The following is a 144,179-nucleotide window of genomic DNA, read 5'->3' as shown; positions in this document are numbered from 1 at the left end:
AAAATGGGAAGAATTCCTTTCAACAAGTGTAGTATCTGTTACAGCTTATGACTTTGAGAATTTTCAGCCTTCTTAAAATCAATAGTGAACTACAATAGGCCACGTGTAGGTGAGGACAGATACATAAATTCTCCTTTCTAAGAATTATTTTACCCATTTGTTTTTTATTTTAAAGCATGTACACATTTCCTCTGTCATTATATATAATTTAACTATTCTACTTGTTAAATATTTAAGTGTTAAGTAGGTAAAACTGAATTTTAGCAGAGAAAATTTACCAGCATAGGACACTGTATGAGGTCTCTATACAAAATGGAAATGGAAAGTAAAATTTGATTTGTTATGTTAATGAATGCAAGTATAATGGGATAGTTTCCATTTTACTTATGTTACCAGAAGTAAAACAAAGAAAAAAGTACACCAACTGATAGTCTTAGGTAATATTTTTGTTTAGTTAATATGTTCACTTTACAGTGCAGGAAAATTCCTTTTTGCACAATGGAAACAATTTTCATAGTCATAGTTTCTGATTTATGGTTAATATTTGTTAACTAGATATTTGATATAATATCATTGTCAGTGTTAGGCCTTCCAGCACTCTTATTCTAAAAATGCACAACTTCATTATGTATTTTAAAACTTTTTCTATTAAAGAATTATGTGCCTAAATATACATGAGATTTCAAAGAAAAAAATGGCTTAAAAGTTACTCAACCCCACCTGTAGTGAAAATGTCCCAATACATGCTTAGCTTTCAACATGGGCTTACCCAACACCATGATTTTTTGCCAATAACTTCACTACAGCTTATTCCCCATAACAGAATTCCCCTGTTTCCAGGTAAAATCCTTTACACAGGGCTCTAAAATAATATAAATTGTAGGTTAAAACTTGTTAGTTCTGTTAGATATTATGCTACATCAAGCTTTCAAAATAAAAAGTCAAAATCTTTCCATTTTTTCCAGTCTCACTTCTGGAGGTAATTTTTTCTCTTTTTTTGAAGGGAAATTGCAAGTAGAACTAATTCAGTCAACAACACAAAGCATAGGATGAATGCCTTCTAAAGTTCGTGTACAATTCATATAGATAATCACATATATTCAGATAAATAAAAAGTTGTTATAACAAAATATTTTCGTTATGGTGAAAATTTCTATCTAGAGGATTTTCTATTAGAAGTGTTGTAGAAGTAGAAAATACAAATGTCAAAGGGGTACATACAGAAAGCAAAAGCTGTTTTAAGGAAATGGAAGTACAAAACCAATTACATCAAATTTTGAATGAGCACACACGCACGCATGTATACAATTCCTAACCTGTAATTTTCAAGTTTCAATATATAATGCCCCATTATTCTTATTTCTTTCTTATCTAGTTGCTCATTATTTAATGTTGGGACATCAGGATAGATCCACGCAATAATTAAAAAACAGGAAAAAAGAAATAGAAGGCTGGTCTTTCCCTACCTGTCATAAAAGGGAAATATCAGCAGAATTATTTTTCATTATTATATATAATTAATTTATTCCTAATTTTATATCATTACTATAGTTAAACAAACCAGAACACTACTTGCAATTTTCTGGAGATAAAGAATTAGCTTTTATTTCAAACAATATTACACTTTTCAAAAGTGTCATTTCACAGTTTCATATCACAAATTGATGTTAACTTCAAATTTAAGCTGAATTCACAGAGATTGTTCTCTGTGTATTTTTTTTTTTTTTTAATGGACTTTATTTCTAGAATTTAAAATGCAGGGAAAGATACTGTTATGAACTATTCATTGAATGCTAACAAAAATAGAGCAGAGTCGGAAGATTACTTTAGATATGATATAGATTCTCTGAGTCTATATGTTGTATGGAATTAGATTTATAATGATTGGTAAACAAATTTCCTGATTGAAGTCATCAGCTGAAGCTGTCTTGCACAGATTTACTGTTGAAGGCTCCAGTGACCTCCTTAATGACCCTAAACCTTAGTGTCAAAAGTTCTTTCTAATCCTTAAATATCCATGTCTAATAAATCGAGGAGGCTAATAAAATGACTTTATTTTTTGTATTGATACAAGTACGGATTTATTTATTCTAGATTACTCACCAGAGAGAGATATTTCATTGAAAAATATCCCTCAAAAGTGATTAATTAAAACACAGGTGTCATGTCTAAAAAAATTGCTTGAAATTGTATCATCAGAGGTAATTGACAATATATCTTTTTAATTTCATTTGTGATGTCTTTGCCATCTTTCTTTTGAGGTAATTTTTCAAGTATGAATATTTTTCTAATTTTTTCTATGCTGAGTGCAAAAAATACATCTCTCTTTTGCTAAAACAGTGACCAAATATGTCATATGCTCCAGCAGCATAAAAGAAGTTAACTCAATTTATGAATAAATTAGCAAGGAGTTTAGATTGAAGATATGATATTAGAAATATGTATATGGATTAAAACTGAGAGCTTCACTGAGGCTTTTTTTGTTCTTTTTCTTAAATGAGTGTGTGAAATTGTAGACAGTTCTCGGTGACAATAGCACTTAAAAAAACCAAACATATTAAGATATGGAAATGAATTCTTAAAATGTATTAAGAACCTTAATTGTGTGCAGCTGCAAAATCATGTAGTAAGAAAAATTATTTTGAGTTCACGGTAACATTCAATACTTCTGCTTTTCTTGTTCTGGTTGTATATTATATTTCTTTGAATTCCAAGGCATATTTTCACAGAAACCTTCCTTAGTGCAGGTGCTCAGTTTTGTGACTTGAAGTTTAAAAAAAGAAGTTAAAAATTTGTAATCTATGGGATTATGTATCCGCTGATAAAAATAATTTCCTTACCAAAGCTACAGCTAATAAAAACAGAAAACAAGCCCCACAGTCAGGCAAAAGTTGGGGAAAATATGTGTCTGAACTGATGGGCTCACATGGGGCTTGGCTCAATTTGCAAATGCGATGCCACAGAGACACAGCTGCCAGACCCACACTTAGCAAACAGCTTTGTTTTTCCTGTTGAAACATTGCTAGCCAACACAGCAACAATGCAGTGGGAACAACTGATCAGCCTCTTGGTGCCATATCAATTCATAATTCCTGTCTCAAATGCATCTCAGACCCCATCTCTTTGAGCATCATCGCAGAAATCAATTAGCTAATTAAGTCATCTTGTAGCATTATGATGACAATAGCTTGATGATTACTGCTCTTTTTCAGTAGCTAGGAGATTTTGCAAGAAATTTTATCAGCCTCGTGTTCCTGCTTTGTCTAATTCACCAAGTATTTGTGTACAAAAAAACAAACAATAATGCAAAACAACAAAAACATCCCACAACAAATACTGTTTTACACTTTCATGAAAATCTAGGAGAAAGCAATGAAAATATCTCTCAAAACTGAAATACTTGGGTTTCTAAGTTTCTCTTCTGCTTTTAAATACCCCAAGCATACGCTGTGGATATACTGTGACTTGTATTCTGTGTAAAGTCCCACTCTGTCATCTCACACTGGGCACAGAGCTACAGCTTTGAAAGTCTCTGGCGGAAGAGCTAGCACTAGCAGTACCCTTCACAAAGTTGGTCAGAAGAAAGCAAATTGTTTACTCTCTTTTGGGTTATTTTGTTTGGTTTAAGCTTTTTGTTTGTTTATTTTAGTTAAAAGAAAACATTTTACTAGCAGCATAGAGCTACCTGCTTGGACTAAGCCCATAATTTTCAGTTCTGTGATGATGATTACAGAAGGACCAGCCAGCTGGGGAAACTCTGTGGTACCATAATTTGCATCACTGTAAATAGTTTTGAGGTCCAATTTTCAGTAATTAATTTTATTTTTACCATCAGAATACTGTGTGATTCTTCACTTGAGATTATAATAACAAAACACATGGCTGGATAATCTCTACATGGAAAGAGCATATCATGTATAAACTTGAGCGGGAAATAACCTTCTGAGCTAGCAACTGAAAATAAAACACCATTACCTAAATAAAAGAAGGCATATCTCATTTAATTTCTAAGACCTTAAAAAAACTCTCTTGAAATATCCAGTAATTAAGAGCAGAGACAAGGAAGGCAACTTGTAAAGCACATCTAGAAATGAGTTCTTTGATACAAAATTAAAGACAATTTCCTCCTGCATTGACGATAAGAGCAGTTTAACTATTGATTTCTATGGAGGAAGTGCCCAATGCAGCCTCCCTTTTCTGGCTCTGTCACCAGCTTGCTGCGTGAGCACAGGAACTGAATGCAGCTGGGTTCCTTCCCTTCCATCATCTGCTATGTCTGCCCACGCTGCAGGCACCCTCCTACTCTGCAGGAACTTTCTCTGATGATACATTTGAGAAGGTGAAAACAAAATGCAATCCAGTCCAGCAGAAGCATCAGAAACCACCACGATTTAGATCTGAACTGTTATTCATTGCCAAGCATTGATTAATTAAAACAGGACTGCAAACGAAAGCTGAATGTTCTAAGCCTTCCTCTGCTTATGTGCTCCCGTGGTTAATAACCTATTCCCTTATTCCAGAATCCTTAGTATATAAATGTTAATTTTTATCTTTCTTAAGCTGATTAAATAAGCAATCAGCTGCAGTCATTTATTGTATTTCATCAGTTTTGATTTTATTCACTCTGAATGACACTAAATAGAGGTGTGAGGTTTCTCATTGAAGTTGGTCTTCTCACAGACAAGTTACTAAAGAACAGAAGATGGAAGAAAGTTAGTGTTATTTTCCTGATTGATGGCTAACAAGACCCATTTCTGAAGACACTTGTAGTGTTATTGCAGCCTGAGGTCCAATTAGTGGATAGATCCCTTTTAGCACTCTTCTCCTTGTTCATCTACCTCCGTGCTATATTATCCTACAGCAAAAAAACAGGCAAGCTTTTACATAATTCTTTAAAAATACCCATGTGAGGAAATATAGTAGAATATTTATCGGGTATAAATATGAATATCTATGCATTCACATACATACTCATTATGTGCATACGAGAAATGAGCGAGACAGGCACACACACATCCGCACAAAAATTCTTTAAGACCATACTATAATCTGCCTGTGAAATGGTTAACAGGAAAATAAATCGACATTCCTTTCTATGTGTGTTACAAACATTATTATCTCCAAGTCACATTTTAATTTCATACTTGATGCTTCAGCTCATGCCATGTTTTTAGTTAGCAATGGCCTGTTAAGCTGCTAATTTATATACTGTTGTGAAGGCCTCTGTAAATGCTGCTCTATAAATAATAGAGCAGTGATCCATAACAACCTTCCATGTAACAGCACAGAGTCCACTGCAGCTAATATGAAAGAACTGCTGGTTGCTAGGTGCCAAAATGCTGCCTGCCTATTTAGGAACTGCTATAGTTTTGTCTCCCTGCTAAGATGACAAAAGTGTAATTAGAGATTAATCAAGAACTACATTAGTGCCACAGTTTCCTGCAGGCTGACTTTTGTTGCTCACCAGCAGTTAAGTGCATCTGCCTGTATTTGCCAGTTCTCTGGAGATTTAAAAATTTATTGTCATATTTACAGGGACAGCTACAGTAAGAGTTATCTAACCCTGAAGGAAACTTGGTAAAATGCATATAATTTGTAGTTGCAAAGATGGCTCTTTGTGTTTATTTTCTAAATATTTCCCATCTGAGATAGGTTTTAATTTCCTGCCGCCACAAACTTAATTCGCTGGGATGAGGAGAAGAGAACTTAGGCCCAAACTCTTTTATTCTCTATTGAGGCTTCATATACATAAAATTGTACACCATTTTTAGCATTCTTATTTCAAGCTAAGTCTTTTGTAAGGTTCATTTAATATCCTTACAGATCTTCCCTTTGTCTATTTTGATAGTAAGCAACTCCTAGAACTGTTGAAACATTTGAATACAATAATCTGTTCATTATTTCATGTTTCTAAATTGTATTTTTTGAATCAAATTATTTAAATTCATGAGATAGCACCTTGATTGTACAACCATGTACATGTTTCTAGATAGAAAATTAGCACTTATTTGTGCAGGGTCCTCTACATTGCATAAAGTAGAAAAAGCCACAGAAGAATTTTGTCAAGAAATTTTTAGTAATTAAAGAAATTCTGAATTTAATTTATTCTTCCCAAATGGAGAATTTCAAAAATGATTCAAAATCTTCTTAGGAACCATGTTACATTTCCTATCTAGTTCTAAAATAATTTAAAGAGGGCAGATACTAAAACAGATGGTGGATATTGGGACTTGCCCAAGGTTGCAAAATAAATCATTGTACGTCCACACAGATCTCAGTCATTCTGTATATTGTGGAAAAACTTGTACTAGTTTAAATGAGAGACTGTTATACTACTGGAATGTCTGCTCCAAAGGCTTCCCAAAAATCATGGGAACAATCTGTGCAGAACACTGTGCTGCTTAGTATCCAAGCCCAAGGATACGTTTGTTTGGGTAAGATCATGCCAAACATGGCACCATCACTGGTATTGAGGAGAGTAAGTCTAAAACAAAGTTAAAAAGTCTATTTTCAACACATGAGTAGTAATCTTTACAGGGCGACCAAGAATAACCTGTTTCCATTAATGAGATCAATGTCTACTGTCTAAAGAGTCAATAAAAAGCACGAAAAAAACCCAGTAAAAATGGAGAGATTGTGCAGCTGACTCCGAATAACTTCATTTAAAACCAGAAAAGCAAACCCAAGTACAGGAAAATACTGTATAAGCAACTCTACTGTAAATGGATTAATAGTGTAAAACTGCAGTCCAGCTCTCCTTCAATACCAAAACACTTTTAGAAAAGAGATAAAATTATATATATGTAACGTGGTAGATGGGCTGTAGAAGAGTAGTAACCTCTAAAAACTACTGATACCTATTCATATATATATATATATATATATATATATATATATATATATATATATACACACACATATAGACATATGTATAAACTTATATGTGTATATTTGTGTAGAGAGATGCGTGTATATATATATATATACACATACACATACATACCTACTGCTTTTTGTAGAGTTGTAGGCAAGAAATTCCAGTACTGGGACAACAGAACAGGAATTCTGGAATGGAGGGTTCCTAGATATGGTTATAAATACTTATGAAGCAGACCTAGTGTAGAAAACTCTGAAATATGGCATATGGCTCTGTGAATTTATTCATAGGTCATTTCCTCAAGACAAAAACAGAAACTATAGTATTTTCAAAAGAAAAGCAGAGCTAAGAAAATCCCCTCTAAACTGGTTAGAGATTACTCCAGACTTTACAGCCCCTTTGATTTACACAGGGACAGAAGCTTGTAGAAAATAGGCTTAACAATCAGCTTCTCATTTAGTGCTTCCAAATCTTTTTGTTTCCTCTTTCTTTTGCATAGATCTTTATGCAATATAAACAAGATAATGTTTGGGTAAGTTGGGTTCTTTCTTACACAGAATCTGGAGTTCGAATCCAAATATTTTGAAAGTAATATTTTCTTTCATCATAGTAACTGCTGTAAACAACAACATGAAATTTTTTCAGCTTTTTAAAAATACAGGTGATCTTCAAAAACAAATTATGAACCTCAAAAGTTTGGGAAAAAAAAATCTATTTATGGATCCTGTTTCATCTCTTTTACCTAGAAACATGATACCTGAGTTCGACGTCTATGTGTTCTGTACACCAAATGCTAATTTTATTTCTCATCCTTTGTTTTACTTCTCATAAAGGAAAATAGCTCACAAATACAAGGCCCTATTATTTAGAAACATTTTTTTTCTCATGAGGGAGCAGTTAAAGTGGAGTAGTTGAAGTTCATCTTTTAAATTCAACAGAAAAAGTTCTCTTTCTACCTAAAAATTGCAACTTTTTATCTTACAAAAATAGAAAACTCATTTTACAGACTATGAAAGAGTAAATATTTGTGAAGTTGAGCTAGAGGAATAATAGTAATAGCAATAGTACTAGTACTAGTACCAATAATAGTAATAGTAATAGTAATAGTAATTCTACAAGAAGCCATTAAGAGTTTAAATCCTAGGCAAAATTAACACTTCTCTTTCTTATCTTCCAGACTGTTGCTCTTCTGGATTGATAGCAATCTTATTTTAATATGATAAACAGTAGGAGCTGCCAGAACTCAGATGTCAGCATAATCAAAATTTATGATTATGAACTGTGGTACAACCGCAACCATAAGCCTGAACACTAAATAGTTGCAAAACTGGGTGACAGCTTTACCAATGATTCTGAACCGAAGTTCTCTGGAGCTACTGGTTTTCTAGGGGAAGGGCTGTTGCGTGTTTATAACTTTTTTTGCTTTAAACACAGTTATTGGATCTTATGAGAATTCATACTGCCTTCTTATGTTTAGATTGCAAGAGAGTAGAAGAAAAACACAGGAAGGGAACCTGCTTGGCTACTGGGTAGTGTTTAGCACTCTGAGTAGGTTCATGAGTAATAATTTAACTGCTGGAGGAACAAGAAAATTGACTAAGTAGCATCTGATAACTGGCAGAGGTGGAAGAGACCAGACTGTCTAGATGACAGCCTCAGTTTTTGGGAAGCTCAATTCCAGGTACTATCCATTAAAGAACTTTGGATTATACCAAGGAAAATCATTAAAATAAAATAAGAGTTAATTTTTCAAAACTAAATATTTTGTAATCTCAGTCTTGAGTTTTAAAGAGGTGATTACGTATTAAAACAAAACCTAAGTTATCCAGGATTAAGGAGGAACATATGTACAACTCAGTCACTTGGAATCAAACAGTGGATCCAAATGGCAGCTGCAAAGCACAGATGAACAATTTTGTTCAACGTAATTACCTTGATTGCAGCTAATCTGATCTGGGCTGGAGTATGTGTATGTATGTGTATCTAATCTTACATAAGGGTCGATGTGTTTGCTGGCTGAATTAGGTCAAAATACAAAAGACAAAATAGCTAATAAGTACAGAACATTATCAAAATTTGGATTCTACAATTGTACTCTTATTTCCACAAACCCAGTGCTTTGATGAAAATTGTTTATTAGATGGATAAATTCTTGGCTAGAAGGCATCTTCTAGGGCTTTGAAGATTTTGCCATAGTCTTGGAAATTAAAAAAAAAAAAAAAAAAGCGAAAAGGAAAAAAAGAATAAATTGCTGTGCTTTTCTGTAATTTTGTAAAACAGGGTATTTCAAGATAAATTATACTAACAGACGGTATCTGTCTTGTGCCACAAAATACATGTAAAATACCTGTAATTTAGTAATTTCAAGGCATGCATGAGAAAAGGTAATAAACACAAACACATCCATACTAGTTTGTAGACATGCAGACTTCACAAGTTAGAAAGATCTCAGGCTTGCTAAATATCAAAAATGGGATCCTGCAGCACACCAAACCACCTAAAATTGCCTTCAAATTTAGGTGCAATTTATTTCAAATGGCATAGATTTGTAGATATCAGTGCTAGCATACACAGACTCGCTGGATGCATGTGTGTGGCAGTGGTTGGGTTGAAATAGAACTAATTTTTGGGTTATAGATACTGTTGTATTTAGGTAGATTGTTAAAAAACATAGGTAAATGTAAACATGTGACATAATGTAGTTTTGTGATGTCCTGATTTATTCCAGTTTTGCTTTTTCTTAAAAATTTAAAGATCCCATTTCTGCAGACTATTTTATTTTCCAAACAATTTTCTTTCCAAATTCACATATTATATTTCACAATTTTATTATGTTTTCAGTGTGGTTTTCTCTACTTTGCTCTCTTACTAATTCAGGAAGCACTTACTAGACCTGAACATACTTTCCTTTCTTGTATTTGAAAATGTGAAAAATAAGTGATTTGCTTTGCATCAAAAACTGTGAGAAGAAGGAAGAGGTGACTTGAGCAAGAAGTAGAATGGTGAGCTTTAAATTACATATTAATACATTGAATTTTATTAGACAGTATTTATTCCCTTGAACTCACACCAACCTGAAACATGGGAATGTTTCTAGGAAAAACCTTTTAATAATGGATGAAGATACTTAACATTTTACTACCATTTTTCTGTTTTACTGATATGTCCTAGCAGTAGCTGTAGGCCACCTCATAGTGGATTTTCTTAGGACACAAGATATAATTAAATTACTCTTGGGGGCTGTTTACATCTCTTAGACACCATCACAATTTTTGTCGTAAAACACTCCCAAAAAGAGTGTCATAGGCATCACTACTTTTGAAAATCCCCATAAGCTCCTTCTGTGTAGCCAGGCTCTCACATATCAGCAGTCAGTCACCTACAGAGATGACCCAGACTTGTAGGAGAGTCTAGGGGTTAGCACATGGTTGAATAATACTTTCAAAATTTTAATTCATGATAGAAAACTAAAAAATATATTAAAATAATCCAGGTATTTCCTTGGAATCTAAAGCTGCAATTGATACTTCTCTGTGTCGAGAGGTTTAAATAACTTTTGTTAGCCCAAAAGATTTTGTTAAATTAGATTGGGTGAATCACGTGATCCATTTAATCTTGTAAATCATGGATGTCCACAGTCCATCACATGGGCAAAGAGAAAAGTAGGAAGTTTTTAGTCATAAACTTTATGAGTTTGATCACCATCAGCTATGTTAAACAAATAGTTCCATGAACCAGAGCCAGGAGTGCTTCATTTCCTAAGATCTGTCTCTTGTGTTTGATTGAAGGTTCTGATTAAGGGTTTTCCCCTAATTAGGGCATTTAAAAGGCCCCTCTTGCATTAGTTTTTCTTATGTTCACAGACAGGAATTGATAAGATGGCCACGGATACTTTATGTTGGTTCCCCTCTGCCTACTCTCTGGTATAGGGAAACTTATATGAACTTTTTTATTTTTAAAATCCTTGTTTGACTGTCAATGTTGCTCAGGCTTGAAAAAATGAGGACAGTAAGATAGGCACACACCATGATCACAGAAGCTTCACTTTTTCCAGTACATTACTATGAATTATATCAATGAAAATTTGGTGGCCAGGAACCACAAAACACAAAACTGAAAACCTATGAAGGAGCTAAATGCCAGAAAAATGCCTGATAAGGACTATCCACCTTCCAGCAGAGGCCATGCTCAAGGAATACGCACAAACTTCAGGCAGATACAAAGCTACATTGGACAAATTGCCGTGTCATGGCAGAAGGTAATAATTGTGGTTGTAAATAGATGAATCCTTTGTGATCTGGGAATTTTCCTGTATCTCTGTAACCTAGAGGCAGAGAAACTTCTCCATCCCTGCCATCAGCTGCCTCCTCAAACTAGGGCTGTGCTTCAGCCCTGTGGATTGCTGCTCCTAGGTGTGTCTTCTCCAGGAGCCCAGATCCAGAAATGATATTTCAGAACTGGCTAGGCAGCTTCACTGGCTCTGATCTGTCATTTCCAGAAGCATTACCTCTGAGACATCCCAGCATGGCAGATCAGTGAGTTAGGGGAGTAAAAGGAGGTCACCCAATGGTTGGAAGCTGGCAATGGGCGTTTTATTACAAACTATCTTCTTTCTTTAAAGCTTTATTCTAGTACTCTCTTTAAAGGATTATTAGGATGACCTTAGTAATGATTTTGATTTCATAAAATGGCATTGAAACACTGTTCATTTACATGACTCATCCTGGTTTTGGGCAATATTAGCAGTTTCAAGAGATAAACCTTTTAACTGCTGGACTTCTCTAAAAAAGAAAGGATAATCTCATTTTAAGCTGAAAATCTTGGTTACCAAAAGCAACCAAGTCAAATGAAATGTAGCTCATATTTCTGACACATTCGACCTAATTTAAAGACAATGAATAAATTAAACAATAAATTCTTGTTTTAGTCTTACTCTGAAGAGCTGTAGAGATGAAAAAGCATAACCAAGACTTGTTAACATGGGATTTTTCCTACCATACATTTACTCTGTCTAGGAAAATTATAAGATTTTTATGACAGAAAAAAAAATTAAGAGAAAATAATGTTTCTTAAAGCGTATTCTTCAGCAGAATCTTCCTTCCATGGTTCAGTAAAATAATTCAGCATGTGCCTCCCTGCTTTTGATGGCATTGCTGCTACCCGATGTTCAGACACATTTCAGAGCTGCTGGCAAATGTTTCACATTTACCTCTGGCCTTCTTTACTGCTCACTGTTATTTGTTTCACTTTCTAAAACACCAGTGTGGATGCAGATCTCCTTTGCCCTCCCTTTTCATTCCCTACAGTTCTTGGAAATGGTTGAACATGTCCCTATTTCTAGGAGACCTTTCCATTCCTGATTTGTGGTTAAAGTGGGACAAACCAGAAGGTCCCCAAGTGGCTGGGTTTCATTGTAGTATGATGTTCTTTTGGTTCAATTGCTCAGTCAAACCCTGGGCATTTAAAACCCTTGAAAGATTATATTTAGTCTTTCCTTATACCACAAGTTCTGTACAATTATGCCATTTTGAATTCTGCTTCCATATCCAGGCATAATCATCCAATCAAAAGATTTATTTTTTTCTATACAAATGTAAGCATAAATAGATATTTATCTTGGAAAAATAAAAATGTTGTTTCATGTATTGAGCTTAAAAATGGATGCCTGTGTCTGATACTTTTGAAATAAATCCATAATGGTGCCCAGAGTATGCCAATTAGCACACTTTCTCAGTGACACTTACATTGTGTCCTTTTTTGTTCATTACATATTTTAATTAAATAAAAGTTACAATAGCTAAAAAGGTTAGACTCCATGATGCAAATACTCTTGCCATGATGTATTTTATCCTCTCTCATATTTACAACAGATATGTTACATGGGTTGGCAGAAAATAATTTATTGGACCTTTCCTCATGACAGTGATCTAAATGGGAAGCCAGCTTAACACAACTGCTGATAGTGGTCTTAACTGCCTAACAAAACATCATTGTTTTGAATACCCTAATTATTCATTAGCTGAATAAATGTCTTTTTCACGTGGGAATGTTTATCATTTTTTGAAGATGAAATATTACCTTCTTCCTCCTTCTATGATTTCCTTTCATTTGTGTTGATAGTTTCTGAGTTACTATCTGAACTGTCTGCAGTCTGTCAATGGATACTTCCCAGATCAGAACAAACATTGCTTCACTTGCATTGCTGTATAATGTTCGGTCAAAGCCTGTCTGTATGGTCATTATGTCTCTAAAAGTCCTGCACACCATGGAAGGTAACAGCTTTGATGTAATGCTGCATGGCTCTGTTTTTCCTGAGATCCAGTCTGTAACACAGGCTGAGTTTGGAGAGAAAAAGCACGGCTGCTACTTACAGCACCATTTATGACTTTGTCAAGGGCACTCTTCTTATAAGCACATTCATGGAAAATGAGCTTTATCATATTCCCAGTTATATTGAACAGTCAGGCTGGGGTGCGAGGAGAATAGACCTCAACTCCTGTTCACTAAGAAGAGTATCAGCTTTCAAAACAGGCAGTGGAAAAAAAAATCAGTATTAATATTGCTTCTTGCTGCTATTGGTTAAATGAAAAATTATTTGTATGAGTCCACAGGTACATTTTACTTGTGAAACTCATGTATAGGTTATACCAAATTTCTTGCCATATTTTCATACTCATTACAGGTGTGATATTTGATACCTGCACTTCTACTATTCTGGAAGTGTTAGGATCTGTGGTACTTGTTGCTTTTTATATCTCCTGGCTAAGATTAAAATAATAGGATTAAATTTCTCAGGTAACAGAATCATGCAATGCCCAGATGCATACACACATGACAATTATAAATTAATAATTCTAGATCTATACAGAACTTTTAGTAATAGTATTTACTTTGAAAGGTAAACATATTTCAGAAGACATTCTTGGATCAAAAATAGTCTTATAGTGAAGTCAAATAGAGAAGAAAATGTGGTGAAAAGACATCATTATCTTGGGAAATTGATCCCAAGTATAGGGTAAAATTGCTGTTTTGGGTTTTTCAGAGCATGAAGATAGATTTGAAAGAAATACCTGTTTCCTGTAATGTCTGCAGTTTTGATGGATGCTGTGTCTACTTCATGGGAGTGGAAGGATTAAATCCCTTACTATATGGAGGGAAAATATTCTTACCTTGGAAGTTTAAGAATTTAAATGTTCTCATTAAGAGTTGGGTGAATCTCTAAGTACAAGTCCTGCACAGTTACTCACTTCTCTGGTGGGAAATGAGAGGAAGCTGGATACTGCCTTTGCATTAAGAGGAACAGGAAGACTAGCTCTACCTCTGCATTAGATCAGATGGAAGAAATGTGACATGGCATTGTGTGTTATTCCCCTTCAGGCTTATAACAAAACAGGGCATGCCCAGAAAAGACAACAGTGTGACACGTGTGTATGTTTGGAATTTATGAAATAATAATATGAGTCATGGACTAATTTTTTGCCAAGTGCTGATCTCCTGGACTGTAAGAATTTCCAGAGGATTAGAATAAAATCAAAATCTGGTGAAAATCCTGGAATATAAGCAAAATGTGGTCAAAAGAAAGACTTTTAAAATCTAATCTACTCATATTCATTGAGATCTCTTACATGCTTTTGGAAGATTCTGTATCTTCAGAAAACACTCAACACATAAGTGTGAGAGGAATCAATGTGAATTCTGAGAATTTTCACTCTTTTGCTCTATGGGAAAAGGAGAAATATGTTTTCATTAGCTTTGGGTTTTTCTGGTGAACAGAGTGCAATCACTACATACAAAATTCTGTTGCATAGTCCTTTGCCATTTTCCTCCTTTGCTCAAACGCTAAAGAAAAATAGAAAAAACTTTAAAAGAACAAACAGATAGTATTAATCTGTTCCTGCTACTCTCATTATATCTCATTTCACTAATCCCCTCTTTCCTTTTCAATTATTTGTGACTTAAATTTTTTTCTTTCTTTAGGACTTATGGAACGGGACCCTTCAGATGCTGGAACAATTGTGTTAAGTGACAGTTGTAGCACGTGAGTGCAGTGAAACTACATACACAAAATTATCAATATTGGAATATATTTTTCGACTCCAATTAATTATGACAAAAGCAGTGACACTGCTTACATAAAAATGGATAGCTAGTTAGAAGAAAAAGACACAAATTAGTCCCTACTGAGACAGAGCCTGAAGCTTGAGGTCAAAACTTAGATTAGACACCAGGCCATCAATCACAGAAGAGAGCCATGGGGAGCAGGCCTTCCAAAATTTCAGCTGTCCACACAGTATTTGTTTAAAGAGAGAATGAAACTGAACTAGTAGAATAATTTCCAAATCTGCAGACTGCATGACAGCACCACTGTTTTTGGCTCTGAGGGGCCCATGCGCCAAGTTGGGAAGACTGAGAGGAAACAAGAGCCCATATTGGCTTTTTCTGAAAAATCACTCTTGTATTGCTTTCATCAAGGCCAATCCCAACAATGCCCTACCATCCATCTGGACTCTAAATGCTGGAAAACTGAAATCACGCACAGATGTAAACGTAGTTTCAAAACAGAAGCCATGAGCTCCCATTTAATACCTGTAGCCATTTATGTTGAGAGAAAAAGGAAGGCTAAGTGATTATCACAGACTTCTATGTCACCAATTGAGAATACAGCACTTAAACTAATCCACATCTCAGGAATCAGTTCAACACCTAATAGAAACTGCTACATCCCTGATACCTTTACATAACATTGTAACCCTTCTTTTTCTTTCCTGTCTTTCTTGAAATTCTAATTAGTAAATGTTTCTATTGATAGACAAATTGTTCAGAAGTTTCAGGAATGTCAGATTTTAATTTCTTTTTCTTTTACTGACATTCAATTTTTGGAAATAATCTCACAACTTCCACTTTATCTCCTACTGTGAGGTACCCCCTACAGTGATTCTGTGTTTTGTGAACTGGATCCTCACAACACTCCTGATGCACTTAGTCATTTGTGGGAATTAGATGAATTTACAGTAGAGGGTGCTGAATCAATCTGCCATTGTTTTCTCAAGATATATTTTCACATGATAAAAATGGCCACCAGAAAACTCTTCCTTTGGTGGTAACTGTCTCTGTAGAAGGTCATGAATTCACGGTCTGTTGACATTCACTGTTTGGTTACTATATGGACATGAATGCAAACACGGGTTGAAAGACTTCTCAGTTAAACCAACCGTTGTGATCATTTAGTCTATCTATAACTCGAAATTGATATTCATCAGAAGGCTCTGAAACATAAACCACTCACAGTCAGGGACTTAAAGCATTTGTTTAACCCGGTAATCTTTATTTAAGAAAAGCTTCACAAGCTTTGCAATTTACACTGCAAAATTACCTAGAGCAAAGGCTTGTGCTCTTACCACTCCAGGCTTCCTAATAATTTTTTCTGTGTTCTGCCACAATGAGCACTGCAGTGCCCTACACAATGGCCCTCTGCACAAATATTTTGACGCAGGTGATCTTTTTACCCATTGTCACCAAACCTCAGGTAAGAAATTCTGCTCATCTCCTTATCTAGAAAATGTCCCTTCTCCAAAGGACGCATCAGAGGGTAAGCAAACAACTAAGAATTGCCAAGAGGTATTTGTTGAAGCCTTTCTTGTTAACCCCTTTCTCTTTTGCTGTACACTTGCATGGATGACAATATTCCCAGTGTTAAAATTTAAGATGGTCAGAGAAATGGCCAAATTTCAAAATTGATTCAAATTAGTTATCATAAGTTTCAGATTTCTGTCATTGGAACCTTCCTGCCCAGTATAGTTGTTCCTCTGTTGCTCTTCACATATTTAATTACCACATATGAATTTTCAGGTTATCCTGTTTCCACTTAATTATGTGGAGAGCTATGGAAAGATACATAGAGTGCACAAGAACTGTAAATTATTTCACAATTTAAATACACATCAAATTTAACTTATTGAATATCAGCTGATACACAAAGCTTGGGGCGTTTATTTTTTTATGCAAGGCAAAGTTTAGAATAACTAAATCTGAGCATTTTAGTTGGGAGAAAATTCTGCACCTAATTTATAGGTTTCTGAAACTGGATGCTTGCCACAGAAATGCTAGCAGCCAGTTAATTTTTATGCCATGAGAAACACTACAATTAATTCAGGCAAAATCACAAATGTAAGCCACAGCAGAGAAACAGGTGTTTACTATAGACTCACTGTGCTAGTCTGCTTAATAACCTCATGTTTCATTCTCTGCTACTCCTCTTAGAAGGGCTAGTAAACATAAAAGCTGCAGAAAGTATGTTCAATTACATCCCAGCATCCCATCATATAACAGCAACCCCAGGAAGATCAAAAAATAAAATGGGCAGCTAGCATCCCAGAGCAAATTAGATTTCTAATTAACCCCATAGATGGAAAAAAGTATCTCTGTGGTAGTTTATTGTATTAATTATCTCTCTCTTACCAACAGGATATAGACAACTGTGGAGGGTAATGCTAAAAATGATTAATCAAACCAGTCCTCAGTTCTTAACTAGGCATGCAATGTGCGACCTAGAAATTTGTAGTCGAAAGCTGGCAAAGAATTGCTTTGAGTTTCAACTCCTGTAAGCCTATTTGGTAAACTTTAGGACAGACAAAATTCATAGATTCGACAAAAAAAAGAGATCAAAAGGAAACTTGGTTTTCCATTTGTTGTGTATGTGGCTTCTGTCTTCCTATTGAACTTATTTTCTTGTAGCCAAAATTTTACTTTTCTTGTTTTTGTTTTGAATTGTGGCAATGTCCTTGCTGTTTTATGCTTTTTCCCTCTTCCTTGTCCTATTGGAAGTAATTTTTGCACCCATAAAATGAATCCAATAATTGGCACGTGTTTCTGTGTAAAAAGTCACAATACTGGAATTTTTTATTTTCTTTTATTATGTATAGACCAGGATTTCTGTAACAAAATTAAGCAATGAAAAGAAAAACTAAAACAAAGCAAAACAAAACAAAAAACAAATAAACCCCCCAACTATATATTAGTTGAAAATATTTCCCCTGTATTTTTTTTCTACAGTCTTTAAATGTTAATAGATTACTATTTCCACAGAAAGAAATCTCTCAATCAGAGTCTGAAATAATTATTGTGGATTTCTATGTAATATTCACGTTTTGAGAATTATGCTCACGTTCAACAAAAAGCACATTACCTGATTTGTACTGCCAAATCACAACTACTCACCTGCAGATTAGGTAGGATGTACCAAGATTATGTATGCCTTTTGCAATCCACAGGGAAAAACCACAAACTGAGCAGCTGGACAGTTTTGAATAGCAAATCTAAGAAAATTGTTTTAATTCTTCTTTAGACATTATGCAAGGAGGAAGAAAACACCCAACCCTGAGGTCTAAAACCTCAGCCAGCATTCAACTCATGTTGCTTGAATCATTGCTGTGGAGCTGTGAGGATTAACTTTGAAATGGATTGCCAGCCTGAGGATAGACTTGCTGGGGGGTGGGAAATGTCAGTAGCACAAACTGATGCAAAAGAACTATTGTGAAGGTGTTACTGCACAAATTATAGCATCATCATATTATAGAAAGTTGAAATTCCCTTTTTTGTATTTATTTTTTAAACTGTGAAATAACGAAGTTGTAAAAAGTACAGTTCTTTCCCCATAAACAGACTGTTTGTGATTAAGTAACTTGGACTAACTCCTGTTTCCTTTATTAATGAGATTAGTCATATTTCTTTACTGGCCCCGGTTCAGAAAAGCACTTAAATATGTGCCTAAATCCTCCTGATTTCAGTAAGATTTACACATGTGCTTAAAATTAAGCACATGCTTAATTTCATTGTTTAATTGGGGATAAGAAAAATTGAAACAATTATCTGATCCAATACTGTGATTTCAGTAACATTTTGCCATCTTAACCTGCAACATCATGCAAACCTAACATTTTATGATGAGCAACATGAGACTAGATGGGCTTGCAAACCAAGTACTTTAAGAACACTTTTTTCTGATACTGTGGACTTTACTCCAGGCAGCATGTAGCATTTCTCAGACTGTACTGGAAAATAAAAATTCAATGTATATATTGGTCTTACTGAAAGCCATGTTTTCATTGTTACTGATTGTGTCTTTTCCTTTTTTCACCAGGCTTTCATACTGCTTCTCTGAATTCTTCAGTTTGCAATATTTTACTGTGCATAAATATTCCCCCAAGAAGACTCTTCTGAAGATAAGTAGACAGTTCATTAGATTTTATGTCATACTTACAACATCTGAAATCTTACATCTTCAAAACATTTTAGTAAAATTTAATTAATTAATATCTCTGCAATTATGAGTGCTCATGAGAAAAGGTCATTGACGATACGCTGCCAAGGCTCCAAGTGGTTATCACAGCTTCAAAGAGTCATAAATGCATGTTTTCAAAACTCTCTCTTCTCCTCAGACTACTTTGCATGATGTTAGGAACACTTAGCTTCACCTTGGGAAAGGAATACAACCTTTTAAAAGCTTGACATTTTTGTGAATCAAAATTATAAGCAGTGCAGGAGAAAAATATAAGTAAAGCTGTTTGAAAAATTATGGCTATGAAAAGTTTGTTTTCTTCCTCAGAAAAATTTTTTAGAAGAAAATCTGTTCATACACTATTTCAAGATACTTAGGTGAAAAACATATGTTTAAATAAGCTCACAAAAGCAATCTTTAGATTAAGAATTCTAACTAGATTCTAAAAAGCTGTCAGAATAGCAATGGAGTTTTTTGCCATATCATTCTTGAATGTATTCTCCCCAACTGACAAAAATACTTCAGTCATTTTTTTATGCGAGATTTTATTCATCCAATACACTTGTCCCTTTTATTAAAACCTAGCTGTGAGTATTATTATGTAATAAATTTACCTTACCTGTTATCTTTCACTGTTATGTCAATGAGTTAAAGTGTGTCATTTTGACTGTATACCCAGTCCCAAAGACCAGATGTTAATTTGCCAAAGAATCAGAAGGAGGCTTTTCCCTCTCTTATGCACAAATACAAACACACACAAGCAAGCAAAGGACAAAAATCTTTCTAGTTTTGACCTCCTGTACAGAAGCTCCCAGTAGCTTTCCTGGTCTCAGTGGCACAGCTCATCACAGTTTTCCCACTGTGAGGTTTTCCTTGGAGCAGAGGTGTACCACGGCATACCCACCTGTGATACTCGTTCCACAGCTGAGAGATATTGCTTCATCTTCTCTCATTTCCCACCAGATTCCAACAAGCTGTGCATACAGAGAGAGCCTTCTAAATCTCAAATTAGGTATCTCTTATGACCACATTATCTGGCTATATGTGTATATATATATATATATATATATACGGTTTTTCAAGAATAAGATAGCATGGAAACTAAGCATTGTGAGGTAATGCTGCAGAACTGTAATCCAAATATCTGTATGAACTTCAGCTGTCTTTTGTAAGTCAGCTAGCCCAACGAAGCTGAATAGAAGGGGTGGAAAGCCATATCAAATGGCAATAAAAACTTTTAGAAGTCTTATTTAATGTAAACAACGTCAGTTTCTTTTCCTAGGTGTCTTATCCTTTCAGTGGCTCGAATGATGTTAGGGGTAATTTTTTTGTTCATTCTTAGGAAGTACAGTCTTGCACAAGCTAAGGTAACACCACCCCCTTCTGTTCACACTGATGTTAAACTGAGTCAGCCACACATCCAGCACCGCAAAACACAAGTACTCCAGTACTATTTGCAGAGCAAATAGGGAGAATGGATCTTACTGACACAGCTTAATCATGAACCTTCAATTATATTTTTTTGATTAAATTATTTTGATCATTCTTGGAACTAGCTCATTAGAAGAATTTTTAAATAGCAACTTATAAAAGAATGTAAAACACATTGCAGTTTTGCTTTAAAATTTTAGCATGAATAAATACAAAGTAATTAAGAAAACATTCATTTGTATGTTTGGGAGCGATTTTTCTTGTCTGCGGTCATTTTCATTTCAGTATGAAATGAAAATTCATTTGATCTTCCCTCAGAGCAGCATCTCTCCTGATTTGATACTGTGAAGGTTTCTCTGCTTGCAAGGTGGAATCTTACTTTTATGCCTTCTGTTTTACAGGCTCATTGTGATACAGAGAAAATGCCTATTACCAATACATTATACTCAGGTAGGTTCCTCCACATTAATTGATTAGTGCTTTAGGTTGATTAGCAGTCTAGTACACCAATGTCACTTCAAATTACTCTTTGACACAATTAAATCTGATGCCAAGGTTGGGGTTTTATGATGGCTGCTCCCATTGAAAACAGAGGATTGAGCAGTATGGCTCCCTCCATCCATGGATGTTCATTTCTATGTAATGAGCTAAAGCAATGAGCTGAACTGGGGCTGAGCCAGCTTAAATATAATTTAGCTAAAACCAACTCTACGGCTGTCAGCTTAGGGAAGTGAACAAGGTCACAGTGCAGCTGTGTGAGCAGAAATGTGAGGAGCAGCCTTGGGGTAGAGTTGAAGAAGAAGATGGGCGAGGGGTACTTGCAGTTTTTGCTGCAGAAACTTCAACAAAGTACTTCTTTCAGTAAAGGTTTTCTTGGTTTTGCTCATTTCCTTTTTTTTTTTTCCCACATAGAATTGTAAGCATCTTAAATGCTAAAGGAAAATTAAGAACATATTGGAAGCTTTAAGGAAATCACAGATAACAAATAACCTGGGTGGATGTTTCTAATGTTATTATTATTTAAGTAATGAGATTTCACAGCTTTTGGTCTGTTTTTTAGATACATACTATGGAAGCTGCTGGTTTCCACAGCCCTGTGTGACAAGTGACTGAGCACAGCAGAGGGCAAGAGCAAATTAAAGGTGTGCTCTGCCATGGCTTCTAGCACCATAACAAAAGAAGAGCCCAGATTAACAAAACAAAACAGAATGTTACAAAGCAAAACAAAGAGGTGGGATGGTGCTAGGAAACGGTGAAGCTAAAGTTTCAGTAGAAGAGTTCAGAAGAACTGCACTTGGTGTGGTGATTTTTGGGGGATTCCTCAAGCACCAACACTCACCCAAAGGAATTTCTCAGCTCTGTGCCTGTACATTACATGTAAAGCCAGAGCCATCCACTTCTTGCTTCAATAAGGTGAATCATTTGTGCCACCATGGGATTTCCATACCTACTGGAAATAAATTGTGCCATGTTCCTCTGTGAAATTTAAAGCATTTTAAGCAAAACCCAGCCTGAACTTCTTTTTCCATAGCAGAGGGTAAAACATCTCAGACATCACACTGATGCTAACCTGAATGGTAACTCAATCTGCAGAATGGATTTAGGGGTAGGTTTTGCATTCCTGCAGTGTATCAAAATAAAGGGCTTTGTTCATATGTCTGTTTTAAAGGATACACTTTTCCTTCCCTAAATTTGCATTTTAAAAGCTAAAGGCACTGTATTTTTCAAGTGTTCAAACCTCCAGCTAATACAGATTTCTAGATTATTCATGCACCTGATAGAAAAGAAGACTTTCTCTTATGATTCAATATCCAGAAACTCTTCAACTGACAGATTTTCAGAACTACTGTCAGAGACACATTCAGACTTCTTCAAAATTACAATTTTTGCAATGAATGGGATACACGCTTGGATTTTTAAAATGTTTTTAATGTGTTTTTTTCAATTATAGCTGCTGAGCTCAGTAAAAATGTTCTTAAATGTCATTTGTCTGTGTTTTAGTCACACACTGTGCTGAACAATTACTCCCAAAGGTCCAAAGGTGACTTCAGGTTTTAATTTCCTGTCTTTCTGCTCTGTCCAGCTACTGCAGTGTTTTTGAATGAATGGTAAAGCACCCCAGAGGGTGTGCCAGGGATTGTTATCTGGGTTCTGCATACTTACCAGGTCTTCTTGCCATCCATGTAGCCAATATATTCCTCAAAACCATGTGTCCCATGCTAACAGACCAGTTATACACCTGGACTGTGTAAGTGGCATAAAGGTATTGTAAACAACTCATAATGAATAAGTGCACTCCTGTATGGTATCTGCTCTCCTACTGAAAGCAGATAGTAAGGAAAAATTTCCAAGGAGCATTTTTATCAGGTTCTGGAAGCATTTTTATGAGGTTCTGGAAGCAGAAACTGTGCACAGAGGTTGTTGGCAACCTGCCCTCTACACTCACAATCAGAGAATGCACTAAAGATCAATGAAGCTATGGCTTCACAGGTTAGGGAGGTGAACTTCTCCTCAAGCAAGGCTGGCAACTAAACCTCTGGCTTGAACACAGAATGACCCAAGTTGTCATCAGGGCAACCCCTCATCATGTATCAACAAGTATAATTGATGTATTTATACAGAAGTTGAAGTATGTATAGGCTACTCAGAAAGCCAAGCACTACACAGAGAAAATTATTTCACTTAATTTCTATCACTTCTATAAGCAACTAGAAAATTCATCCAAAATTAATGGAAAAAAACCTCATGAGAAGGTCTGAAATGCATCCAGATTACATTTTAAAAAATTTAAATACACCATGTTGGATATGCAAAGTAATTTTCAAGGAAGATTCTGTTATCCACCAGAAAGTATTTAAATTAATATGAGAGATAATTTGCTTAAAGCATAGCAGAGGAAGTGTTTCAAGTTAAAAAATATACAAATCTTTAAAAAATAGAAATGTGTCAAAACAGGAAAAGAGAAGGAGCATTAATTCTGACTAGTTAAAAATAGAATTTTAATGTCATATGTCAGAAGTAACAGTCCAGAAGTAAGAATCCTGACAGAGAGTTATGAGGCCAATACATGATTAAGGTGTGAAATGAACATGGGATGTTTTCATAGGTGAAAATCTATTCCCTTTTAATACCCCAAGCATCTTTTGACATGGTTCCTTATTGAAGATTCTTAGAAGTAATTACATTGTCATGGGATTGTATAGATTAAGAGTTAACTGAAAGATAGAAAACAGAACAAAAATAATTGGTTAGAGGAAAATGTAATCTGCACAGACCCATAGGCTTGCTCTGGTATGGCCTGTGCTGCAAGTCAATAATATATGTAGAGGAAAAGTGCATGGTTACAAAGTTCTCCTAAAGTCACTCGTGAAGTCACATCTGTTCTGAACTGGCAGACATCAAACTGCTCTGTCTCATCATGAACCAGAGTGCCATGGGCAATGTGCCCAGTATTGCAGATGGTGTGTGCCACTGGCTTCTCTTCTGAGAACTAGTGGCCAATTTTTCAAAATATATTGGCATACAGTTTCCTAGCATAGGCAAAGAAAAATTATCTTTAAACTAAAATTTTCCATCTGACTAAATAAATCCGTACAAGAACCTGTACTCTCTACAGTCTTTCTTGTTTGTAATGCTTACAGTATCTTGTATGAACAAATATACATCTGTGGAGTTAATCTTTTAATTAATAGGGATAATTTTCTGTAACTTTACAGTTCCTCGCATTGAAGGTTCTTCAGAACCTGGATGCATGCTTTGTGTCCTGTGTCCAAACTTAAACGTGATGCAGCTCAGGTGCACATGTGAGGTAATTGGCCAATATAAGCAACTGTGGAAGCAGTCAATGTTGGCTGGCATGCAGCCATTGCAAACAGTCAAAAAAATAATATCTGAAATTTGCTCTCAGACACAAGCCAGTTTCTTCTTGACAATATTTATTGGAATCAGATGTGACTTTAGCATGAAAAACATACTTTGCAGGTCAATTATGAATAATTCCTGTGGATTAGAAAACAGTGTTTTAATTTCTTCGCATTGAATTTTTCTTACATGCTGCTACTACATAAAAGTACAACACTTTCAGCCTGCAGCAAAACAACTATTGAACCTGTAGATTTTCTGATAAGGATTTCAGAAAAAGCAAGGAGAAGAAGTTCCTATGACTTCATCTCAAAACCCTTTTACCTAAAGGGTTAACTAACCATCTTTCAACACCCACTTCCTTCTATTTCACTATGGACAGTTTATTTTCAGACGGAGTGAAGATGGTGAAATGAATGTATACAAAAGAAAATTCTGAAGCTTTAGTGTGCCATTTTGTTACTTAAATTAAGTAAAGCTCTAATAAATAATTGTCAAGTTCAAAAAGAATTGCATTTATTCCTTTGTGACCTTTTGTCAAACTGTGTATAATTCTGCTTCCTGTACAAGAGCCACCTGCACAGATAAGCCTTTTTGCATGTCTATATTCATTTGGAACAAAATATTTCAAACTGGTTTTTGAAGCATAGTTCTAGCTTTTCTGATTTTTGGTGCTTACAATGCTAAATTTTAAAAAAATTATCTAAGAAGATGGATTTCTTGACTCTATTGTTGCTCTGAGTCATTAGTTGCACTTTTAAAAGCATGCATATTTATAAATTTTTTTACAGGTACAATTATCAAAAAAGATTATGCTCCCAATAAAAAGGAAAAAAAGCAAACCAAGGAATGCAGACAGTCAAGAAAATGATGAATGATCATATATCATGGTTACTGTTAGTACTGTGATGTTTGTAACCATCATCATAGTAGAAAGCACGTAAAAGTTTGCAGAGACGTCTATTGAGTGGGCTGACACAAATTTATCTGATGCTCTCAGAGCCCTACATGTTTTTTCATGACCCTCAATATTAAGGGTGATTTAAACACTGAGGAGACAAATCCAATGATATTATCTATATGAGTTGGACCTCCTCAAAAAACACTCAGGATTTTGACCTAAAGAATCAAGTGTGTTTTGATACATTTTCCCCTCTTTACTGCATCCAATTCCATAGACAGCATAATAGTGTTGTAGTATGAATATTGTCTGAAGAGATATCAGGTTCTAATGGGAAATTCAATATCTAAAATTTTACACTCTAATGCACTTCAGCATTAAAATGTGTTATGATATCATATAGGCTCATAACTGAAAAGCAAGAATTCCTCTAGGACTTTTTCATGAGAATCTGTAGGTTTACTCTTTTTTATTGACCTTTTTAGATGCTTATGAATAAGCATATTTTGGCCAGAAAAAATACTGCTCTAAGATTTTATAATTTAATAATTAAAAAAACCTCTTAAAAATAGATATGAAGATACATAATTTTGAAGGCCAATCTTTAAGGCCACTTAAGGCAAGAGCTCTTCACCACAGCATGTAGGAAATCAAGCAAGGAAGGGCCAAAAACATAATGGCTGAACAAAACTTACTCCTTAAAGTAAGAAGCAAGAAGGAAATGCACAGGCAGTGGAAGCAATGACATGTGGCCTGGGAAGACTGTGCAGATACAGTCAGACTATGTAGGGATTGGATCAGGAAAGCTGAGGCACAGATGTAATGGGAAATTGCAAGGGGTGTGAACAACAACAAGAAGAGATTCTATAAATACACAGATTACAAAATAAAGTTATGTAAACACTCTCGCACACCTCAATCCTGATAAATGAGAAGGAAGTACAGTGACAGTGGATACTGAGGAGGCTGATGTACTGAGAAAGTCCTTCCCCTCAGTCTTCACTGGCAGTCTCGACACCTGTTTAAGAGGGTCCAGGTGAAGCCACAAAAATGACCAGAGGGATGGAACATGCCTCCTATGTAGACAGACTGAGAAAATGGTTCCATCTGGAGATGAAATAGCTTTGGAGAGACATCACTGCAGCCTTACAGTACTTAAAAGGGGCTCTTTGCAAAAGCAAGCGGTTATATGACAAGGAGATTTGGTTTTAAACTAAAAGAGGATGTAAATGAGATGTTACAAAGAAATTTTTTACTTAGAGGCCCTGGAACAGTTGCCCCAAGATAATGTGAATGCCCCGCCCCAGAAGTGTTCAGGGCCAGTCTGAATCAGACCCTAATCAACTTAATCTAGTGGGTGGCATCATTACCTATGGCAGGACATTGGAATTAGTTGATCTCTAAGGTCCTTTCCAACCCAAACCATCCTTTGATTCCATGATTCTACAGAATTATGGAAAGCTCCCATAATAAATGTAAATGAGATTGGTTAAAAATGAGAGGCCAGTCATAAATATAATTCTTACTTTTGGGGGAAAAAATAATATGTTAGAAGTAGGTAATTAGGTTTTGCAGTAAAAAGAAACTGAAAGAAAACAAAACATTGATTTGAAGCCCAGCATATAAATCACAATGAGAAATTCTCAGGAAAATCTTTGATTTTCGTTTTGATAGAAATATTAGACCAATGCATTTTACGTGCTAAATGTGTTGCATTTACTGTTGGAAATATTATTTTATAGTTACTAAAAATTATGCTGCCAGTTCACATTATATTGGTTGTGTAATTATCATGCAGTCCATAGAGCCCCATAACCTGAAGAATGTTCGGTGTAAAGCTCTACCCTGAAGTATAAATATATTTTTACCCATAAATAGATTACATTTTCCCCAAGACTTTGACACAAGGATACAAATAATGTGAATTGTTGCAATGAATGAGGCATAAATAAATAAATTTATATCTAATAATTATGGTTTTTTTCACTTTGGCCTGTTTGGTCTAAATAGTCAACATGCATAAGAAGGTATAAAATTAATTTCAAAAAATTGATCTCATAATAGAAGTTTTGCACTCTTGTCCCATTTTCCAGTTGGAAGAAAAAAACAAATGGCAATTTTATTTCATAATTCTCAGTGTAAGAAAAGGAGGGAATTTTTAAAATGGAATTAATTACATATAGTGGAAAAGGCTGATAAATGATACTCAAAGATTCCTACAACACCTTTCAAGATTTCTGGTGGATATTTCAGTGCAGTTGTAAAAGGACAAAGAACGAGAATCTGGATGAAGCCTCCTGTTATCTTTATGTGTCAAGCAGTTCATTTTTTAGTTCTCAAGTACAGCTTCAAAAAGGTCTTCCCTGTCAAAGGCCTGTATTTATGCTTTATTTGTTGCAATATCATTTAATAGCCTACTATTCATCATTTCCTTTTTCATAACTTTCTGAAGCTTCTTCCAACTCTCTATCTAACTCCACAAGGGTTTGAAAGGCAAGATGAGATAAAACCCATTCAGGGGTTGTTGGGTAGGTGGGACCACCATCCACCCAGTCAATCAGCACCCAGCTGTTTACAGTGATTATCATTAGCCAGGAGTTAATCTTTCATGGTGGAGTATTGCTCATGGTACTTGCCATAACACATAACGGCACCGCACTGCTCTAAAGGGGCACCAGCTTTTGGCACAGTAGGGAAGGCAGCACTTTTTCAAAAGGAAGAAAGGTTGTGGGATAAGATTGCAGCTGTCCTTTTGGAAAATTAAGGGCCTCATAAAAGCACTTGTGAAACAATTAATAATTGCTTTGTTGGTCTTTGACCGGACTGCATTTTGGCCAGAGTGTCATCCTGCATGTTTGCCATAAATATGGTTTTTCTTCAAAATTGGATTAGGCATTCCTTTGATAATTTTGCTGGTGGCACAGATTCTGCCTGTGTTTTAGTCAAGGAATATATAGAAGATGCCATAAGAAAATCAGGAAAAATATTTTAAAAAATCAAACAATCCATAAAAATAATCTTCTGAATTTAGAACATAATGAACATGACTGCCGCAGAAGGTTTCAGCTTGTTTAGTTGATTTTGTTTAACAGTGATGCCACTAAACCATAACTAAACTCTCATCTATCTCATTTAAAATTTCTTTTTTCCTAAATTTGTTTGATTCAATATATCTATTTCTCTCTCTAAGTATTATTACTGCAATAATTATTTCATAAACTGCCTGCCATGATACTGTTTTAGGCACTCTAAAGATTTTCAGTAAGAAATGGAAAAAAATTTGCTACAGAACTTTTAAATATATTGATAACATTATTGCCAAATTTATAGGATTATTGCAGTGTCGGTCCAAGTAAGAAAATTCCATAAAAGTACTAATTAAATTTAGGTACTAAGAAATTTTATGATCAACACTGGGCTCATCTCTATAGGATTGTACTGGACACTGAAAAGTTGACTATTTTCCTGAGATACCTCTGTAATATTTCAGTTTTCTGGATGTTCTCCAAGAAATTACCATCTTTTTGGACATACAACTTTTCCCTCCTGGCTGCAGAATACACCTTGTTTATTTTTCTTTTTTTTTCTTGTGAAGGGTCTGTTTATACCTATGGGTTAAACATTTCATAATTAATTAATGGGTTTTTTTATGTGTTTGTGCATACACTGGATATTTTACTCATACCTTGGAAGATTTGGGTGGAAAGACTTAATTCCAGCCTAGTAATCAATTCTTTATTTCTTCAACAGCATTGCCCAGAATAGGTATCTATGTCAAGAACCTGTGATAAAATTCAAAAGATAATGAGTCTTGATTTAGAACTAGATCTAATGAAGATTTTAAATACCTGTAAGTTCATACTGCAATACCTAATATTAGGTGCCGTTAAATATCTTATTGAGACTAGGCAGGTGAATGCTTGTTACTTTTGCTACATATCACTTCCAAGCATGCTACCTAAATCAAATGTTTATTTTAGCAAAAATAAGTGTATTTCCATATTAAGAGAAGGTTCAGATTCCAATAAAGTGTAGGACACAGAAGACATAGCATAGTATATAAGAATCTGCTTGGAGTAACCTGTGCCTGATCCACTTGTTTTCAGAGGTGATAAAAGGTCATCTCTTCCTGCCTTTATCCATATCCCAGAGACCTGCCTGATGGATGAAAACAGCATTTCCTTCAGACAAATTAGTAGGGTTCTTGGTCTTCTAAGGCTAAGGGTATTGCGGTCAGACATGATCAGTATTTGTCACAGAACCAACATGCTGCCTGCCCATGCCTCTCTGTCATCTATATGTTACCACAGTTATTGTACAAGTTGAGCTGATTAACTGAAGTTGGTGTGGTTCTCATGGGCCCACTACTTGAGTTTCTCCAGGTCCCTATGGATGGCATCCCACCCTCCACATGTAAAGTATTGTCATTTGTACTGAAAAAATGCAAGTGAGTGTAAATCTGGCCTGTGTTACTTCTAAGACTAAAAATAGGAGTCAGAAAAGGTAAAAGTAAGGTACGAAGGAAAGGAATGTATTAGCTTTATATTTTCCATTTATTTTCCTTCCACTTATGGCCAAAATCCTAATTTTTTGATGGAGAGTTACTTATAGAAAATATATTTCATTAATAAAACGGTTGGTGCTCTTCTGTAATAAACCTTTTCTTTCCTTGTGAAAGATCAGTACTGTAAAAAGTCATCACTGAATGTGTATGTGTAGTTTGTCTCCACGAGATTCTCACACCTGGTCCTTTAAGTTCAATGAAAAAAAACAAATGCAAACCAACTACATCAGACAAAAATGTCTCAGTTGTACTTATTTTGCATATACCAGAGTTTCTACCTCCTGCTGAAAATGTGCTCCTTAGTTGTTAGAATCATAGAATTATTTGAGTTAAAAGGAACCCATGAATATCATCATAGTCCAACTCTTGGCCCTGCACAAGACTTCCCAAGAAGACCATGCCTGAGAGAATGCATCTTGGCCTGGTGAGCCAGCACCAGCCCATCCATCCTTGAGGGGAAGAGACATTTCATGATATCCAGCCTAAATCTCTCTGAACTCAGCTTGAAGCCATTTCCTTGAGTCCTTTCACTAGTCACAAGAGTGAAGTCATTACCTGCCTCTCCTCTTCCTATCACAAGAAAGTTGAAAACTTCATTGAAGCCTGCCCTCAGTCTCTTCTTCTCCAGACTGAACAGACCCAAGTGCTCTCAGCTGCTCCTCATACAGCTTTCCTTTCACCATCCTTGTTGCCACCCTTTGGACACTAACTACCCCTGTGGCACCCAAAAGTGCCCCCTGCACTCGAGGTGAGGCTGACCCAGCGCAGATCAGAGCCAGACAGTCCCCTCCCTTGCCCAGCTGGCAATGGCCCCCAGGACACGCTTGGCCCTCCTGGCTGCCAGGGCACTGCTGGCTCATGTTCAGCTTGCCATGGACCAGAGCCCCAGGGCCCTTTCCATGGCACTGCTGTCCAGCCTCTCATTCCCCAGTCTGTTCACTCAACCACCATTGTCCCATGCCAGGTGCAGAATCTGGCACTTGCAAAACCTCATGCAGTTGGTGACTGTCCATCTCTTTGATTTGTCAATGTCTCTCTGCAGGGCCTCTCTGTCCTTGAGGGAGATGACAGCTCAAAGTGCCCATATGCTATGTACAGGATATAACTCCATGAAAGCCCTTTCAACCGTAACCACCAGTCAATACTTTCAGGGCACATTAACTTGCACTCCAGCAGTTGTGTCCAGGCTATGATTTCCTTGACATTTGATGGTACTCTGTGAACAGAAAATTCTCACTTAAGGATATATCATAACTGTGCCTTTATTATTCTCCAGTTTTTAACAGGCAGTTCATTTTTCCCAGGATTTTTCAGGAAATACAATCTAAGTTGATAGTTCCATTTTTCTCTTCTATTAATCTATAAAGTATGTTTCTTTTTGAAGTTCTTCCAATGTTGGCTATATTTTATGAGCTATCAAAGGTATCCACAAAGAAAAAGATTTTTCAGATAGTCTTTTAATTCTCCTAGGATAATTCTAAAAAGTGTTTTCTTCTGCGCTTTTTTCTTTCATATTCAGAAAAATTTCTCCCAGAATTTGTCTAAATTAAGGGTTTAAAAAAAGTATGCTGATTGAAACACAAGCAGCTTCTGATACCACCTGTAAAATTTTGAATATTACCAACAGCATCCATTGACTGTTGTGATTGTTAATTTAAACTTTTTTTTTAATTGTTAAACAACTTCACTGCTGTGATTCAGTAATGGAGTAAGAGCATTGAACCAACAAATTGTCTTTTGCTTTGCCAACCCCTTCCAAAGGACCTATAGGAAGTCAGTCATGTAGCAGCTTGTACACAGCTAATTCGCTGCATGCAAAATCCATATTTGGATTTTTAAAAGACTCTGGGACTTGGTGGACATCTTTTCACAGATCCATTGAAATTTCAGGGAAAAAACAGTAAAACTACATCTGACTTATGGACTTTAAATGAAAATATTTGCACAATTTCCATTAAATTTTACAGCTTTTGAAATCCTTTCCCTGAGAAAAGGTGGCACATTAATCTGTCCATTTTCAGGGCCCTGCAAGGTCCTCATTGCTATTCCCAGGCTTCTGACTTAGACAGTGGCAAAAAAAACTATGTTGAATTTATCCCAGAGTAAAGAATTTTGCTTGAGGCAGATTTTGGTCACTTATATGTAGGCTGCCTGCAACAATGTTGAATTTACATAAAGGTCCCCAGGAGAGTTATCTGTATAATACCTCCTTTCCTTTGAAATGTGAGATAAACATGTCATGATATGACTTCCATTGCATTCATGTAAATCAAATGCAATTAAAACATGTTTTACCTGGACATACCAAAAAAATATTTCATGGTCAACAGACTATCTATCAAAAATGTCAAAAGAAAATGTTATCCAAAAAGTAGGAGCACATCATGAGACCACTTCATAGTGACACAGGGGCTGACCTGTAAGCCAGCTGCCTGCAAAAAGTGTATTTTTCCCAATGAATTGTACAAGTTTTCCCCTTGGACAGTTTGTGCATTAGTACGCACTTGTATCTCTGCTCAGGAACCTTTTTTGACAATATTTTTTAATAAATGTTTTCTTAAAAATTGAAATATATTTCTCAGTGCTTTTGGGATAGTATAAATATGACAGACTGAATAAATAGTTTGTTGCTGTTACTTATGCTCTACACTACCATGAGATGTAATAATTTTTTCAGTTGAATCTCAGAAAGATTTTTGAGTGTATAAGAAATATTGTAGCAAAATAATAAATTTACAGAAAGTCTAGGATTTTTAGGAACTCTCAAGGAAATTAACAGAAAAAGGCCTAAAACACTGACATATTATTCCACAGGAAGTGGATCTTCAGAAATGAATGAAAGTGGAAAAAAGATGGGAGGAAAATCACAAAAATAGTCTTTCGAGAGCAACGAAAATAGAATCCAAAATTTGACAGTAACAATCTATACTTTGGTGCACAAAAGCACAATCTTTTAAAAATCTCTTCTCTTATGAATGGAAATCCAGAAAATTCAGAATTACACAGTATGAAAGTTAAGATTTATGTGTGGCATTGTGTACATTGCAAATGCAGGTCCCTTGTATATTATCCTCCCTTGCTTTTTGGGAGACTTATGCTCAACTTTATGGCCAAAACATCAAAGAAGAAAAATTATTCATGAAAGTTCTAATACACTTTAAAAACCACAGAGGAAAGTTTAAAAGTTTTGTAAATTTTATGATAATTAGATAATAGCAGGAAACACAGCTTCACTTCTTATTCAAAATCAGACTTGAAAGACTGTGCAGGACTTTGTGAATCGGTCAAATGATTTGGGAGATTACCAGTTACTTAATTATTTTGACCCAATTTTTCCTGTGATGTACGCATTCCTTTTCTCAAAATATAGTAAAAAAAATTTGTGAAAAAGATTTCTTGAACATGGAAACCAAGAAAAATAATTCCTTAGTTGAAAGAAAACAGGAAAAAAAAAAGGCAAAAAAAGAGAGCACCTTTTAATCTCTTCCCTCTGTCTTTTGTCTTTGTAGCTCTTTTATGGTGACTTTAACTTTTTGCTCATTTCTTTGTGCACATTTCTCCATTCACTGCACTCCTTTTGATGGTATGAACCTATGGCTTTCTTCTATTCCTGTTTTATTTTAAACCCCATGGTTAAAAATAAATGATTAGTGATCTAGTCATAGTATTCTCAAAAATCAAAGCAGCCCACATTTACTAGGTCTTAAAAACAGGCTTTGAAAATCCAGTCTAAATACTAAAATACTATTTCAGAGCCAAAACTGACATATAGCTTTTCCCAATGGAGCCTTGTAAATATTAAAAGATTTAGCTTCCACTGAAAAACGTGATGTGTGTAAAAATTAGACGAGTTACTTGAGTTGCTAGGAATATAAGTAGTACGAAAAATTATGTTTAGTGTGGAGACAGTCTTACAAATTAAGACAGAGAATATTTGAAAGGCGTTTTGTACATATATGTGAATATATACTATATACTTTGGCCATCTTTGCACATGTATCCACACTGTCATAAACATGAAAAAATCATACACAAAAATATTACTTTCTACTTTGTATTGAGGATATAAAGAAGGGTCACAGAATCATAGAATCATTATTTGGAAAAGAGCTCCAAGATCAAGTCTAACAGATAACCCAGCACTGCCAAGTCCACCACTAGGCTATTTCTTGCAGTGTCACATCTATATGTCTTTTAAATACCTCCAGGCTTATCACTAGTGAGTCTGGTTTGATCCCTTTTCTCCTTCCAAACAATGAGCCTTGCTCAAAAATCCCTTTCCCCCTTTGAAACAGGTGTATCATGTCTGTTGCCAGCAGACTTGATTTCAAGTAAACTGATTCACGATCAAAGAACCCAAAATTCTGCCAGTGACACCAAGCTCAGAGGCAAGTACTGATTTTCTGGGTCTCTGTTTCCTCCCTAATAATTCCTTGTGACTGGAAGTAGAACACTACTATCATTTAACCAGTTGTATCAAGCCCCTGAAGTCTCTCTCAGATTGACCTTGGATTTCTTGTTACAACTTCATCACTGCCTACCTGATAAAAAGATAATGAACAGCAATCTAAGGGCTGAACCAGAGTAGGAATATTTCTCCTAAGATCTTCAACCCTGGCCCCAGGGAGTTAGCACACTTCCTAAAGAAACGGATCCCCTCAGTACATTGGGCCTTCTGTTCCTTTGAGAAGGGAGCCTCCTGGCATTCTGAAAGTAATTTTTCCATTCTTTTTTTATGAACTCTTTTTATTCTATGCAATCACTCATCCTAATTTACCTGAAATTCCAGAGAAGGAAACCACTCTTTGAATTCATCATTTTCTTTTCTTGTGTCTTCTTCTTTGCATCCAGGTGTGTAATCTTTTGGAGGCAGGATGTTAAACAGATTTTGTAATTTCCCATTGATACCAGACTAGGACTCCTCAAAGGTCATTCAGACTCAGGTGGGGCATTACAAACATGAAGGTGAGGGATTTTAATAAAAACATTTTTTTTGGCCTCTAGAAACACCTTCTGGGCTGTTAATCCTTTTCTTTCTAACTCCAAAGATATGTGTAAGCAAGTACAAATCGAGATTAGAAATGTCTCAGTTTAATCACTCATATTATTTTTCTTATATTGTTCTGGGTTGTTTGTGGGTTTTTTTGTCCACTTGATTACACGTTTGATTCTGCCCTGCATGCCTTGAGGAAAGGCCTTTTATGTGTGAAATTTTCACCAGTGTACTGTCAAGAGTGACAGGGGGAAGACTGGGATGTCTTTTGCACCACTCTGTAACAGCGAGCCTTCCATGGGTGCCAAGTGCCCTTTGACTTCATCAGCAGGATAGGACTAAAGAACATTTCTAACTTTTTCATCCCATAACCTTCTACCTCCTAGCTGAGCACACCCTAATTCACAACACAGAAGGACTTTCCCTGAAGCAGCTCACGTAATATGTGATAGCAGCGCACAGCAAAGGTTGTTGGGCAATCTTGTTTTTGACAGCCAGGGAGATCCAGGCACTGCACAGACAACTGAGCAAAGAAACAGAGCCCTCAGCTTTTTGCATATGGTACCATTTCAATGGACACATTCAAGAGCTAGGTAATGGATCAATATACATGTAGGAGAGTGAAAAATTTTATGTTGGAACTGTAATCATCTGATTTTTTTGATATGAACCAAAGGCTTTGTAGGATTAATAATAAAAGAATTATAGACTCCTGAAAAGGCTTTTTCTGTCCTGCATTCTCTGTCATTGATTAAGCTTTTCAAAGAGTATTATATTTATTTCAGGTCAGAATAGCTTTTCTATCCACCACAATTTTGGTGCTTTCAGTAAGCATGGGAGGGAAAAAAATGCATCTCCTGGTAGGCCACAGGAAGCAGCATGAGTTATGTGGGCCAGGAATTTCAACGTGAAAAAACTGTTTTAAAGACCTGTCCATGGAGGACTCCCTGACTCCCATCAAATCTCATCCTCTGGAACTTGATTCAAACAGATCACCAGGCTTTTATGTCTTCTATTCCTTCTGACACCCTCCCACCCTCCTAAAGTGAAAGACACCCAGAACCTTGTGTGAAGGGCAAGATAATCTGAGGAATTTAATTTCCCCATTCACTTCAATTGAGATTCTTCAGTTCACTGTTCCCCAAGAACTCCAGCCCCTGAGTTGCTATAAAGACCATACCGGACCACATCCCTGTCACATAAGTGTCGAAAAAGTGCACTTAATTATTAGATTATGTATCTATTAAACTGATTGGTAATCAACAAAATATTTCTTGAACTGTGACCACTGTAACCAGTACTTTTTTAAGTTACTTTTTCTACTCGAGACTCACCCTCGTCACTCAGTCATGAAACCCTACATTAACTTTTACAGTTTGAAAAAACAAGGTAAATTTTTCTAATCAGTACCATTGCAACCCTATTACTCTCCAAGCATATTTCTTCCCAAGTGTTAGAAGCATATAGAATTGTTCCTTCTTCCAGTTCCAGTGCCACGATCTGATATTAAAATATCCTTCCTCCCCAGTTAAGACAGTGTTTCAAGACAGATTTCATGGAATTTAATAACCACACTCTGAATTAATGACTCTGATAAATTCCTGTTTCTGCTGCCCCCAGCCCCTCTATAGGAAATAATATTTCTTTAAACATCTTTGTATAGCAAAAACATCTAATGCTAAAATGTGCCTGTTAGGCAAGAAGAAAGAAAAGGTAAACTCTATGTCTTCTTGCAAGAAAATAACTGGGATTTTTTAAAATTTCAATAGTATGTACCTAAATGTAATGTTCCTAAATATTTCAATACAAATGCTTGTTGATGGGAGGAGATTTTCAGATATTTCAGGTTCTTCATACATAAAACTGGTAATGGAGAAGGGGAATATGGGTGGACCCCCATATCCATGTGGATGTATTCCCTGGGCAGCAGTAAAGGTATTTCATCAGGCTAATGGGTGTGGGAGAGAAGTTCAACATCTCTCTGAATTCCTCATAAATTCACATCTGAAGCTTTTTTAATGCCTCTTTATTTCTTTTAATTATGTTGTCTACAAATAAAGCAAGATATACATTAATCTAATCCTTTATTGAGTATCAATTTAGCTATTAATAGATTGTTCTAGATAAAGGGGTGGGGAAGGAAAGTACTTTTTTCTACTGAAGTATAAGCAGAATAGTGAGTTGTAATTTTTTTCCCATATTAGAGTTATATGGGAGAAAATATCTTAAAAGATGATATTTACATCAAGTTCAACACTTCACAATTATATAAGGTTATTTGAACCTTCAAAAAAGATCTAAAGGCACATGCCATGAGGAGAAAAATTCTGGCTGAAAAATGGAGCTTATCATCATTCTGTACTATGTGCAAAAAACTTGAAAGTGTTTGTTAAAAGTGAGAAAAATATCTTTTTGTCATGGGAATTATTTCCATTTAGGAACTAGCATATCTCTTGGGTGTTAAGTATCTTGCCCTAAAATACCAGTAAATTTGTTATATTTATATTCAGCTGATATTCATGAATTACAAGAGAGACTAAGCAAGACTTTCAATGTTTTTGATAACGTATTCTCAGTGGAGGAGTGTAATCATTGTGCAATGAAAACTAATACAAGAGAAAAAACCTACATCTGACAGTCTGAATAATATGCTTATTCACAGAAAGCATCTTTAAGATATCCTTCACAGATCATTAGCTTCATGGGATTAGGAATGAGCCTGCATAGATTTAGCGATGATCCCTCTCCTCAGGATATTGTAACAGGTATGAAACCCTTTCCAGGCCATATGGTGACAGAGGGCAGCACACTTTCCCAGGGGCCTTGTCAGACTTAGCCACAATCTATTGTCAGGCACAGTTGGTGAAATCTGATTCTCACTTAGTTTAGTGAAACAGAAGTCCCCTTAAAGATAGTATCAAGAGGGCAACGATCACACCAACTGACTTGCATTCTGTCAGTCTGCCACTTTTCTCACATGTGATTACCACACCACATATATGCTTCCCTTTTTCCTATTATATTTATTCATATTTATATATAAATATATGTGCATACTGGTATCTATTATAAAATTATTCATCCTTTTTCATGATTCACTGCATTCATACATACAATTGCAGTACAACTAAGTGACTGGAAAACAAAATGCTAATATGATCCAGAATTATTTTTTTGTTTTGGCTGAAAGTCTACTAAATATCCCAGTAATTTTTCATCAGAAATTTGGAATATTCCATACTTTAAAATGAATTTTAAATTTATTATGAGAATATACACATTCCATATATTCCATAGGACAAGCAGTCATATAGAATATACTTTTATGATGATTCTTAAAGCAAATAGAATTGTTGAATCTATACCTCATAACATTTGAAATAATTAATATAAATTGTTTCTTTGTAAGTTGTGGGGGATTGGTGGGGCACAAGAGTTTTATTCAATAGAATACTCATTTTACTCCAGGAAAGCTGCTGATGGCCTTATGTAGTACACAGACCTCAGTCAAGTGAAGTGTTTAAGGCCATGTTTTGTCTACTGCTTACAAGTCCAACACAAATTGACTTTCATAACCCCCATGTGCTGCCCTGAGCTATTATCCACATTCAGCATATAGAGCACAAGACAAAGCAGAAGAAACTTTCTCTCACCAGTGGTTAACTCCACCATACTGACAGCAATATAACAAAATACAGAAAGGCATGACAAATACTTAAATCCAGCTAAAATTAATCAGGCGCTCAATTAGGCAGAAAGTAATTACTGAACCTGTAATTTGACTAGCACACAGTAGCAGATGTTCCTACTCTTTCATATAGTGCCATGGGACCTTTAATTAGCTGAAAATAGCCTCGTATTTAGAATTCACTTCCCATCCTATTGGTCAATAATACTTTTAGTTTATTGAACTGTGGGGCCCATGTGTTTTCCTCCACTGCAAGATATTGGGAAAACTCTAGTGCATGATGTTAAACATATTTTAGCTTCAGTTACCACATCTTTGCAGAATTAGTCTTACAGGAAGGATTTACTGCGGCACAGCTTGTATGAGTTATCAAAAGGCAAGACACAATAAGGAACCTTTTGAAAAGCACATCATTCCTATTTTTATAAAATGACAGTTTTAGACGTCACCCTGGAGAGTGCACATCTTCCACCATATCCTCCATACCTTCTTGCAGAGGCAGAAATTCAGTGAAGGCTCACAAAGAAACATCAACTGCCAAATTACTGACCCTTTTTTTTCAGTATGATATTTTCCAAGGGAAAATTTCTCTTTGTGCACTGAAGAAACAAGCCGGTATTTTGTTGTGTTCAAAGAGCTCTCATACTGCAATGATGTAACTTAAAGCCCCTTATCAAACTAAACACCTTAAAATATAATAAAACTAAATACTATTTGAATGAGGATGGGTTGGGGTTTTTCACTTATTTACATAATTTTCTCTAGAAAATAAAGTCCTGTGTTCACTAAATCATATCTCTGTTGCCATGGAAATTGTGGAGATTTTACACCTTGGCATTTTGACTTCATTTCTGGATCGTATAGGAAAAGGAGTTAGTACAGGACAAGTTAGGCTAAGAGGGTAACACAATGATTTAAACAAAAACATCTCTCATAATTAAACCAAGATGTCAAGGATATTCATAGCAAACACAGAAAAAAAAGTGAGCTGATTTCAATGGAAATATGAAGCACTATAATATAAGAAGATTTCTATTTCTATCTTAGGCCTTGAAATTTTTATAAATTGCACAAAAGAAACCCCCACTTTTTTCCTGATTAAAAGCTTAGTAATATTACCTAATCATATTTTATCATACTGAGAGGCCATGGAAGAGTTACCAAAGCAGGTTAAACCCATCTTTCAATGGATTACTACTCAGGCCAGTTTTAGCTCAACACAGTATTAACACTTAAATTGTTTTGCAAAGAGAAATTCTACTCTTGAGATCTACATTAGAAAACTAAGCAAAAGATAAATTTGTGTTAAGTTTTGATTTGTATTCAGCCATAATAAAATCAAATAACATTGATTATCACACAGCAATACGCTGTTCTTATAATAAAACAACATAAAAATAGAAATGCCTTCAAAATCATAAGCAGTTAATTAAATTAGCAAATATGGAAACAATAGCCATGAAATCTCTTTTATTCCTTCATTTAAAATGGATTTTGGCAAATGTAGATAGCAAATTTCTCTTTAAAAAGAAGAATGCGTGTGTGCCATTGGCAGAGATCAAATAAAATTGTGACTGAAAGTAGAGAGAAGATAATTTCATCTGGGTTAATCACTCATGCTCTGAAAGGGCTTCTATACAATGGGTGGCTGAGTGGAAAGGACATTGAACAAACCCCAAAGAATTATTCTACTGAGGTTTATTTCTCACATTGACTATCTGCTCATTAGTGGACATGCATTTCAGTAGTGCTGTCCTGCTTTTCTCAGTAGCTGCCTCAATTTACAAAGTATGGAAAATAAGAATCTTGTATTATGTTCTTGAACCAAGTCCTGCACAGGGCAGAGGGAGGGAAGCTAGGCATGCATGGTCAAAATGTGATGCCTAATGAAGACATGGGGAATTGTAGATGACATTGGAACTGAGGCTGTATTGTGAACCATGGTGTGTGTGATGTGGGGGTTGTGTTACTCAAGAATCAGTGGGAGTATTTATGCTGGGGCAGAATTAGACTTTCTTTGTTAGACTTCAATATTTCAATCATTACTGTGAAAATGATACACATGGTATTGCTCACCATACTGCATTGAAAGAGATTTCAGTTATGTTGAAGTCTGTTGTAGGTCCACAGGAGTTATTTTCATCTTTATAAAGGGAAAAAAATTAGGACCATAAGAAACTGTTTTAAATATAAAGGACAGCACAAGCTACAGCATCAAGGAAAGGAGTAAGCCATCACCTACATCTTCCAGTTGTCCACTGGAAGGAAAAAGGCATAACATCTGCTTATTTAGTGAAGGTCTACACCATATCCAAAAGAAGAAAGACCCTCTAGACCCAGTGCCCAACAATAACATTACAAAAAAGAAGTGTGTATTCTGGCTTACAATATGAAATACATAAATCCACTTATCATAAGATTATGCAATGTCACTGACTGAATGTGCATGGCAATACTGCTAGTTTGGCCCTGCTAGCCACCTCTGTGCAATTAGATTGGATATGATCTGTGGAGGCCATCCAGTTTAATAAGAGTAATAATATCCAATTAGAAACAGCAGTAGATTAATTTCTTAAAACAGTCTTTTGGAACAAATCCTAGAAGCAGAAGTTCCCCTATAATCCTGGAAATTCTTTCCTGGAACACTAAGCACAAGAAAATTTTCAGGAGTAGTCAGCATGGCTTTACCAACGGGAAGTCATACTTGACCACTGACAAACTTCTATGATAAAGTGACTGAGCTTGTGGGTGCAGAAAAGCACTGGATTACTGAAGTGGCTTTTGACACTGTCTCACATAAGATCCTCATAGACAACCTATTGATGTATAGGCTAGTTAAGCCAAGAGGAAGGTGTGTTGAAAACTGATTGAATGTCTGGGCCCAGAGACTGGTGATCAGTATCTCTATGTCTAGATGAAGGTCAAAAACCTATCCTGTACCAGAATTCAGTACTGGTTCAGTCCTGTTTAATCTCTTCAGTAATGATCTGGATGATGAAACAAAGCATATTCTGAGTAAATGCGTGGATGACACGAACTGGAAAGGAGTGGCTGACGCCCCAGAGGTTTGTGCTTCCAACTAGAGGGACATTGACAGGGGGAGAAATCAGCTGCTAGAAACCTAATGTGGTTTAATGAGGAGAAGAGAGGAAAAACCCAGTCACCACGGTATGCTGGGGGCCACCCAGCTGGAAAGCAGAAAATGACATGGAATTCCTGGTAGACACCAAGGTGAACCTGAGGCAGCAATGTGCCTTTGCTGCATAGAAGGCCAATGGCAGGGCTCCATTAAGCAGAGTATTGTCAGCAGATTGAGGAAGGTGATCTTTTCTTCCAACTCAAAGTTGGAGAGGCCACATCTGGAGTACTGTGCCCTGTCCTGATCTCCTCAGTACAAGAAAGAGATGGAGCTGCTAGAAAGAGTCCCAAAAAGGATGCAAAGACGATTAAAGGGCTAGAGAATCCCCTACAGGAGGAAAAGGTGAGAGATCAAGGACTGTTCAACTTCAGGGAGATCTAACGATTGTGTATAAGTACTCAAAGAAAAAGTGCAAAGAAGGAGCCAGGCTCTTTTGAGTGGTGTGCCATAATCACTCAAGAGGCACCAGGCATAAGCTGAAACAGAGAGGTTCCTTCTGAATATCAGGACACACTTTCTAACTTCTAGGCTGGACAAGTACTGGAACAGGTATCTCAGAGAAGTTGTGGAGTCTCCAGCCTTAAAGATATTAAAAAATCATTTGAACTCAATCCTGAGTAATATTCTATAGGGAAGGGACTCTGCTAAGGCATGGAGGTTGAATCAGATAACCTCTGGTGGTCCCTTCCAACTCACCCATTCTGCAATTCTGTGAAACCTGGATATTTTAAGCTCTCTTTGTATGCCATATAGTCCAGCTCCTCAATTATCTCAGTGTCTCTTCTCTGGACTCATTCCACTGTGACAGTGCCCTTGTGTTGGGGTGCCCAAATATGGACAGATGACAGCACTTAGAAGAAGTAATAAATCAAGGTGGAGAATCACTTCTCTCAACATACACAGTTGTTCTTGCCAACAATGATTGAGCATGCTTGCCAAAGGTATCTTCCTTGGAAATTTGATTGCTTATTCCTTCATTCTCTGTGAACACAAAGAAATTTTATATTAGCGTATAAAAATTAAAGTTCCCAAATATCAAGGCCCAAATTATCCTTATGTAATATATAAAAGACAATTGGAATGGTAAATTTTCAAATATAGCATGAAAATTGTATTGCATGAGGAAAAAGGACACCTCAACATCTGGTTTTGTCAAGATATTTTTAAGCCACCTGTGTGGAATTATTTTATTTATGTCTCCATAAATGTAAATAAAAGTGAGGCCAAATGACAGGAACTAAATAAGCCAGTCTTTCAAGGCATGATTTCCAGTTTTCAGAAGCCTGGCATTCCTGATACCATTTCACTAAAAAGTGAAAGAGAGGAGGTCATCACTGGCATTACTGAAGAAACAAGCTCATCAGTGGGAATGGAGAGAACCTATCTACCCCCCTCTTGATAATGTTTACCACTCCACTACAGAGCCTGTAAAAGTGTTACCCCCTCAGCACTGTCCTTTTCCTCCACATTACCCTGAAAGCAGAAAATGAACACACATGCAGCCTAAGCTGCTAAGGATTTGTCCCCTTCAGCATTCATGAAAGGATTTTGTTTTGTAGGGTGCTCCACCCCCCTTTATCCTTATTTGGGTGCACAAGAAAAACCACAGGAGGAGAACACTTCACAGACCTGACCACCCTACACTCACACTGTCTGGTTAAACCAGATACATGTAGCAATCCAACACAGAGAAAGCCAGGACAAGGAGAAAAAATGCTGTAGACCAAGTGTACCTGCATTGTACCAAAAACCTCATAGTTAAGCTTGTTCTAGCAACCACAAATAAGCACTTAAGTAGTCCCTTAATGCTGACAGGCAGCAGATGTTATCCTTTAATAAGTACTTTCTCTTAACAGCAAGATTTCTTCTGAAAGAAGATTTGAGATAACATCAGAGACCATTCAAATTATTTTCAGTATGTTGCTGCAGCATATCCCCAGAAATACTTTAAAAACATTTGTGCAGCCACAAAGAAGTAGCAGTTTAGCATATGTTACTATCCAAACTGAAGCAATTAAACTGCCAAGCAGTCATGCCCATCCAAATTTACAATTCATCTATCATTAAAAAGACAATCATCCAAAAGCCATTTAATGGTGTTTTTCCTTCTTTGATTTGTGAACTTGCATTATGCCTTATGAGATGCTCATAGCCAATAAACAATGAGGATTTCATTCACAGACATCAGGTCACAGTGTCATTTTTCATAAAATTATTTTCTGACATGTCTTCCTCAAGCACATGGATAGCCTGATTCTGGCATTGAAATCTCTTCCTTCTGCTGTTTTTCTAATAAATGGAATCAAATAGGCAAGGATAGAGTTGTGTGATTTTGTGAAAAATCTTACAACATTAATCTTTTTACGTCTTAAAAAGTATATAAAAGAAGCAACAGTTTACAGGTCCAACCTTGATCAAGACAGGTCAAGACATTTGTGAACCTTATTTAATAGTGACAAATCAAGTTGCACTTTTCAAAGCATCTGTATATAAGCAATAACATAGATGAAAAAAATTCATCACAATGGTGCCCAATTCAATGTAAGTACATGTACTAAGAAAGGCACTAAATATCTGGTACATATTGAATAACTCAACTGTCTCCACTTCTTAGGTCTGACAAATTTATTTATTTTGTGGATCCATGGTAGATATGCCCTCATCTGATTCTTATAATCCTGCTTAAGTCTCTTGAGTTTGTGAAATACCATTTAGGTCAATTAGATGAAGTGGAATCAAAAGAATGTTCAGTGGCTAAGACAAGATACATGGAATAAATGTAGCCATAGATTGCAAAAAAAACCAAACAAAAAGACAAAATAGACAAATAGACTATTTCATTCTAGACATTAAATCCTTGCTGCTCACCTGGATCCTCAATTTTGGTCCTTAACTCAGAAACTGATTAGGGGAATATGATAATTCAGGAAATTAAGCAACACATGCAGACTAGATTCACAGCAGGCATTTTTTCCAATACAGCAACTGGCACAGCTGGTTTCCAAGTGCAAGTAGTGGCACAGCACTAGGTCCTCCACTTCAAAATCACTCCCCAGTATATCAGGCATTTCATGCACTCCAGTCATGAAAAGAAACAACAACCGACAAAAAACAGAATTCTTGCCCACAATGTACTTTTTTCAGCTGTCTGTTCAGGCGAATGAGAAATTGCTGAAAAAGACATGTCTTAAGAATAATGCTTTTTTGCAAGTTGTTCAAAAGATGAAGGCACAGTGTATTTTGACCAAGGTGACCTATAGTTTGGACCTTGAATACTTCAATGTTGTTCAAAGAGTATAACACGAGTTATAAAACTTGTGAGGATAAACAAACAGGTTAATATAGAAAAGTGGATGTATGGGTTTTTATACCAAATTTAGCTTCTCTCTAATGTCATGAATGATGTCAGTATAGTTCAAAAGGCTAGGCTCTTTGTATAAGTAAAAGAAGCATGTCTTCTCCCAATGACATGGCACTTTTCAAATGTTGTTTTATATTCCACCACTTATACAGCATCCCAGCCAGTGCCAGAAGATTGAGATGTTATGAATAATTCTACACATAAATGTTTACATAAACTTTGCAGCAGTGTACAGATGGGGACTATGACAAGATTTACTCCCGTAGGTATATGACATAGCAGAAAACCTCCACAGAATCAATTGCACCAATTTTTTTCATCACTTTTCCAAGGGTATCAGAATAGCCAATAACCTTAAGAGATGCTGCAGTTAGATGGAAACTCCAACATTTTCTAAAAGAAAATATTAACTTTTACATATTGCATTCATTTTCTCCAAAATGATGATCTTGGTTCTTCAGAGAGATAATTCGAACAGTGAACAATTCTTTGTTAGATTTCTTCTCTCTCTACACGTTTAGATTTCATCATGTTTGAAGAATAGCATAGTTATACTGCATCTGGAATAGCAGCATATCCCTATAAAATTTAGAAATGCACAAAATCTATTGTTACGTTCATTTGTCTTGATTTTGGCAATGAAGTAGAAAAACTCATGAATGATTTATCATTATGAATGATTCTTTGGACCTCCTTCACTTCAGAATTTCCTTTTCTTATTTAATTGTGATATTTTGTTTAGAAATCCTTCCTGTTCTAAGGCTATAATTCAGACCACAGCATTTCATTTCCTACAAAATATTTGTTTGGTGCTTAGGACAAACCAAAGTGTTACTTTGCCATTAAGTGTAATAATTACTATGCATAGTACTAGATAAGCACTCAGAGCTTAACTTTTTCTGTGGCTGTTGTATATTAATGAAAACTAGTAAAACAGCATTCAAAAATACAGCATTTGCTTTTCTATAAACGCGGTGTATGCTTTGGAGAATGTCTGTAGAAGGTATGGGCATTCAGTGCTTTCAGTGTGTGCTGAGCTGAGCCGTATGAATTGAGCTGAAAGTTGTTAAATGTTCCCATGAAAAATCAAAGTCAGTTTAGGTACAGGTCTCTAGTTCTGTAGATGAAGGTCCTTGCTCTCTAAGGACATGGGGAAGGTAGTGGCCACAGAGCCAGAGCAATGCCATGTCTCTGAAAAAGGGTGGAAGGCTGGAGTTTGCCTCCCAAAACCAGAGGTGAGAGACAGGTCTCACTACAAGCGCTGTACCATCATCTTTATTCTTCATACACCATAGGAACAGAAAGAGATGGAGATATATCCAGATCTGGGGAGCCACGTGATGTCATGTGCCTAACTGCTTAGTTCACTGCAACTATGGGAAGACTTAGAAAACCGTAGACTACATGGGAAAATTTAAAATTAAAACACAGAAGCAACTTATGAAATTAGATATACACAGGGTTTTCCAAGAGGAATAAGAGAGGTTTTTTAGTCAGTTTGGTGAGGCAAACCAATAGACAAAATAACTCTTCTGTTCTGTCTCTCCTTATGTCCTGGAGAGGTGAGTGGAGTATTACAATCTCTGGAAAAAAGGCAACAGACATCACTCAAATCTTCCTTCATCATAGTGCACAGGCTTCTTCCCCTGACCATAGCTTCAACTAAATACAATAGGAAGTTTATCATTAAAAGTGGTATTTGTACTTCCTAGCTACTCTCCATGTTTCAGCATCTGGACCTAATGCCAAACAGTTTATTATATGTTGATTAAGATAAGACTTAGTCTTTTTTTTTAATATTACTGCATAAAAATATATAGACATTGGGCAAAACTGAAGATTTTCAGCATTGGGATCTTAGATAAGTTAGTTGCTTGTGGAAGATTGAGGTTGCAAACTTGATGTCACCTAATGAATGACAGCTTTTGGAAGTTTTCAGTGAGAAGAGGATAAGATTCTTCCATTTGTTTTAGTAGTTGTTTAACAAGATTAGAGACTTAAAAACATTTTCTAGTTTTACATTTCATATTTATCAGCGTTCTTCATAAACATCCTTTAGAAAGTCTAGTTATCAAGCTGAAGCAAGAATCATTCCTTCAAATTGTGTGAATCAGTTGAATTTATGTACTTTTCCTTCTTTTCCTTACACAGGTATATTCACATTCTGTCTATCTGGAATTATTTTATTTTATCTGGAATTTATTTTTTTAGGAGATTTACTAATGAAAATAGGGTTTTATTCTTTCCCTAAAATGTCTTCATAAGCATGTGTGTAGGTGGTAAAAAATGTGATTTTCATTCACTTCTTCCTTCCTTGCCTTTAGAAAGAATGACTGGGAAAAAATCATAGGAAGCATGCCCTGATATTATAGGGCTATAATAGATCCAGGTTATTTGCAACATTACGTTTTGCCATATAATATCACCCAGAAAAAGCTTATCACAGAACCATGACTTCAGTCTTAGAACTCATTTTCAGGTTTTTTCTAGTTTTCTCTGTGTAAAGGGAGAAGCTCACCAGAAAGAGGTATGACCTCTAAAAAATACAGTGTGTGGATAACTAGCTCAAAAATCACAATACATTTCTGACTGAGAAATCAATAATGGCTTGTGAACAGACTTTTGATCTGGATGTGGAGGTTTTTTTGGTTTGTTTTATTAGGAAAAAAACAGAAAAAGTGATTTATGGAAGAAAGACCTGTCATCTGAGAAATGGAAAAATCCTCCTAACGAAAAGAGTGATTTTCACACCTTTGATAAAGAATGTCTTTGTACAACACAATAGTTTCAGCAAAGAATTTTTTAAAAGGCAAGAAATTTCATAAACTGTCTTTTGAATTATAAATGGCAAACCTTTTAATAACCAATTACAGACCTCTGTTTTGTTGGGTTTTTTCTTTTTTTTATCAATGCTAGTTCACAAGAATATCCAAAAGTATTGTGATGATCTGCTGTGACTTCCCTGAATAATATATAGCAAAAGGAAACTGCTTTGACAAAGAAAGGGAAGAAAATAAAAAGATTTAGGGAAAAGCTCACTGTGCAACATACAGGAGAGAAAACAAAGAATTGAAAGGGCTGGTAAAGGAAGAAAGAGATAATGCCCTACAAATATTGTTTGAGAGCAACATGATTATGTGAGCTGAGGAACAATATGGAGCCAAGTGGAAGATGTCATCAAAGATCAGCAGTGGTAACTACTGAAAGCACTTGACAAAGAGGCAATAGTTTTCCCAACCCTCAGTTCCTAGACCAAATGACCCAGAGATTCTGCTCCTGTGCTGGTCTGGGAAAGACTGACTAGAACCAGTTGACAGACTGACTGTGCACACGGCATCACATGTAGAGCGAGCTGGGAAGCAGCTAGCCCCCATTGTAGCCCATCTAACATAACTCTAACCAGGTTTATCCTTTACAGTTAAGCAAGCATTTACTGACCCAGTCTTCTACAGATGCAGTCTTCTAACTTGTTTTATGACATCATGAACTGTACCATTCAGATTAGTAAAAGCACCCTTGGTCATGTTTGTGTCTGAGCTTTGCAGGTGCAGGGGAGAAAACAGAGACACAGAAAAAAGTGAGAAATAAAGAATAGGAGCTGTTAAGTGAGAGGATATCAGCAGAAAAGTTTTCCAACTATGCTGAAAGATTCTCTTTATAAGGACTAGAACTATTATGACTAGGTAAAAGCACTAAATTTACATAGAAAATCTAATTTACATAGTAAATCTTTCTTTAAATAGATTTTCTGGTGAAGTCTTTTAGAGACTCCTGGGTTTCAGCATCATACTTGTGTTTTATCACACTTTAATATAATACTACATTTGAAAAGGCACAAGGAGCTACATACTTAAGTGTGCTCTGCCTTTTTGTTAGATCTACTACAGGGTAGAAATTAGTGTGATTTTCCTATATGTGTTATTGTTTAGGCAGCTGGCAAGGAAAATTTGTAGAGGAAAATTGTTTTATCTGGTTCAGCTGTTAATATAAAGCATAAAGATAGCTCAAATCATAACTTTAATTTTAAGATGAGGAGGAAAAGGAATTTAAGGTTTCTATCAGGCAACACCAGGGCAAGTGAAGCATAGTTTTACTCCATCTCACTTGACAGCCTTTGAAATCAGAAGCTGTGTATTTAGATAATGAGACATATCACCAATTGCAACCAAGCCTTTCTTGCTGCAACTTCGTACAGATATAATTGTGCCACAAAGGTATGCTCTAATTATGCTAATCATGATTCCTTGGCGTTCACTCAGAGGAGTCACTCTCTATTCATCGGCTGCAAGAAAAGTGTCAGAACAGCATGCTGCTACTTGGCTACTTCCTTAATAGCCCACCAGCTTCTGTCAAGGGCTGAGTGTCCTGTTCCCGATGTAGTTTGTCTAATAGGACTTCTACAATTATTTTGTCAGTGTGATGGCTGAACCGTGGTCTGCAAAGACCCTGGCGTTTTTCTTATTGTGGGTGGTATTTGGCAGGCTCTAGAACACTAGAGGAAGATGCTGTAATTTTTATCTGATTTTAAAGGAAAAAAAAAGAAAAAAGAAAGGATAAAAATTTTAATTGGAAAAGGACTAAAAAACCAGAAAACCTTATCATCCACTGCATATGAAAATCACTGAAATTTATTGTCTGCTGTACAGTTGTGAAAACTGTGCTTATAAATATTCATAAGGGTACTAAACTCTTTGTAGTGAAATATCATTTCACCTGTCATGAAACAATGAAGTTCCTTAAAAAATTTTAAACAGGAAATTACATTTTTTTCAGAATTCTATAGTACAATATTCATAGGAGACAGGAGTACATTTTAAATCTTCCAGATAAATTTAAAAGGAAAAAAGGTAGTAGTTTTCCAATATCTAAGTATTGTTTTCCATCATGACACATTTTAAAAGTCTGATTTAAGTGCTGCAGCATACCTATGATGAGAATTAAAAGCTCTTTATAATATGCTTCAACATGTAATAACTTTTTATAAAATCATATTACATTAAATCAATAATATTTATAGAATTCATAAATCTACCAGTATTTCAGCTTGTTGTCACATGAGAAACCATTAATCTTCAATTTTTGTGGAACAGCTTAATAAGCCTATCTTAACACAAGGCTGATTGTAAATTAAAATCTTATAGTGGATTGGGTATTCTTCCAGGAGTTTGAAATAAAACTGAAGTAATGTTGTAGGGAAAGGAAAGCCTATGAAACAAATTATATTTTCCTCCAATTTAGTGATTGTGTGAGATGAGAAAACACCTGGAGAATGGTGAGACAGGAAACAAAGTAGAATCTAAGCTACTCTGAGATTTGGCCGTTTCAGGAAGAAATATTTTCATCTTTTCATCCTCCCCCATTTTCACAAATGAAAAAAAAAATTTAGTCTGTCTCTTGAGGCTCCCTTGAGGAAATGCAACTTGTGCCTGAAATTTGGAGATTTTGCCTATCTCTCTGCTGCAAAAATGGAAGTTTTTTGTGTATGGTGGCCCAAATATATTTCTGACAATTTCCATCTAGACTGCAGAATTCACAAATATTTTTGTAAAGTAGTAAAGGCCATATGAAAGTTCAGCTGGATACAGAGGATTTGATGCATTTTTGGTTTTATTCAAGTTTTTTTTAGAAGAGAAAAAAGACTTCTAAACCACCTTCAATACAACTTGCATGAGGCAAAAAGTGTATCAATCCTCTTCATTCAGCTGAATTTTCATTTAACCTCTTAAAGATTACAAAAAACACTTATAAAAATGTGGCTATATTTAGCTTTAAAATGGAAGTCTTCATTATTTAAAAAAAAAATTAGATTTTTTTTTTCCTTTTGTTTCTGCAGAAAAGTCAACTGTCAAGATAAATACTAAGAACACAGCAGAAAAATATGTTAATCCTCTACTTATTAATCTCTGCAAGAGATTTAAATAGAAATTTAATATGGATATTGCTAGATTCTGAACAGGAGCCAAACTAATTCTATAAAAGTGTTCTCTCTACATATTAACTACCGTAAACATGCAGAGATTCAATCCTATTTACTTTACTCTCAAAATCTGAGAGGATCCTGACAGTTTTTAGTAGGTTTTTGGGTGTTTTTTTCAAAAACATAAAGCAGAATAAAACTGATCATGAATCACTTTGAGTAGTTGCTCTATTTAGTCAAATATAAAGGGTATTTCTGTGAGAGTATTTTATAGATTTCAGTTTTCCATCATTGTTTAGCCTCTTACTTGATTAGAGATTTTCAGTGCAGGAAGTAACCCGTAGTCAAATAAAGCATTTTTTAATATTTCATAGTTTCTCTTAGTTTTAACTTAACCATGGAGCTTCTACAATGGCATATATGGTGATGCAGATAGTATGGTGTCAAATAAAGAAAAAAATGTAAATATAGCAGCATAAATGACTGTTTTAATGAGTCACAAATCATATTTTTAATTTAGGGAAAAAATATGGTTGGAATCAAATTCTAATCAATGAATTTGAGGTTTTTCCATTTGACCTGGAAAGAGTTATAATATGTTGTGTTTTATATTACACCAAATTTTTAATATTGCCAAACATAAGCAGTTAGAGCATCATTACAGCAACCCCAAGATTATTCTAATATTGGGATCACAATTTGGTCAGTCTGTTTGATTCAAAGCAAACAAAGAACATAAGCCTCGTTCTTTGTTATTATTGAACCTGTCATACTTTCTGCTTAGGGCTTAAGTCTATTATAGAATAAATAAATTAGTAAAATTCATGTGTTTCCATAGAAGGACAGTGCTTTTAAAATCAAAGTAAAAATCAAATCAAAAGTCAAATATAGTACAGTATTTAAAAAAAGAAAAAAACACACCCCAACAGATTTTACCACATTTCACATTAAATTTATAAGGAATAGCCCTTTCTGCTTTCAGTATGTCTGATGCATTCAGACTACTGCGAAACAGATATCTTGTGTTCTTTAAGTCAGCCCAGTTGCATAAAAATATGGTCCTATTAACACGCTATGCAAGTATCTTTTTTATGTATTATTTTGGGTTTACTGTTATAATTAATTGCTAGTATGAAATTCACAAGGCCTAAGTTAATGCTGAAGGACATAGTGCTTTTAAAGAGCAGAATTATTTCAGCGACTGTTTGTAGAAGACCAAAGTACATCACCACAGTGTAATGTATTGTGTTCATTTAATTAAACACATGGGCTAACATAGGGTCAACGGAATGCAATGGTCTCATTACACACCACTCTTGAAGCACACTTACTTGGATGTACTGTATACCATGCTGTAGAATTCTTTTCTGCATTATTTTTCAAATCTGAGAGAAGTTGCACTGAGATTGACAATAAACTTTTATATAGATTGACAATAAACTTTTATATTTATGAATTTTGCCCCTTTTATGTGTACTTTCATTCAGCAGTATTCTTATAAACCTGTCTCCCATCTTCTCTGAGGAAAGTGTAGTAAGAACAGTCACTGTACAGTCATTTTATGCTACTTCATGTTTATGGCAAATGTAAGCATGCATCACAAACCTTTTACATGCACATTGATATATAATTACAAGTGCTGCAATAAATGTATAATGCACTAAATAGATAAAACCATTTTTCCAGTATAGCTTTGGGTTTTTTGACAACTCATAGATAACTTCAAAATAAAGGCTCATAAAACAAATATTCCATAATTTCAATTTTTTAAAAATAGGTCTCCTCTCTTTTTCTACAAATACATCACATAGATCTGATGGTCACAAATATAAGTGGATTGAGGATGTCAAGATTGGAGGTGTACTGGGCTGCAATCCTGAGCTTATGAGTCAGGTAAGGCCTAAAGTCAGGACCCTGAACTTTAGGGAAGTAGAATTCCAGATCTTCAGGGAGATAGTCAGTGGGATTCGGTGGAACAGTGCTAGCAGATCTATAAGGAGGTTTCTCACAGGGTGCAAGAGCTCACTCTCCATGCACAAGAAATTGGGCAAGAAGGGCAAGACACCAGCATGGCTGAGCAGGGACCTCTCTGTCAAAATAAAGGGGAATAAGCAAATACCCAGACAGCTGACCTAGGAATTACATAACAAGGAAGTTCAGTTTTGTAGGGATGGGCTGAGGAAGGCCAAAGGCAAAGCTAGACTTGAACCTTACAAGATACACAGAGAGTAATAGGAAGGGCTTCTACAGGCACGTAAACCAGAAAAGAAAGGTCAGAGAAGGTGAATCCCCTCTGATAACACTGGCAAACTAGTAACAACAGATAAGTAGAAGGCTGAGGGACCCACCAAACATACTATCCCAGTTTTCAATGACAACCTTTCTTCCCACACCTCTTAGGTGAATAGCTAGCAGGATGGTGACTGGGCAAGCAAACCCCCTCCCACTGTAACTAAACAGCCACTTGAGAAATCTGAACTTACATAAGCCTCTGGGAACTGGTGAAATGCATCCCAGAGTCCTGAGTGAATCAGCTGAGGTAGCTGCCAACCCACTCTCCATGGTATTTGAAAAGTTATGGCAGTCTGGTGAAGTTCCAGGTGACTGAAAAAGAGAGATGTTGTACTTCTTTTTAAAATGGTATAAATAGAACAGATCCTCTTAGAAGCTGGGCTAAGGCTCATGGACTATAAGGAGATGATTTGAGACATCCAGCACAGCTTCACCAGGGGAAGTCCTGCCTGACCAAGTCAGTGGCCTTCTGTGATCAAGCAGCTCCATCAGCGGACAAGGGAAGGATTACAGACGCCGTTTATCTGGACTCTGTGAAACTTTTGGCACTCTCCCCTGCAACATCCTTCTCTCTAAAATGGAGAGAGCTCTGTTCAATGAGTGAACTATTAGATGGATAAGAAAGTGTTTGTTCAGACCCATCCAGAGGATGGTGATCAATGGCTCAGAGTCCTGATGGCCATCAGTGACAAGCAGGGGTCCCTCAGGGGTCACTATTTAATATCTTTAATAATATAGATGGGAGGACTGATTGCACCCTCAGTGAATTGGCGGCGACACCAGGCTGAGTGGCGTGGTTGACACAGCTGAATGACAGGATATCCACAGGAACAAGGCCCACTTTCAACACAGGCTGGGCATGAGCAGCCCCAGAGCAGCCCTGCCCAGAAGGACTTGGGGGTGCTGTGGGTGAGAGGCTGCACATGCCTTGCCATGGCACTCACAGCCCAGAGAGTCAAACGTGTCCTGGGCTGCATCCAGAGCCCCGTGGGCAGCAGGGCAGGGAGGGGATTCTGCCCCTCTGCTCTGCTCTGCTGAGACCCACCTGGAGCACTGCATCCAGCTCTGGGCTCCCAGCACAGGAAGGACAGGGACCTGTTGGAGACAGTCCAGAGGAGGAACACAAAGATGAACAGAGAGATGGAGCATCTTTCCTATGAGGAAAGGCTGAGGGAATTGGAATTGTTCAGCCTGAAAAAAGGGTTAGGGGTGACCTAATTGTGGCCTTCAAGTACCTGAAGGGAACATACAAGAAAGATATATGGAAAGGGACTTTATATAAGAGCATTTACTGTGAGGATGGTGAGGCACTGGAACAGGTTGCCAAAAGAAAGCTGTGGATGCCCCATCCTTGGAAGTGTTCGAGACCAGGCAGGATGGAGCTCTGAGCAACCTAGTCTGGTGGAAGCCCACAGGAGGAGGGTTGGAATAAGATTACCTTCAAGGTCCCTTCATATTCAAGCCTTTCTATGATTCTATAATACATATGAGTGTTTCTGCCCCTGAGGCCATTCCTCATCAAATTACTGGTTACAAAATTCGAAAAAAATTGCCTTCATAATCTCCTAATGCTCAGTGGGAGGCCCAGAGAAAAACTCTAGGTATGTCACAAAAAACTCTTTCTATCTAGATCTACATTAATGTATCTTTACATGAATAGCTGTGTACAGACTGAACATTTCACCTGAAGTGGTTGCCACTGTATTATTAAAAACAGAAGTTCACATGTATTTGTTTACTCTCACACTTCAAAGTGAAGTGTTTGGAGAAATTTGAAGGGATGCCCAAGGACAGCCAGATGCAGGAGCACACACACAAATCCCTTTGCCTCTTTATTTAAGAGCCCTCTGTGAGTGCGTGTTGCCTTAACCCTTTTAATAGAAAAAAAAGATAGAAGTTGGTATATCGGATGTTTAAAAAAAAAATATGCTTCACTTTGATTCAAGTATGTTAAAAGAGCTATTTTCAGTGTATTAATTTTTCATTTTACTTTGCCTAGCATCTAGTAGCCATAGCTGGGGGGAAAAGGACACTATTTTGTGCAAAATTAACCAGAATTTTATTTACAGCCCTTTAAAACTTCTTCTTTTTATCTGGCCTATCAGTAAGACTAACTGTTGCGTTTCAAAAATCAGAATGCTTGTATATTATGAAGACAAGGAAATATTTTTGCAGTAATAAATGAGATTAAATGTAGTTTTCTTTCAAGGTAAAGAAGTCAGTCTAGTTCTTGTTGGGTAAGTGTCCTCAAATTTATCTCAGTCTGAGTGTTTCTCTCTAGGCAGCTAGTGTTCAAAACCTCTAGAGACTGAAAAATAAGTCTTTCCCTCACACTCCCACTCCTCAATTATGATTAAATATTATTCCTTATATTCCTTATAGTATTCATTGAGCTAATCCTCAACAGATTTCTGTAAAAGTCAACTGGTGATTGATGTGTAACCTACTGCAGGTTCTGTTCAACCTCTTTCGTTTCTAGGTTTCAAATTATCACCTAAAATAAAGGTCAGACATCTTTTGAAAAATACTGTGAACATTTATGGCACAGAAATATTTGATTTTTGTCCTCTTGAAAATGTAACACTACTTAAAAGACAAAAAGACTCCACTACTCCAGGTGTCTTGATAATTTGAAACTGCCATGTTTATGCTACAACATGTCCTACATTTCAAGTTTCTGACAGTAACTCTGCCATTCTCAGCAACTCCAGCTCAGATCCTCCTTCCTATAACCTGGATGTGTAGATCAGAATATACACAATACACCGAATTTGTTGAAAATCAGTTTTAAAGATAATCTTTGAACCCAAAAATTCAGGCAGAAATTCTTTGGCCATGACTAAATCTAGTTTGGTACAACTCCTTTGAAAACAGTTTCTAGCAGACTCAGCTCTATGCTGATGCCTATGTCAGCAAGCATCTTTTACTTCTCATCCTCAGATTGGATCTGGAAGTCCCAGCCAAAAGGGGAAATTTCCAATCCCTCTTGACTTCTATGCAAACTCATTTATAGGACTTCCCAATTGTATGTGGCCAAATTCCCCCTTTCTTTGAACAAAAAAATAACACTAGCTTCCTCAAACAAATGCAAATGTTTTTTTTTTAACTACGTTTTTATCTACTAATAGCAGATATTAAAATTTTTTCACTTACAAAACAAAATATGGCATCTTTTTTTTTATTTACTGACACCTTAAAACAAAGAATTTTTTTTTTTTTTTTTTTTTTTTTTTTTTTTTATTTTTTTAATGATTGCAGGATAAGCGGCAAGGGTCCTGAAGTCTTATAATGCTTTCAGGGTTCATTAGATTGTGAACAAACATTGTCTTCAGTGTCAAAGAATCTCAGCTCTCTTCTGCCCACCCCGCCAGAGCTGGAGCAGACAGGAGCAGACTGTCCAACTTCATACCATAAATTGTGATGACTGAATGATCTTTGCTTGATGCCTAACCCCATATAGGCTATTGCAGCTATACATTTGCACAATGTGCAACTCAATTTACCGAACTTGCATCCTGTACTTGAGAACTTGCTATAACCCACTGTCTATTTCCTACCCGTGTCATCTTTCACAGAGGGGAGGAAATCCCACGGGTTTAGACGTATTTCACCAGCCCCTGAACCATTGTCACAGTTCTTCAAAGTTACCATGCAGTTTTCTACTCCTGGCTTGCACTAGAAATAAAGATGTCAGGACCCGATTGCCACAATTACCCAGAGAAATTCTCCCCTTTTTGAGAAAAGATCTGGGGCTTGGGAAACCAATATAGTGGAGGAATCTCTTAGATGGCCAACAAGAAGTCCATAAGTTTATATTAGGGACCTTCAATGGAAAACTTTTCACATTAATTCAAAAGTTATTTTCATCTGCAACTCCATGACTTCAAATTACATTAGTCTAGAAAATGCAGATCTGGAGTTGCTGTCTGTTTCTAGAAGATGCTTAACATGACTACTCCAAGAGGATCTAAAATTGTGTTTCTTTTCTAAGGTTATCCATATCCATCTGGTTTCAAATACATCATTCCTCTTTCTTCCACAGTTGTGTTTGTTCCATGCATTGGCTTCATAACACCTCCCAGATTTGTTTCCCATTGCTCTGAAGTGTGGAATTGACTCACACACACCCACACACACACACACACACACACACACACACACACACACACACACACACACACACATACACCTAGAGTAAACCCTTGTGGTTTACTTTGGGAGAGTTCTTTACAGCAGAAGAGTATTGATGGTATCTAGTATGTGCTTTGGAGCACATGAGACAGAGCATATAGGGCTTGCAGCTATAGTGTTAAAAAAGGTGTAAAGCTACAAACTTCAGGAATATGTGTGAGTCATAGACTACTTAAAACACAACCTACTAAGTACACCCTGTATGCTTGTCACGTCAGTTGTCTTACTTCATACCTGCTATCCCATGAAAAATGAGCTGACACATTTAAACAAAAGTCATGAAAGAGCAGAGCCAAAGCAGCAGAGTAGGTATGCTGCCTGCACACGGTCTCCTGCTTGGACAGATCTGAACATTTTCAGTGTCAGGCAATCTTAGATTCGGGACCAAAGTGTATTCTCCTAATAAATCTGAGTTTGTAAACAGCCCTTAACAAAGAAATAAACAGCAACTCAAAGCAATGTAGTTTTTTGACAATATATCCCTCACTAGGGGCAGCTCACAATAATGTTTTTCCATTAGTTTTCCACTATTCAGGATTTTATGCAGACTAAGCAATTTGAAAAGGCCTGCCAATGACTGGCTTCAAATAACTGAAATACATACATCCACTTTAAGTCACAGACACGGTTGCCTGCCTTTCAAACATTTCATTCCCACCTTCAATATGATAAGTTTTTTGTCCTCCTGTTTCCAAACTGCTAAAGTGGGTACATAAAATAATTGAATTGCATCATATTTGCACACATAAATATTCCTTTTTAGAAATATTTGAGCAAATTCCTCTTTTGTACTCATACATGACACTGCATTGAATGCATAATTTAGTACTTATTTTCAGAACAAATAGCCTGGAAAAACTGCATGCACAATTGATAGTAATTTGAGTGTGCAACCTGAGGTTGGAACTTATTAACATATTCATTCTGCCTAAGATCTGTGTGCAAACTCCAACCATGTTGTCTCTTAAAAAAATTGTACCAAGCAGCAGAAACAGCATGAACATTACATCAATGCATTGTACAACTGAGAATGAAAGAGAATGAAGGAAGATAATATAGTGAAGTGAAATTAATTATTTAAATTCACTATAATACAAAGCCAAAAGTTTTTTAAAAATATTTTATGGAAACCAGATTTTATTACCATGATAAAAAGAAATTATTTCATCACTCTGCAAAACTTCTAGTGCATCTATCTGAAGTTTTCACAGCAGAAAAACCCAGACACAGTAGAAAAAACCCTTAATTTATAAAGTGATCTCCTGTTGTTTTATTTATTTATTTAAGTGAATGAAGCTGTTGATTGGAGAACCACAGAAACTTTAGGCTTCCTGTCTCTAAAAAAATCTACATTCCCCATGCCCACAGCTCATGGTGCAAATTTGGGCACCCTTTAATATTAAAATTTATGACATTTATCCAAATACTCTATAATTTTGCATCCTAAGTGTTGGTGAACTAAGAGCTAAATCATCATCCAGAAAGAAAAATCATAATTGCTTTTTCTCTCTACAAGGAATCTGAACTGCAGAAATATAATAAGGACATCCTTATATAACATTGGCATACATGCACAGAATGAGAAAAGAAATCTGTCATACTGAAGAGAATTCCTTAGACAGCCACTTGTCTTGTGTGAGGGCAATGGCATCATACAATTTTCTTAATTACTATCTATGAAATAAAGAGAGCATGGCAACAGAACATACATATGCAAAAAAAGACTATAGTAACATTTACAAAATGCTCTCTATATGCTGACACAAGGACATAGACAAAACCATAAAATATTAAACAAATAACTGACAAATCAAAGAAACTGCTAAAATTATAAATTCACTATGAACCAAGGTTATGTATTTAATAGTACAGTTTTTCAGAGTATGTCTTTCAGCATTGATTACATAAGAGGATTTGACAAGGTTACAATTTGTGTTACTAATGGAAATTCTTTTCAAGAATTAACCTTTAGGCTAAAAAGAATGACAGATATTCAAATATTCTTAAATGAGTATTTGAATTGAAAATTTCTATTCATTTTTGCTCCCCAACAGAACTTCCATCCTGCATTGCAGTGTGTCACACACACAATTGAATTCTTAACAGCTGCCATTCAAGGGAGATGCAGAAGACCATTTGAAAGTAATATTTTGCTCTGTGTGACATCTCATTTTTTTGTTCTCAGAAATCATAATTTTTTTACACATCTAGTAGTCTTCCTAACAGGAAACCAGCTCTGCCTGTCATTTTGATTGGGGAGGAACCTTGTTTTCCAGGTCACTGGCTTGAATTCTGGAAACAAGATATTCATGAGGGACCTGCGTGGGGAATTTACATCTCAGTGCAGAGTTTTCCTCTCCATTTGTCAACATACGAGGTCAGTGAGCTGCTCTCTTGTCAGGGGGAAGATAATGGCTGCTGCATTGCCTCCCACTTATTACACACTCAGTGCATCTGACCTTCATGTGAGACCCCCAAAGCATTCTGATTTTTGGCTTTCCTCATAACCTAACTCAAGCCCCTTTTCCCACAAACCTACAATCTGTGACTTTTGGTAACCCTCTTCTGCCTTCAATCATATTCTAACACACGAGTCCTACTGCTGCACATTCCTTTATTTCACAAAACTATAGGATGCTCACATTTAGCATCATTTGGGTGAAGAGACAGGGTGTTACTATGGTAAAAACAGTAATATGCTCTTATTATTTGCTAACACTAACAACTTTCTTTAAGCATTATTATATTACATCATTGCATTATTTGTATCTCCATCTATTTTTCTCAACTCCTTAGACTTTAAAAAAAGATAATAGCATGTGCTTTTATTCTGAGCTCCCGAATTTAGAAAAAAAACCCAAACTACCAAACAACATATGTACTGGTTAATATAAATCTGTTGCCCTCATACATACTAATATGTCATCATGTATTACATTCTTCTCATGTTAAATATATGGCAAAATCAATTACTTAAAATGTGAATGCTGAACTTTGATTTTACTAAGGCCAGATTTAAACATTAATAAGTAAAAAAAATGTAAGACTGACCACAAGACGGCCATTTTATTCTGCTTTGCTTTGCTAATCCTTAATTCATGGATATTTCAGAATATTGTGTGAGCTGCCATGTTACCTGTACAATCAAAATGACCAATGCCATGAAAATGTCATCCTATGGTGCCAAAAATGTACATTTAAGATTCAAGTACCTCCACCACATGAAAGAGGCATGAGGAGAAACTGGTTTGTGCACATATGTAAATGAACTAGTGAGGAAGTGCTTCTAGAGTAAAAGTAAATAAGCTTTCCTATACTGAGACTTGAGGGATTTTACTAAAAACAATCTAATCTTCTTTGGTTTAAAATTTTATTTTAAAATTCAGGCTTGATTGTGTCATTGTTCTAGTCAATATTGTTTCCCACTACATATGACATTTGTGTCATTCAGTGAAAAGTGTTATGGTTAAGCAATTCATTTCATGCCAGTGCTCTGCTCCAGCACTCCATCAAAAGCTCTGCACATTCTTAGCATGAATGACTCTCCAATTAGTCTGTCTTCAGAGTAAATAGTTCCATGTACTGGAGAAAAAGATTTTAAATTGTGTATAAGCAGCAGCTGAGGAAATGAAGGTGAATAGTTAAGTGTGGGGACAGTTGACTCACACAAACAATTTTTCCACTAATTTTGGCTTTATAATGAAAACATTCAGAGACCTAAATGTCAAATTTAAATCAATTAATGGATAAACAACTACTGTTATTCCCGCTATTAAGATTTTATAATTATTTTATTTATTTTAAGAGCTCAATCTGTTCTCCACAGCTACCTATTGGGAAATTGCCTTTTAGTAACTGTCACACTAAATGTTATCTAAGCCAGAAAACTGAGCCAGAAAGGTCACTGCTCTGTGATGTTGTTAGGATACTTCAATAAGAGTCCCTGTAACAAAACCTTTGCAGAAAACAACAAAAAACAGTTGTAGCCTGAAAAGCAAGAAAGGACATATAGTTCAGGTTCAAAATCCTACAACCTACTTTCCAAACTGATTTGGCATATCTAGTGTCTGGGACTAGGTTAAGTACAAAGATTCAATATAGCACTGGCTCCTGGAAAATTTGGGAAAGATAGAATGAAAAAATATATTATACAATCCCAATTCTGATTAACGGTTGAATTCAAAAATCTAAACCCACATCACTGTGGGCAAGAAAACTTAGTCATAGTAAAATTGGTTTATATTTCTTAGATTTACAATCAGTTGCCCAGTTTACAGAAATCTATTTGAATCCTTTTTAAACTTAGTGACAGGAGTCTGAAGAGTGCATAGCGTTTGCATTTTCAAAGAATGCATGAGTATCCAATATAAGAGACACATTTCACTGAACAGAAATAGGTTTATCTGGAAAAAAACTACCAAACACTATATTAACATTTCAACAAGAAATAGAGTGTAACTTTGTAAGTCAGTATAAAAACAAGGTTGCTGTTTTGCATTTGAGAATATCAGTTCACTGCTTTATTTTCTTGCAATTATTTGAAAATAATCTGGATAACTTTACAATCAAGGTATTTCCTCTTGGCTCCCTGGTATACACCAGGCTGCCTGAGGAGATGATAGACATCCTAAGGTGTCCACAGCATAATCAGTCTGAAGAGCCTCCAGTATTAAAATTCTAACTAATGATAATCAAAAAGAAACAAAAACAATAACAAGGTTGTGTAAAAAAGCCAGCAGATAAAAGGGCTACATCTGATTTAATGGAATAGGTAGATGATTTGTCTATCTGCTGTTAATATGTATCACCAAGGTGTGTGACTTTTACATGAGACAAAGAGATTTCCCAGCTGTTCCTACTGCAGAATTGACTGAACTGTACTCAGAGAAGACACTTCTTATTATTTAGTAAAACCTGTTCATACAGTAGATGTAGAAGTAATCACACAGGACAGCATTTTGTTCATCCTTAAAACAGTTGGATGTTTTATATATACTTCATAATAATCAGGAGAGATGAAACATGCACATACTGCAGTGGACATGCAAGACCGCAGGCCAGAGAGGTTTTAAGAACTGGTTAAAAAAGCTTTGAGAATATGATCCAGTTGAAGACTCTTGCTGTGGAGATACTCCTCACAATCTGATACACAACCAGCCATCCTTTCTGTCTTAGAGATTTCATTCCCCATGCAAACATTTCCCTATGCCAACCTAAGGATATTTTTTAGCACTGTCTGGATCCCTGTGCAACAGCAGATTTGACCAAATACCAACAATACTCCTGCTTCAAAGTGAAAATTTTTTAAACATTCCAAATCTATAATAACCTAGGATTGGATAGGCAACAAGACAAGAAGCTGTAGCAGATTTCTGGTGATATGAGTTGCAAGTTCTGTGTTTCAATAAAATATCACCCTGATGGATGCGAAAATCCAGTTAGACAAGAGATGTCCTCTTTTTTTACATTACAGTTTTATCTCAGCCCCTTTCTTTAACACAGACCTGCAAACTTCAGACCTACCTTGGTCAGCATCATTGTTACAGTAAAACTTTTCTGAAAGTGTTTTCACACTAGAGAAGGGTTCAAACCATCCTCTAAATTTTTTTTAAAATTTCATACTGAAATTAGATTCTTCTTTTAGAAGTGATAAAAGACTAAATATTCCCCCAAGGTCTGGCTGACCATACTATGCCCAATGAATTTCTGAAGGTACATTAAGTCTGTATAATTGGAGCTGGCATAGAATATATATTCTTTGTTTCTAATGTCTATCTCAATCTTTCAGGATTTGAAAAGCACTGAAGTCACATACAAATCTATTATGTCCCAGACACAAATGCACATCCCTTATAAAACCTCCTCGGTGCCATAACTTGATAGGGCATTAAACAGTGGTCCAGACACACATGAAAACCACATTTGTACTTCTGCATTACTTAGGAGGAAGACACCAATGCCATGGTCACTTGGAAAGGAAAAGATCTCCTAGAAACCAAATTGTGGGAGATTCTGAGGGTTACCTCTGGTGGGCATTATTCAATTCTGTTTCTTACTATGTTTCTTCAATATCTGTTTCTTATTTCTTTTATTCTTCAAAGCAATTATGTCACCACCATACATATTCCAAGCACCAAGATAAAACATGTCTCAAAAAAACACAAGTTCCTTCGTCTTTGGATGTCCTAAAAAAAAGCTGAGAATGGTTACCTCTATACTTTCCATGGCACAACAAAACTGGACCAAACTCCCCCCCAAACCTAAGATTTATGTAAAATGAAGTGTTTCTTTTCATGCTTTTAGATATCCATAATAACATGTGGAATTAGTACTGATGGTAAATTCAACACGCATAAAATGTAAAATGCTTATTATTTGTAATAAATCTTCTGAGGCAGCACAGTTGTGCACATAAGAGCTTCAGAGCTTGATCCACCACTACAGAAGTTTGTTCCTATAATGAATAAATGTATTGGAGTATAAAAATCATTTGTCAGTTAGAACACAAAAAGCAGAAGCATTAGTCAATACCACTGAGGAATTAAACAGAGGAAGTCTGCACAATACACAAAAGCATACATTATTGATAACTAATAAATTATTCCACTTTGGAGAAAGGAGAAAAAATGGACTGAAATAGAATGAGTTAATATCATGTATATGAAAATAATTTTCTAATAAATTATCTCTATTTTGTCATGTGATACAATAAGTACAGAGTCCTGCATTGCAAAACTGAAAAAAATTTTTCTCAGGAGTCACTTTTTTAAATTGATTTCCATGAAAAATAAAAAAAAAGGATGCTGTTGTAAAAACAGGTTCTTTTCTCTTGTTTTCTCTGTTCCAGAAACAAGGAGTAACTTCTCTATACCATTCTCAAGTGGCTTTTAGAGCTGTGAAAACAACTGAACATGTTAATGGTTTGATATTTATAAGATTATTCTACTGAGGGATCAGCAAGATAAATAGAAGATGAAATGCAAATACCTGCTCCAGCAAAACCGTAAGTCTCCCATGCATCTTATAGCTTTATGCATTAATGCATTTTTAATACACCTCCTTCCTTTTGTAATTAGACTTGTCAGAACTGGAGCTCCAAGATCACTAACAATTCAGTAGGCCTATGACAGTTTTCCAGAACAAGTCCTCCATGTGTGTAAAAGGAAAATGTAGAAAAAAGCCATTACATTATTGTGATGTATACCCTCTTTTTTATATTTCATTATCCTATGGAGCATTGCAGTTTTCTAAAGAACTACTTACATATATCTGTTATCTGCTTTTCATCTTCCTAAGCACGCTGAACTAAGTGAACAATAGCAGTGAGGGTGCCCACTGTTTCAACATTCACCTGCAGTCATTCAGGAATGGAGGCCTTTCTGTTGTTCAGGTAACACAAGCAGGGATTTACTTGTTGTAAGAGCTCCTGAATTTAGAATTTACTTCTTGTACAGAGCTCTTATTCCTGGGTGACAATCACTGATTGTCTGTCCAAACTGGCAACTTGTAGCTATGACAAATGACCTTCAAGAACATTTTCCCTTTTCCTATTTTTACCCATTCAGACATTATTTAACATGACAATAGGGCATCTTCATAGTTTTTCAGCACATAGCTTCTTGCACTTAAAATGAATATATACCATTGCCACATCAATGAACTTACTCCTATAAAGGCATGGCAAAACGATCGTGCTCATGTTATCTTAGTTCTCCTTGGATATCAGGAATTGCATCTTCAAAAAAGATTACAATAACAACTCATGATATTTATTCCTAAAAGAAAAGTTGATATTGAAGTATATACAGAATCATTTTTACATGGTAAATCTTTAATAATTTGATTTTTTTTTCCTGTCAAATTTATATTAATCCCTAGAGCAGAGTGAGAAAGTTGTTGTTTTATGACAAGCTCTACACTTGTCAGACATTTAAATGAAATTCAAACTCACAGAAAATTGATGATATTATTTGCATTTCTTGTTTTGCTACTAGGAGGTGTATAAAAATCAGAATAAATTTTTATTATTTTATGAAGAGTATAACTCATATTTCTACTGAATTGGGCTGGAAGAGGGCTACTGAGGAGGAAAAAAAGCACATTAAAATCTTCACAGAATGGTGGGGTTTAATTTCAAAAAACTCAAGAATGTTCACCATTCCAATGAGAGTCAATAAAAAATCAGAAAAGAAAATTCATTAACTGTTATCCTAATTGTGAAAAAAACCCAAGCTCTTCATGTTTACGGAACATCAGTACTGTGCTATCTATCCTCAAGAAGGGATCAGAAACATTCCCATTTTACTCAAAACTAAATTTACCAAAAACAAGAAGAAAAAGGCTCTCAGATGACAGTGGGTTATTTTGTTTCAGCTTCTCAAACCACAATCCAAATGACTCCACTTATTTTTATGAATTTTGGTGAGATATTATAGCTTCACAATACCTTTGCTGTAGTAAAAATGTAGTTTCTCGTTACCTTTTAGGTAACAGGCTAACTCTAAAACAGCAGAAATTGCAGAGGTGAAAATAAATATGGTGAAATTATTAATATGTGTTTAATATTAGTACATGGAAAGAGAAAGGCCTGTAGTTACTTGCCAAAAAATAAAGCTAAGAAATTAGTTCTTAAAAACACCTATATCTCTTTTACACTTCTTTTGCATTTCCTTCTGTGTACCACAGATATTTTTTTGTACAGTAGGTGATCATGTAAACAAAAAACAAATAAAAGAGAAAAATTTGCAGTTACAAATCAATACATTTTTTCAAAGTTTACAGGAATATGCCATACAGTACATATAGAAAAGAGGCAATTAAATTTGTCCTAGGTTCCCTTGTCATAGAATCACAGAATACTCTGAGTTGAAAGGGACCCCCAAGGCTCAGAGAGTGCAATCCCCAGCCCTGTACAGCACCATCCCCAAGAGTCACACCTGTGCCTGAGAGCATTTTCCAAACACCTCTTGAGCTCTTTCAGACTTGGTGCTGTGACCACTTCCTTGGGGAGCCTGTTCCAGTGCCCAGCCACCCTCTGAGTGAAGAGACTTATTCAGCCTAAACCTTCTCTGACACAACTTCAGGCCATTCCCTTGGATCCTGTCACTGGGCACTCAGAGAAGAAATCAGGGCCTGTCCCTCCTCTTCCCTTCACAAGGAGGTTGTAATTGCAGTGAGGTCTCCCCTCAGTCTCCTTCAGGCTGAACAGACCAAGTGACCTCAGCTGCTCTTCATATGGCTTCCTCGCAAGGCCCTTCACCTTCTTTGTTGCACTCCTTTGGATGCTCTCTGGTACTTCAGTGTTTTTTATTTCTTTCATTGCATTTGATCCTACATCCTGTAGTTCTGTATATTGCATATTTAGCCAAGTGCATAACATTTATGTCTTTTCCTACAAAGCAACAGTTATGTTTTCTGAGTCACAAAACATAAAAACCAGACAAATTTCAACAACAAAATGAAGAGTATAGATTTTTGTAAGGTTTCAAATGGAAAAAAACCTACTTATTCTAAAAAGTGTTCCAAGGTCTTGAGAAGTAAAAGTGCATTATCATCAAGCCGCTGATAATTGTCTCCAATAAAGTTTCATTTAAAAGCTATTATCTCTCTGAATTTCAGATCAAACATTTGCTGGAATTCCATAAGAGAAATCATTAACTTGACAGAAGTAAAAGGAAATCAGCAGAGAATGCTTGTGAACAAGGGAGTTGGTGACAGTTGCACTAAAAGCAGAAAAACAGAAGAGGAAATCTCTATAGAAACATGGAAAATATTTTAATTAACAAAAAACTTCTTAGGACTTGATGTGGCCTGATTTGAAATATTGGGGAAATTCTAGCCACACAGACTAGGAGGGAGAGGAGAAGGAATAAAAAAAAAAAAAAAAAAAATGGAAAAGGAAAAGTAGAGGAGAAGAAAAGGATAATCTGCTCAAAGCAGAAAGAGGTCGTAAAGTAGTGTAGTTAGTTCAGTCTACCAGAATGATCATTGGGAAAGTTTTTGATTATCAGTAAGCTCGAGAGAGCTTACTTGAATAAATTATTAAGCCAAAAGTGTAGTGCTAAAAACATATTCAGGAATTGAATATACAAATAAAATTAAACCCAGAGAAATGTGTGATTCCAGAAAAAAATAATAAAGGCAGAAAATTTAGCAAGATCTTGCACTAGTATGAAATCACAGTGAAGTGACCAAAAGAGGTCAGTTCCAGTGTGAGATTCCATGCCACACAGAAGAACAATGTCCTGTGAACTATGGTAACAATAGAGGTAAAGATATTAGATTTTTATGTTGACAAGTGTACTGAATGAGATTGAGCTAGAATGAGAAATAGTTTCACATTTCTGACACTAAAGAGCAAGAAAGAGATAAAATATGCCTAACAGCATTTCAATACTGGCAGCATCCAGATGTCTGTTGTTACAGTCTGTAACCTGTAAGTCTCTATGTATAAGTCAGTCCCATGTCTTCAACTACAAGCATAAGTGAGTATGGTTTGTATGTTTGGGGGTTTTACTGACAAATAAAGATATTATATGTAAGTTTGCCAGTGATACTACTTTGGGAGGAGCTTTTGACTCCCTCAAAGGCAGATGCCCCACAGAGAGACTTGGATATATCTGACAGCTGTGAAATCCCCAACTGCATGAAGGTTAACATGAGAAAGTCGTGGATTCTGCACCTGGGATGGGCCAGCCCTGCATGTACAGACAGACTGGGCAATGAGAGGCTGGACAGCAGTGCCATGGAAAGGGCCCTGGGGCTCTGGTCCATGGCAAGTTGAACATGAGCCAGCAGTGCCCTGGCAGCCAGGAGGGCCAAGTGTGTCCTGGGGGCATCAGGGACAGCATCAGCAGCCAGGCAAGGGAGGGGATTGTCCTGCTCTGCTCTGCACTGGGGCAGCCTCACCTCAAGTGCTGGGGGCAGCTTTGGGTGCCACAATATCAGACATTTAACTACCAGAGGGAGTCTAAAGCAGGGAAAAAAGAAGGTGAAGGGCCTTGAGGGGAAGCCATATGAGGAGCAGCTGAGGTCACCTGGTCTGTTCAGCCTGAAGGACACTGAGGGGAGACCTCACTGCAGTTCCAACCTCCTTGTGAAGCTAAGAGGAGGGGCAGGTCCTGATCTTTGCTCTGTGAGACTGGTGACAGAAGTCAAGGGAATGACATGAAGCTGTGTTAGGGAGGGAGGGAGCTGGGTGAATGGGCATGGAAAGGACGAGGCCTTGCTTGAACATGAGGAAAAGTTTCTTCCCCCAGAGCGTGGTTGGGCACTGGAACAGTATCCCCAAGAAAGTGGCCACAGCACCAGCATGACAGAGGTCAAGAAGCATTTGGATATTGCTCTCAGGGACATGGCATTACCCTTGGGGTATCCTGCGAAGGACCAGGAGTTGGTGATCCTTGTGGATCCCTTCCAACCCAGGATATTCTATGATTCTATGAAATCAACCAGTCAGCGCTTTTACAAGAGGAGTCAATGTGTGTGCAACAGAACAATCGCAGAAAATTGGTGAATTTGGAAATAGACATTGTTCCACATTTTCTGACACAGCTTAATCTATTTTGCAACTGAAAAATACTGGTTTTACAATGTGCAAGGTATGTGTTCATAAAAATGAAAGATTTATATTAATGGTAACTGACATCGTTAAATGAGAGTTGTTGATACTTTCTTGCCAACAATAATTAATACCAATTACAGAAAAATTACTAGGTCTTTTACTAAAGGAATTGTAGGAATTTTCATTTGTACTGGGACTAAGCTTCTTTGCTAGCTATTTTATCATTTTTATACCATCTTTACTCCTGCTGTGATAATTTTGAACTTGTTAGAGGTTTGTGATTTACAGCAGCCTTTTTTTCAATCACCTTTTAGTTTCAAACAAAACTTCATACTTTTTTTTTTTCTTGATATAGAATAATTATTTAAAAAGTGATTTTGGAGAAAATGAAATGATAAAATGAGATTATTTACGCAGCCCACTTTTTTTTTAGATAACTGTAATATGATTGGTCCATATTAAGACTAAAATAGCTCTGACATTTTAAGAGAAAAAAATGTACAAAAGAAAGAAGAAACCTACTTTGAATCACAAAATTCTGCCACTTCTCAAATTATCACAGTGGGATAAAGATGTTCTTCACCAAAGCTAGCAGGACACCCTTAGACAATTTTCTACAGGGAGAGAAAAAAGCAGCATGTGCTCACACACACATATATTCTTAAAAGTGTAAGTTTGTGATGGTGAGAGACTTCATAACACATTACTAGTCTCTTGAGCCATTGAGTCCTGGGGATTGGTAAATGGACTCTGAAGCCCTCCACTACTAAATTCATGTTAGGAGAAGCTTTTGTTTCTCAGGACATCTTACCATCCAATGACTGTGTGATCAACTGTGTGAAATGCATTGGTGGCCTCAGTTCAGATCCTAGTGGACAAGTAATTACTGCTGCTGTTGACCTGCAGGCTCTTTTTCACTCCGTTACACAGGTACAAACAAGTAACTCCAAGTGAATTGAACTAGTGTAAATGCAATTAGATTCTGGCTCTTTAGTGGCCTGTTGCAAGCCTGCATGCCAAGCTTCATGCAGTTGTGACAACCTAACCATCTCCCACATTCAGCAAAGTCCAACATAACCAAGGAAGTCCAGAGTGTTATGCAGAATTTAAATGGATTGCAATCTCACTATAGAGATACAGGACCATTTAGAAAAGTTTTCAGTCTACAATATGTTATAAGAGTGATGGTGATTAGCATTAGCTGTTAAGTGCACAATGTTAGGAAGAATATAACACAATCTAAATTATATTCATCTGAATTCAGAATATTGAATATTGTCTCTGAACTTTCATTGAGAAGGAATCAACATCTTAATTCAGATGTACGATACTGTGTATGAGATTAAAAATACCTTTAAAATAACAGGGAAAAACTGACATGGGATCTAGTTTTGTCATATTTTTTGTGACTTGAGTATGCTTGAATTTTGCCACTAGAATATGCGTGAATAAAAGTTCACCCATATAAATGTAGTTTGAAATACTGTCCTCCTGAATAGACATGGATTTATGTAGCTTTTGTAATTATAACTTTAACATTTTCAGAAATTAAAATTAATTTCTTACCTATCAAAACATTATATGTAATTAGGAAAAGCTAGTTAATTAATTTAATTGGGGCCACTCCAATGAATTACAAAAGATACAATGTGAAGTAAAAATTATAAATCAAGCAAGCTTCTTTCATCTTCCTAATTCCAGAGACCATTAGTGTAAACAAAAACAGAGTATTCATAACTAATCTGAATAGGAAGATCCTGGCAGAAGGAATTTTCTAGTTAATGTGTTCATATTTGTCAAAAATGAATGAAGAGTTTTCAGGGGAGATAAGAAACCAGTCCTGAGGCAGCAGTTGGGAACCTGGATTCAAATATTTTCCCTCTTTAATGGAAAGCACATACCTGAATCTATGTTCCCCATGAAAAATGAAAACAAATATCGGTTTTTTCATTTATGAAACTCAGTTTCCTCCTTTTGGTACTATACTCTTTCCAGAAAACAAGTGAAAGAATCAGAGCTTAGTCTCCCAAGGATAAGTAAGAACATGAATGGACACAGGTGGATGTAATTCCCACATTCACGCTTATTTTCTACTATTTTTCTGCTATTTCTACTGATAGTTTAAAAAACTACCAATTCCAACATTTTGTAAGGTTTTTGACTTACCCATCCTGTGGGATGGAAACACTTTTCATCACGCAACATGTTCATGGGATGAAAAAGTGTGTTCTCCTTGCCTGCCACAAAAGGCGCACGGAGATTTGGCCACAGGTAGCACAAGCTGCTGCACCAAGGCATGCATGGAGGTGAATGTGCTAAAAAAACAGTGAGTGCCTTCAGTGTCTTTGTTAATAGAGGCTTAAATCTCCAGCTTGACATTATTTGAATGTAGTTCTCCGTGGTTTAATTACTACCATTATTATTATGGATACAGTAGTAATTATCTCTTCTTAATGTCTCATCATGTTTTGATCAATTCAAATAAAAGTTTACTGTAAATATATGGTTAGGTAACATTAAAGAAAACATGTAATTATGGAATATGTTATCAAATACTTCCTAAACAGTTGTGTATTTTCCAACAATTAAATGCTTTTTTAAAAATAATTAATAATTTTTAATAGGCAATATTCAGCTTTTGAAGCAATGAATATATAAAGCTTTATTTGTTGACCTCAAATTACTTTACTCCAGTTATATTGATAACATCTAGGTTTCTCAAAAACCTGCTGGCACAAAATCTTTTCAGCTTTATTAATGATTCAGATGGCAGTTTCTGAAGAGACAAGTTCCCACAGAGAAGGAGCACTTGATTAATGACCTGGAAACACTTTTCCTTTTCAGCTGATTAAATAAAATTGACTGGATTTTTACATTTTTATAATAAAATGACCTGCAGGGCTGAGATGACACAGTGAAAGCAGCATGTTCACTCTTCAACAGATTTTTATTTTGTCACTTGTAAAAATGAAAGGGCTAACCACCCAAGCAGAAAAATGCACTTTATCACTGTCCACTGCCGACATGCTGACAATTGCTGCATACAAATACGAAAACACGGAGGAAACTAGGCTGTGTTTACACTCAGCCTGATTTTGTCTAATGATGACAAAAGGTCTATGACTTCTTGGGGTTGGAGTGATACTATTTAATTATTATGCAAAATAGATTTATAACAACACTACTGGCAATCATAACAGGCTTTATAATATGGTCACTTAGAAGTGATATCAAATATCTTTCCAGAAATTTACATATAACAAGATCTTTAGTTTTCTGAAGCAAGCTATTGTTAAACAACAAAATGAAAATATAATGTAGTTGCCAGCTAAAATAATTGGAGAGATTGCACTAGCCATCACAGAAGCCAATCGAAATGTAATTTGCAACAACTAAAAATAACAAGTGAAACACCTTTTCTCTAAGCACATGCTTACACTCACAAGGGCTTGTAAGGCTGCTATGTGCCAAGCCATAGCAGTAGCTGCTGCGCCTAGTCTGGTTGAGTACCCATCAGCTTAAGACTTCCATTCATCTCTTCTGGGTTTTTGTTTTGTTGTTTCTTTCTGTGACCCTGCCCTTTTCATTTCAGACCCAGCCTGATAAAACAATCAATAATTTCATTCTGAGTAAGTAGTCAAAATGTTTTGTGCTCTCTTAAAAGCTGTTTGTTTGTCTTCCTAGTATTAAACTGTGTCAATATCAGTAATCCCTTGTGGGTTCAGTGGGCTGATATAAAAGATCTATATCTTATATGAAATCTTATATTAAATCTGTCCTGTTGAAAACAGAGCTATCTTATCCTGACTACTGGGAACAGCCCATGGTTGACCCTAATAGTGTAATCAAGCCCAAATATTGGCTGAGAGTTTTAAATGGACTAAGGCAAATGCAGAGAAATAAAATGTGGCAATTGTTAAATACTGTCAGGTATCATATCCCTGAGCTTTGACGCAGCAGTAGGCCTGGAGAAACATCTAAGGAAATGAAAAAAATATATGATATTTCCACATTTACCCAGGACTGCCTGGGTTATTGTACACATGCAGTTTGTATGTAGCTTCTTTCTCAAATTTCACATAAAGGGTAACATGTGTCTTTTAAAATTTATTTTTCCTAAAGAGGATGCACTGTATCACTCATCAGTCATCTGTTCAATATCTGAATATCAGAGGCTTACAGTCTTTGAACCTGCAACGGAGGGAGATACACAGCTTTAAGAGTATGAACTTTTATTTCCAAATTGGACCTCTACTAAAAGGTCTTACAATTCACTGGTTAACTGTAGCACATAAACAAGTGTAGCTTTAAAAATACTGATGTTTCTTTGCTTTCCACATAGCTGCTGTTGTAAGCTTAGACAAGGCAATTGGTAGAACCAGTGCACTTATAATAGTGCTGTGAAAAGAAGCATAAATAAAATGATTTTTGACATCTATTCGTTAAGACCTAGGACTTCTAACATATGTGTCACTTTTGCACAGGGACTAGTTGCATATTTAACAATAATTCTAGTATTTTGTAAAATGGTGGTTTTACTATTTTGATTTTTAAACAGAGAGAGGAATAGCCACTCGGGCAATATCTTGTCCTAGTTTGCTTCAACTAGTCTGTTTCAAGTAGAAAGTTAAGGGAGTCTAATGAAAGACAATGCAGATACAGATATAGGTATAGTTGTGTAACAATAAAGTATTTTGACTGGCATTTATAAGCAAAGTTTATGCAGTTTGAAATACAAAGGTTGTGCAAGCCAGTTCTTGAGAGGTCACAAAGGTCATACTGTCTCTAAAAAGTCTCTATCAAAATAAAATTGCAAATAAAGTAAAGAACAAGAAGCTGAAATGTTGGTTGTCCTAAGCCTGGAGAGATGGGCATTGCAAATGTTTAAACCATATCAGAATGACAGAATTCTCATCTGCTAAACCCCTTCTCATCCATGCACACTGGCAATCATACTTATGAATAAAAGGAAGCAAAACCAGTGGGGACATAAAAAAACATAAACATTCTTCAATTAACTTATTTTTAATTTTAAATTGAATCAATCACTGTAATACTGTGAAAAATAGTACTCAAATATACTCAGCTTCCCACAAAATTACTCCTCAGTGTTCAGGGTGTGATGAACACTGAACAGAATAAACCAGACAAAATGTCAGGTTGGATGTGAAATGAAAAAGAGGGGGAACCATCTATCATGCCAGGTACTGCTGCTGCATCAGCTCATATATTTCTACTCTTGGCCTTTGGTCTTGATAAACCTGAGGACAGTCACTGAGGCAGGAGGAGAAAAATGAGCTTTAACTGAAGCCTCTGTTGAGCACAGAGGAAGAAATATTTCTCTGGAAGTACAGACTTGCAGAAATAAGGGATTCTAATTCTGTGTTATTTCTAACACTTTACAAATCACATCCTACCAATGGAATATACTGGGAATTGTTCCTCCTCTGTAGGTGCATGGCAAGAGATCCCAACCACGGAAACTCAGTCTTTCTCAGTCTTTCAAGACCAAAATGTAGGGGCTCATATTTGCAAGTACAAACTGTGATCCTTTTTTTCCTTTAGTAACCAAAGAGACAATTTTTAATTTAAGCAAATGGGGTAAAACAAGGCATTGCACTTGGCATGAAGAATTACTTTCATAAGAGCAGACTGGCTGGTTGTCAGATCTGCAGAAAAGGACTTAATGGTTAATGTGAGTCAACATTTTCACAGCATTGCTCTAAGGGCAGACCCTTCTGTGATAAAGAGGATTTGAGTGACCTTCAGTGTCCCTTTCAACTCAAGCCATTCAATGTGGCCTTTAACAAAAGGAATGTATTTTTGGGATTCAGATTTGCTATCTCAGGAGAAACATGCTCAAATGGAAAAAAATCTAGAGAATTGCAACATGAATGCTCATAGAGCTGGTAAAATGGTCTTGGAAGGGAAGAGCTGAGAGAATAAGTGTTTAGTCTAGAGAAGAAAAACACTGTGACATAATATTTTTTGCATTTTTAAATATAGTTGTTGCAAACAAAAATAATTTATTCCTTATGCTTGGGGCAGACGAGGTAGAAGGAAAAAAATAGGCTGATTACTAGGAAATGTTTTCTAAGTGTGAAATTAGCAAATCAAATGGATGAGCTGTCTGGGAAGATGCTGACATCTGTTCTATGAGACGAGATTCTTTTCTTTAAGGAAAAATTAAACAGATGTCCGATTTCAGCATTAGACTAAAATAATGAATACTCTTCCAATGTTAAATCAAAGGGGACACTCCTGCCCACCTGATTTTTGGAATAAAATCTACTTGGGTAGAACATTTTCTTGACTAAGGAATAAGTCAGATTTTGCAGTGATTTCAAAAGCGTTGAGATTAACAGTACAAAATCAATATTTTTAACACAATGAAACCCCATTTTAAGCTTATATTCTTAGTCCAAAAGGCTTTGTTAATGAAGAAAATGTTTCATGAATAAAAATGACATAGTCACAAAATAACAGAATCAAAAAATATGTCTGGCTGGAAGGGACCGCTGTGAGACTGAGGTTCATCTGGTCCAAATTCCCTGCTCACACGGGGTTATCCCAGAGCACACAGCACAGGATTGTGTCCAGATGGTTTTGGAATAACTCCAGTGAGGGAGATTCCCCAACCTCTCTGTCAATCTGCTCTAGTGCAGTCACAAAATAAAAGTCTTCTTCATGTTCAGATGGAACTCTCTGTGTACCACTTGCTGCCTGTTGCCTCAGCACCTCTAAGCAGAGCCTGGTCCCTCCTCTGCAGACACTGAGACAGAATTGATGAGGCTCCCTCTCAGTCACCTCTTCTCGAAGCTGAAGAGGCCCAGCTCTTTCAGCCTTTCTGTGTAATAGAGGGCCTCCAGTTCCCTAATCTGCTGCACAGAGCCCATGACTGGGCACAGAGTCCAGATGTAGCCTCACCAGGGCTGAATAGAGGGGCAGGATCAGCTCCCAGAACTGACAACAATCTCTAATAGTCCCCGGGATACCATTGTCCTTCTTGGCCAAAAGATCACTCTGCTGGCTCATGGAAAATTTGTTGTCCAACAGGACTCCCAGATCCTTCTCTGCAGAGTTGTTTTTTATCAGGTCACTCCCATTCTGTACAGATGCATCTAAGATTTTGAGAAAATCAGAAAATAAAAACAATAAGAATCTTAATAGTTTTGATTCTATACTTTTAATCTATGAAGTTTTCCTTCTAGTTTTTGTACTCACCCTTCATCTTAAAAGCACCCAACAGAAATTTTCTCTTATTGAGGCATTCTAACATTGCATAGGCCTATATTAATCTACAGTTAATCTTTGGAAACCACAGAAAACTTGGTAATCCAGTTGTCATTTACAATAAATATTCAATGCAGAGATAATTTCTGGTAATTGTCATCAGCATTTGTGCCAAAACTCCACTCATTCAATGAATACTAATTTAATCTGTCTAAATTGTCAAGTAATATTTAGGCTGGAACACTTAAAAGAGCAATTGAATACATAATTTCAATTGATTTCACATTGCCATTTCACTTTCATCTTTCAAGAGGATATGCATCTTTGAAATAGATCAGAATGAATACAATGCAATTTGTTGTCTTATTGCAACCTCCAGAATTTCTTTCCAGTAAATTATTCCATAGAGAATGATAAATACAAAACACTTCAAAAAGCCTTATTGATTTTTCCTTTTTTTTAATTAATTGAAAACTTTTAAATCAACAGGATAATACTTGTTTGAGTATGTAGAACATTCACAAAATAGAAATCTTATCAAGTAACCATAAATGGAAGAAGCAAATCCTTTTCAGCTTCAATTTTTTATTAAAATTTTGGCTTGAGATCAGTTTTGTCATTCAGATTTCAGGTTTTAATATTTGACTTATCAGTATTGGGGGAGCAATACAAGATATAATGACCAACAAGATTAGTCTTCCAACACAGCATTAAACATCAGAAGCATTAAACATCTGTTATAAATTCTGTACAGACTTCATCCTGTGACTAGGGCCACCTTTCCTAGTGTTCACCTGCTAAAAGAGAAAAGAAAAATCATGCAGACTTTCTCAGTCAAGTTCACTGCCGGTTACTCCTGGCTGTCTTGTGTAACCATAAAGGGAAGAAGTAAATCATGATGGAGCCTAAATCATGATGGAGTTGGACACAAAGAATTGTCAGTTCCGGTGTTCTGGGTCTGGTCAGCTTATTCAGAATACATTCTGAATATCAGTTTTAATTTTAGTGTATTTAATTTTGTGTCTTTTTTGTATACATATGTTTGAGTAAGTATTTTGAGAAAAAAAGCCCTGGCCAATGACAGAGGAATTTTTTACTTCACAATACAATCAAAATACAGTCCATGGATGGGATAGAAACATTTTCCTTTTAAGATCCCCCGTGTTTAATACCTGGCCTTTGAAGAATGCAGAACTAAGGCAAAATATTGCTCCCTGAGTATTTCATATCTCTTTCCTAGTTATTCACTCTTTTCCCAGGCACTATACAGAAAGCTTAGATAATTCCTCAAGAATCAAGAGATTTCACTACAAAGCAGAAGTCTTAGTTAAGTGAAATATCTAGCTTTTCCATGATGCGTGATTTATCGTAAGTGGAATGAAAAGAGAGAAGTCAAAACAAAATGCAAGAAACACTAAGCAAGATTCTTTAATCTGTGTTTTTCAGGAAACTGTGGCAAAAGACAACTGCCTTCAAAGATTCAGATGCCTTCAAATACAAGAAATGCATTTCTCTATTCTGCTAATAACTTGGTGTTAATAGCAGCCTGCAACTGATTTAAACTTGTCTAACTCCATATTTGAGTTTTCATGCAGAAGTTTATGACTTAAAAAAAATATTTTTCTGTCTACATAGCAGAACCCCAGCTCCGAAAGCCCAGTATGAAAACATCATGTGGCAGGACTGAGTAGGTGGCCAGGAGAGTAGATGATGGCATTGTAAGGGCCACGGTAAGGTTCATTATTATATTGTGAATAAAGATATACCTAATTTCAAATTAAGTTTCATCTTTTTTGGTCTTTTATGAAGAGAGGTTCTCTGTGACACCTTTCACTTTTAGTTCTCTATCTTAATGTGTATTCTAGCTTGGAACATCTGTTTTTTTAAGCAAAACAATCAGTACAATTTCAAGGACTGTAAATAACTAGTTCAAACCTCAAACATAAAAATTGCTTAAGAGATAATTTTGCATATTTCAAAATAAACTCTTGCCTCTGAGCATGGAACATTTCAGCTATGTAATTGTATAAACCAGGACTATGTAAGTCTGGGAATGCATTGGCTAGCTCTGCTCTGCAGTCACATAAATGACTCCTTTGTGGATTAAGCTTTCCATATTATCAAGCAGTATAACATGCAGCACCTACAATTTATCTGTTCCTACGGGTTTTAATATTTTTTTCCATGAACATTATCTGACAAGGCTTCCACCAATAAGAAATACATATTTTAGTAGGTTAAGTTTTTCAGTTTTCAAATTCTCTTCAACAATAGCTTGCAGTGCAGTTATTCCGTTGTGCCTCAGTGTTTTTCCTGCATGTTTAATAGGGATATTCTAAACATTTGACAATGACCTGCCACAACTGTCTTGATCTATCATACAAAACAGACTAGACAAACTAACCCTGTCTTCCCAAGAGCCTTCTAGCAATGGGGTGTCCTCTGTCCTCTGGTTTTCTTAGAGAGGAAAATTGCTGCCTTCACATTTCCTTCCCTTCAGCTGGTCTCTAAGAGACCTTAACTACCTGTTTGAGGAGAACTGAACAAAAATATTGTTGTTTTCCAGCTTTCATTACCATGGACCTGTATGAAAATTCTCTTAAGTGGATACCCTGAGGGAGAGAGAACTGTGTTAATTTTGTTGTGGCTTTGCCTGTGAAAGCAATGCTAGGATGGGTAATACCATCCTTAGTTTGCAGAAATAGAGTTGCTCTACCTTGCTGTTTTTCAAGAACTGTCATGTATCAATGCATACACCACCCCTGAGAGCACCACCAAGTGTAGGGAACCACCAAGGGAACATCTGAATATTTTTCCACCTGATAGTTTACTTCCCACTAGATTTCTTTGCTTCAGAGAAAAGACTGAAACATTACTTATTTTCTAAATAAATGTAACTGTGTTATGTGTAGCATAACTGAATATTGCTTAAAGAAATTTCCAAGCTATCACATCAGTATTGCTTGCTAACCTGTCAGTGTTAAGCCTCTTCAAGTCCACTGTTTTGGACAAGGCAGTAGGAAAATATGAGAAGACATTCCTAGAGATTTCTTTTATACAAAACCTTGGCTTCTTCTTAAGAGTATGCTACTTCTCTCCTGGCTTTGTTTGAACTCCATTACTTGACTAGAGGTAAACATCATGATTTTTCTCTGGAGTTATATCAGTACATATACTGGAAAGTTTATGCACAAAAATTGAGAGCCACCCATCCTAAAGATAAAAGTCAATTTTCTAAAATGCCCAGTCCTTTTGCTGTGAAGAGAAAACGTTGATAAATACTGCTCATTTTGCAGAATCAGTAGAAACCAAGAACTTCTTTCTTTTTCACTCCTTAAACAGCCTGCACAACCCTGGCAGTTGTAAAAATTCACATTCATTTTGATTTTATATATAAATATAAATATAAATATAAATATAAATATAAATATAAATATAAATATAAATATAAATATAAATATAAATATAAATATAAATATAAATATATATAAATAAATAAATATATATATATATATATATATATATATGATCATTTTATATATATATGTATGATCATTTTATCCAGGAGCTGACATACAAATTTTCTGAGGTGTAGATAATTACCAAAAAATAGTTATTGCTTTTAAAATGAGAAAAAGTTGTACTGTCTTAATGCCATTTATTTGAACTTTTAATACGTTTGACCAGTTTTATAGCATATTTGGCTGAGAAGTTTACATGTTGCACTAGACTTTTTATTAGAGTTCTGAAAAGACCCATTTTATCTTGCTCATGAAACAAAAATAGTCAAGGAAATAAGATGAAGGGACCTTTGAAAATAAAACAAAACACTTGATTTTATTTCCATATATTTCATTCCTTTTCTTAAAATTACGTATATTTAGCTTAAACGTCATTTAGGAATTGAACTTTGCTGTGAGAAATTTTGTATCTTCACTTTAAAAATGTAAAAACAAAGAAAAAAAAAATCCAAATCAAGAAAAAAATTTTAGCTGCCTGAATTACATTCCACCCAGCAAAAAAGAGGGTTTTTTGCTGGTGCATACCCACCAGCAGAAAAGAATTCCAGATTTAGTGCAAAACCAGGTTGATTACACCTGCAGCACAAGGATATGTTTTTTATTACCTTACTTGATCCCAAAAATGGTTCCATTCATATGGTAATATCCAGCTGTCAGCACTGTGTGTAAGGAGACTAGAACATATTTTAATTGCTGTGAGGTGCTTCCTCAGTCAAATATAAGGCATAGCTCTGCACAGCCAGGCTCACATTTTAGCTTGAACATAGTTTGTACATGCACACATGTAAGTCAGGAAGAAATATCCACATGTGACCAGTTAGATGCAAGTTTCAAGTCTGAAATGTTGAGGACACCATCAATACTCGTGGCTCTGAAGGTGGGAATATATCCTCACAGCACCATTTGAAGATAGGCATGGTCGACCAGGACAAAAATGAAATTTTTCTCCCATGGATATTTGTAAAGCCACCTTGTGACATACAGACATGTACGTGCAGACAGTCACAGTCACAATTGATTAACATTCCATATATATTAATCTTTTAGACAGTTCTCCTATGCTCAAGTATTCTACAAAGAAACAATTGCAGTCTTGTTGTTACCCTAAAGTGAAATAATATTAGACTGTCCCAAGACATTGATCAAAAGGAATGTAGATCATTGCTCTTTCAAAGGAAGTCTATCTCTATCAGCATCAAATTCAATGGACTGAGAAATATTCAATGTCTAAATTATGTTTACAGTTTTGGCATTAGGTTTCTATCAGTGATACATCACATGTGGCTTCCTTTCTTCATGTCTCTGATATCTGTTGTTCAGCTGAACAAGTAAATGAAAAATTCCTCAGATAGAGTTGATTCTCTTTTTTACCTGTTGTTTTGAACATTTAAGAAATATGACTTTAAATTTAATTTTAAATTATTTTATTTTTCTTTGAAATAGTAAGAAAATGCTCCTAATTGAGATATCAGCAGTTGGCTAGCATCCTGGCTTTCATTCTTACTAACTGCTTTAATGTGAAGGGGAGTATTTTGGGCACATATACACTGGGAAGGGGCAAAAGTTATCCTCTCCATACCCATTAGTATTAATTTCTGTAGTATGTCCCTGTATGATATGATGATGTAGGAGTACTTATTTTTCTTTTCTCCCTTCCTATTAATTCAGGTGAGAAGATAGGAAATAGATTACTGGATAATATTTTTTTTTTACTTTTTCACTTGATTTTATATATTTAGGCTATATAGAATCATAAAATCACTATGGAATTTTTGTTGGAAGGGATCTGTAAAGACCATCTAGCCCAACTCCCTTGCAAAGAGCTGGGGCATTGATCAGTTTGCTCAGGGCTCCGTCCAACTTTTGAACTTTTACAGGGATGGAACATCCATCACCTCTCTGGGCAACCTGTTCCAGTGTTTTGCCACACTCATCACAAAAACTTTCTTCCTAGTATCTAGTCTGAACCCATCACCTTTTGGATAAAAAATATGGGGTTTAGTCTTATTCGATGTTTAAATTTTCATAAATTTAATAAGTTTAAAAATATGAGGGACTACAAATGCTTTAAGCCGGATATACATCTAATACATATCATAGAGAAGGCGAGGAAGATATTAGATTGGTTTTACTTGTACAGACTGGACTGGATGACATGTAGTTTTAAGCATACAATTAAACTGATTTATGTTTAATTCACAGAAATACTCCTGAGTCCAGCTGAAGCCAATGAGGTGCACATCAGGACATATGCAGGAGGTAGGTCATACAAGTGAAACTACTGAGGATGTTTCTCTTCTGGGGTGTTCAGTTTTTTCACAGTAGGTATTTATTAATTTGACAGTCTGTCTCAGCAGTCCAAGGACATAAGTTTTGGCTTTCTAGCCATTCCTGGAGGTCAACACATTTCGCCAGAGCAAGGGCACGAGGTTCAAGCGCAAAAAGCTCGATCACAGATATAATACAATGTTCAGAAGGGAGAAACAGCAAAAGAGGGTGGAACTGATCATTTATCAAAATACCTATTTGTCTTTTTAGATTTCTTTTCCTCATGATACTAAAGTCCGGTCTAATGCAGAGCAGTCTGTTTGTGAATTATGCATAATGTTGTCTAATTATTTGTATAGAAATCCATATTGCTGATCATTGCAATATCTGCATCTCCAGAATTGCTTCCATTAATCTTACATTGACTGTGTATAACACAAGCCCTATCTGCTTTGACAAGCCCAGTTAAATTTGCTTTTATTTGCTTATTCAATATCCAGTCCTCTCGACAAAGCAATATAGAGAATTGAAAATGGTGAAGCGAGAAGAAAAGCATCTAGGCTTATATCAATATGTGATATACTGAGAGAGACTAGAAAAACATCACCTGTAACTTACTGTTTTCCATCTCAGTCTTTGTTGACCACATTCAGGTTACTTTAATATACATTAAACACTCAAAGACATAGTTTTGGCAGAAGACCCCTGACTCTGGCAGCATTACAAGTAGGTGTCAGCTATGAGCTGTCCCACTCCTCTGTGCAATACCTCAGAGATTACTTGGCATCCATGAGAAACTGATTTGTTTAAGCAGCAATCTGTATTTTCACCTCTAAATAATTCTAGAATATTGCTTTTAAAGAATTCCAGTGATTGCTAAGAAGGGTTATAGAAAAATAAATAGCCAACAACATTGTGTGCACAGTTTTCCTGTCAAGTATAGGGACATTCTCCCTAACTACTAATTGCTGTGGTCCATTTGTTAGCCTCCTTCAGGATGTTTCATCAGAATTTTTGACTTAGTTTTAAGGGAGAAAAAAATCCACAGATAAAGATGTCCCTGCCTCTTAAAATGTACAGTTATCCATAGCTATATGTATATAGAATTCAAACTCATTCACATCCACTCTACCCAGGACGCTTCCTGCAGTTTTCCTGTATATCTGTAAACAGTAAGAGCTTAAAGTATATACTGCCATTGTGAAAAAATAGGGATTTGAGAAATTAGGAAAAATTAGTGCTATAAACCTGATTCATTAGTTTTGTTTAGATATGAATAATGATAATTGAGCTCTGAATTTCTGTTATTGTAAGGGAAAAATCCATCCCATTCATTCTAACCTGTTGCACTGTCATGAAAGGTTAAAATTTTCAGATAACACAGAAGTGTGGGAAAACTTCTGAAAAAGGATTTGGTAATTGAAAAATATCCTTTTTATATAAAACAAAAATGGTTCCCTACAAAACAATTTTCAAATATTTTGAAAATCTTCAGTCTCACTTTATAAACACATTTTAGGAATATCAGTTTATGTCCTGAAGAAAAATAAGTCATGTTATCTATTGCTGGCTGCTTTGGACCACTCACTAGTGGGTAGCCAGTGTCATTTTATATGAGAAAAAAAGGTTTATCTGTGGACACACAAGGCATGACTATTCCTGGCTACCTGCAGTAGATTTTTTAGGTAGACAAAAGTGCTTTACGATAGTGGAAAAACAGGAAAAAAAAAATTAGCATTTTCATGGGAAGTTGATGATGGTAGTTATAGAACAGAAATGGATTTGCTAGTACAGATTTAATAAGTAAAAAAGATCTTTAATGAGAATAATATATAAAAACATTGCTCAAATTTATATAAAATAGGGTGAAAGAAAAAGTTCTGAAGCACTTAGTGAAATAAACAACTTATTGAGGCACTTGCAACTGCCTCAAATTTGCTGAAACATTTCATTTTTAAAATGGAAATTTTCTAAAGCTTTATTAGTACAATTACGCAATTTTATATTTTTGCTATAAGATTTTCCACATCATTCAGATATCTCAAATCAAGTATTACAATAAAATTTCAATCAGGCTCGTATAGAGAAAACATTATTACATGTGTCAATTCTATTTTTTTTTACCCTTTGAACCTTTTAATATCCCAGAAAATAAGAAGGATGGATATGTTTGCAATTTTAGGCAAAGTCATAATTTACAAATAGCTTGGGTCAAAGCTGCTGGTATGTGCAAAGAGTTTCACACATTATATTTCAACAGTTTCCACACACTGTGAGTCCTGGGTTAGAGCAGGACCTTTAAGGAGAAGAATATCTGTTAGACAAGTGATTTACTAATCCTAGTAACCTGTTTCCAAAGATTACAATGAACATTCAGGAGAGAGCTGTAACAAGTCAGGGACTTTTTCTACCAGTTGTGAAGCAAAACTACACATACCTGAAATGACAGTCACAGAAGATTTTCTTCTCAGTCCTGTGGGCCAGGATACTATGGAAACAATAATGTTATCTGTCAAGATTCAGTATATCAGTATCTTTACACTGCTCTATATGTCCTTTTATTTCCTGATTCTGGAGGCAACTAAAGACAAAGAATTCTCCACTGAGAATGAAGCTGAATTAGACAGAATATGAAAGGAGTTCAGGAAAAAACCTATTTTTTTCTGAAGGCTACTTTTCCAGAAAATTTGTTTGTTCACATCCTTGCGAGGAGGAATCCTTGTTTAACACAGAAGTTAAATAGAACACTGTTGATAAAATGCATACCAACTGTACTGGCACAAAGGTATGCACTACTTTATCTTGATCTTCAGGTAAGAGCCAGCGTTAAAAAAAGCATGGATCTAAAAGGATGATGCTAATTCCTAATCCAAATAATTATTCATTAGGATTAAAGTTTAAGAAAAACTTGATTAAAAAAAAAAAAAAAAAGAGGACCCTAAAGAAGCAAAATGTAGAAATAGTTGAGGGATTTCTTAACAACAAGACATGATCCTTTTCATTACTTTAGATGAAAATCATATGCAAAATGTACATCAAGCAGGAAACAATGTAAAGAAAATTAAAGTTTTGAAATACAAGGGATTTTTCTTCTCTTCACTAAACTAAAACTGTGAAAAAACAGTACAAAGATTCTGAACGTTAACAAACCATGAGTTATTACTGGAAGAGGCCACATGCTTTATTTTCTGCCCTGACCCAAATTTGTGTGTGTGGTCAATAATTCCAAAGTGAACTGCAAACAGTGAATGGTGAGTGAAGCCCAGTTTTATGTCTATAAAACATATAAAATGGAAAAATTTTTGAAAGTTTGCATTTTTGATTTACAGGGTTTCTATATTTTGAAGTTTTTTGGATTGAAGTTTTGATCAAAGTGAATGGAAGTATATTATATATGTGTGTATAAAAATATATAAAAGCATTAGTCTGAAGCTTTCTATTTCAATATCCTTAAAATACTTTATAACAAACTTTATTCTAGAAATCACTAAGTATATATACAATAACCCTCAGGAAAGTAAACCAAGTAAAAGTTGCAAGGTAGTAAGGTAGTCACCTTAAAATGAATAGATGTGTCAGATAAATCCAATCACTCACAGAGTTTTGGCTTGGTTTCTAAATTATCTGTGCAATAACCTGATATGTGTGGCTTACAATAGTCTTCTCTAAGACACTCTTCACTGAGGGACATGTCACCAAAAAACCATATATGACTGCATTTTATTTCCAAAATAATCTGAGAAGATTCTTATCTCAAATAGTGGCAATGATTGAGGATGTTGAAGTATATTTAGAGTTATAGACCACTATAATATTCTCACATAATATTTTCTTGTTCTTGAAACATTGTCAAGACTCCCACTAAAGTCACAACAATACCACTTACAGGCCAGATGAAAATTTAAATGCAACATGCCAAACTATTTTTTATTAACAGAATGGCTGCAGTTTCAAATAGATGGAGATATATTTCCTACCTCAAAGTATTTTAGTTTTTTAAGTCTCTGCACCACAGATTTTTAAACTGACTTTATATATTCAAAAGAAGTAACTGTAAACAGGCACAAAAAGAATTCTAAATTCTAAAACTAAATGTTGTTGTATCATATTCAATCAGTCCAAAAAGATAGTTCTACAAATGACAATGGGTTAATAGTTGCCTCTGTTCTTAAAACTGTGGATTATCACAAGAATAGAACAGAAGAATAAGGAAAATATTTTTATACTGGAGATGTAGAAACAGTTTTGATACGTTGTTCTTACAAGTACAAGGATTTGCAATTTATAATTTTCAATTCACTGCCATCTCACAAAAAAGAAAATTATTTTCTTGTCAAAATAATATGCATGCTTTATACTTGCTATGTAATTTATCAACCATATGACCAATAAGCATTGTTCTTGATTATAACTGCAGATTCTTTATATAATAAAATTATGGCAATATAAAATTGGAAAGTACTCCAGAAGTTCATCTACTTCACTCCTTAGATTCAGATATTCCTTTATCTCAGACCAGTGTTATGCAGAAGGTACAAATTTGTATCTTTTCCTATAAAGAAGAGATGCCTGGAAGGCATCAACATTACAAATAATGTCTTGTTTTACTCTTGTCCAAGCAAGAGAAGTTTCCAAGCATATACCTTATCTTGGCATGCTCAGGATAAAAAAAAAAAAATCCACAAAAGCTTAAGCCAAAAATATGTGGTTCGGCTTTGAGTCTGTTCTCTCCCTAAGAAAGAGCCAGTCTACCAGTGCAGATGCTGGTTTGTGTTGGTGGCTGTGAAAATAAATCTGCAACATAGTTAGATGTTAAATTTGGAGGTAAGTCTTTGCAAAAATACTTCTCCAAGACTGCCTGGTGTAAATGTCCTGGGTATCATTCATTTTTTAGTAGTTGTATTCTTGAGAAATCTTGTTATTTCTTCTGGAAATTGCTACCTATCTATTTTAGCCAAGGGATTCTACAGCTACCACAAAGTGGGATTTGAACTGCTTAAAGCTTTTGGAGAGTAGATCGTTCCCTTCTGCTTTCACAGTTAATTAGGTTTGCTTTTTCATTTTCCCCTGTTTTGAAGTACATCTACAATCACCAATTACCTCTTCCCATGATTAAGAAAGAAAGAAGAACAAAATAAAAATTATTATGCTAGATGTAAAGATGTCTTACTATTTTATAGTTCCATTTTAAAGTAAAAAGAAGCCTCTATTATTTTTCTAGCTATGGTTTTAGAAAGGAAAGCTGATAGGAGCAACCAACCCCAATCACCCAGTAAGTAACCAAACCCAATTATAAACCTGTTGGTCATTCTCTTGGTGAGTATATTTATCTTGTCTTTCTATTTCTTGAAAACATAAAAAAGAAAACATAGGTAAAAAACTGATCCATTTAAAATCCACAGTTCAAGGAATTAGCTTTCTATATTTTAAGATAACACTGAAACAAACAAAATATATTTTTGGCATTAGATGAAGGGTTTTGCTAAATAAATATTTTACAATAATTTTTGTAGCTTAATTATAATTTTTAAATTATCTTTTTGCTTCCATTTGGAATTTAAGCTTTTACTGGATCCAGTAAAAAACAGTAGGTCAAAGGGTGAATTCTGAGCTGGACTCTAATATTTCCCTTTTTTTCCCATTAATCACAAAGAGTTTAGGTGAATATAGATTGAAGGAGTGACACCTTGAGATCCTTTTCAAACTTAATTATCCTATCAAATTAAATACAATAGCTAAACTCCTAAGGATTAAAAACTTTTTCATGACCGATTATCTCAAGGAAAATTAAAAAAGAGGAACTTTCATGCATTCCTTTTCATGAACCAACAATGTCAGGGTTCTCAAAACATCTGTCAGTATGTTCCAGGATTACACTGGTGTTCGATAGTAAACTTAATAAAGGGAAGAAAGGACTGCATCATTCCCAGGAGATTTTGACATCAACTCAAGGAGAATAGAGGAGTTGCTTAGAAGACACTTTAGTTAAAATATAGTTAATTCAGAGCTTTTTAGGGTGAAGTTATGATGGACAGGATATGAAACATATTTCCTGGGGAACAGAAAGAAGAAAATAAAATTCAGTAGATGTACTAAATTGTAACAGTAGCCAGGAAACAGCTTTTCTCTCTCTCCCCTACTAACCCTACTAAGCAGAGTGTATTGGCAGTGGAGAAATCAAAGACCAAGTATCATCACTGAAAACTCAGCAGACTGTAATGCTGTCTCTTGAGGGCAATCATAATATACTTAGGATGGATATGAGAGTAGGCACATTAACTAGTTTATTCTTTTGACTTTTAAAGGGAATTTACTTTTATTTTTTTTAACGAGGACAATGTTTGAGTCAGTATTTGCTGTTCCCAGAAAAAGCCCATGAAGGACATTTCACTATGAAGGATTCCCAGTAAAAGCAGGATTGTTTGGGTTTCAATTAGGAAGCCAATATTTTAGAGATAGTTAAAATACTTGTGGGATTTTGTTACCACAAAAGTATCTTTTCAAAATCGTTTTAGTATCTTTTCAAAACCTTCCTTTTTCATGTTCACATTTCAGAAGAATAATGTTAGTGGCATTTTGAATTTTTCTTAAGTACTTATTTTTTATTTCAATCCATAGTTAAACACAGCAAACATGATTTCTTTTATTCATATCAAACCGAACTCATCATTCGATAACATTCATTTTCTGGAATTTTGGTCAAAACACTGCCACAGATCAATTCTTAATGAAATGTAACAATCAGTTTTAAATTGCTACATTATACAAACGTACATTAGTAGAGCACAAAATCTTTCTACAATTGAAAATATGTGATTTTTGCCTTGAAAACATGGGAAAGAAGAAAGAATATTTGATATGGAAAGGTTTAACACACACAGGCATACATTTGCACACATAATTGTGAATACATGAAAGAATTCTTTGTAGGTGAAAAAAGTTGAAATTACTTGTCAAAGTTTTACTCAATGGTTTTAAGTTAAATGTTGACATTTACCTTACTAAATCTCACAGTCTACAGCTGCCCTATTTCAACTGGGATAGCGTCAATTTTCTTCTTAGCAGCCAGTATACATTGCTGTGCTTTGCATTCAGTGTGAGAACCATGCTGGTGGCCCAGAGATGTTTGGGATGCTGCTCAGCAGCGCTCACCCTAAATCCAGGACATTTCAGTGTCCTGAGCTCTGCATTGCTCAGGTGCCCCAGAGGCTGGGGGAGCACGGCCAGGAGAGCTGACCTGACCTAGCCAAAGGGATATTCCATACACAGACCAAAGTGGCCAGGATGTGACCTGGGGGGAGGTGGCTGGGGGGGCCAGGAGCTGCTGGGGGATGGGCTGGGATCGGCCAGAGGTGCTGAGCACCCGCGTCACTGTGCATCACTCGCCTCCCTGGGGTTTTACTCCTCTGTTTTTTTCTGATCCATCATCATCACCATCATCATCATTACTAGTATATTAATTTCACTTATAAAACTATTCTTATCTCAACACATAAGTCCCCAACTTTTTTTCTGATTTCCTTGCCCATCCCAGCAAGAAGAGGTTTGTGGAAAGTGAGTGCATGGCTTCATGGTATCTCGTTGCTAGTAGAGGATAAATCAGGGCTCAGAAGTCTCAACTTCTAATAAGGTCTAAAAAAATGCATCAGTAATAAACTGGTAGAAGTTTACTAAGATGAAGATTCTTTTTCAGTGCCCAAAAGAACACTAAACTTTTCAATTGACAATCCCAGTTTGTTCTTATGTGCTTTTTGGGTTGCAAGGCTTCTAGAATTTAAAATATATGGAATTTGAAAGATTTTTTTTAATTAAAGCTTCTGTCCCATATGTAATTCTGATCTTTAAACACTCTGTTTCAAACTAATTGGGACTATCAGTTCAAAAATCTTAAACAGAAAAACAACTTTGTCATTTTAAATCTGAAAGTGAATTTCAATCACCAGGCTGAAGGATTTTATTGCAATCACAACACATGTGCAATCTTCCTTTTCTGATCATGCGTTTTGATTAGGATCTGGTTCAGGATCCTTATATTTATTAAAACACAGATTCATTCTGAATCAGGTGGAGAATTCCAGTTCTGAATTCCAAGATAGAGTGTGGTTGTAGAACTCCTATGAAGGACTGCCTAAGCTCTGACAAAAGGAAACTTGGGGCATCTTGCTTAAGCTTTGGTCACAGAAGAGAACTGGAGGATAAATGGAATATAACAAAATTGCCTAAAAAAGTAACTTCTATAAATTTTCTTTTTCCATTTTAAAAAGATTGGAATATTTTACTTCAATTTTTTAGAAATATTGTAAAATTTCAACAAATGAAATAATACTTCAATCTTTTGCCTATTCTGCATTGGCTAATCAGAAAACAACACATTTTCTGCTATTAGCCACAGTATTTGGGCTACGTATACCAGATACCTGACATACAGCCAAAAAAGGATCTTGTTTCTAACAATCTTTGGATAGCTATCTATTTCCTACAAACTAGGTGTGTAGGTATCTAGGTTCTATCCCAGTTAAATTTCTATCAAGAGTCTGCAGTGGAACATGATAAAACATCCAAAAAGTATACTTTCCCTTTTTTTTCCCCAGAAAAGCAAATTTTTGAGTTCTCACATTTGTTTTATTCTCCTTCATCTACATTATTATTGTTGTGACATCTGAGTGCCATATGAACCATTGAGCAATGTTTTATTTTCATTCAGTGCTGCAATATCACTCCTAAAAGACCCATAAAGTAAAGAAACATAAAGTAATTTCACAGGCAGTTTCTAATATCTCACAAAAATAAAAACTCCACATTGATTATCATAATAAATCTGTCACAAAAGCATGCTACTAGATGGTGCCCACTGACTGTAACTAAAATATCCAGTCTCTCATTGGAAGACTTAGCAATGGATAAACAATATTTTCTACACATGCGCGCTCGCACACACACACACACACACACACACACACGCACACAAAGAAACAATAAAGATTCATAAGATGACAGGTTAATTTTTGGAAACTTCTTCTTAAAAAATGCATATTGTTGGAGCCCACCTATGCCAGGTCCTATTCTGATTTAATAAAATGCTCTTGCCAGTATTGTCTTGGTTGCCCCCAGAGTGTTGTAGAATTGCAGAACGCCGCTAGACCACTAGAAATCCTTTGCCAGTTATTTTCTTCCAGGCTTTTCCAAAAGTGGAATTGGGTTTGTGTTGGTGTTGCAAGGAACAATGATAGAAAACAATCAGTTATCAGAAAGATGGCACTAAGACATTGCAGTTTGTCAAACTTTGTAAACTGAATATTATGCAAAATGGAAAGTCAGATTTAATCTTAATTTCCAGCTAAACTTGAGGGTGAGGAATAGAGATTTTTGATCAAAAAAACACTAATGAGACTTATGACCTCAAATTTACAGGAATAAAAAATATTTTTCATTATCTATATTTGGATCCAGTGTTCAAATATTTTATTAAAAAGGAAACTAACAAAGCAAATTTGAGTTACTGTCCTTTTAAACCCATATTCTAACCACTAGAATTTACTGTCTTTTAAAGAAATCTCTGTTTACATACAAAAGTTGTCATAAACATGGTGATAATTTGCTTAAAATAACTACATGTCAATAACCTATAATAATTATTTTTCTTATTATATATTTATTAATATTATTATTTATACAGAGAAATTTGACAGTATATCATCAAACAGACTGGAATCAACAAAAGTACCTGGGCAAAAGTCTTCAATATTCTTTCAGTAGCAGGTTAGAGCTGACCTGGGAGTAAGCAATGGAGAGTGGAGGAACAAAAGCAGAAACATATGTTTATGTCATCCATCACCTCAGCAGTCTGGGAGCTTCCAAGAGCTCATGGTAGACATTAAGTTTGCTTCTCCCTGAGGAAAATTGAAAAAGTTAACATTTGCTCTCTCATTTTTAATTCGGCTGCTGCTACGGAAAAATGCAGACACATGTAACGTGGATTTTATTCCTATAAAGTACCATATATCTAGGAAAATATTAATTTTTCAGTAGACTGTAAAATATTCTGGTTTTCAGATAGTGGTTTAAAATCCTAAATAATGCAAAAATACATAGTCATAAACATCATGACACAAAAGAGTTGCAATAGCCAGAATCATTCCCATATAATTTTGATTTCACATCTTGTATTTGTTGCACACAGGCTAAATTCCATACTGATAAGACTGCAGTAAAACTTTATACCTTGTATTTCAAACCATACATCTACAATTGTACCAAGTGCTTGACTGGAACAAGTCAGTCAGCACAGCCTGTGCTTTTCTGTCTGAAGCTGAATGACAGATAAGTGTCTCCAGCCATGCAGCACTCATTAATGTACAGCTAAAGCCACCACACTGCAACCTAGAAACAATGCAATGCAAAAATGAGACCACTGAAAGCCTGTGTAACCCAATGAGCACATCTACCAGGAGCTGTTAGTCAAATAAACAAGGAGCTCATTAGTTTCTTATTGCTGGTCCTAAATGCATGAAACTCTCTGAGAAAAAACAAGGCACAGTAGTCACAATCTGTCTGGGTCTGCTGAATCCAATCAAAAGGACTTGGAGAGTACATGTTGGTGCTGTGAGACTGAGGAATGCAAGTGGAGACACTGGGGCTCAGGAACCCTCCACAGTCTGTTTTGAACCTGCTAATGTGCTCTGTTCACTTAATGGCATCTTATAAAACACCTGGTCTCAAACACTCAAATATTGATTCAGTATATGGAAATCTGCTATTACACTACTGCTGTTTCTAGGAACAGCTTATATAAACAGAGCTGACATGATTGTGCCATATGGTTTTATTTCTGGAGTGCTTTGACTACATTTCTTAGGGGGAGGGGGTAATTGATTGGAGTGATTTATAGGTCCCCCTCACTTCCTTCAAGGTGGATGATGACTAAGCTGAATAAGCCACGAATTTTGGTGTCCAGGTTCATAAGTGTTGTCAGTTAATGTTTAACCTAGTGACAAATCTCTGCTGTGCATTCACGTGTGACTCCAGTGAGTGGTTGATAAGGGCTAAATCCTCCGTAGAGTACAAATGTGCAGGCTGAAAAGGAAGTGTGTTTTACAGGTTCTGTGTGCTTTTACCATGCCACATTTACCACACATTAGTGGAGGCAAATACAGGGAAATTAGAGGGTTTGAAGGGACAAATAAGTTGTGCTCCTTTCACAAATAGCAGTAACAACTTGAGTATTGTACCTGGGTAAAGACTGAAGCTTCAGGCTCTGGGTTGGGTTTAAAGTTCTGAGGAATTTAGTTAGCTCAAAGATGCTGCTTGTCCTGACATTCCTTCCCCACCAGCCTGACTCAAGCCCTGCTCTCCCAGGTTGTCTCAAAAAACTGCCATATTCCTGCCACAAGTCTTTGATGATTTGGTGGATTCAGTTGTATCAAGATCAAGAATTTGCAGAGTCAGAGGGATATGAACATCTCATGTGACATAAACTGTGTTCCAAGCAGGAAGTGAAAAAGATGTATGCACCTGCTAGACTGTCCTCCTCCTTTGTTTTGTGTATCTTCATCAGAAACACCTGAACCCTGAAAAATTGATTTGTTCAACTGAGTTTGAACTACTCCCTGTTCTCTTACAGGCGTTTTGCTCACATGGCTTTCTGGGCAGACTTCGTCTCCATATTTCCTCTAAGGAGTTACAAAATAGGCAAGGATAATCATCTGTCAGAATTATAGACACACAGCTGTGCAACTGTCTCCTTGCACGTATTGCAAACAAGCCGACTCTAAAATTCTGTATTTTGGATTGGTTGCATTGTACTTATGCTAGGAACATACTAGATGGTCTCAATTGCTCATCATTTGATGCTGCTAATTGTACACCTGGTACTTATCTATTGTCCTCCTACCTATGCATTTTGTCAGACATGGGGAGGGAGGAGCAGGAGCACTCTTATGTGTGGAGCTGCTTAGGCACACTTGTCAAGGTTAAACCCTAGGCTGGCCTATCCCTCCTAACTTCCATATCATGCAAGTTCTAAAACACCCCAGAATGCCATATTTCAGATATCTAAATCACCACATCAGATTGGATTAACAATCCATCTTGTCAAAAGCCTCTTACTATGGAAATATCAGATGTTTTAAGAGAAGTAATCCTGCAATAAACAATTTCCCATGTTTAAACAGAACATTTCAGTCAGCTATTATATACAGAACATTTCAGTGGCATTTATATATTACCAGAATGTAACAAGTTCTGCTGACTCATTTTGCTTAGTGAGAGCTATTTCCTTGTTTTACCTTGGAATTAATTGATTCTGTGCACTTACATTTACAGAAAAGATTGAAGAACATGTGTTACATGCCTTAACACTGTTCATTATTCTGCAACTTTTGCCTTTCTAGGGTTTTTTTCCCCAGTGAGAAGATCTCTTCAGTTGATTTATTTACGGTTTAAGGTTTTTTTGGTTTTTTTAGGTGGAAAATTTTTCAAATATATTTATTAGTTCTACTTTAGGATTCTGCCAACTAGTAGAAAACTGATAGAGGCTGAATCCAATATTAAATATTAAATGGTACTTTTCTTATACATGGTATTATGGATTTTAAAGTCTTCTGCATGCTTCCCCAAGCATATTCTTTCCCTTAGTTATATATTTTTTAAACCAATATTAATATATTCTAATATTTTTAAGGTGTCACTATAGATGGAGTGGGTTTAAAATGCAAAGAAAATATTATTTATGTGCACACTCCCTGTGTTTTAATATCTTGACTATAAACTTTAATTAAGACCTTGGTTTCTCCTTTCCCACTACCAAGCCACGCAACAGGAAAAACATCAGGGTTTTCCTATTCCCTACATCTAAAAACAGTTTACAGATGTAGAGATTCTGCTGATTTGCCCTGTGTGGAGGTGAAAACCAGTAGAGTGCTTCTCCATTAAGAAAGCCCTTCTCTCTTAAGACTGTGGGGTCAGAAACACCAGTCTCTGACATTTCTTCCACACACTGGAAGTCATTTATATTCATCCCTACTGCTTTTCTTCCTCTCCACCATTCCGTGGCTGACCAGCTTTATCTGGTGGGCTTTCTGTGCTGAGAAGGAAGCAGTGAAACCAAGCAGGGAAGCTGAGAAGTCTCAGCTACAGCCCTTCTGAGAGGAGCCTGATGTAGGATGGTGCACTCTGCCAAGGGCGATAACCATCTGAGGGGTGGCGAGAGGGACAGAACAGACTGTGTGACGCTGCAGGGCCAGGATGGCCATTTGATGTGTGTGCCAGCAGAACAAGCCTGTCCCAGCCCAGGCTGTTTTGTTCTTCAGCTACACCTGGTACCAAACACACTCAGCTCATCCACTTTGAGGAACCAGAATATCATCAAATTAGTATCTCTCTAACACAGCTTGCTGACAGGAAATGCAAGGAAAATAGCATTTACCCTGTGCAGAGCTTGCCACCCTGCTCTTGCTAATCCCTAGGCCACTATTAAGGAGCTTTCTACAGCAAAGGGAGGAAGCAAAGTAGACATATTATCCTTAAGGTTTGGTGGAATACAGGGACCAACATCGGCAGTGAAGTAACAATAAGAGAAATATTAGCAGAGCATGAAGGGAAACACAGGGATGACTTGAAGTGCAGTAAATTCAGGTGACTCCAGGTAGTCTGCATGGAGCAAGAAATCCTCCTGTGAGACTGGACTCCTGCTGAAATCCTGCTTATTCTCAAGTCCACTTTAAGCAGGGTCCAGAGGTCACCCCCACCAGGCACCTACCTTACCCCTGTCCCATGACAGGCCAGCAAGAGACCTCAGTCTGTGCTACAGGGGTTCAGTGGGGTTCAAGGAATCAACACACCCAAAATGGCACCTGGGCTTTACCACTTGGACTAAGTAGCAGCTCCCTAGCTATTTTTCACAAAGACAAAATAATTTGAATTTATGTGAAGATGTAAATTTTACCAGATGGAGTGTCACAGCTGTATCCAAAACTTTAAATGTTCATGGAAAGCCTGGTGATTACTTTTTTAGTATAACTTAATGGAGTCACCACAAGACCTTCCTCAGCCAATTCCCTCCCTTCTTTATGTCTCAGTGCTCCTGTTTGAGTTGATAACGCTTTGTACCTTTGAACTTTTGGTCTCTTTTTCCCCTGCCATCTCCTGCACCTGTATTTTTCTAATGTCTTCACCATTCCACAACTATTTCTTCTTCTTCTTTCTTATACCTTTTCTTTCTGCAAAGCACTGTGGCTCCAGCTGTGACTTTCTGTGGAGTCAAGAAGTCCACAGAAATCTTAGAAATGAGATTTTCAAAAGATATGGAAATAAAGAGAATCAAGTGTGGCTAGATGTGCATATAAGGGAGAAGCATGAAAATTCCTCAGTTAAGACTCCTGATCATCTAGTGATATTCAAATGTGAGGCTCTTGAGCACCTTAATTAGCATAATTGCAAACAAAATAAATTATACCCAAAACATTTAATACAATAAAAGGAATGTCTTATTGGGCTATGAAAACCAGATGAGCCTAATCAAACCCTAACATCTTAGCTTGGGATTTTTAGAAAACCTTCCTCCTCTCTGCTTGATTTGGTTTTAGTTTAAATAGAAAAACAGATGGAGGTCAATGTTTTGTATTCAGTTTAAATGTGACCCAGGGGTATTTCAATCTCTCTAGACAAATTGATTTCAAAAGAACCTAAGTGTTTAGTCAATATCTAATGGTGATTATTCATAGACTTTCTGGTACCAGCAATTCTCAATATAAAATTTCCCATCATACAGGTTTGAATCTGAATTCCAAACAATGCCTATTGTTATTTGGAGGCTCAGGATTGATAATACTCAATGCAGGATTGATGATTTTAATCGCCCTAATTATTTTTATGAAGGCTTTGAGAAAACATTTCCTTTGGCTGTGCAATATTCAATCTTACTCTTCCAGGGCATTTCGCCAAAAATTAGAATAAATTTATCTTGTTAGGAATAAACTAGTGGCTGATTTTCTTATATGAGAGAGACAATATAGTGATCCATTTTTACATTAAATATCTTAACTGACATAACTCTTCTCATGCATGAGCTGAAAGAACACTGGTGTGGTTTGTACAGAACAAAAGCAAAAAATTTTGAATGGCTGGCAGACAACCTCCAGTACTTCTCAAGTTAATACTGTTAATGTTCAGATCATTCTGCTAGTATAGCTTTCAGCTTGTAACTGTGAGGCAAGAATCTGAGTTCTATGAGATAGATTGAAAAAGAATACATATCTGGTGAGGAAATCTGCCCAGATTAGGAGTTTATTATTATTTGCTGAGGTCCAAGTCATTGCATAGGTTGCATGCTTGACTCAAAGTTTAGACAACATCCATAATATACAGGATGTAGTAAACAGGGCCAGGAGACCAGCTCCTCTAAGAAGGCCTTTATTAAAAATAGCTCTGGCTGGGGAACCCGAGGGATTGCACACACCACCACTGCTCCCACAGGACAACGCTGAGAAGGAGTGCAGCTTTGTCTCTTGGCAGAGCTGGGACTTCCATCCTCACAAGAGTCCTTAGGAAGGCACTGCTGGCTCGCAGTCTAGGGGTGTCATCTAAGCTGGGTGCCATTTAAATTATGGTGACAGAACAGAATCCAGCTCTGGTCACTGGTGGTGATCTCGTGTGGTTCTGCTGGGTTAAAGGCAGTTTATGTGTTGCTTTGTTGTTTTTGAGAGGGTTGATACAGTACCATCAGCCTCTCATTAAAATTCAGCCTGGGTGCCAGTCCTTCTGGGAGCATGGGAAGTGGTTCCCCACGGAAAGGGGTACAAATACAGAGTATGAAGGGAAAAGGATACAAATACAGGGTAAGACTGAAAGGGGTAACCTAAAGAATTAACAACAATTTAAATAACACAACTTGTTACAGTTTCAGATTGACACTAACAACTCTAACAGTATTAACTTGTGAACTTGTTCACAATGGAAAAGGGATACAAATACAGAGTAAGAGGGAAAGGGGTAACTTAAAGGTACCACAATTTAAATAACACAACTTGTTACAGTTTCAAATTGACCTTAATGACTCTAGCAGTATTTGCTCGTAAACTTGTTCACAACACAGGAGGAATTCTATTTTCACACTGGAACTTTAAGGCAGCTGAGGAGATGACAGAGAACAGGTGTACATCTACTTTACTGCCAGAGGTAGACTCAAGCTGCCTCACATATTAAACTGGAGGCTTTCAAATGTTCATCATTTGAAATTTGGAAGTTTGATTTCTGTAGTGGGAGAAAGTTTGTAAAATATCACTTTGTTTTGTCTTTAAAAAGATGGCTTGGCCTCAGAGCCACATTGTGTGCTTGCCAAGGAAAGGCCAAGCAACAGCAAGGCAAGCTTCAAATCAGCAAACTGCCCTCCCTGTTTTTTGGTGATCAGCCACAGGAGATCCCAGGAAGATCATCTGCACAGGGAAAATGCTTTCTGTCAGAGCAATATCCTCCAGATAAATGCTCTATTAGTGATGATTATGTGTCTATTTACTTTTTTATGCTACAAATACAATCATTTCTCTCTATAATGATTGAGCATAAGCTCCATCAGTAGAAAGCTCACCTAGTGTTAAGATCAGAGACCTAGAACCTTCCTGATCACAGGTGAGAGTCTGCATCCCTGTGCTCTGGTTCTTTGCTCTAAAAATAGGACAGTTGAACAGGCCTTTTTTGCGAAGCATGATATAGACACCAAGTGCTTACTGACAAGGCTTCTGAGAATCTATCTGTCAACAAGAACCTTATAACAAGAATGTCACATTTCTGAACTCCTGCAAGAAAAGAAGGAAATCTCTAAAACAGTCAAGGTTTCAAATCTTGTGTTTCTCTTAGTTAGTGGTATATTTATTTAATATCCTCATGGTTTTATTTTGAAAACAAATAAAAAATACATTTCTCTGGAAAGTAACAGCTAAATTTCTTTTGAATATGTAAAATGAAACTCATTAACTTTCTGGTTTCCGTCTCCAAACTGCCTTCCCTCTTTGCAGGTTACATTCAACATGGAAGGATTGTAATATTCATATAACAATAATAATTTATTTAAGTGTATATCAGGTTGCAGTCCTTCCAGAAAATTCTGTTTCTAATCTAGATTTTTTTAATCACTGTTAGCTCCCACACTAGGGAGGAACTAGAAAAGAAGAGACTTCACAAACACCGTAAAAGTCAGATTCTCATAGCAATTGATAAAAGGGACTAAAGTGTAATTTAAAACATATAATACAATAAATCAGAGTTAGAGAGTGGGGTAATAAAATAACACTTGAAAAAGGGGAAATGCAAGATAAATATGAGCAAAAACTTCTGCCAGTGGAGTGTTTTATGTTGCTAGAATAAATCTCCCAGGGATAGTAAGGAATCATCCCCTGTGGGTTTCTGCACAGTGAATGCACAAACTCTACAATATCATTGAATGGAGTGATCAGAGATATCTTTTAAAGCTGCTTTCAATATCCTGCCTGTTCTGTCTGTCAGAGAAGATATATTTTTCAGTGGTTGCATTGAAAATTATGTACATGTCTTAAAATCTGCTTTTTCATCCCTGTGAAAACATAATTTTCTAAATTCACATTAAACGGCTGAATTTATATGCAGATGTAGCTATTATAAAAATGTGTAATCACTGTGAGTAAATTTTTTTATATCAGTTATTCCAAGAAAAAAGATATTAAAATAGTCAATTGTATCACAATGAACATCATCCCAGTAAGGTGTGAAAGGTTCCTTTAAAAATATTGCACTTAGTAAGCTCCCCTTAATGTATGTCATTCAAGTAATTAAAATAGAAGTCAAACTAAATTTTTACAACATTTACTGTGTTTATATTAGTATTTTTTTAAAGTTGTTACCTTTCTATCCTACTCAGACATGAAGAAACTGAATTCATTTACAATATGCTAATTTATTGGTGAACCAATATGAATTTTTTATTATTTCTTTCCCACTACAATAAATTTGAATGCATAACCTTGCTATAACCTGTAAATAAAATCCAAATGAAAAAATGTGCAGAGGATGACGTGTGAAAGAAAAAAATCACTCTAAATCCACCAAGTTTTGCCAGTCTTTCCTAAAAACAGAAAAAGTTCAAGGACAATTAGTGAAGTACTAACTACAAAGCCACAGAGGGAATATATTAATCAGTATATCTAATTTAAAAATTGTTGCTGTGTTTTTCAGATGCTTTCAAATTCAGCAGCATTTTTCTGTACCCTGAGAGTGAAAGTGAGTAAACTGTGTGGCTTCTGTCGCATTTTCTGGATTTAAAAGAATTGTACTTTAAAATAAATTATATTCCAGGATTTACACCACATTATGACCCAAGAGATGAGCATTCCTTGGATGTGGCATTTCCTGTAGAGTCACAGAAGGCTCACACAAAGCTCACGCGAAAAGCTGTCACAGAGGTTTCCATATCACTCCCAGGAGAAGCAGAGCACTGCTGAAGTGTCTCTGGAACCTGGCACAGTCCTCAGCTATTCCCTGGGGACACTGTCCTCCTCAGACTTAAGCTGGAGGATTCAGTGACATACCAAGAGCTCAAGATAACAGGATCACAAAGGCTTCAAATCAGCCTTGAAGGTACACTCAAGGTACAGCAGAGACCACAAACCAAAACCTATGTGCTAATCAGGTAACAGCAGAAACCACTGGCAACAAGTGGAGGACAGAAAGTCTCTCACAGACTTAAAATCATGTGATTGTACAGCTGATTAAGCTCTAGTTTTGAGCAGAGACTTTGTATTTCTCTCGGTGTGCAGGGTCAAGCAAGCCTTACACTATAAATATTTTATCATGGTTACCCAGTCTTCATCTGTTTGGAAACCTGATTTCAGAAGCAGTAAGAAAGACTGAGAGGGTCAAATTTATACTTGATGTAACTCCCTGGCAGAAAACCAAGGATAAATTTGGCCCATATGTATGAATAGAAGTAACTAAAAATGTACAAGTGTTACAGAGCGAGATAAAGCAGCAAGTCAAGGGAGAACAGAGGGCATCAGCTTGAGAGGTAATCAATATGTGTGGGAGGCTGGAAATGATAAGAAACACCAATGTCAACAGAAAGTCAGAAGCAGTGGGAAGAAAGCTATCACTGTGTTGCATAATAAAAACTTTCTCTCTGCACCCATCAGAGTTTGCCTTTCATTATTTAATTGCTGTGCGTTATATGATGTAGTTGACTACATCAAATATGCAACAGCAGAAGTGATGAGGGATATTTCAGACCTTTTCTTAGGCTTTAATATTAATTTTTAGTATCCATTTTAATGGAAAAAAACTTGGTTTTCAGTTCTGATTACACCCACCACCCATGGCCTAAAAAGTAGGCATTGTTTGTTAGATGATGCATACAGTAAGGGCAAGGCAGCTGGAGGGATGGTGTGCTGCCCCCAAAATGAATGGGCAAATAGAAAATCAAGACTGCAACTGTCCTGTTCCAATGTCAGTAATTTCTAATAGATGAAAGATGCTTTTTAGTAAATTATTAAATATCTAGACAGATCCCAGCCATAGTACACACAAGACTTGCAAGTCTGGAAATGCAACATGTTGCAAAAAAATGTTCACTGGTTGGGGAGGATTTGGGCTGAATACCTCATGCTTATTTCAGATCTATAGGGGTCTATTTATTTTCTCAGGTTGAAGAGTGGTGTAGAGTATAATTTTGGAAGTGGAAAGGCCAACTTACAAAGAAAGAATCATTATGCAAAATTAGTATCTGGATTTTTCATTGCCCAATATTCTGTGCAGACATTTATTCACATGAAATTAGGAAAGTGCAAATATAAACACGGTATTGATCATAAACGTTTACATTCCCTAACTCAGCAGCTTCTATGCCTCCTTATAGTATATTTTGGAACACATGAAAACATGGTCTTTATTATTCTGCCTGACAGAAACATGCAGATCCTTTCAGATCTTGACTGTTCTACCAGGTGCTTTGAATGCACATGTACTTTCTACACCAGCATTAGGTAATTATCCACTTGATAACTGAATTTAATTTTGGTAGTTTAAATGTATGATCTACGTGACTGCACCTTTTAGATATATTCTCTCTTTTTTTTTAAAAATCCTGACCAATGTGTTTTCCCACATATTAACTAAAATATTTTAGTGCTTGCTGGTATTTTGTTTAACAGTGTATTAGTAAAAGACTACCGTGTGTCAAGGAAAATAGGTGAGTCTAAATTTCAGCTCACTTTAGAGATGCTTTGGTACTAATAGTTGTTAGTGTTATGACAGCATTAGTGCATCCTCCCTTTTGTAACACATTGTCTAAACAATTGTATGGTTTTTTGTACCCACATGCAATTCAAACTCTTGGTCTTTTGAATTTCCCAATTAGAGGGCCAGTTCAAATGCATTAAACTTTCTGTTTCCTTGTTTACTCAGGTTTTTTTTCCAGCAGATTGTGGTGCACAGACATTCATTCTAATGACCAACCTGCATACATTTGGAGCAAGATATTGGAAGTTTTCTCAGTTCACTCTGGCAGTCCATCATCTCTGCTATAATTATCAACAGTGAGCTGTAGCTTTATGTTTGTCTTCTTAACTTCATCTCAAAATAACTGGAAAGTTTATGGAAAAGATATGGAAAGGAGGAAGAGACAGAAAAAATTAAAAGAGATTAGACCATAAAAGTCTATTAGCCAAAATACTTACAAGAATTGGGCTTTACATAAGATTTAGATACCACTTATTTCAGAGTTTCTACTGCACACTTCCCCAGCCTCTCTTCCCATTCCTTGGTGTCACTTGGGAGTGACACCAAGGAAAGGGAACACCCAAAAAGGAAAGTGACACCCCCAAGGAAAGTGACACCCCCAAAAGAACATGCTGCATCCTGATTATTTCCTGCATATACTTTTAAACAGTGCACAACACCTGTTTTATCATTTATACTGTCTATTTCATCCCAAAATAATTGATTACAGTTATACAAATAGTAAAAAGTATAAATATAGTCTGAATTTGCCAGTTTGTTGGGTATCCATCAGTCTGACTGGCTTCAGAATTAGACACTGAAGGTTCATTTCAGTCTGATCTACCAGCCAGAGTTTGTAGTGTCTCCCAGTGTATTTTAATTATTTTCCATTACCTTAAAACTTTTCATGAAAAGGGTTCTTTAGTCCCACCTGCCGTTATGAACCATAAAAATTTCTTCTCTTCATGAAAGAAAACATTAGACTGTTCCTTTGGGTTTGGTTTTTTGGGGGTTGTTTGTTTGTTTATTTGTTTGTTTAGGTATTTTTTTGGTTTGAGGTTTTTTGGTGGTAGTGGTGGTTTTGGGTTAGGTTTGGTCTTTTTTTGCTGGGCGGTTTTTGGTTTTGGTTGGTTTTGTTTGTTTTGGTTTGAGGTTTTTTGTGGGTTTTTTTTTTTCTTGGTTGTTTGGTTGGTTTTGGTTTTTTTGTTTGAATGGGGTTTTTAAATGTGAGGGTTTTTTCTGCCCAGAACATAAAAGCATAAAGCTACTCTGTGTGTGTTCAGGCCACTCAGATCCAAATTCATGCACATACTATTTGAATAACTACTAATCCAGAAGAATATAAATAATTTTCATTTCTCTGTCCAACACAACTCATCACCTCATACAAAACTATTATGACATATTTTCAATAAAGTAAAAATTTTATCATAGGATCCAGTTTAGATCAGTGAACTGCAGAAGCAGCCCCAAGATTAACTCTTGAAGACCCGTTAAGGTGTATATGAAAAAAGAAGTCACATTTATGTAGTTAATATTTCTAAAGAAATCTGTCCTGCCACTACAAAATTTTAAGTAGGTCCACAAATCACCAAGCAGTAGTACTCTAGCATTTGTGGGTTGTATTTTCAAAATTTTCACTGATAAATTAAATTACTTCCTGCTGGACAGAATCCCACTGTGGCTTTGTCATTGACGTTACCAGAAACAGAGCCAGGAACAAAGGTCTTAAAAATTATATTTCAGTATACATAGACGGTGGTCATCTTCCTACAGTGTTTTTAAATTTTTTGTCCTAACGACTAAGAACTCGATAATCTAACTGAAATCATCTCATAGCATATCTTGGGGTTTCCCTGGGAGAAACAAGGGCCTTAAAAGAAAAATAACATGGCAGATTTTCTTCATAAGGAATAAGCAATTCATCATTTGACTGACGCAGGAGGCAAGAGAGGCCTTGGAAATCTTGGTCCCTGCAGATAGCTGCTGTATGGGACATGGTAATCTAGAGTATATTGCTTTGAACTTGACAAGGACTGAAGATCCTCTAGAAATTCAAAATGCAGGGAAAAAAAAAATTTAAAAAAGGAAACCAAAAAAACAATGGAAAGAAAGCAAGGCTTTCTATCTGATTGCTATATTTCATTAACATCACACAAGAAAATCTCAGCAGAAAAAAACTCAAATTGTTGATTTTATGGAGTTATTGGCTCTAAACTACTTACAAAACAAAAAAAAGAAAAGGAATTATTTCACAAAAAACCCTCTTACTTAAAGCCATTGCCTTTATAGTATTATATGACCTCAGAATAGGTTTTTGTTTTTATATTTTTAATAGTTATTTCATTTACCAGAAAAGGCAAAGTTATGAAAAGAAATTTTAATTTGTTTCAACTTAAAGTAAATATAAGATATCTGGTATCTAATTTATAGGTCTTCTTTTGTTTATATTTTATAATTATTCTTTTGATTCATTCAAAAACCCCTTTGAAATGCTGAATATTAGAAAGGCAGCACAGATGCTGATTCTGTTTGCGATGGCCTAAAAAAAGTGCAAGCTTTAATCTTATGTCTGGGCAGCATTAAAAAAATTGGATTGAAAAGGATTAGATTAGATTAGACCTTCTGGATTTAAAAATGTTAAAACTCCATTTATGCTTTAACATAATCTCCTTCCACTCTCTGAGGCCATCAAGCTGAGCTCTGTCCCTTGCAAGTATTTTTTTATTTTTATTATTATTAAATTTGCTTCTTTTTCATTTTAACATCCTAGTTTCATATTTGTAATAGCAAGAAATCCTCTGAGACAGATCTAAAAGTTATTCCTGACCTGGTGAATGGAAGGGCAGGCACTTAAACCTCTGGCTTTTATGATGATTTTATGTATTTGTGCACAGTCACAAATGTAAATATTAATAGCTAGTTTTTAAAAGCCAAATAAGAGTGAGTGCTTTTACGAACTTTAGAGGCTTTTGAAAGAGTGGCGCTGTTTTACAGTATTACAACTTATTTACAATGCATTATTATGAAGAAATGCACAGTTTAAAAAGCAATCATGCACTTTAGTAAATCTGAAGTACCTATTATCTACAGCATCTGTAAAAAAAAAAAACAAAATAACAAGGAAGCAATAATAGTTGCAAGCTACTCATGGTACTTCAGAATTCAGATTAGCCTTTATTTCTCATATAAATAAAATCAAGACATCAAGACATTGTTTGGGGGTTAAGGATGGCATTTCTCAGAAGCAAAATGGAGGAATAATAATATCCTTCCTGGGATCCATGCAACCTTTACAGTGATCAAGATGATGATGGTACTGCTGAATTTTTGAACATTCCACACTAGGGGTAGGACCATCAGATTTTCCAACATCACTTATTCTGTACTGAAAATATTTCAGGCAAACCAAGGACATTTCTAAATATTAGATAATACTATCTGATACGTGTGGGAGATTATGAAATACTAACTCCTAAATGAATATATTAAATCAATAACACCATTTCTAACTACGGTGAATCAGCCCTTTCTTTTTTGCCCATGGAGCTCTAATAAGTCATGTGATAGATCACACCACCATATATGCCTTCATTTCTGCCTGTAGACAGACGCTCTGGTGAACATCCAGAAGATCCATTATCATTATTTGGTATGACCTAGCAATACAAATAGATGGGGGCTGCTATCAGAAGAGTGGTGCTTGCTGAGCTGGGCTAGAGATCCGTTGATTAATTCTGGATAGCTGGGAGGACATAGGACATAGCAAGGAACTATGTTTACTATAATTGAAGAGTCCCACTGATTGATGAATCTGGTTCAGGACACTAGGAAGTGAACTGTCCAAGCCAGATTGTTGTGACACCAGCATAAAATGAACTAATAATCTGAACAATAATGCCAATTCTCAATGCAGACATCTCTATGTATTCGTCCAATAACCAAAAAGGTGTTAAACACATCCATATTAAAGAATAAGGGTAAGTAGGTAAAAATTTTTGTTATCCAATTTTCTACAATCTTTGTGAGGCTCAAAGCTGTCAGGAAGATGTAATGGCTGAAGACCATTTTCCCTTAGCACCATCAGAGAAATTGAAATATTTTATGACTTTGGTAGGTGTTTTTTATCTTAATCTTTTTGTTTTCATATACTTTTCTGACAGACACCTTTAACAAGAGAGATGGGTAATGCTCATAGCACACATCTGAGTATCTGAGCTGGATTTCCTCTAATAAAGACCCGTTTGATTTCATGTGTTCATTTTCACCATCCCCCAGAGATGGCTCATTGCCATCCATCCTGTATTACTTGGTAGACCATCAAAATATGAGCGAAACTGCAGTGGCCCATGAGGTGTTATCTCCTATGTAAAATAAGCTATCAATTAAAAGTCAATAGGATTAAAGGTCACTGTTCCCATTAAGAGAATTGCAATTACTCCCTCAAAAAATCTGTGAAGAGCCACAGGAAAACTGTATCGTGGGTCATCAAAACATTAGACAAAAAACCTGTATGAATTGAAGACTAAGTTCTCATTAACATATTAAACTAATTAACTTTAATTCAGCATTGATTACTGGTAAATTGGAACAATTTGAGATGTATTAGTTGTATGAAATTTATTTCTTGCTAGTTATCACAAAATTCAAGAAACAGTCAACAACTGCTACTAAAAAGACTACTAAAAGCAGTCTAGAATGCTCTATTTAGAGGCTGAAACAAATAAAATTAGGATATTTTTCACCTTCTCTTCAACTCTGCAGTCAAAGTTGTGACAGAAATGAACTACCATTAAAGGGCAAACCAAACCTCATGCCTGTAATTAACCATAAGTCCCAGCAGGAGAGACCTGGACATCAGGAAACCAAATCACAGTCCTTGCAGTTGAGAAGAGAAATGTGAATTATGGATGAAGTGCAAGCAAATTGTTGTATAGAGTGTCAAGAAGATTGTGCTTTTTTGGGAAAGATACCAAGTCTACAGTGCCTTGCACACTTGGTAGATAGCCAAGCATTTTGCTTGATTAATTGCCTCTAATTTCAAGCTTATAGGGGTTGTATTAGGTGCATTTTGATTGCTCTGGACTGCAGAAATTTCAGTATCAATTTTCATCAGTTCATACTGCAACTGCTTAAAATTCTCACTTAAAAGAAAATTTATCATCCATAACAATATTATATGAGACTATTCAAATTTTATGTTTCAATTAAATTCTGATTTAATAAATTCAATATACTGAAACTTCAGTTGTAATATAAAGGTCAGAAAAGCAAGCACCTGAAGTTAATAGCACAATACTGGCTATTGATGGTTTTGATGAAACAATATATATTTTTTTAAGTTATACAATTGAGATTGCAATGTTTTTATTTTTTCCTGTTTTCAGATCAAATTTCCCCTTTTATATTAGTTGAGCAGGTCTCTTTCACTGACAGGAACATCACATTCTCCCAAGAATCTGGCCACCAAAGCCTTTAGCATGAGATGTTGCTGAAAATATTTGAAAATGACACAGTAATACTGACCTAGAGTACAAAATTACCAGCCCAGATATTTTTCATTTCATTTCAGAAAAAATTGTCAAGGATTTGAACCAGACACTTGCAGTGTGGAAGATGTGCCTAATATCATAATTTTTCTACACTCATAAATATTTTTGCATGTCATTTAGGTAATTGTACCTCACAGTATTTTGTGGGTGAAATAAACTTTCTATATAACCCTATTTTTTTCTCTCATATTCTGTGATTTCTGATTAATTGTGCATTATTCTCTGTCAAATATTTAAAGCATGCTAACCTATATTGATTTTCTAAGGGTTGAGAAAAAAATAGGATACTAGTACAAATAATTTTACGGAGTAGCAAAAAAAACCTCTGTAAGTCCAATTTCTGTAAAATACTATAGCTACTGCTAACTCATCATTAAATCCTAAGATGACATGATTATTTGACCAGGTAGACTTAAATGTATTAAGAAGATAGAAAGGCAATATACCAATATACATTCATATCAGTATGAAGCACTGCTATTCTGATTTGCAAGGAAAAAAAAAAAAAAACTAGTTTAAAAAAGCTTGTGGAAAAATTGTAACTCCTTTACATTATTTCTGCAGGCCAAGTCAAACAATGTACACCATAACCTTATGTTTTATTATTACTATACAGATTTTGTAGAACCAACACTTTTACTTGTATATAACCTTGAGGCTGTGCCCTAAGGCATATTGTCAGAGACTGTGAATAACTCTTCTTTTCACTCATCCTTACAGCAGAACAGCTAGCTGGTTGAGGACTGCCAAGTTCAACAGGTTAAAAGGCTGAGTAGGTCTTTTCTGATAAGGAAAACAAATGAGAAAAGCTTACAGAAGGAGCCTTAGGAAATGCCAGCACCTGACAAGTGCTGTGCATCAGCTCTGAAAAAGCCACATAAACAACTTTTCCTCAGGAGTCTCTATGGACTCTTTCAGAAAATCTCAACCTTGGTCACAGAAGTGGGAAAAGTCTCTGACTTCTCTTTGTAAGTGCGTCAGTCTAGCGCAGAGGGTGGCACCTAACCTTGGGAGATACTTTCATTTTCCATCTCAGGGGACTCTAGGCTGTCAAGGGAGGTTGAACAAACCTACCATCATCTCTCTGAAGTAACAAGCCTAATTTGTTCCCTTGGGGTCCAACCCCTGAGCGCAGTCAGCTCACAGGCAGCCACTGTTCAAAGGGGAGCCTGGGACCTGAGCTGAGGAGCGGTGAGTGGAGGCTGCAGGCAAGCAAGGCTCCTACCTTTCAGCCATGGAAAACCAACAGCGAAAACAAAGCCTTTGTGCCACCATTCTGCTCAGTTGGAATGTTGGAATAACAGAGCTTTGGAATTAAAAAGAACCTAGAAATGTTCATTAATTACGTGGTCTATCAGGGAAGCAATCTCCCAAGCATGAGAAGCCCTAGGTGTAATATACTAGCCTATTACTCAATCGCATTTCCAATGAAAATTAAGAAGGAAAGATTTTTTTTTTTTCTGTACCTGTCACACAAAAGTAGAAAAAGCAAAATTTTTTTATAATTTTTCAGTGGTGGTATAATTTTTCCTGGTTTTTATGGCTGGAAGTTTTTTTTCTTTTTGAGTCTTAAATGACACTTCAAGTTATATGGAGAACTTAAAAATCAGAGCCCTGTGATCCTTCAGCAAACTTACAGACAATTCAATGTATGACAGACATGTTAGAGGGTCTTTCCACTTCTGCTGAGACTCATTGGAGATTTATTATCACAGAAATCAATCGAGGAAGAAGTATCTTCAGTCAATGCTGATCACCATGATGGATCTCTGGAATAAACTAAGATGGTGAGGAGAACTCTTGAGTGCTTGAGGTAGTTACTGATGTGCCACATTTTTTTTCATTTACACTTTTACTAAGCTAACAATTTTTTTTTCTTCACTCACTTTGTTTCTATTAAATGGAATTCCTAATCCCAGATCAAAATGGGATATTTTCCATGATAAAATGGCAAAGAAGGCATGAATCCTAGCAGTTTTCCCTAAGACTTTGGAAAGGGCAGTTAACAGTGGCTTCACGCAGCCAGACTTATGTGGATTTAACAATGAGGAACAACAACTAAATTGAAAAACATATAAACGCAGAAGACATAAACAGCTGCTGGGTTTTTCTCTTAGCAACAATTTGTAGATGTATCTGCTACTTCCTTTTCTAGACAAGTCTTTCATTGTCTATTTTCCAAAAGAACCTTTTTTGCCTGTATTAGTTCAACCGTTATTTCGAATTTCATGTTTTTATTGTCCTTCTGTCTTTTATGCATATATATTGTATTTGCATATGTAGTTATACGTGTATCTAAATATCCTGCTGAATTTTCTTAACCTAATACCACTATGATCTGTCAATATGTAGCATTCTCTGAGACAGAACCCATTCTTTGGACTTAAGTGTGTTAAATTAAAATACAATAAATCAAAAATACATTAATCACTTTTAAAAAATCTTATAAATGAGAACAGTGAAAAATGAATCTTATATTTTGTCCTGTGACTCATTCTTTGACAATAATTCTTTGGTGAAAAGAACTAATGTACTGTAGAATCAATAAGCTTTCAGACATACTACATCAGTGTGTTTCCTTTGTTGATCCATATTTTCATTATTAACAGTTAATGTCAAGAGTGGCCTCTGTGTAGCTGGAGTGCTTCAAGTTTATTTCATCACTGTGGAATTCTTCACTCTTTGAGGGATCTCAGGTAGGAGAACAGAGTCAGAGATCAAAATTAAGACCAAGATATTGCAATTAAAATTTCCCAAGTCACTTGGGTGCTGGATTTCACTGTTCTTTTGGTTTGCAAAGAATTTTTTGTTTGTTTTCTTCCATGCTAATAAACTTGATTGAATTTCTAGTTCTCATTTCAATCTAGTGAATCAACTATTCACAGGTTGTTTATATTTTGTCAAGTGAATGTCATTGATTTGTCATAGGTCGTAAAGCCAGAGAGAGTTTTTTTTCTGGAGAAACTCCTCAAAATCATTGTTCTTCAATAACTGCATTGGAATGGAATCACAATTACCATGAAACTATGGGGTTTTTTGTAATTTAACAATATTGCACTTACGCATCAAAGAAGCACGCACTTTGAGCAAAGCTAATACAACAAACTTTACATATAATTAGAACCTGATTTAGATGTGTGGATCAACCTTCTCATTTCAGTATATCCTGGGAATATATTCACAATGCCACTGTGTTCATATCATTTTGTATTTTGCAAAAGCAAACCCCAGCACACGACCTTTCTATTTCACAACATCAGCCCCTAGTCTGATAGTCTGTACTATGCACATCTTGCAGCTGAAGAACATACTTTAGAATGACAGAACACTAGAATAATTTGAGTTAGAGCAGAGCTTTAAATGGCTATCTAGTCCAAATCCTTTCAATGACCAGGGAGTTCTTTGGCTAGATGTTCACACTTTACACACAACTACTAAGAGAGGACTGCCTTTTACCATAGCAGAGAATTGCAGCTTCCTCTAGTTGCTGCTGATGTCTTCTGCTGCAGTGCAGCTGAAATGCATGCTGCTGGGCTGGGCCAGGCAGGCTGCACCTCCCTCAGTTTATTGTTACTTGATGTGTAGGTTTTGGTGAGATGAAATGCAGTTAACTTCTCATTCAAGGGAATAGGGTTTTTCATTTATAGGGAAGAACAGGCAGTGGGCGACTTGCACTTTGCTACAAAATGAAGTGTTTCCAACTCAGTAGTATAAAAATAGCTTTTACTGGTCTGTGTCAGGCTCATATCTAGGGCAAGAAATTATCATCCTATGTGATAACTTTTACTCAATGTGGTCAATAAGGACTAAACCTTGTATAGTACTACTTCCCCAAGTCTTTGGTGATTGCCCAACCTTGCCTACAGCCATCAAGGGCATAGAAAGCTTGGTTTCTTTCTTTCACTGGTGAAGCAAAGATGCTCTGAGCTGTTCTCCCAAAAAAGGCATAGAGTAACAGTCACAGCAGTAAAAGGGCAGAATTTTTGTCTAGAAACAATTTAGTCTTTGGTGTATTGTTGCAATAGTTCAGATATTTACTGCTCCCAATAAAAATATATTTGCAAGATGATAATCTCTTACTATTCAAGAGATGTATCCTAAAATGCTCCTGGTTGCAAGGTCTGAGATTAAACATCTATGCCCAGTACAAAAGTTCTGACAGATATTTTTTTTGTGTAACTTTTTGATTGTTTTTTCTGTTACATCAGAACATTGATAATTGGCGCTGTGTATGGCTTGCTTGCTGGGAATTTTATTATTTTTGTGTGTTTGAGGTTACTCTTCCAAATTTCCCAGAAGTCTGAAATCAGTGAAGATTTTTAGCGCATGCAGTTATTAATTAAATAATAACCTATTATCACTTTGTAAATTTCTGTACTTGCACTAGTTTTCATTTCACAAACTCTAAATGAGCTCAGTAGATTGAAGCTCCAGTACTGTAAGCCTGCCTTTCATTTTGTGTTTTGCAAATATTTAGACAGAAAGAAATGAAATCCTTTCTTAACTCAGAATGAACTATTTTGCTTTTTCTGTTAATTTCAATCAGATTTTTGGGTTGTAAACAAGTCACTTAATCAGGTCTAGTCTGTCTAAACATAAGGCAAGGACTGCCATTGTTCTAACTGCTCAAGTAATAATATCATTTTCAGAACACCATACTCCTATAAGCGAGACCCCCGGCCTTCATTTTCCAGTCACAAAACTTTAAATGAAACAGAACATAACATAACAACAGGCTGGACAGAAAAAGGATAAAGGCAGATAGGAAGGTGGAAGGAAGTGACAGACAAACTGGGGAGAGAAAGAGTGGGAAGAAAACAGTGTGGTTCACATTACAGTGATATTTTTGAGAGAAGTGAAGGCATTTTAGCATATACACAGTCCTTTGACATCAGCACTACTTCCTTAGGAACAGTCACATTGTGATGCTTAGAAATGCATTTAAGCTTCTATTTTACAAAGCTTGTAATTCATCATTTCTTCTCCCTGCATCCTTTCTCCTTTCATTAGCCCCTGTAAACTAAATCATCCTTAAATAACTGAATAGCATTCTAATTAGACAGCATACATTTAAAATCTCCTAAAAACAAATAAAGTCTGGAGGTGAAGGAGTTTTGAGCACAGACCTACAATTTCAGCACTTCTACTCTTTGGAAGGTTTCAGCCTTGCTAGAATGATAAGCCTCTTTGATTAGCAGAATTAAATGCCTCAAGTCCCAGTAGGACACTAAGATGAACAATCCTTTGTGCTTTTGCAGGCCTACATCTGAGAGCTGTGTTCAGAATACGGAGTGTAGTGTGAAAATTCACTTTAGCCAATGCAGCGCCTAACAAGAGTCAGAGGTTTAATTGCTCACCTCAGGGAGCAGCAGGTTCAATTTTTTTTTCTACATGAGGGTTCAAAATTCTAGAACTAAATACTGACCAATGGGAAATTGGTTTTTGATTCAAACATTGATAGGTATCTCAATAGCACAGCAAAAACATATAAGCTAGACAAGTAGAACTAATCAGATATTTTGGATGGCCTAATTAGAAGGACCCTAATCCTTAAAACAAATTTTCTACCACTTTACATGCACTGTTATTTAGGTATATGAACAGTGTTTTGAGTAGAAAAACTATTAAGATTATGCAGGAAATAAGATTTGAATAAGATCAAATCAATAAGAAGTGGTTTGTTAAAAAATGCCAGAAAATGATTCATTAAATTTGTGTCCCTTCTTCATCAGCTTTCTGATTAAATTTTTATTATGTCTGTAACTTTTTTTTTCAAAGCATTTACTACTACTTTAAAAGACACCTATATTGTGTAAATGTAATATAAAATTTCATCCTACTAGATTAGTAAAATGATTTTTTTTTAATTTTTTGTAACTCCAACAGGATTTAACTTTTTATATAAAGAGTGATATACTGCAGTACGATTTTTGTAAATTTCCAAACATTCTTCCACGAATCTGTAAAAAGTACAGATTTCAGAGTCATCACTACCTGTCCTAACGAGCTTAGCTGAAATACATTGACTTAATGGAACTGCTCCTTTTCCACCAAAATTGTCAGTTTTCTACTGACTCCAGAATGGTTGAGGAAGAGAGTATGTGACACTTGTTTTTCTTTTCTCTGTACAAAAATATCTCCAATTCAAAATATTTTACAGGCCACTCGGCTTCCTGTAGGTCCTTTTCATCTGCTACCCTGATGACACTTGAAGTTTTGCTAAAATGGAAAAAATGAGAAAACACTATACTGAACCTTGCAAGGTAAAATGTGTTAGCAGGCGTAGGAGGATATAATGCAGAAATCCTACCGTTTTCTAAACAAATCTAAATTAATGGAAAATCAGACACTTAGAAAATGCCACTAAGCAATGATGTCTCCCTAATGAAATGTACTGGAAGACCTTAAAAGCAGGAGGTTTTGTTCAGTCCTAAATTCTCCATACCAGTAAAACATCTATAGGATTTAGAAAAAGATATATGAAGTAAAGAATTTTTTTTTCATCGTCTTCTTTATAGTTGCACATATCATGGAAGAAATAAAATTTATTAAATTATCTAGGATTTATCAAAATAATATACTTTCTCCTCACTACCAAAGAACAAAAACATGCTTTTTAAATTTAGGTATAAATGAGAAGTGTTAGAGACAGGCATGTGCCTGCAGGGCTGTGATCTTGTCTCAGTGGAGATGTGGTGGGATGGTTCCTGTGGCTGGAGTGCTGGAATGGAAGGATGCAGGTTGTTTAGGAAGGGCAGGCAGGGAGGTGAGGAGATGGCATTGCCTCCTGTGCCAGTGACCAGCTGGAGAGCACAGAGCTCTCTCTGCCCGGGGTGGGTGAGGAGCTGACAGACAGGGCATGGGTCAGGCTTAAAGGGAGGGTGGGGACAGGGGACATTGCAGTAGAGTCTGCTGCAGGCCACCTGACCAGCAGGGCTGAGCACATGAGACTCTCTGCATATGAGCAGCCTTGTGCTCATAAGCCCTGGAGTTCATGGGCGTCTCCAACCTCCACAATAGCAGCTGGAGGGAAAACAATCCAGCAGGTTCCTGGAATTCGTTGATGATGACTTTCTTCTTCAATAAGGAGTTGAGGAGAAAAAGTGCTCTGCCAGATCTTGTTCTCTTCAAAAAGGAGAGGCTAGTGGAGAATGTTAAGCTCCGGGGAACCTAGTCTGCAATGGCCATGAAAGAGTAGAGGAAACCAACCTAGAGCAGCAAAGAGAGTCCACAGCAAGTTCTTTGACCAGCACTTCAGGGGAGCAGGCTTTGGCCTCCTCAGGGATCTGCTTGGTGGAGTACCATGGGCTAAGGCCCTGGAGGGAAGGGGGGCCAAAGAAAGCTGGGTGATATTCAAGGATCACTTCCTTCCATCTCAGGAGGAATGCATCCCTACAAAGGCCAAAAAAATCCAGGGGACCTACGTGGATGAAAAATCAAAATCTAAAAGGAAGCTTGTAGAGAATGGAAGCAGGAAAAAATAGCTTGCAAGGAATACAAAGAAGTTGTACAAGCAACCAAGAACCAGGTTAGGAAAGCTAAGACATTTACAGAATTAAATCCAGCCAGGGACTTCAAGGGAAACACATAAAGCTTCTCTAGGTAGGTGAGTGATAAAAGGAAGAAAAGAGGAAGTGTGGGCATTCTCCAGAAGGAGAAAGACCTGCTTCCTCAGGACATGGAGAAGACTATGGTACTTGCTTTTTTTGCCTGTCTTCACCAACAAGTTCTTCAGCCACACCATCCAAGTCAGAGAAGCAAAAAGCATGGACTGGGAGAACAAAGAACTAACTTCTGGAAAGGATGCTATCCAGAAAGACCTGGACAGGCTTGAGAGTTGGACCTATGCAAACCTCAAGAAGTTCAAAAACAGCAAATGAAAGGTGTTGTACATTAATTGGGGCAATCCCAAGCACAAGTACAGGCTGGGCAGAAAATGGATCAAGAGCAGCTCTGAGAAGGAGTAGGGGACGTTGCTGGATGGTAACATCCACCTGAAGCCCAGAAAGCGAATTTTATCCTGGTCTGCATTCTGAGCAGTGTCACCAGCAGGGTGATGGAGGGAATTCTGCTCCCCTATTCCATTCTGGTGAGAACCCACCTGGAACACTGCAAATAGTGGGTCCAGAGGAGGGCAATGATTATGACCAGAGGACTGGAGCACTTCTGTTATGGAAGCAGGCTGAGAGTTAGGGTGCTCAGTCTGAAGAAGTCTCCAGATAGGAGACTATCTGGAGATAGTCTCCAGATAGGTGGAGAAGATGACAACAGGAAATCTGAAGAAGGGCTTTTGGCAGGAGCAAGTTATGACAGGAAATGGGGAATGACTTCAGACTGGAAGAGAGCAGATGTATGTTAGATATTAGGGAAAAATTCTTGACTGTGAGGGGGGTGAGGCACTGACATAGGTTGCCCAGAAAAGCTGTGGATGCCTCATCCCTGGCAGTGTTCAAGGCCAAGGTGAGTTGAGGTTTGAGCTGAGTGGAGCTTTGAGTTGCAGGGGAAGGTTCCTTTTCCATGGCAGGGGGGTTGGAACTGGGTGATCTCTAAGATGCTTTCCAATCCAAATTATTGTATGATTTCATGGATCTATGATTCTAATATTGAACGCCATCAAATGAAGAAATTCCTTTTTTGATTTTTTTTCTTTGAACGTGATAAAACAGGGAAGACTGCATAGCTGTTTAAGAGTCCCTATATGTCCTTCTGTCATGTGAAACAGGCACATCTTGTACTACATTTGTACACATTGCCTGCACACATTGAGTGATCACACTTTTGAGAGGTGTATATACCAAACATTTGGAAATCTCAGACATTTGCATGGAACTGGGGAGTATCAAGGGCAGTTATTGAAGTCCTTTAAGCCTTGACATCACAGTGCAGTCATTTGTGAGGCACTCTTCTCATTTCGGGTAGTCAAATTAAAAGTACTCATCCAGATAAAAATTCACAGATGAAGTTAGAATCATCAGCTTATGAAATGTTTTGGTTTGCCAGAGACCTTAAAGATCACCTAGCTCCATTGTCTACCATGAGAAAGGATAAAGTTAGTTATTAATATTCTGTTCAAGTGAATGTTCATGCGACACTGAGGGGCTGACATCAAACATCAGTTTTGGAAGCTGGACATATCATAAAGAGCCATCTCATCACCCTCTCATCCAGCACTTTAAAATGAAAAGGCTTGAAGAGATTTTTATATATATATATATATATATGTCACAATTAGAATAATAATTTATTCTTATTTGTTTGGGTCATGTTAATTTATTGCATCTGTTTATTTTAAGTCACTCTTTCACTTGGTTGAATACAGTATAAAGCACAATACATTGTGTTCAATTGCATCTTGCAACTGGGCTGGTATAAATATAACATATTTAAGCAGTATTAGAAAATACATTTCTACTCAATTCCAATCTACTCACTAGGACTTAAGATTGATTGCAACTACTAATTTTCACTTAATCAATGATACAGGAGTTGTTTGGAGATTTTCTTTAAAAAAGAAAAAAAATCCAATTCTAGTGAAAATTTACAGGACTGCAGAGACTAAATGGTATGACTCTCTGTTTTACAGTGATTTTTAAAATCTATGCAATACACTACTACCAATAATTCAGATAGGAACTTCTGAAAGAAGGGATTTGTTTATATGCAAAAATGTAGTGTGACAGTTGTCTCCTTAAAATTAATACTTGGGAACAGCAACAACTTTATTTCAGGTTGCCATTTGTAGTTGGAAACACAGCGCATTTGGAAAGCAATAACCCTATTGTGTGCATTTCATGGGAATAAAAATACTGATGTTGCATCTCTGAAAGTATTATCCAAAAAGAAGGAATTTTTTTCATGAAGTACTTTAACTTCTTGTTTTCTGTAACTGTTAAAAAAAAAAAAGAGAAAAAAAATATGGCCAGATATATTGGTAAAATATAATTTTAAGTGTTGATGGGAAATATAGAAATTCAATGTAGTTTTCATTCCAGACTTATAGAAAATAAAAGTGAAAAAGAGTGTTGGGACATGTTTTCCTTTTCATAAAGCCTGGGAAAACCTATATCTTCCTCATCTTTTTGTGGTCGCTTTTCTTTTTATATGCCATGAATAACTCTGCAAAGGTGGCCCTATGGGGAGAAGCACAGTGAGGTGCAGGATGCTGCTGTATTTTTGTGCAAACAGCTGAGGAATTACAGGTAAATCACTGTATGTCTGCACCAATTGCCTTCCTGTGAAGCACTGACTGCTTCTACCTTTCTGTCTTGTTTTTTCCCCAAGATATTGCTTATTCCTAAATGATCACCTACCGCATCTTCATGCAAAAAGCAGTGAAACTCTGACTTTAGCTGGACTCTTTAGATTCATTGACTAAAGATCAAACAGTTGTCCAGATTGGTCAATTTTAACTCAGTAGCTTCAAGGTTTGTCAATAATAAAGATTTAAAAAAGAAATAGAAATTATTCTCAAATTATTTGTCAATGATTTTAAAATAAGTAATATGGATTTCTGAGTGTTAAATCTTAATCTAGTAAATTGCCAACAACTGAATATGAGCAATTTATATCACTGTTATGAAACAAATAGATTTATGTTTTCTACTTCTCAAAGGCTATTAATCTTTCTTAGTCAGTCCTCTCTCATTTATGAAGAGAAGCCATCAATACTTTCCACAGTGATAAAAAATCTTTGAAATGTGTATGCTCTCATTTTTCATCTAGATCACAGAAAAATGGAATTTGTAAGGCTCAGAAAAAAAAGGTCAATTTTCTTACATCTTGTATGGGCAACATAATTTTTGAAAAGTAAAATTAAAATGGAATAAAATACCTCAGCTTCAAAAAACAAATAAACAGTCACTTTGCCATGCACTAATCAGTTGTGCAAGACCACTAGCAATGGTTGTTCTATGAGAGTGGAAAAAGGCAGAGGAAAAGAAGAAAAGATAGCCCACACACATAGGTTGCCAGTTTTCCAGGACACTTGCCTTTCAAGTGCCTGCTACCCTCTTTCACCATCCCTCTAGCTTTTAAACTCTAGCTCTTTGTGATGGTAATGAAGAAAGAAGGCAGCAGATGCTTCATCTTAACCATGAAAGAGAGGGTAAAGTGTGACTCTGGGTAGTCTTCAGAAAATGAAGATCGTGATCAACAGACACTTGGGCGACTAGCTGTGTTCAAAGCGCATTCAAAAACACACGGAGAAACTCATTAATGTTATATCACAAGGCTACCCTCCAGGGTTAAAGAAACAAGACAAAGTTTACGCTAGTGTAGATACAAGTGGACTACTAAATAAATGATTTAATCAGTTCTGTATTTCATTCTCTCTAGTATTGTAAAGAACCTCTCCTTTTTTCATGATGCTTTTTTTTTTAATTTCTTTTTTCCCCGGGTTTTTTTTTCCTATTTTTTTTTTTTTCTGTGGAAAAACAAATATCTGAGCTCTCTGGGCAGGTTTGTTTGTTGCCAGCACCTGTTATCTGCAAGCTATCATACAGGCTCTGTGAGGCCAAAGAACATTAAAAGTAAGCAAGCTCTTCAACTCTCATGATAATTAGAAACAAGATAGAAGAAGTGCAAGGGGAAAATAGAGAATGGCAGGATATATTTTGAAAGATGAAAGGAACCTAGAAGAGCAGCAGTCTAATTAAACCAGAAGTGGATATGCTACAACCAGAGCACTCTTCTGTAAATGACGCATCGTTAAAAGACATTAAAGCTTCGTTCCTGAAGAAAATTTGTTGCTACTAAAATAAGAGGAGAAAAACATGAGAGAAATTAAATTGATGTTATAAACTCCAAAAGTCTAAGAATAAAGATAAAGGGCTGAGTGAAAAATACCATTTAAATAAGATAATTCTGGAAGACATCAGAGAAAGCAAGATACAGACTATTAAAATTAAAAAATAGCTAGTCATAAGAGCTAGAATGTTGATAATAATTATTTTCATGTCTTTTATTATCTTATTCATATGATTAAAACATTCTTCATTAACTTGACAAGGTGTTAGAGCACCCACAGTTTATTACTACTAAATATATTGATAATTTATTGATGCATGGGGGCAAGAGAGGTTAACTTTCTAAAGGCAATCGTTGTGTTTGGTACCGTAACTTTTAGTTATCCAACATTTGACTTATAATAGGCCTGCTTTCCAGAGGATCTAAGCACTCCTTATTCCACCTGAATTCTGAAATATTTCCTGATTCCTGGGCATTTTTTAAGCCCATGGCATTACTCTCTGGTCAGAAAGAAGCAGGTGCATCCAGCATCAGTTGCTAGTTCTTCAGCAGGGGCTCTAAGGTTTGATTCACACAAGCCTGTAAGCAAAGGTCTGAATATGTGATTACTGCTATGGCAGGTAGTGTTTGAAGAAAGGCCAGACTTAAGCTGAGTTAGACCTTTTTGGAAGGGCAATATTCTTGCTGTGAGCCAAGTGTCCAGAGAGGTGGACATGAAACAGCTATTTCACAAATCCTGCATGAGATCATGCCTACAGAGTTAGTATGTAATCTGAAATAACATTTGTTAGATAGTGTGATGACCTACTTCATATTCAGATCTTTGCAGTAAACAAACCAAATAAGTTTGTAATATTACAGGGTAAAGTGCATAAAAGAGAAGTAGGAACAAGGAGGACAAAAGGAATCATTAGTCTCCAGATAGAACTGGAAGAAGTCACATAGCTGTCCTAGCTGTGCAGACACTATGGGAAATTTAATCTCCTTTTTGTTAACTACTATGTAAATTCACAGTTCTGACAATTTCCAAATAAACTTACTTTCAAATGTTATTTCGTATTCAGTTTTACAATTCTTATGAAAGTACCAAAACTTGGCAAAATACAAGATTGGTCAGCTGTCAAGCGTTATTCATTATTTTAGGATTAGTTTCAAGATATTGATTTGGTAATTCACCTTGTGCTAAACATAAAAAACCCTCTAATACTCCTCCAAGTATGAATGGATACAGTTTTTAAGAGTTTGGGTTGTGATGCACTCCTTTGAGAATCTTCATTTTTTTCTTTCTTTTCCTAATAATTGTTATCTGTATAACTTTCACAAGAAGCTTAATTGTTAAATGATAAATGCTAAACGAGGAATGGATAAAAAAGTAAGTTATGGCTGATACAGATTTCAAAAGCACAGAATCATTCTCCAGCCCTTTTGAATGGCAAAGTGGCACCAGAACACATACATGATTTCCAAGTCTCTGAAAATTGGGCTCCTCAAAGGAGGAGTACTCGCCGCCTACCAGGAGGCCCAGCACAACAAATGTAGGAGACCAGAAACTGCCAGAGCCTTGGAGAGGAAAGGGTGCAAAGGAGAGAGGAAAATTTTAACAAAAACACAGGTAAGCAAGAAAGAATAAATTTTAGCCAGCACTTCCATCACTAAGCAATACAGGGAGAAAGAAAGAAACCTTTCTTCAAGACCAAATGGACTCATGAGAAACTCTGACAAAAAGAATGGAGACAGAAAATCCAATAGTAATGAAGAAATGCAGCTGGGGTCAGTTTATATTGTGCAACAAAGGTGAAACAGGCCATGGTACAGACTGAAATTGCAGTCAATTGTGGGAGGAATCAATTCTTCCAGTGCTGCACTTATTGATATTAGTTCATAAAAGTAAAAGGAATTTGTTCTCAGATAATCCATGCCCTTATTTTATTAATATAAATACTGAGCTGCAAATGTTACTATTTTATACTTTAAAGCGGATGTAGAACCTTTTCCCAAAGCCCCTTCCTTGCACTATGGTATAAGGAATCAAGCAGTTTTCTGCAAAGCAGTTCTGTGTGCACAGAGGTAAAAGTGAAAATACAATTTGACCCACTGAGTGTATTTCCCTGGGGATTCATAAGAATTTTCAAAAATTCTTTTTCCCCAGATCAGTAGTTTTAGTACAGCAGAACACTCTACTTTACTCTTGTAAAATCTTGTGCAAAATTAATGTTTAGTGAGGATTAAAAAGTATTATTAAATGTCAAAAAGGTTCCAAATATTTTGCTTTCAGAAATTATTTTAGAGAACTTGAATTAAAAATAGATGGCATGATTAATTTTTAAACTATTTTTAAAACTATTTTTCTCCAAAGGAAAAAAATGCTATCCTGCAGGCTTTATTTATAACCTAGTAAAATCTACAAGAAATTTTAAAATGAAATTAAAAAAAAAAAAAACCAGACAGGAAGTTGTGTCAAATTTATGTGCCTCAATCTCCTCAGAATGTTCATCATCTGTAAATTAAGATCTTTCTTATAAAAGCAGCACTTTATTATATAGAAGATTATATTATAAAATATAATTCTCAAAAATATTATCAATCAAATTCTATCCCTTTTTCTCATACTTGGATGCATCAGGAGGGGTTGATAGGATAGGTGAGCAGGAACACATATTATGGAAGTATAGCACAATCTAAAGGATATTACCAACTAGGGGAAATCTAAGGGATGTACAGCTTTACATGGCACCTAGTAAGATAACATTTCTGGTATTAAAATCTAAATCTTCTCCTGGTGCCCCATTTCACTCCGATATAAAACAGCTGTGGAGTGACAAAGATAGTTAATGTTGTAAATTACCCTTTTGCACTGCAGTTGTAGGGCAATCACTACATACTGTAACTTATCTCACAATCATTGATTGGCCTGCTTGGCAAGGACCTTAAGGATCACAAAGCTCCATCCCTCTGCCATGGGCAGGGACATCTTCCACTAGACCAAGTTGGTCTGAGCTCCATCCAAGCTGGCCTTGAACACTGCCAGGAATGGGGCATCAACAATTTCACTGTGCAACCTGTGGCAGTGCATTCTGTCATGCATTGTCATCGCATGTTGTTGTAAATAGCCTCTCTCTATCTTTCTTGTAGGCTGCCTTCATGAAGGCTACAATCAGATCTCCCTAAACCAATCTTCTTTTCAGGCTGAACACTCCTACATCTCTCAGCCTTTCCTCATAGGAAAGGTGCTCCATCCCTCTGTTCATCTTTGTGTTCCTCCTCTGGACTGTCTCCAACTGATCCCTGCTGTGTTGGGAGCCCAGCTCTAGATGCAGTTCTCCAGGTGGGTCTCAGCAGAGCAGAGCAGAATCCCCTCCTGCCCTGCTGCCCACGGGGCTCTGGATGCAGCCCAGGACACGTTTGGCTCTCTGAGCTGTGAGTGCCATGGCAGGGCATGTGTAGCCTCTCACCCACAGCACCCCAAGTCCTGGGCAGGGCTGCTCTGGGGCTGTCCATGCCCAGCCTGTGCTGATACCGAGGATTGCCCCTAGCCAGGTGCAACGCCTTATAACTGGTCTTGTTAAACCTCATCAGATTTCCATGGGCCCCCTTCCTAGGCTTGTCCAGGTCCTTCTGCATGGCATTCTCTAAGCTGTACTGTACTTTAGAATTTATTTAGAATGAAAGTGTACTTTAGAATTTATTTTTATAGTCAAGTAAAAGATAAACATAACCATCAACAAAATCTATTGTTCAAAGTAATTAATACTGCCACAAGAAATGCAGTGCTACAGATCTGTGTACAGTGATTCTGATTCCTTTTTCCTTTGTGTATTTGAATTTGGCTAGTGCTGGTATAAATTAGGGTGATGCTGACAATTAATATTCACTTTCAGCTGTTGGGTGCTTTTTCAGTCATCACAATTAACTTCTGGTTTAATATAACTTCTAGAGTGGCATAGTCTCACATATATAAGTTAGATAGATGACAGATTAGATAGATAGATAGATGATAGATAAATCAGCTGCCCAAATAACTGTATTTCTTATTAACATTTTGTAGGTTATGCTCCTATGCCTTTTCAACAGTCAGCTACTTTGGGGTGTGATGCTGGAGACTGTGGCACTTGCGTTTCTCTTTTTGACATGTTCTGTAAGGGAATAGACATCAATGGCCCTTCAATTGTGTTTGCATTCTTTAGGGATGCAGCCTTCAAGGAAGCAATGAAAAGATCACACTCAGCTGGTGAGACTTTCTCCTTTGCTGGATGAAAACAGCAGACTTGTCAGTAACCAAACGAAAAAGGAACTAAGGTCATGAAATGTACCCAGCTAAGTTCTTTCATTAACTGTGTTCCTAAAAAGGACACAGAGCTTGACCAACTTTACTGTTGTCCCAACGGATAGGAGAAAGCTTGGAATCTACACTAAGAGGGAAGAAATGAAATGGAGAGGAGAGGTTCTTACAATGCCTTATTACCCTGCATTGTTTCGATAAATTGTATTGTTTCTTTGCACAGCTAGCAAATGTTGTCATATCTAGATTTCTTAATTATGAATCCACTGCTGATGTTCATAGCGTGTCTCCTGTACACTTAAGGCTGTACAATTTGTCATAGCATTAAATCCTTTCCACACACATGCCTCAGGGGGCTCAGTCAATCAACAGCAGTAGAAAAGAGATGCATTTCAAATTTTCTTATTTATAGGACTTGAATAAGAAATGAAAGTGGGTGCAAAACACTTTAGAACTAAATGTGCTATTATCATCATAACTTACAATCTGAACATATGACATTCAAAGTTGAGAAAATTGCTTGTGTTTCAGGAGACTCAACAGAGTTAATCGGCAATCAGAGATCTCTCAGCTGATATGCAAAACAGGGATGGGGAAGAAGGGCAGCAAAATGCCTAGAAAAATGGTGGAGATGAACAACAGAAATAGGTCGTTCAATCAGTAATATCAGCAGCAAAAGGTGCATTAATGCACTTATCCTCAATTTTCTCATGTGCATCTTGTGGGAATACATTCTCATGGGATTGCTCACAGAGACCAGGGCTGGGCCATGGTTGCTCCCTATCCCAACAGGTATCCAAATGCTGCATATAATGTTTTGTGTTGAAAAAGGCAAGACAAAGCACACAGTGCTTTAAATTTCTAACATCCTCATGTGATACTGGGGTGACCACCAGAAAGCTAAAGAACAGCAGTGTGTAGGATAATTGACCTGATAATTCTGAGACTCAGATCTCAGCTTCTACTGACAGATTTAATTATGTCCATCTGAGTTTCATGGCCACAGCTTTAAAAAGACAGTCAGGCCCTTGCTCCTGCAAGACCATTTTAGTCTTTTCAATGCCCTGGCTGTGTGTGTCTGAGAACATGGTAAATAGGATGCAAAACTTGGTTTTCTGTACCCCTTGTCTCCCCTGTGCTTGGCAAACATATATCCAGAGTAAATATTTTACACAGAGCATACAAAGCCCACTGTGAAAAGGACAATGAGTAAATGCAAAGACCTTGCTGCTGCTGACACTTCAGTGCTGCCAAGCACTTCCAGCCCTTTTTCATTGATCAGTTTTTATTTTGCATTACTGTGACCATGTAAAAATAGGCTGGCTCATTTTGATTCATTCACAGTTCTACTGTACATGGTTTGCACTGTTGAGGTGTTGAAGTCTGGAAGCTGTGGGTTGTATTCTTAAACAATATACATCAACATAGCTCTAAGGAAATCATTAAGCAAAACCTTTTGTACCAGATGAAAAGCAGCAATCCTTATCCTAAACCTGTAGCATGTAGATTGTGATTTCTAAATTGACAACAATAACTTTTCTACTCTGGGTTGGTTTTTTTTAAACTTAGCCCATCTTAATAACACTTAAACCATCTTAAATCCTAGATGTATGTGTGTCATTACAAATTTAAACACTGACATCTGCCATTTCTGTTATTGATTTTATTCTTCCTTTATACTGCCTCAGTAAATTATTCTTGTGGAAATTATGTTTTATGACATATCTATAGAGCACACTGGACAATCTGAGAATACTAGTGTAGTTTCTCCTAATTTGCAGAAATCAGACATGCAGAGTTGCAGAAATCAGAGACTCTTTGATTGAATGTTCAAAGCCCAAAATAAGTTTGGTTTTTTTCTCTAATTAGTTTGTGGTTTAGGTTTCAGTGTCAAAAATTATGTCTGAATTACATCTGTTAATAATAATTTATATTTAGAAATATGCATGCAGACAGCTTCAATATAAAATCTTGAAATCCCACAATTCATCAGATTTTCTGTAAAATCAAAATTTCAGTCCTTAAAATGAGAAATTCAGTAAATACTATTGACAGCACTGTAATACATATCTTCAAATTAAATAATTTAAGATCAATTAGAAAGGAAGGAAGGAAGGAAGCGGCGGAAGGAAGGAAGGAAGGAAGGAAGGAAGGAAGGAAGGAAGGAAGGAAGGAAGGAAGGAAGGAAGGAAGGAAGGAAGGAAGGAAGGAAGGAAGGAAGGAAGGAAGGAAGGAAGGAAACCTTTCCTTGTTGATAAATATTTTATTCTAGTCCTGAAAACGATAGTGAGAAAACAAAAGCTCCCCAAAGAAACATTTTGATCAAAGCAGTTAATACTAAAAATATAACTCAGCTGCCATAGAGGTATTTGGAATACTCCCACTAATGTCAGTTTTTTAAAATGTCTTTAGAAAAAATTTAGAAAGAAGTGTAGTGGAGAAACAGATACATAAGGTCTCAGACTCCTCGGTCTTACTGGAGCTTATAACAAGTCTAAAGTTAATGTTTTAGAGGAGTCATGTAAGAATTAAACAGTTGTAATAAAATAATGAGCCTATTAGTTAAGTTAAAATAGTTGGATTAAAACAGGTTAGACTAAATACATTGAATTTGAATTCATTAATTCGCCCTGGAATTTAACCAATTGTGAAAAAAACTGTCAAAATATATTAAAAATTCAGCATCTAATCACAATTTTAATGTGCATTGAAATAATTTTCACAGTTATTTACAGATGTACTACTGCAAGGATATATGCTTATATATGTCAGTATAGTTGCACGTATTAGTAGATAAAAATTATTACCTTTGGGAAGGTGGCTTCTGTACTACTGCAGGACAATTCCTTGTTTAGAAATAAGAAAATTGCATTGAATAATTTAGGAAATATTCTGGAAAATTGCATGTGAGAAGTAGTGAACATGTCTTATATTTGTTTATCTCCATAGAAACTACAAAGGACACGTACCATCTACCCCTCTCAGTTATAGCGCATCAACATTCAGCTCAAGTTTTATCCCAAAATGTGTATTTTGGTCTGCTTTCAATACCTGTGTCAACTGCTATGATAGCAATAAACCGAATAAACACTATTATCCTTTTATTTCTGATGGAAAAAATTATTTTCCTTGGATAAAACACTGAAGCAAGGGAAGCCGGGGAGAACACCCCTTGCAGTATTTATACCCATAGATCATACCAAACTAAACACAGAAGACAATTTCCTGTTGTCTGAGCTCTTCTACAGGCTGACTTCTGTCTATCAATTTGTTCCAGCTTACAAACTACACTCAAACATATCTGATAGCAGTTGGCAGGGGTTTACAGATGTGCTATATTGTTCTTCCTTTTATTATTTCAACTTGTATAAGTTAATGCTCCCATAAGGAAAACAGTTGCTACCACTTTTTTTGCAGTTTTAAAAAGTAAGTTTCACAGTTCTCACATGCGTATCACAAGGAGAAAGTCATGAACACTGAACACCAAGCATATTCTTTTGCCCCAACTCTCCCAGCTGCACAAACATGTACAAAGTCCAGAACTGTGTTTGAAAGAGCAGACTTAAATGAATTCCCAACAATTCTAAATGCCAGTAAGTAATGCTTAATATTTTTTAGAACATCAGTAATAGGTTCAATGCAGCACTAAAAATTTTAGACAAAGACAAAATCTGAAATCCTAAATACTATAGTATGTTACATTAATTGAAATACATTTCATCATCAATGCAGTGTACCCCAATTATTGTAACATACTATAAAACCTCTTGAAATATTATTTCAATCCCAGCATTGAATTGTCTAATGGTCTGAATGTCAGAAAAGGAATCCAAGTTTCTTGTCAAGATATTTTAGGTAACACCATAGCACAAAAAGACAGCCTTCCATTTATTCTTCTCCTCTGCGTGCACTGAACGTCTTTTATCCATATTTAGTAAGGAGGTATTCCCCAGGCATTTAAACCTCATAGCCTAATTCCAGTTTGAGATTTGATTATCCACCTTAATCCCATTAGACAGTGATCTTTTAAACAGCAGGAAAATTGCTGACAAAATGCCACCAAGAACATTAAAATTCCATTCACAGGGGGAATTTAATATTACAATTAGTTGCAGTAGCAACATAAGCATTGTAATTGTTTACATTTATTTAGTTACTAAGTGAGAATTAAAAAATGCTGAATTAAATGAGCAATTGCTCCATAAGTGAAAAAAAAAATAAAAATAGAGAGGGAAAGCAAGACAACTTCAAATTCTAACCAATCAGACTAACTTCCATTTGCTTCTAACTTAGATAATTTTTGTCTAGTATTAGGAAATGGATATATTCTTCTCTGAATAAATGAAATACAGGTATTTCTGTTAAAGTTATATTTCCAAGAAAGAAACATTTCCTTATGGAAATGTGTGGTATACAGAAATCTGAAGCTTTCCATGATTTGTGGAATCAACCTGAGTCAAATGCCTAAGCCCATTTTAAAAAACAGCTGTACTGGAGGGGTTTCTGATTTATGCTTCCCTTAACTGAACCGGTGGTCTTCTAAGTGACCAGTTTTGTTGTTTCACACTCTTTAGTTCTTGACTTGTCTGTGTAGCACCCTAGGACTCAGCAGCAACCTAGGACTCCCTTGCTACAATTTAGGCCGTGACCTCTTTTTCTGTCCATCACAGTTATGGACAGTACATTTCTCCTTCCTCTGTGCAAATCTGAAGGTCATTACGCTCAAATGATGGAATGGGCAGACAATAACCTCTTGAGCTTAACAAAGGCAAATGCAGTGTCCTGCCCCTGAGGGAGAGTACCTTCCTATATCTGTGCAGTCTGCAGTCCAGCTGGCTTGGTAGCAACTACAGAGTGGGACCCAGTGAATAATGTCTTAAAAATGAGTTCATCTTTTGTTTTTTCTAGTCAAGTCTTCCTGTAGATGCGTTTGTGCTTGAAAAGGAGCTACTGAGAGGACACAGATCCCTCTTATGGTGGGTGCAGAGTGGAATGTAAAGGTTCAACAGACACAAAGTCAAACACGGGAAATTCCAGCTGGATGTACAGCCAGTTCTTCCTCTAAAAGTGCTTAAACACTGGAACAGGTTACTTAGACAGGCTGTGAAGCCTTTTGCAGATATTACTGGAAGTTTTGAAATCTCAGCTGGACAGGGTCCCAGGGAAGCTGATTTAAGTCTGAATTTAGTCATGCTCTGAGCATTTCTGCAAAGTATACAAAGTCTTAGTCATAACCTTCAACAACGAGTAGCAAGTGAATAAAGAGAAAAAAAATCCAAATGCTTTTAAAGGAGAGAAAAACAATATTAATACACTGGAGAGCAAACTAAAAATGGACATTAAATTCTTGCATACTGAACAAATACATAGAATTGAAATAGTACTACAAAATTTGACGACACATTTCAAGGTATTTTATTATTAATGCACCATGTGTCTTTTGACATAAGCTTATATTTGTGTTTTCTATCCTTGATATCCCTTCCTAAGCACTTTCCTATAAAATAAATTCCAAGTCTGAAAAAGCCAGCATATTGTGACATCATATTTAAGATTTTTTTTTTTAAACAGCAACTTTAGATTAAAAAAAAATTGGAGATAGCCCAGAGTTTTGAAAAAATTCAAATTTTAATGTCTTTTTTAAATTCTTATATGGTATTTTATATTCTTATATGGTATATATTTTTTTCCATTTTTTATTCTACTGTGTTTAAAGACTAGCTACTTTGGTAATAAGCATCCATTCAAACAAGTGGAAAATGTAGCTGTTGAAAGGAAATTCACAAAATCATGCATAGATGTGTGCAATTGTGAACATAACAATACATATTCACAGTCATGACAGTTAGTAAGCCATCTCTATGTGGAGTAGCAACATGAACAGTTAAATATTCAATAAGTTATTTATATGTGTGTTATTTTTCAGATTTTTCTCTGAGAAGAATAATTTTGGATCCAAAGTATTAAATGATAGTAAGAAATTTTTAATTTCCTCCTTTCTTTTTTTAGTCATCCTTTCTGAAAATGCACATTGGTTCTACAAGCCCCTTACTGTACTGTAAATCCAATTCCATACTGCAAAGAATTTTTTTGCTTGCTTTCTGCATGTATCTTCGGATTGGGAAGGGTTGTCAATTTATATTTAAATAATGTTTTCAGTATTAGAGGAGAGAAAAAAAGGGGAAATTGCATATTGGTGTGAAAGAAATTGCAAGAGTTTTTATTCTGAACTGCACAGACCATTTTGGTGTGTCTGCTCTGAATTGCATTTTACCAGACCTGGAATAAGATAAAGGAAACATCTAACATGCAGTGGCTTCCTTCTGTTAACATTTTGGAGGATTGCTCGGGTGAGCCAATCTTTCATTCTTTTGCTGAAAAATCCTTCCTGTTCATAACAGGTGCTTTAAGATGTGAATATAGGAAAGGTCGGCATCAGCCTGCCACCAGTGACCACTGCTGACCAGAACTGGAAAGCACCAGATAGGCAGATATTTGCTGCCCTCTTTTGGAATATATAAGTGAAGGAAATATCAGAGGATGATTCAATGTGGTTTTACTTTTATCAGATGTTTCCCAGATTCCTCACATTCAATGAATTAATAGTCAACTTCTTGGCTTACTGAGTTTAAAATTCATTGCTAAGATAGGTATTTAAAATTCCACCTAAACAAAAAAAATTTTTTGAGATGGATTATTTTAGTTACAGAGGTCATTTGGATATGCAGAACATATTCTTTACTAACTGAGCAATTGAGCATTTATTTTAATGGATAACTCTCACATTTTTTTCTATTAATTTTAATAAAATGGTTTTATGCAAATGTGTGAAGTGTGTGAAGTGCCCTTGAAAAAATAATAGAGTTCGTCTTTCTGTTGTAGCAGAAAAAATAATTCACAAAGAGTGGTAATGTCTCTTTTATGCATAATAACTCTTTATTCATTATTTATTCTTTATTGATTCTGCCTTCACTTTGACCTGACTGACGTTCCACTAAATATTAGAACTAATAAACTAAGAATCAAATGAGATGCTGCATAAAATTTTAATCTGAAATACTACAGAAGTCAAAGTACCTTATCAAAATTGTCACCACCTACAAACACAGCGAGGAAATTATCAGCAGCCCATCAGAGACTTAAAGTGGGGCATTAGGACAATAGAAACAGGATATAATACCTATCAAGGTCACCACAACTGTACCAGGAAAAAAAAAAAGGCTGTTTGAAAAGAAAGCAATGAGGAGTGTTTTGAAGCAGTTATGGTAGTAAATTAAGGAGCTTCTACTAAGCAACATAGGTTGCTAAAGATAACATCTTTGTATGCACAAAGGAAAGTCCATTTACACTACAATCACTGTACACACAGGTTAATCTGTACCAATATTTTTCCCTGGCCTTTTTTTTTCATCTTTTCTGTATATGGCACAAAATAATTTTGCTCTTGTTGAAGTTTTTGGGCAGGAAAACCTCAATCAAATTAAATGAGCCTTTCTGATTCTTAAAAAATGCTATCCCATACCATTTTTGTACATGATAATTGTTTCATTGTTGCACTTTAATGAACATGCTGCGTTGCAAACACAGAATAGGACAATTCCCTTTGTTATCAAAATCTATATAAAAGCACTTCATAAGAGACTACTCTAAAATAAATTCTTTATGTTATATGACAGGTTTTAATCTTAGAGCAAGACCCTGAGACCACTATTTCCTGTGTTTAGGTAGTAGCTCTTGAACTTTCACACAATATCTCTTTTATGTCTAGACCAAGCTCCAAATTCTAATTCTGCTGGGGGTTTAAAATTTTTGATATGTTTGTGAACTGGCTGGTTCTGAGTCAGAGAATGCAATTACTCAGCTGTGTGAGTCTAGAATTAATTACATTGTTTGGTGTTATTTCGGTCATTGAGACCACTAAAGTAAGTTAAATGTTGACAGTGATTTATCAACATCATCAAATATGAGGAACAGGATGATAGGGAACGGTGAATCTTTTAGAAGTTAACTACATACTGACAAATTTGGCACATTTAATGTAATGGCCCTTATTCAGTGAAATATCATTAAGCAAAGCTCTTATATAGCACCTTTTCAAAACAGGGCATACTTTCTAGAGAGGAAGTTAAAAATATGCATAGAACTCCAAAGCTTTCTTGGATTATATTCAGTACTGAAATATTTCTTTTCTGGTACTTACCAGTTTATGAGGCTTTTAACCTTAGAAATATTTGGCATTAAAATAAAATATTACAGTTATACATTATATGGTTTTTTGCAGTTTAAATATTTTTCTCATTGCTCAGAAGGACCCAGGAGCCAGATCAACTCTTACAATCACCCTGACATTTTCCTTATTGGTTCAGGACCTATTAGGCAAAACAGTGTCCCTTTCTGTCCACCTTCAAAATTTTGAATCATTTAATCTCTTCCATAATTTGTTTTTTGCCACAATCTTTTTTGTAGTTCCCAGCTAACAGGCTTAATTAAACTAGAACAGTTTAAATCCAGATGGAGGATATGGCTAAAACGTTGCTTTGGAAAACCTGAGATATATTTTTATTGCCCACTACATCACCATTAACTGTATTTATTTATTATTTACCTGTTTGTTACTATATTATGCATACCGCGTGTGCTGATATACTGCAGTAGGAGCAATTCTGACCAAACGGTGTAACTCCATTAGCAGTACAGGTCTTTAAAAAATCAGTGTGGTTTCTCACATCTCTCACAGAAACTCAGCGAATAATGTAAGCCTGACAAGCGAAAGAAGGGAGCACTTCATCTACCACAAGCATGGTTCACTCTGACTCTGTTCTAATTCTTGAAATCAAGAGAAAATTTCCCTACAGACAGAGAAGTCCAACTGGTTTTAAGTGGCTTCTTTTAAGTGCAATGATTTATTAGTTTGTCAGCCATCAATATTAGAAATCTACAGAAGATTTATCATCTGCTATCACAGAAAATTATTTTTTATTTTATTATTACTTCCATTTCACCTGCAGTCAGGAATTTGAAAACTTTCTCAGCAATAATTAGAGCATAATTTCTGTCAGTGGTGCTTCCAAATATACAATCAGTCATTCTCATCAATAAATTATGATGACTTTAGAAAGTGGTATATGGAGAAAAGAGTACAGAAGCCACAGCACTGACAATCTCAGACAATAGATCATTACAATGTCCTCCAAGGCCATCAGTGGAATGGCTCATCTACTGTCTTTACAATTCCCCATGTAGCTATTCAGCAGAACTGATTGTGATAAAGAATTTGTATAGGTGGCATTAGAGTTTCCATAAAAGATCTTAATAGCTCATGTTGTAGTAGATGTTATAACCCTATTTTGACCGTATCTTTCTAAATATACCTCAAAAATCACAGTTACATGGCTGCATTGGTAAAAAGCAGACATTTGTGTTTGCACATAAAATCTAAGTGTATATATATCTACACTTAGAGATTTTGTCTTTTTCCTAGAGTGATGATGAATGTCATAATTAAAGCAACAACATCTATACCCAGAATAGACTTACTATTTACCTGACATGTTCAGATTTTATCTGCTTTCATTCACCAACTGTAACATGAAACTTTCTAAACATGTAATAACTAATGTATCATAAAATTATATTTTTACTTATGGGGTCTGTAAGCCTTCCCTGTTCCTATCAAGAGCTTTTTTTTTCCCCCCCACAGTTAATTGGCTTCACAGTTCAATTTACTTATACCATAAATTGCATGCTGCCTGAATACTATAAGATAGCAACAAGATGTCAATATTCATGAAGACATAAGGACACTACATACGCTATAAACTTGAACCACCTTAGCTCTTTCAGTAATGTGTTCCTGTCTTTAGGGTCATACCTTTTAGTCGTCTCAATAACCTGAGAGAACTAAAAAAGACATATATAGTGCATTTCCAGGAGACACATGATGAGTGCTGTTTCATATGTGCAGTATGAGCTGTGTCTCTCTCCAAAGATCTTCAAGGATTTAGGATAATAGGAAGGCAAAGAGAGACAGAGAGAGGTGAACCACAGCTGTCAGCTTTTTTATTCCTAGTTCTGGTTTGCTTAAGGGTTTTAAAACTGTCACTAAGATCAAAAGCCTAGCACTTAAGACAGCCCTCAGGCAGTGAAAGAACAACACTTTCATGTTTAGTGCCTCCCACCAGAATTCATAATATACAGGCTACCTATCCTTTCTATAGTTGCTGCATTTCCTAATTGGGTATAATGGATACTAGTGATTGTGTATGCCATCAGATTTCCTGCAAATCTTCTGTATCTGCCCATTAAAAATATATGAAAATATATGCCAATATACTGATCAATACAATATGCATGTACATAACTTCCAAATGTCTAGTTTTTTCCAGCTACCCTCTACAAAGGAAACTTCACAGGACTGCAGGTTCCTTTAATTTGGGAAAAATCATGCCTACAGCATTCTTTGATATTCCTGTCCTGTGCTGGCAACCTGTCATAGAAATTAGCTGCTGACCATCCCACTTTGAAGCATAACTATCAATCTCCATACAAAGATGCATCTGGATATGAACCACAGATACCATCCAGACATGTTAGTGGATAAAATCTCTGAGACACCCACTAATTCTATTTGTAAGAACTCTTCCTGTTGTTGATTTTCTTTTTTTTTTTTTATTGACTGCTACACACTCTGACATTTTTCAAGACAAAACTCTCATTTAAATAGTGGTATATCATATACGGGTTCTCTTAATGTAACCAAACAAAAATTGAGATGGATAAGTAGAGAAGATGAATAATTTCTTGTAGGCTTTTCTTGGCCTGCATTTATGACCTATTGTCAGAAAAAAAAAATTGGTTTAGAGCAATATTCCCAGAAAGAAGATATTTTAATTTGCCTCTGAAGTAAATGCTTTCAAAAAGAAAAAGTGAGCAAATTACTAATGTCAAGAACTTCATCTGCACAAAATTCATTAGAAAAAAAGGTTATTCCAAGAGCTAAAATTCTTAGAAGTGTATAATATTTTACCACTATCAATTTTTTTGGAGACCCTTCCTTGAAAAAAATAATGAAAGGAAGAAAATTACAGCCAGTTTTATGTGGTGTTTATGTTGACTATGTTGTAATTCCTAGGAAAGTGTCTTCATTAGAAGCCATAGAAAATGCACCCCATGGAGCAGACAAAGTAGCATTTACTCAGTTCTATGATGACATTACCATGATCTAGCCTTGGCCATTCATCTCCTGGGTCATTCTGAACAAATTGATCCATTTTTGTCCTTTTCTATAAAACAATGACATTACTTCCTTTGGGAAGCTCTCCAGAATCCCTCGATAGAAAAGGTTGTTAGACTGTAACTTATAGCCTCATCAGAATGAAAATAATTTTTTATTGATTGTCATTGAAAGTAGCTTTTTCAGGGCTTCCAGCTTTCTTCCTAACACTTTCAAATTTCAAGTCAGTTATGCTGAATCATATTATGTGTCTTCCTGTATATCTGTATAGCACCCACTACTGCTGGAAAGAGTGCTACTCCCTGATGGAGTGCAACACAATAACAGTAAAGTATAAGTTAGAGAGGTTTTTGAGTCCAATATTAGGGAGAAAACTTCTTTTCAGAAGTTTGACATTCAGAGTAACTGTTTCTCAAACAGAGTAGGTTTTCCCACTTCGGAGAGATGGTTAACCTCTGCCTGGAACTACGATTCAGATCCTGACAGCCTTATGTCAGTGTAAAATTCTAGAGTCATTGGATGAAAACTATGGTGGAAAGAAACCTCTGTTGTTGAGATATGGCATCTCTTTCAGTGCCATTTCATTTTCAGTTTTGTATGAAGTTGCCAGAGCTCAGTGTTGTGGTACCTTGTATCCTTACTGACTCATTTCTGTCTTGACGTGTTAGCTGCAATGCAGTGCAACAAGCTGTGGCACAGTAACCCAGCACAATCCAAGGGAACATGGAACACAGGAAACTCCACTGAAGTGCTCTTTCTCCCTCCTGCAAAGATCACGCCATCTGACACCTACAGTCGCCTCAATTTGAATGAGTAGATGACACTGCAAGGCAAATGGAACTAGGATGTTATTACAGGACTTGAAATGTTTGAAGTACATTCTTCTAATTCTACACAGGAAAACAGAAAGCAATAAACCATTCAGGTAATATGTGAATCAGCCAAACTGTAAATATTTAACAGAAGTTATGTAAGATAATTTTCTTGTAATTTGTGGTGTTAGATTGCCTTTATAAAACCTTCAAACTAACCAAAAGCATGAGAGAAAAGTTCTGAGCCTGTCTTTTCTGCACTCCATCATACTAAACCACAAATTATTATTCCTATAAAAAAAAAATCAAATTATATAGTTGCATATTAACAACACCTCAAAAATGCATAGTTTTAAGATAACTGGGTGAGAAAATGTTTCACAAAACCGTCATAACCTGTGAATCAAAATTTATATAAGAGTTCATCATACTTCTAATAAATTTAATGAAGTATCAAGAGGCTTATGCATTTTCACTTGATTCAAAATAAACCCATGGCTTGGTAGATCTGGGTATAGTTTCCTGCCCCGCTCTAAATTCCAGATATGTAGGCTCTTAGTGCTTCCCTTCTCCTTTGTTGAAATGGAAGAAAAAGTCTGCCCTGTCTGTAGACTTGCTGTCAGAATAAGTGGGGTCTAAAGGACCATAATTTCTCACCCCTCCTACTCGGTGCAGCCTCGATTTCTCTGAACAATGTGCCCTCTCAGTCAGATGACAAGGAGCAGACTACAGCACAGCAGCACTCAGCCTTGCCCTTGCAGAGCCTTTCTACCACACTGCATGACTGAGGGAGTTACATAAAGCCAGAGCATGGCCTAGTTAACAGCCAGAGCCAGGGAGATGCCCTTATTAAGGTCTAGAATTTGCAAGCCAGCTGGCATGTAAGTCTGACAGAACATGCTGTCTCTCACCCCTGAAAACACCATGAGGCTGTTCTCCACCTTTTCCAAGTCCTGAGTGACTGATCCTAGCAAAACTAGACTCTCTACTGCAACCCCTTTTCCCACTTATGCTAAGCAGTTTTGATATTAATTAATTTGAATTTTATATTTACATTTGGTGAGGAGAAAAACATCCCTTTCTTAATGAAGGTGTCAGCTATTTATTCTTCAGATATTCATCATGTCATTTCCTAAATTTTCAGGACCTTTGGATCTCACAGCTGAGTGCACCCTCAATTATCAGCAATTATTTTAATTCTGCATGCACAAAAACAAGGAATATAAAGATGGAATTTGCTTTTAAAAATTTTGAGGTACTCATTAAAAACACCTTTTGTAAATCTCTGAGAAAGAATTCCTTCTTTCAATTCTCAAAGCCTGAAAATATGTTGGACACATAAAGTGAAGAAGTGCCCATCTTAGCATTCTAGACAAGAAGTCTATACACATTTTTTTACATGTAAGTTGAAAGCAATGGCAGGTGCATTAGACTATAAACTCTAATAAAATTGTGACGTTTAAAGCTATTATACCTGGAAAACACCCAGTCTACCTATTGATGCCTTTTATCTATATTCAATAATATTACTGCAGCAGACTGTGTTCTAAAAGTTCTGCCTGATGGTTCAGAGCCTTGTCATGGAAGGCATTGTACATGCAGTGTTGTAAAAGCTTCCAGTGGAGACATGTGAGAGGCTACTGGCAGTGCTAAAGACTACAAAAAAGACAAGATGGGAGAACTGGAGTAGGAGCTTTAAAGAAAGAATACTGTGTCATGTGACCCAACTGTAAAATAGAAAAATTGCATGCAATTATTTTTCCAAGCTGAGTGTGATGATGTGAAAGGGAAGAACTAATGATGATGCACTCTGCTTGTTAGAGGTATTTCCTTCCTGCAGCTCAAGGTTACAAGTGCTCTTCTCTTGTTTTTTTTTCCTTCCTTCCACTAGAAATGTGATGGTTACAAATAAATTCTGTAAACAGGGAGTTAATAATACTCCAAAGACATTATGAAATAATTTTAGTTCCTAATGCCAGACATTCAGACTTGGCAATATTTTTTTCCTGACTTCAAGCATCCTGTATTGATTGATTAATTATTCTACCAATGAACTAACAAATATTGACCTTACAGAGTTGAGCAGCATTTAGCCAAAAGTCAGTAATCCACATCGATCACTTAATGGAACATCAAAGCTCAGCATCTCTGACAGTTTTATGTCATTCAGCAAAAATCTGTATATGTTTTGATGATACCTTTCTTAATAGGCATCCTTGGAAGAAAACTAAGAGCAATAATAAAATTAAACCTGTGGATAATACTCTGCTATCTATTGTGAAACAGTCACTGCAACAGAAATGCTTCCTGCATATTTACCTACAGGGGCAGCCTGTTTTTTAAAGACTAAAAATACCATTTTCTAATTCTATAATAAGGCATTATAACATACAAATGTGATTTTATAATATCAGATTATATGTGACTTTATGATACCAGGAAAAAATAAGGGGATGATTCTGGTCTATATATTAAAAAAAAAAAGAAAGAAAACTCAAGCCCACAATTTCAGAATAGGACTGTGAAACCCCCTTAATAGTTGGGATCTGTCTATTCAGCTGTCACGTCAGCAATTCAATTCACCCTGCCTGTGCACAAGAGCTATTGCCAACACCCCTGATCAGGTACACAGAATAGGGTTACTGCTACAAGCCCTGAGCAGATACAGAGAGCACCCTGGCTAAGCTTATTTACTCTGTTTCTGGGGTATGTTTTCAACCTCTAAACCCAGCTAATGTGCATTTTCACACACAGCAAACATCGCAATCACGTATGACTGAAAGCATAGATGTACCCTGAGGGGATTAGTGAGAGGCAGCAGCAGCTGATGGGGATGGTTTCTGGCGCCGCTTCCCTCTGCAGAGAAACAAATTGCCCAGAGTGTTTGCATTAGTGGCTAGCACCTCAAGCTGGGTCTCCTCACATCTTCAAGCTAATGTCAGTCATTAGGATACTGAAATACCCCAAAATATAGCTACCTCAATATTATTTTAGTCAGAAGTTAACTTTGGTTTACACAAAGTAAATCCCAGATCCCTAGGTGTCAGGAGCAGCAGAACAATGACAAAGGAAGCATCAAAGTTAAGAGGAAGAAGGAGAAGATAGAGGATTAGCACTTCAGTTCCTTAACCCCAGCAGCTGAAGTAGTTCCTCCCCTTGCAAGAAACAAGTCTAGGAAATCCCCTCCTTCTCGTTTTACAGAAGGCTCACTCTAATCTTCTTGTCTTTATTATTCAGCTACCACTTGTCTAGAACAGCATGCTGTAGAAAGCATTGGCATTCTACTGGTATTTACTTATCTAAATAGCTCATGAGGCTCAGGGAAGAGGTGTTTTCCCAGCTCTGAATCTCTTGCTTCATTATGCTGGTTTACAGACAAAACCAGTCCATGCAGCCCAGCCCTTTCCCTAACTTTCAAATATGTTCCTTTGATCCCAGCTTAAAATGGATAAATACACACTGTTGTGATGTCTCCTACTCAATACTGTTGCATAAAGAAATATGTGAATTCTGAGAAATGTTAGAGTTCTACTGAAATCCAAAAGAGACAATGCAAAGAATTGTAGTCCCAAAGCTTGGGAAGGCTTTGATCACAACAATCTGGGTAAGAGAGTTCTGATTCAGCCCCCTGAAAATGTTGTTACTCTAATCAAGATAGTTACCATTGAGGTGTCTTAATGGTCATTATTTCTTATTCACTGACACAATAATTCATCATTTCAGTTCTTCTCGTGATTTCACTGGGATCTCAAGACAAAGTCCCTGGTTTGGTGAAATCTTTCTTTTTTGCTAATGTCAAGTTGCACCAACTTGGTTTCTTTTGCTTTGAGCAGCTGATTTTTACTGAAGAGAAAAATTTTCAAGCTGCATTGGTGAGCGTTTCAAATATTTTGCCAAGAGGACATTTTAAACTGATTGCCAACTAAATTGCATGCATAAGTTACCAAGAGAAAATGGTGCAGTTCAATAAATTAGATTATGCTTGTGGCTCAACAGAACTTTTATATCAGCTAATGATGCACCCAGGTAAGAAACCAGATTTTGAAAACTGCCCAGTAACCAGCAAGCCTTGAAAAATTAACCTGAGATTTTTGAAAATGATGGCATTTAGTGTCTCAACTCCATCACACATGCTTAGAAAAATCTACCTCAATTTCCTTAGTGAAAGTCATTGTATATAATATGTCTTTGTAGCCTAAAAGTGTTGCAAGGTAATTAACAGTTTATGAAAAAACTACAGTGCTGTAGAAATGCACCTTCTGCACTAAGAGAGTATTAAACAATCTCACCATTTTCTACATTCCAGCTTAGGGGGTAATCGTCTCTTACAAAATCTTTTCTAGTGGAAGAAAATCGTGGATAAATGAGCTGTAAGTTCATCACACCTGTCCATCTCCTAACCTTAAAGCACAATCAAGTCTAACTTGTATTATTATGCATAAACTCTAGAGGCTAAACACACTGTTGTTTTTTTAAAAATTCCGATATATTCTCTTTTTTAGTTGCTCAAAATCGTAAGTCTATTTCTTACAATATTCAAATTTATTGTGTTTGAAGACATACAACTCCCCATTTGTTTGTTTCTATTATACTAAGTAACACATCTTATTTAATAGTTTCAGCTGAAATTGCTGCATGGAACAGAACTCTGGAAACAGACAATCTGACTTCCTAAACTGTCTATAATCTAGAATAATAATGAAGCATTTTACTTCACACAGTATAGATGAAATTGCATGCTATTATCAGTATCTGGAATAAAGGACACTATTTGTCTGCTGTCCTACAACAGATATTCATGTCTGCACATTCACACAGACACACACACATGCACTTCCATCTACAAAACTGAAGAGATATTATTTAAAACCACTTGCAATGATGGAGGGGTTTTTTCATCACCCAAACACATTTAATATATGCTTTGTGCACAAAACTATATCAAGTAGGGAACTCAGTTGAAAATAAATTGTGCTGTTGTTCTTTTCTTAAGTGTTAATTCACTTCTAAATTTTCTATATGTACCCTCTTTAAAATGGTACATTCTGTTTCTATTTTAGTGTATTCAGCAATCAGTGTCAATTACTCTTGGTAACCATGGCAACAAGGCAACTAACTGTTCTTAAATCTTCATTTGTCCACTATTTTTACAAAATACTATACAGTTAAGAATGTTTTCTTAATAAATACATAGGAAAAAGCTGAAAGGGAGAAATGCATAACCTCCTTTAACAAATACTATGTTGACAATACATTCTGCAATATAAATGTATTTTCTTTTCCAGAGAAAATACATTTATATTTAAACATTCTTTAGGAATGAACCATATACTAATAGCAATTTCACAGTTTTCAGGATCTTCAAGACTATACTCAACAGTTTTTCATTTCTTGTCTGTATTTAATACCTTCCCAAAAGATCTGTAGAATCTTTTCTGATATTAGGAGTTTACCTTCTGTAATAGACTGCTTTTGGATGACTACTAATATCATAAGAAAATAGCTAAAGACCCCAGAACAAGCATAGTTCTCCAATTTCTTTTGGCAGCCTGAAAGGTTAGTAAAGTATACAACTGTATAGAATAATTTCAGCTGCTTCTGTGATTCTCATGAGCTCCAGTCCAGACATAAAAAAGACTGTGATATTTGTGTAAAGAATCAGGGACTTGATGTGGGCAGATCAACATGCAGCAAAACTAAAATTGTCGTGCCAATAAGTGAGAGCTGGAGAAAAGGTTTTATATTCTGGCAATTATGGAAATCTGTACTGAGCTATCAATACAGCAAACTATGTGGAAGGAAAAAAGAAATGAATGATTGTATGCATCTATTCTGTTTGGAGACAAGAGAAACTCCATTACTTTTGCAAATAAAAAGCACTGAAAAATGTGAGAGATTAAAAGGATTTCATGACCAGTTTTTGGGGGGTGAACTCTTTAGGAATATATTGGTTTTTTTCACTAATCATACAAGACTTGCTAGTAAGCAAGTCTTGTTGTGATGTATGCAAAAATATTTCAATGTCCCAGCATTTTATGAAAATACAAGAGTTGAATCATTTATCCTGTTTAATATAGGACACTATGCATTTAATGTTGCAAAGTGTGCAATGCAGTTTTACTTTTCTCTTCTTCAGACAGTGGCTTCCAGAGTGTCTCCTCCTCCTAGTTATGGATTTCATACCACTGCGAATTTCTCTAAAAATGTTTGGTTTCTTTCCATATAGTGAGAACTACACACACACACAAACACACACACACACACACACACACACGTATCCCACCTGCCTTACTTGGTGCAAAATTTGTACTTTGTGTACATGAATCTAGAAAATATCAGTTTGTGAGATAAAGGACTGACAAAAAGTACAGGGAATTGAAACTGGCCTTTCAGAATGGAATGGTTTTTAGCTCTAAGCAGATATTTCTATACTCTGACCCTAGTAAATCTCACAGAGGTTTGAATTTGGTTAATAGAAAATGTGCTTGTAGCTGCACTGTCTCATGAAAATTTCGAGTACATCTCAATAGACAGTGCCATAGATGCCTAGAAGTCCTATCTACAGTCTCATTTTATCCATACGAGATAAGCAAATGGAGAACCCTGCATAAATATAAGGCACTCTGGGTACAGGTGGTGATAGACATGAAGATTTGGTCCCAATTATTCTTTCTGCTCTTTCAGATTTGTGTATTTTTGTGTGTGTGTGTGTGATTATTGAAAGTAGTTGTTAAGTCAATGAATCATTGTATTGTAGAAAAAATTCCCATCTTACATATTTTTTTACATAAATTTGGGCATGAAATAAGATGTTGTAATTTCCTTTGGTAAATATGCAGTCTAAGTACAATCAAGCTGGGAACGAGCACCCAGTTCTTGCAAAACAGACACTGCCTTCCTACTTCTAAATCCTACCAAATGCATTGCACTAATTCTTCCAATCTAGATGTAACCACGTCTCTCATAAGACTTCCTTGAATTTATCCTCATCAAAAATTTTGTCTCCAACATAGGGGTTAAATAAAAATGCATTCTGACAATCTATAATTTCTACTTTATGAAGATAGGGCTTGTTTTCCCTTCCCATCCCTTCTCTTACCTCCCCCCTCCCTTTTTTTTTTCCCCAAAGGGAAGCGAATATCTATGATGTTGTCAGGCTGGTTACCAAGATTACTATTCTACATTTGGTGAACTGAAAGCAATATCAGTATTTTCCATCTATCAAGTGTTCCCTTATGTAACGTTTCAAGGAAAATTTTACAACTCCTGCTGAGGTATAGCTGAATCTCTTTCTATCACTGCATATGAGCCGAAGGAATGAAATTTAATGGTAAAATGTACATTGGAACCAAGAAAAAGACTTCTATAATACTGTCATTGTCATACCATTACAAGGATTTTATAATGTACAGCTACTGCTTTTCTCAATTGACATCATGTAGAGCTCAGCTAATGAAATGAGACATGGAACATAATGTACCAACTAGATGCTGGACAGGAAACAGTAAATGGATCATGAATCCAACCCCCCTAGCTAAAGCAGTCAAAATTCTGAATAGCAAAGAGACTAATGCTTTTAGCCATTTTCCCTTCCAGATATAAGCCATAAAAATCCAGCACTGAAGTGTTTCTGTTATCTGGCTGCCCACCCTATTGTGAAAGCCAAAAGACAGCCATGTTCAAAAGCATTTGTTTTTAAATGAATCATGGCAATACAATAGAGATGCAACATGTAGATTAAGTTCAAATCCATTGCAGAAGCTGTACCTCACATCAGTGTATTCCAAAGTAAAAGAAATGCTCACAGTCAGAGAAAGTTTATCCTTTCAAAAGAGAAAAGACAGACATGGGGAACTGCTGGCCAGTGTCAGCCCAGATCCAAGGAAGATGATGGGAAAGATACCCCTGAAATCTATGCTAAGCCATACGGAATATAAGAAGGTGACTGGTGACAGCCAGCATGACTTCACTGAAAAGTAAACCTTGCCTGATAAATTTGGCGGCCTTCTATGATGAGGTTGTGGCATTAATAGGCAAGGGAAAAGACAACATCTAGCTGCAGATGGTTGCACTTAAAGAGATGTGGCCAGTGGCCTGATGCCCAAGCGAAGGCCAATGACAAGCATGATTCTTCAGGGTTAGTATTGGGATTGGTGCTGTTTTACTTTATTGGTGACAAGGATTGAGCACACCTTCTGCAACTCTGCCGACAGCACCAAACCGTGTGGGGCAGTTGACACACTGGA

This window comes from Haemorhous mexicanus, chromosome Z, assembly GCF_027477595.1.
Source record: "Haemorhous mexicanus isolate bHaeMex1 chromosome Z, bHaeMex1.pri, whole genome shotgun sequence".
In the NCBI taxonomy this organism is placed as follows: domain Eukaryota; kingdom Metazoa; phylum Chordata; class Aves; order Passeriformes; family Fringillidae; genus Haemorhous; species Haemorhous mexicanus.
Note: the sequence above shows the minus strand (reverse complement) of the source record.